Source organism: Peromyscus leucopus, chromosome 16_21, assembly GCF_004664715.2.
Source record: "Peromyscus leucopus breed LL Stock chromosome 16_21, UCI_PerLeu_2.1, whole genome shotgun sequence".
Taxonomy (NCBI): Eukaryota; Metazoa; Chordata; class Mammalia; order Rodentia; family Cricetidae; genus Peromyscus; species Peromyscus leucopus.
In genome coordinates, this window is record NC_051084.1 from 17,160,682 (window position 1) to 17,304,860 (window position 144,179).

Genomic DNA, 144,179 nt, shown 5'->3' on the forward strand with positions numbered 1-144,179 from the left:
AAGAAAGACAGAGTCAGTCTGAGTTGCGTCAAGGTCTCGTTTATTGGCTGGGGCTTGAGGCTTAAAAGCATGGCTTCAGGCAAGGAGGGGGAGCAGGGGCTTCAGGCAGTGAGGGGGAGCAGGGGATTCAGGCAGGGAGGGGGAGCAGGGGTAGAGAGGGGAGGAGAATGGAAAATTCTTGAGGTCGCTTTGGTCTCTGGCCTTGCAGGTGGCCGATAAGCACCCGTCCTCATCTCGTCTTGTCTCCTCAGACTGGAGGCCTCTGAGTCCTCATCCAGAATGGGTCTCAGCTGAATTACTGCTCAAAAGCCTGAATGCTTAACCAGCCAAAATGCTTCTAGTTTCTCGTCCTCACGCCTTATATATCTTTTTGCTTTCTACCACCACTCCCTGGAATTAAAGGTTGGCTTTCTAGGATTAAAGGCGTGGGTCACCAGGCTTGGCTATTTCCAATGTGGCCTTGAACTCACAGAGATCCAGAGGGATTTCTATCTCTGGAATGCTAGGATTAAAGGTGTGTGTGCCACCATTTTCTAGCCTTTGTATCTAGTGGCTGTCTGTTCTCTGACCCCAGATAAATTTATTAGAGTACACAATATTTTGGGGAACACAATACCACCACATCTCCTCTCTTTTTGTCTAAAATTTAAAAAAGCTTATAACTAATACAAGAAAAAACTATCCAATAAGTATATACAATATATACAGCCAAAAATTACATTAATGATGTCTAGTCCATTAACATTTGACAGATTCAGAACATCTGATAAACTCAGACCAAAAAATTTTCATTACTTATCTTATTTAAAACAAGTAGTTCCTTTTTAAAAGTAGATTCCATAATCTCCCTTTTTATCTTATAATATCCATATTTTCTCTTTTTTCTTTTCATAATAGATTCATTAGTCTACCTTTTGTCATTTTTATATCTTCCCCTTTTTCTTCAGTGTAGATTCAGTGATCTACCTATTTATCCTATTATTTCTTTATTTTTTTTCTCAGAGTAGATTCAATGATCTATCTCATATCTATATTCTCTTTTTCTTTTTGCTTTCTAGGGGTGAAGATATCTTTAGGGAATCTTGAAAAGAAAATTTTTGGGTTAATCATCAAGTCCTGTATCATTTGTCCAGTCTCTGCATAATAGGAAAGTTCAGGGCTTGTTTCAAGTCCTTGTTCAAGTAGTCTGTCAGGCTGGATCATCTCAGCTAGTCCTCTAGAAATTGTCCTGACCAGTTTGTAGTCCAAAGTCGATTTTTCCATGGTGTTAATCAGCTTAATGGCTTTATCATAGTCCATGTGGAATCATCGTTGTAGGATCCTGTCATCTTTTTGAAGATTTCAAAGTCACTGTTAGGCATGGTCATGGTTTCCTTGAGGTCGCTTTGGTCCCTGGCCTTGCAGGTGGCCGATAAGCACCCGTCCAGGAAGTTTATCTAAAGCACGTCTCATGGTTTTGGCTAGAGCATCTTGTCTTTTCAAGGCCTGCTGGAGCAAGAGAAAACTTATACAAAGTTCAAGACACAGTTTGCCCAGTTGCCCAAGGTTGGTCTCCAACAAATCCCCCTCTTTCTTAAAATAAAATGGACGAAATCCATATAGTCGGTGTTCGGGGGTGGTCCGAGAGGGCCCCTGTCTTAGGCTATACAGGGGGACCCCCACGTGGGCCCTGAACTATTCCCGTCATTGAGTACCCTCTAGCAAGACCGTGGGGATGTTAGGGCCTTAGGACACTGAATCTGAGACCTTGATGGGGCTCCTGGCTGGCCTCCTCGGAATCTATCCTGTGATAATGAATTGAGACGTGTTGTGGTAAAGCCGAATCAATCTGATTTTTGATAAACCTAGTCAACCGCTGAAAGGCCCAGGGACCAAAGGTAATGAGAAGGAGAAAAACAATCAAGGGGGCTAGAATGGTAGGTAGCAAGGTGGAGAGCCAGGGGGACCCTTGCAGCCAACTTTCAAACCACCCGTGCTGATCTTCAAACTCTCTTTTTCTTTGAGCCAGCCTTTCCCTTAATTTTTCCATCGATTCCCTGACAATACCAGTATGGTCTGCATAAAAGCAGCATTCTTCCTTCAAGGCGGCACATAGGCCCCCTTCTTTCAGGAACAACAGATCCAGGCCCCTTCTATTTTGCAGCACTACTTCTGACAGTGAGGTAAGTGATTTATCAAGGGCAGAAATAGATCTTTCTATTGCCTCCAGATCGGTGGTCATGGCCATCTGTAACTGCATCAAGTGATTATTTTGTACAAGGGCGGTGGTTCCTGTACCAATTCCTGCTGCAATGCCTCCAACACCCAACAAGAGGGCTATAGTCAATGACACAGGTTCTCGAGTGTATCTACTCCTTTGCTCGAAGAATTCCATAATCGAGCTTTCTTCATGATAGGTGACACGAGGCCACAACTGAACCAATACACAGAATTCATGGGAACCATTAAATATCTGAGCAGACACGCAGGGGGTTAACCCGGTGTTGCAGGCCCAGTAGGACCCATTAGGTGCCTCAAGATAATATCCTCCTTTATAGGGTGTCGAGGTGTCGTTACAGAGATGCCTGTGGGTCGGTGGGACTTTGCCTAAACAGGAGCCTTGTCCAGAAACCTCAGAGAGTGTTAGTTTATGAGGCTTAGTCTGACACCTACTGCTCGGGGAAGTGAGGTTGCTGGCTGCAGACTGAAAGGCAATTCCCTCATAGTAAGGAGGGCTGGATGCAAGGCAAAGCCAGCAATTCAAGGTCTTATCTGGGCTTGTGGCATTTAGAGCCGTATATGCTCGCTGTACTAAACTGAACAATCTGTTGCCTGTATTTTGCGTGATAACAGGGGATGTGCTACGCACGGGGGGAGTGGAAGTGCTACTAGGTGTGGGTCCCGGTGTGATTGCTCCTTTGGCTGGGACTGGGATTCTGCCCGAGAATTCGGGGAGGACCCGACTGGGTCCACAATGGGTGTGGCGTGGGTATTTTCTATTTTTAATTGTATTTTGAATGTAACCCCCCGCATCCCAGCCATCTAAATACCAGCGAAGGCCCCATATCCTTCCCGCGGGCCAGCCTGTGAAGTCCTTGCTTTTTGGAGTGAATGAAATATTTAATGGCAAGGATTTGCCATACTGTGGTTGTAGTTCCTTTTGAGTAGCATGGCATTGGCCCCCTTTTTACATAGCCCCAGGAAACCGTTATAAGGTCCCATGAGGAGGAAGGCTTCCAGTAAGCTGCCCCAGTAGTCTCGCAGGATCAGGCTTTGCAAAAAAATTCTTCATATCCCCCACATCTTGCCGCGAGGGCACGACTTCTGCCGTCTTTAGGGCAAACATAAAAGTCATACAAGGACAGTAAACAGCGAGCGGCAATGGTGGCACACCCGGGTCCTCGAGTAGGGGGGGGTTCCAAAAGCGGGTTTAGGGGCTGGGCCAACAAGAGTATGTTCGGCCTCAGGTATATCCCAGGTGTCAAGTCCAGCTGCAAGCTGGCAAAAATCAGGGGTAAGGGATGGCCACCATGAAAAGGGGGCATGATTGGCAGTCGTCTGCCAGACCGTTTCCCCAGTTTGTGAGATGACCTGCCAAGTGAGTTTCTTAACAGCATGGGGGCTGGCTCGGGTCATAGAAATAGTGAACAAGATCACAAAAATGGGCACGGGGCAAAGATGAATCCTCCGGATGGTGAGGGCACTCATTGATCCCTTCTCCTCTGCTTGGGTCACGGGGTACCTGTAAAAGAAAAGATTCATGTCTCAGGGCTATTTCCTGGACCCAAGATTATTATTAACTGTTATGGGGCATTTCTTGCAGAGTAGGGTTTAATTAATATTGCTGGTAACCAGCGGGCTCCATTTTCCTTGGAGTCATAAATACATGCGGACCCTTTTCCCCAGATTAATACTGGGTCCGGGCCGCCCCATTTCCCAGTGATGGGATCTTTCCAAAGGGCCTGGGCATATCCCGGGCTGGTCTCTGGATGCCAGTGTCGTTCGGCTGCAGATTTTCCCAAGCCATCCAAAGTTAAGAAATTTAGCACAAAGAGGGCATGTACAAGCAACATCTTTTGATTCCCCTTGATAGGGAGCAAGGTTTCCTGTGAGCTGAGTTTATTAATGGTATTTTTTAGGGTTTGGTGAGCCCATTCCACAATGCCTTGTCCCTGTGGATTATAGGGTATTCCAGTGACATGCTTTATCCCCAATTGTAAGCAGAATTCTTTAAACCTATTGCTGGTGTACCCCGGGCCATTGTCAGCCTTTATGCATTTTGGCTGTCCCAGCACAATGAAGACATGTAGCATATGATTGATGACATCTTTAGTGGCCTCCCCGCTGTGAGCGGAGGCGCTGATAAACCCGCTGAAAGTATCTATGGTGACATGCACACATTTCAACTTGCCAAAGGAAGGGACATGGGTGACATCCATCTGCCAAATTTGTCCTGGGACAAGCCCTCTAGGATTTACCCCATGCTGGAGCTCTGGTAAGTATACCAGGCAGTTCTTACAGCTTTTGACAATTTCCCTAGCCTGTTCTCTAGTAAGTGAAAATCTTAGCCTCAAGGTTTGGGCATTGAGGTGGTGTAATCGGTGGGCTTCACGGGCAGCTGTGACTTGGTCACATTCTAGAAGCAAAATCAGGGGGGTCCGTGTAGCAGCGTCCGCGAGTTCGTTCCCCAGTGCTAGGGGCCCAGGCAGGCTAGTGTGGGCACGAATGTGGCTAATAAAAAAGGGGAGCGATCTCTGGCGGATCAGCTTTTGTATTTTTGAGAACATTTCAAAGGTTGGAGTGTGGGGCTGGATCACCGGCACCATTTCTAGAACTTGCAAAGCTCCCCCCACGTATCGGCTGTCCGAATACAAGTTAAGGGGACATGCCTCAAATGCTTCAAACACTGCCAGGGTGGCATAAAGTTCCACCAGCTGGGCCGAGTTAAAGGGTGTTTTTATGACTCTTTTGATCCTTTGAGGCCTATTTATAAAATGACATAAAAGTTTTAGATACATTAGTGTTACCAATCTGTACTGAAATCCATATTGTAGACAAAGCAGGTAATGGGTATCTGTGAAACAGCAGAAGTGGACTCACACCTTTGAGTCCCAACAAGAACTACAGATTTGGGCATTTTTCTTTTGTCCAGAAAGCCAGGTATAAGTTGGACAGAGATTTTTGTCTGGTGAGAAGCATTTTTAGGTTTACATTTAGACATATCTAGATGACATCTAAAACAAATCTAAAATGTTGAGCTTGTGACTGAACAGTAAGTAGTCATTGTTCTACCAGCTTATCAGGACTCCTAAATGTTAAACTCTGAACCATAGAACAGTAGAGTAATCTGAAACATATCTTATTTTAGACTCATATCTGAACCTTTATGATTTATTTAAATTTTTATATCTTAGAACATTTTTTTTAAGTGAGCTAACAAGCTAGCTATGGTCTTGCAGAAAGATCTGGTTGTCTGATGCTGCCATGCTGACAAAGTTAGAGCTTGCCTAGCCATCAGTACTGTCAGAGATCTGAAAAGGATAAACTATGTCTGAGTGCAGACCAAAAAGCATCCAATCCTATAAATAACAGTGATCAATCCCTACCCAGGTCTCCATAGCATTGGAGGTACCAGTCAGAACAACATCAATCTTTTACCACCATCAGGCCCATAAAGCAGAGTACCTTTTCTGTGGAATAGGGACACGGGAGACTGACAGTGTCCTACTGCTTGTCCACAGTCTGGGCTGGGTCCTGGCGGCAGGCATTGCACTGGGGCATCTTGCCCTGTGGTCAGCGTTGTCATAATCCAGGTGGCGTCTTTTTGTTATTTCATATCTTCTTTGGAGACCTTGGGAGTCGTTGCTAGGAGCTGGGGAGCTGGGAGTCTCTGTTTCCGATAGTAAGTTTTTAATCAAATAATTTAAATGCCATATTCGTCAGATCTTTGACAGGTTTGAGGACCATTATCTATTAAAGTACCTGAGCCAAACAAATCTAGGCCTAATCTTAAAAACATCTCTAAATTTGATAACAATAACCAGGCTAACTTGTTCTCCTATAGATATATTAGTCAAATATACCTCTCAGTGTTTTTTTATTTAAATAGAACCGTTTATGCTTTAAACTAGTATCTGGATAGCCAGATGACTAGTATTAACTTGTATTCCTTAACACAAAGGACATGCAAACTCAGACATTCAAAACCAAACATACATGTGTCCACATTTTCATTCATACCTACAGAGTACACAGACATTTTTAAAACTATGACCCTTTGGAGTCTCCATGTAACAGCAGAATAGCAAGAGAAAGAAATCTGAAACATGTTTCATTTTTTATATACCTTTATATCTTATATCCTAAACCTTATAACTTACTAAAACTTTAAAGTTAGACTTTAAAGTTTCATTATTATTTTTTTACCTCAAACTATTTATTTATATCTAAAATATCACATACTCAAACCCTCATGACATGCTTAAGCCTTTAAATTTTTACATCTTAAACTGCTTCCTTAAATAAAAATTAATTTATTTAAACTTTTATCTTAACCAACAATAATTTGTACCCAATTCTCTTAAATGATGGCAAGTATTTGGAACTCATTAAACTCAAATGACCAAAACCCATGTAAATTTTTATTTTTCCTGTGGAAACAAAAGCATAATTTTCCCAGTATCTTCAAATGGTAATTTAACATTTCTTTTTTAAGCAATATCAGGACAGAGAAAGGTTAACAAGAGAAGTTGCTGCCTGGCAGAAGAGTCCTGGAAGTTATCACAGTAAAGGAAGGGAGGGGGAGCAGTGATCATAAAGTGTGTCCTTGGCTGCCAGTGCTCCTGAAAAAAAAATTTTTGTTAACTCCTTTGACTAAAGTCAGATTCTCTGTTCAGTGTTCACACAGTTTTTGTCAATTGTAGGCAGTCCCCATCACCCTGTGCAGAGCTCTCATCTTAGCCCACCTGTACCGAGAGCATGCACCCCCACCCTCATGAGAGCAGCCAGCTGGCTGCAGTCCTGAGAGCAAGAGAGCTAGGGAGGGAGGGAGGTGGCCCTCGCTGTGTCTCTCTCTCCTTTTCCCCAGGAAAATAAGGGATGTGAGTAGCAGAAACAGATGACATTTACACAGACAATCCAAGTACCGGCACATCAGCACTGAGATGATGATGGCCTCATTCACAGCTAGCAAGCCCCTCGATTGTGGCTCGCACATCCTTCCAGTGGTCTAGGCAAAGGTCTAATGGAGAAGAAGGGGACTGTCCCATAGCGTCTGTCACAGTCAAGTCAACAATGAGAACAGTTAACACATTACACACAAGACCAACGGCACACGAAAAAACTTTGCCCCAACAAGACAACCAACAAAGCTCCAAGAACAATGACAGCCTGATGTGCTCTGGGGGGAGTGACCCTCCAGGCTCAGTCACACCAAAAACAATCCAGACTCCAGGATCTCTGTCCTTGATCAAACAGACATCAGGGGGCTTCCACATCCCTGTCAGTCAGACATGCACCTTTTTTCTTGGAAGAAAAACAGAGTGTAAAGTAACAATGACCACAATAAAACATACAAAAAACCCCACAAAATGGCTCTGACAATTTCCTGGGACAAAATACAAAGTGGCACTTCCTCCCACCATGGGGGAAGGTACCCAAAGATGCTCCTTTCCTGAGCACTCCCTGGAGGAGACTCCTAAAACCAAATGGTCACCTCTGAGGTGGCCCCAAATGGCTCGGGACTAGGGGGTCCCTTGCCCAAATCAGGGAATGAGACATCTCTCTTTCCCTCCCAGGATCACTGTCCGGACACGTCTGCCCCAGTGAGAGCCTGCAAAGTACAAATCAGTCGACCGGCACAAAACTTAACGAGACAAGACAGTGACAGAGACAAGACAGAGAGCGCTCTTACCGGTAGATGTCAATAAACCTCTGGACCCTTTGATGGTCCCAGTGGGGTCTCTGGGGTTCCCAGTCAGGGAACCAAATGTTATGCCCAGATTGTGACCCCCCAAAGAGACCACCGATGACATTGGATGTCCAGAATGCAACAGAAAGGTTTATTCTGCAGATACAAGTCTAGCCAGACAGGGGACTCATTCCTACACCCAACACAGTGAGGCAGGGAGGAGTTCCTCTTTCTTTGTGTGGCTGGCTATTTAAAGGCAAAAAACCACAAGCCCTTCAGCGGGGCTAGGGGGGTTTTAGATCCTTTTCTGAATCCTTTAAAACATCTCTGATTACTCTATAGAAACTAAAGAATGCATTGGGGACGTTCTCTCCATCCTTGAGCATGTTATTGATATCCTTTCCAACTTATTCCATGTCAAGGGGTGGATGCCCGGGCCATTAATGACCAGCCAGGGACATTTTTCTTCCACGAAACAGAAAAACTTAATTAAATCTTTTTTTTTTTTGACTCTTATTCCCCTGTCCCTGAAATCTTCATTTCCTTTATGAAGAAAGCCTCTTTGCCCATGATTATGGGACGGCACTTACCTCAAGGTTGCCCGCGGCGCACGAGTGATGCTGTTGGGGCACCTCTACCAAAAGTGAGTCTGGCCAGACCTCGTTTTCTTGTTGCCATCCGGTGAGCTGCCGTGCCTCGATCCTCACGTTGGGCGCCACTTGTCCCGTCCAGCAGGCCAGGTTATTCGAGGGTCTCGAGGAGGGATCACCTGGAATCAATGGGGGCGAGAGGGAAAGGAGACCAAGCTCGTGAAGAAAGACAGAGTCAGTCTGAGTTGCGTCAAGGTCTCGTTTATTGGCTGGGGCTTGAGGCTTAAAAGCATGGCTTCAGGCAGGGAGGGGGAGCAGGGCTTCAGGCAGGGAGGGGGAGCAGGGGATTCAGGCAGGGAGGGGGAGCAGGGGAAGAGAGGGGAGGAGAATGGAAAATTCTAGGGGTCGCTTTGGTCCCCGGCCTTGCAGGTGGCCGATAAGCACCCATCCAGGAAGTTTATCTAAAGCACGTCTCATGGTTTTGGCTAGAGCATCTTGTCTTTTCAAGGCCTGCTGGAGCAAGAGAAAACTTATACAAAGTTCAAGACACAGTTTGCCAGTTGGCCAAGGTTGGTCTCCAACATGTATGCAGAGGACCTAGCACAAACTCATGCATGCTCCATGATTGCCTCTTCAATATCTGAGAGCCCCTATGAGCCCTGCTTACTTGATTCTGTGGACCTGTCCTCCTTGTGTCCTTGACCCCTCTGGCTACTTTAGTCCTTCCCCCTCTTCTGCTGGGTTCCCTAATGTTTGGCTATGGGTCTCTGCATCTGCTCCCACCAGCAGCTGGGGGAAGCATCTCTGATCAAAATTGGGCTAGGCACCAATCTGTAAGTATAGTAGAATATTATTGGGAATCATTTCATTTAAAATTTTTTTTTCCCCGTCATTCATGTTTGGTTCTACCCTAGGTCTCTGAGCCATCCAGCTTCCAGTTCCTGGCCATCCAGGCAGTGTGGGGCATGAGCTCCCTCTCATGGCTTGGGCCTCCAGTTAGATCAGTCATTGTTTGGCCACACCCACAAGCTCACTTATAAGTGGATATAAATTATTAAATAAAGGATATACACAATTCCAGAGAGGTTAATTAACAAGGAGGGCTCTAGGGGGTTGCATGGATCATCCTGGGTGGGAAATTTCTAAATATTTTCTAAGCTGATTCCTAGAACTGGGTATTGTTTCAGGACTGTGATCTAACTATTAAACATCCCCATAGGCTCATGGGCTTGAACACTTTTGTACCAGCTGTGGTGCTGTTTAGAAATGTTTGGAACATTTAGGAGGTAGAGTGTGGCTCTAGAGAATGGTTGTTGGTAGTGATACGTGGTGGCACAAACCTTTAATCCAGAACTGCGGAGACAGAGGTTGGCAGATCTCTAGGAATTGAGGTCAGTGAGTTCCAGGACAGCCAGAGCTACATAATAAGACCAGAGAGAGAGGAGGGAGAGAGAGGGGAGAGAATTTGCTGGGGCTTGGCCTTGAGGTGTTGATGTTGCTGGGTTTTTGTTTTGATTTTGTTTTTGTTTTTTCTCCTTGTTGTTTTGGGTTTTTGACACAGAGTTTCTCAGTATAGCTTTGGAGCCTGTTCTGTATCTTGCTCTGTAGACCAGGCTGGCCTTGAGATCTGCCTACTTCTGTAGACCAGGCTGGCCAGAGATCTGCCTACTTCTGCCTCCAGAATGCTGGGATTGAAGTTGTGCACAACCATCTCCCAGCTCGATGTTTGTTTGTTTGTTTGTTTAAGTAACATCATTTATTTGTATACTTCTAGGCAATTTTTCCACAAACTTGTATTTTTTTTTCAGGACACCTTATTTATTGACTTATTCTTTGACAATAACACACATTTTAATGTATTTTGGTCATTTTCATGTATACAATTACCCCTCTCATCCTCTTCCAATGCCCACTGTACCTCTCTGTCCCATTAAGTACCCCACCTACTGTCATGAGCAGTATGTGAGTTCTGGAATGCAATGGCCATGTCCACAAAATGGCAATTCACAGCACTCTCAACCCTCCAGCCCTAACAATCTTTGGCATGTTGTTAACTAAACCTCAGAGGGAGTGATGTAGATGTCCTGTTAGGACCTCATGTTCAACAGACACTTATGTGCAGCATTTTGATCAATTAAGCTCTGCATTAAGTGTAAAAACAAGCTTCTCTGACCAAGGGTAAGAGTAACAATAATCTGTGGGCATCCACATAAATATTTAGAAGGCCATTTGACAGGATTACCATTTAGTAGCACAACAGTAGTATGTGGAGCCCTACCTACTCCCTAGGGCTTATGAATCCCTTTGCTATGGGCTTTTGTCCAAGTTTACAGCACCAAGCATAAATTCCCACCTGCAGACCAGGACTCAAATCTAATAAAAAATTGATTGGTCATGCGCTTAACTCTGGTAACATGGGGAAAATCTGTCTATAGCATTAAGCAAATAGAAAGAAACATTTACTACATTGGGGTGTATGTGAAACCAATGCAATAAAGGAGCAATAATCACAGATTCCTATATTCCCAACTATAATAATCCTTTTTTTTTTGTTTTTTTTTTTAAAAAAAATAAAGATGTATTTATTTATTATGTATACAGCATTCTGCCTGCATGTTTGCCTGCAGGCCAGCAGAGGGCACCAGGGCTCAGTATAAATTGTTATGGAACACCATGTGGTTGCTAGATCTCAGTATAGATGATTGTGCACTACTATATGGCTGCTGGGAATTGAACTCAGGACCTCTGGAAGAGCAACCAGTGCTCTTACCCTCTGAGACATCTCTCCAGCCCTATAATAGTCTTTATAAAGTCATAATAATAGGGAATAGAGAGATGGTTCAGCAATTAAAGGCACAGGTTGCTCTTTCAGAGGATGTGGGTCCCTGGATCTGGGACCAGGTGATCTGATACCCTCTTCTGGCATTGTGAGCATATGGCTCACAGACATACATTCAGGCAAAACACCCATACACACAAAGTACACATAAATCTCAAAAATCTTAAACTCATAATAATATATTTGTGGGCCATCTATGGTGCCTTATACCTCTAATCCCAGCTCTTGATAGCATTGGAACAGGAGGATTCTTAAGAGATTAAAGCTAGGCAAGCATGATAGAACATGCCTTAATCCTAGTATTTGGAGGCAAGTCTCTGTTAATCTGAGGCCAGCCACCTACAAAGCAAGGGTTGGGTTTAGGGTTAAGGTAGCCTGGCCAGCCTGGTATACAAAGCAAGGGTTAAGGGTTAGCCAGGCAGGTTAAGGCTATATACTGATATCCTGTCTCAAAAATGGAAAGAGAGAGAGAGAGAGAGATTGAAATTAAGGCTAGCCTAGCCTGTTACCAGAGTTAATATCAGAGCCTGTGCCCCTCACAGCACTAATAAGGCATGGTCAGCTATCTGTTCAATAAGGTAATTAAAAGAGCCAAATAGTATAAAGCCAGGGTGAGAACTATATTTATTTAATATGGCCACATTGTAAGGACAGAGAGGTCTAGGAGCTCCCAAGTCTACCTTTAGAGACCTCACATGAGGACAATGTTTAACAGAAGGTAGCAGATGTGCATAACTAGGCTGTCCAAGTCCAGGGTGTGGTCTAGCTCACCATCAACACACTATTGTCTGGTCTGTAGTTTCATCTCACAAGGAGGTCCAGCAAGTTATTAGAAGTGTGTGAAACATCCATTCTGGGGACAAGTTCCTCCTCTGACTGGCACCAGGTTTGAATGTTTGTCTCTCAGCATGAAATCCCTGAGAGAATTCCAATTTCCTGAGGTACCTTAATTCATAGTCACATATTCAAAAGGAAGGACACAAGTGTCTTTAGACTATGCTCAGACCAGTTATATCCAAAAGTTCCTATTTAAACCTAATCCTGGATGTGATGGTATTTGAGGTGAGGGACTTTGGAAATAATGGGATCAGAATGGGGAGCCTTTATGAATGGGATTAGTCCTCTCACAACAGAGAACCCAGAGAGCTCCTTCACCATGTCTGCCACGCTGAGAACTCAGCAAAGAGACAGTGTTATTGTACCAGGAAGTGAGCACTCAGCAGACACTGAATTAGCCATCACTTTGACCTTGGGTTTATGAACCTCCTGAACTATGAGAAATAAACTTTTGTTCTGTATGAGCCACCCAGCCCCTGGTATTTTGTTGTAGCACTACAAACAAATATGCACAATACTTATTACAAAATCATTCTCAAACATTTATTCCCCAGGGTCCAAAACTCCTTTAATCCAGGCCTGGTGACAAATGCCTATAATACTGGGACCCAGGAGGCTGAGACAGAAGATTGAAAGTTTCAGGTCAGTCAGGGTTATATGAGACCTGGTCTAAAAACAAGCAAGCAAATAAGCAAATAAACATATGTACCTGTATGCACAAAAATATGTGTGTGCATGTGTAGGGACATGTGTTCAAACACATCTGGAACTCTACCAACACTCTTTGGGACAAATGTCCCACATCCCTTGTCCTACCTGGTGTGAGGTAGGCAGACACCCTGGAAGTCCTTAATGTTACCCTAGTCACTCCATTGCTTCACTGTCATGTTGGCTGTCTTGTTTGTAGCTTGAGAGCTTTCTCTCTGGGTCCCCCAAGCCCCAGCAGTCGACAACCCATGTATAAAATAATCACTCAGACACTTATATTACTTATAATCTGTATGGCCACAGAAGGCTTCTTGTTATCTACTTCTTTTATCTTACATTAACCCATTTCTATTAATCTATAAGTTGCTACGTGGCTCGTGGCTTACTGGTACCTTACATGTCCCTTGTCATGGCGGAGGCTGGCAGGTCTCTCTACCTCAGCCTTCCACTTCCCAGAATTTTCCTCTCTGCTTGTCCCGCCTATACTTCCTGCCTGGCTACTGGCCAATCAGTGTTTTATTTACTAACCAATCAGAGAAACACATTTGACATACAGAACATTCCACAGCAGTTGCTAGACCCTCATGGTCGTGTACCCCCTCCCATGTGTTCTGTTTTCTTTCCTTTCTTTTTCTTTTCCTTCCTGCCTCCCTTCCTTCCTTCTTTTCACTTTTTCTTTTTGTTCCTTCCTTCCTCCTTCCCTTCCTCCCTCCCTCCCTCATTTCCATTCTTTTTGTTTTTGTTTTGTTGTGTTTTGCTTTTAGAGACAGGGTTTCTCTGTGGAGCCCTAGATGTCCTGGAACTCAATCTGTAGACCAGGCTGGCCTCCAGCTCACAGAGATCTGCCTGCCTCTGCCTCCAGAGTGCTGAGATTGAAAGCATGTGGCACCACCAGCTTGTTTCCTTTTGTTGAGTCAGGCTCTCTTGTAGCCCAGGCTGGCTTCAAACTCTTACTGTGTAACTGAGGATAATGTTGAACTCTTTATTCTTCTGCCCCAAGCTCTCATGTGCTAGGATTTTAGGTGTATGCCAATGATACAGAGGGATTGGGGTCCCCTTTGGGTCTTGGTCTGAATAATAAAGTAATTTAGAAAGACTCAAAAAGAGTCTCAAGGCCAATATCAAGTTAAAAAGGAAAACCTGAGGATCAGCAAGCTGCAAAGCCTCAGCTGCTTCCTGGAGGAGGAGAATGGAGGAAAGAAGGGATAAAGGCCATTTTAAACTGTCATGGAGGTCAGACACAGGGCAGACAAGCAGCCACATGGCAAGGAAGGAGCCGTTAAAGAAAGAGTAAGGAAGCAGTAATGTTGAAGGGAAGACCCAAGGTGTTAAGGAGAGCGTGCTTAGAGAAGAGACAGAAGTGAGGGAAAGGGCTAATCCAGAAGAGTGGGCAGACTTACACACCTACATGGCTGTGGTCCTTCTGCTACTGACCTAAGGCTGGGTCAGTACGGTATATTGTCAGAGGACTAATTATTCTGCCTGTTTCTTTAGCAAGTATTAAGGTGAGCATGCCTTCCTTGGGGTATCCTTTGGCCAAGGAATGATCATGCCCAACTGTAATCCTATTCTCCATCCAGCCCAGAGATTCTGTTCTATTGTAAGGATTTTTTTCTACTCTAACACCTAGTCATATGGACTTTGTATGAATATGTATTGTAGGAGAATTTCTAGACAGAACAAAGACATGTAATTGCCTGCTTCCATAAGGGTAGAACTATAAACCTATCAACCCCTTTGACAAGGAAAGGCCTCCAAGAAAAGCTGCTTTCTCTGGAGACTATAGAAATACATAAAGTCTGTCTATAATATAGAGTGGCACAATAGTTCCTTTATAGGGACCCTGCATAGCCTACCTGGCCTGGATCTTGCTTTGTAGACCAGGCTGACCTTGAACTCTGAGATCTGTCTGCTTCTGCCTCCATACCTGACCCTTGCATTTTAATTTATTTTCTGTGTATGTCTGTGTGCAGAAGTGAGAAGATAACCTTGGGAGCTGATTCTCTCCTTCCACCATGTGGATCCCTGGGATCAAATTCAGATTGTCAGGCTTGGCAGAACCTTCACCTGCTGATCCATCTCATTGGCCCCTCATCTGAATTCCTTTGCTGGGAAGTACTGGACTAGGTTTAGGCAAGCTAAGAGCAAGATCTCTATGGTAAACTCACCTCTGTATCATCAGGTCCTCTCCATGCCTTTTAAGTTTCTGGATTTCCTCCATCCCATCTTTTAGACAAATATAGACATTTAACATTTTTGTTATGGAAATCAATGCCACCATTGTAATATCATAAGGATATTACATAAAATATCTATGGGCCAGCAGACCCCCTGGGAACATATCCTGTAACCAACATTCCTCATGATCTTGTGTCACTTATCACTTTACATCTGTCTGTGTACATCTAGCCCTTTTAGACTGAAATCCTCTGTGGTGGTATTGTGTTCCCCAAAATATTGTGTACCTTAATAAATTTATCTGGGGTCAGAGAACAGACAGCCACTAGATACAAAGGCTAGGAAATGGTGGCACTCACACCTTTAATCCTAGCATTCCAGAGATAGAAATCCCTCTGGATCTCTGTGAGTTCAAGGCCACATTGGAAATAGCCAAGCATGGTGACACGCCTTTAATCCCAGAAAGCCAGCCTTTAATCCTAGGGAGTGATGGTAGAAAGCATAAATGTATATAAGGCGTGGAGACCAGAAACTAGAGGCATTTGGCTGGTTAAGCATGTGGCTGGTTAAGCTTCAGGTTTTTGAGCAGTAATTCAGCTGAGACCCATTCCGGATGAGGACTCAGAGGCCTCCAGTCTGAGGAGACAAGACCAGCTGAGGATCCGGCGAGGTGAGATAGCTGTGGCTTGTTCTGTCTCTCTGATCTACCAGCATGGACCCCAATAACTCTCCTCAGGTTTGATTTTATTAATAAGAACTTTTAAGATTCCTGCAACATCTGGCGCCCAACGTGACAAGAATCCATTAAAAACTGCTTGGCTTGGCGGCAGGTCCGCTTTCCCGCAAGGGCAGCAGGCGGCCCGCGGCGGCGGCGGCACGCGGCGGCGGCGGCGGCGGCGGCGGCACGCGGCCGGAGGCGATCGGCTTCTTAGTCCGAGCAGCAGCTTCTTAGCCTGGGTCTAGTTCTGCTTGACCTCAGGCTGGACTATCGGTGAGCTGCTTGCTTAAATCCTGCTTGGTTAAAGCCGGTGCTACAAACAACTCAGAGTTGCCCTGCCGAACAGGGCCCTGCCTGTAAAGCCAACGCACGTGGTCAGAGCTTAAGGAAGCCAGACCCAAGCCTTGACTCGGCAAAAGAGGGAACACGTGGCTGCATTTAAACTTCAGACAGCTACGCTTTCTTGCTCTCTCTTGCTCTCTCTCTCTCTCTCTCTCTCTCTCTCTCTCTCTCTCTCTCTTTCTCTTTGGATTTACACCTGGGACACTAGGTGGCTGCTTTGAAAATCCCCTCGGATTTCTACTGTTCTACGCAGATTTGGTAAGTCATAATATATCAGATATTTTAAAGGAAACTATCTAAAAGAGAATTTTTTTCCACATTAAAAAACAAATGGGTTTTATGTGTACATTGGAAGAAAATTGGTTTTTGTTCGAAATTTTAGGCAGTCTGGCAATGGAACAACTATATAATATTAGTATTGGTGGAATTATGCACCTTATCACTATAATAATCCACATTTTAATATTTAAAAAGATAGTCAATTTAAGTGCCAGGATAACAGCTTTAGAAGAACTTGTTAAACCTGTAAAAATTCAGACAGAAGAAATTAACAGTGAAGTTGTTTCAAGTCGGGATCATAAGGTTGCAGAAAGAAAGCCTGTTTTCACACAGTCACCCTTAATTTATCCTGTAACCGTACAGCAGATGCCTGATCAAATGGCTACACAAAATACTTGGGCTCCAATTGAAATGTTGGATTTAAAAAGGTTTAAGGAGGCAATAGTATCTTATGGCATGCATTCCCCATATGTAAAGCAAATGTTAAACTCTTGGTCAACATATAATAGGATAGTACCACAGGACTGGCGGGACCTCGCACAAGGTGTTCTGGAACCCAGCCAGAGACTTCAATTTCTGACTTGGTTTAAGGAGGAGGCTAAAAACATAGAAAAACAATGGAGGGATAAAGGAATACAAGTTTGCCAGGATCAGCTTATGGGCGAAGGCCAATATGCTTCAGCACAAACACAATGTTTATATGATGTCCAAACCCTAATTTTATGTCGAACGGCAGCCTTGAATGCATGGGACAAAGTTGAGGAACCAGGAAAAAAATCTGAGTCATTAACAAACATCACTGACAAAAAAAGGGCTGGAGAGATGGCTCAGCGGTTAAGAGCATCTGGCTGCTCTTCCAGAGGTCCTGAGTTCAATTCCCAGCAACCACATGGTGGCTCACAACCACCTGTAATGAGATCTGGCGCCCAATGTTTGTGTTACGAATTCATGAAAAAGCTGTTTGCCTGTGGCCTTGTGAGCCCCAGCTCAGGCCCAAGCTACACTCAGCCGGTTGTGGTGGCACACGCCGGTTGGATTTGCTGAAGGAGGCAGAGGCAGGAGGATCCCGAGTTTGAGGCCGGCCTAGGAGGCTTAGGAGAAGCTTTGGCCCAGACTGAGCCACAAACAGTGGTGGGACCATGGAAGCAGTGGCTACTGCTCCACGTTGCCATCTCCTTCTCATCATATTGGTGACTGTGGTGATGCTGCTACCTGGGACGAAGAATTTACTGCTGCTGGTTCAGAGAAGAATTGCCAGGACCATCGTGTTGCAAGAAAGCTTCGGCAAAGATCAGTTTGGAAAAGTTTGGCAAGACAAATGGTGGGGAGAAATTGTTGTGAAGATTTCCTGTACTAGGGAAGAATGTTCATGGTTCCGAGAGAGAGACATTTATCAGACTGTGATTGCTTCAAACCACAGAGGAGGCAAAAAAAAAAAAAAAAAAAAAAAAAAAAAAAAAAGTCTGCAGGAAACCATGACCATGCCTAACAGTGACTTTGAAATCTTCAAAAAGATGACAGGATCCTACAACGATGATTCCACATGGACTATGATAAAGCCATTAAGCCGATTAACACCATGGAAAAATCGACTTTGGACTACAAACTGATCGGAACAATTTCGAGAGGACTAGTTGAGATGATCCAGCCTGACAGACTACTCAAACAAGGACTTGAAACAAGCCCTGAACTTTCCAATTATGCAGAGACTAGACAAACGAAAAAGGACTTGATGATTAACCCCAAAATTTTCTTTTCAAGATTCCCTAAAGATATCTTCACCCCTAGAAAGCAAAAAGAAAAAGAGAATATAGATATGAGATAGATCATCGAATCTACTCTGAGAAAAAAGATAAATAATAGGATAAATAGGTGGATCATTGAATCTACACTGAAGAAAAAGGGGAAGATATAAAAATGACAAAAGGTAGACTACTGAATGTATTATGAAAAGAAAAAAGAGAGAATATGGATATGATAAGATAAAAAGGGAGATTATGGAATCTACTTTTAAAAAGGAACTACTTGCTTTAAATAAGATAAGTAATGAAAATTTTTTGGTCTGAGTTTATCAGATGTTACTGGATGGGACATTGTTAATATATATAATGGAGTTTTTTGTCTGGATCTGTCAAATGTTAATGGACTGGACATTGTTAATGTAATCTTGACTGTATATTGCATATACTTATTGAAGATAGTTTTTCTTGTATTAGTTATAAGCTTTCTTTAATTTTAGACAAAAAGAGAGGAGATGTGGTGGTATTGTGTTCCCCAAAATATTGTGTACCTTAATAAATTTATCTGGGGTCAGAGAACAGACAGCCACTAGATACAAAGGCTAGGAAATGGTGGCACTCACACCTTTAATCCTAGCATTCCAGAGATAGAAATCCCTCTGGATCTCTGTGAGTTCAAGGCCACATTGGAAATAGCCAAGCATGGTGACACGCCTTTAATCCCAGAAAGCCAGCCTTTAATCCTAGGGAGTGATGGTAGAAAGCATAAATGTATATAAGGCGTGGAGACCAGAAACTAGAGGCATTTGGCTGGTTAAGCATGTGGCTGGTTAAGCTTCAGGTTTTTGAGCAGTAATTCAGCTGAGACCCATTCCGGATGAGGACTCAGAGGCCTCCAGTCTGAGGAGACAAGACCAGCTGAGGATCCGGCGAGGTGAGATAGCTGTGGCTTGTTCTGTCTCTCTGATCTACCAGCATGGACCCCAATAACTCTCCTCAGGTTTGATTTTATTAATAAGAACTTTTAAGATTCCTGCAACAATCCTCTTTCCCTCAGCATGATCACCTCATGGCTATAAAGATGGTTTGAAGCAACAAGAGGCTCTGGGATGGCTCTTCAAATAACCCAGGTATATTTCTCTGTGGTGATGCTTCTTAGAAAGCAGTTTTAAAAGAGAGATTATAATTGGCTATGGCATAGTTTCCCTCAGACACACTAAGCCCAAGGAAAGTCAGCCTTTGCTAAGGCAGCCCAAAAGACCAGCTTTCCAGGCTGCTGCGGGGTTGTAAAAGGGATGCCACATATAGGTGAATTTGGAATAATTTTTTTTTCTATTTAGTGGTCTTAGAAACAGAATGAGACACACAAGCATACTGAAGGTCACTCTCTTTATTTCTTTCTCTATATCTGTTCCCTTTGTTATACACAGTTAATATATATTCAAGAGAAATTCTTCAGACATTGGAAGTTTTATTTGAAGTTTACATTTCATTTCTAAAGTAAATGATAAGAAGCAGACTCTTCTGATAACACATGTTATCTGCTTCTTAATTAGTGTGCAGCTGCAGCTTTAAAAGAAGATTCAGCTGCTCGGTTATCCACTAAAGAGAAAGCCTATAAAGGGTTATAAAGGGGTTATAAAGTTAAACTATTGGAGAGTCTAGAAAATAAAGAAATTGTGCATTACACTCTATATTTCTAAGTGTATAAAACATTTTAAACTAATATTTTGTGATTAACAATTGTCAAAAGTGTTGGTTTCTCTCGGACTCGGAGCTCCCAGATACTTAGAGTAGGAATAGGAGAAAACAGCTGAAGAAACAGGTCCCTAGTGCTGGGATAAAAGAAAAGTGGAGGGCCGGACAGTGGTGGCTGCGCATGCCTTTAATCCCAGCACTCAGGAGGCAGAGGCAGGGGGATCTGTATGAGTTCGAGGCCAGCCTGGTTTCCAAAGCGAGTTCCAGGAAAGACATAAAGCTACACAGAGAAACCCTGTCTCGAAAAACCAAAAAAAAAAAAAAAAAAAAGAGTGGAGGATCATTTTTCAATTTTCAATTAGCCCAAGTGGCTTGGCTAGCTCAGCAGGTGCTGTCAGCCTAACAGGGAAGCTTGCTTTGTAGCTCATCAAATAGACATAGCTGTTGCAAGCTGATATCCATGGCTGCAAGAAGTTTGGAAGTTAACTCTTTCCTTTCCTCTCCCAGTGATTTGTCCTGCTGAATGCTCTGACTGAAGCAGGCAGTGGTTGTAGCAGCCTCTACTTTCTGTCTTTTATGCTCTCAGGGGGTCTTGTGGAATGATTTACAAGTAGGAACAGCAGGGGAAGCCAAATAAGATGATGCAGTATTTTGCTGTCTCTTCCTTAGATCCCCAATGAAGGAAGGGAGGGAGGGAGGGGAGGAGAGTTTCAGAGTAAACATAGGCTCTCTGGTGCCTGTCATCCCCTGTAGCTGAGCCTGACCTACAAACCCAAGAAAACTCAGAGGTCTCCTTTGTTTCTTTTTATGTTCTTGGGGGCTCAGGCCATTTGGAATGTATGGTTAAACGTTGCAGGGGGAGACATTTAGGATTATGACACTGTTGCCTCCTTCTCCATGTCAGTTTTCTCCTCAGAGGTTAATTTGTCCATGTCTGATTTATCAGTATCCTCTTCTAGGCTGTTTTCTCTGGGATCTGTTATTAAAGGATAAACATTCTTTCTAGATTCTGAGTGAGGTGACATTGGAGGTGTTCTCTCATGGGGTCAGTTGGTTCCAGATCTGGTTTGTGCATCAGCTCTTGACCATTTGCCTGTGCTTTTCTAAGTCCATTCCATATGGCAAATGCCGTAAGAGGCATGTCCATCCTTTCATTTTTTGTACACCATTTATCTTAATATCTATCCCTATTGTCTACATCTAGGGTCCCCCAGTCTGGAAGCCAGGGGCTGACTTTTTGTTTGAACTTAGGAAATTCATTCAGCTGGCTCATACTAAATTTAATTCCTCTCTTCTTAAGCGTGTGTTTAATAATTTCAATGAACAATTGCTATTCTCTAGATTCTGTTTGACCCATTTTGAGGAAAAAAACAGAGACAAAGGAAAAGCCAAAAGGAAGGTTGGAAAATCAGACTACTCACCTGTCTTTTCTGGCTCTCCATGTCCAGGGGATCTGCAGAATCCTGACTGAGGGCTATCTGAGGCTGCTGATTAGGGAGTCCTCTCTCTTGATCACTCCCAGAAGGTGCTAATATGGAACAACCTCCATGAGGACTACTTCTTTTGGATAGTCTTCTGATTATCTTTTTGATGATCACTGATTCCAGCACCATATAACACAGCCCAAAAGACCAGCTTTCAAGGCTACTACAGCGTTGTAAAAAAATGCTACAGAGTAGCAGGACTTAGGAATAATTTTTTTTTTAATCTAAGGCACTTAGAAACAGAAGGAGACACACACGTGTACTGATGGTCACTCTCTATTTCTCCCTTTTTATGCTACTAAGAAATATTGCCCTTACTAGAACTTCTATGCTAGCAAAAGGAAACATAAACAGTATTAAAATTACTCCAAATAATGAGTATGGAGCTTTCCAAGAAGTTGGCACAGTCTGGAAACTACATTTTCTTAACTTCAGCTGGTACTCCATGTACTAACAGATGTTACCATAAATGCTCCATTACAGGTTATTCACTTTCCCACTAAGATTGCTACAGTAAAGAAGCTAAAACTGTTAGGTAGTGGTGGTGCATGCCTTTAATCTCAGCTTTCAGGATGTAGAGGCAGGTGGATCTCTGATTTCAAGGCTAGCCTGGTGTAGAAAGTGAGTTCTAGGACAGCCAGAGCTATAAAGAGAAACATTTATTTACTTATTTAGAGAAACTCTATCTTGAAAAACCAAAAAAAAAAAGAAATAAAAATAAAAATAAAAAAGGAAAAGAAGAAGTTAAAACTATAGGCATAACAAATTGGAGGCTTGGCCAATACAAAACATGTAGCCTGAAATGCTCCATTCTTTTTGTACCCAATTCATAAGCTTGTATTTATCTCTGACTACTGCTATTATTTTCCCACAGTCAAAAAAGGATAAATGGCTGCAAGTCTGGCCAAATGAACTTACTCTGACTTTTAACACTTTGGCTAAAAAATAGGATGTATGTGTTCCTTATAGCTAAGGGACTGAAAACATTTGTCCTTCCCCTGAGGTTCCTACATCAGAAAGAACTTTATGTAGTAACACTTAACCACCCAACTGACATCAGATGAAAGAAAAACATCCTCCTGGATTCATATGAATCAAAGCAAATGAGATCAGGACAATTGGAGGGCCAGCCCCACAAGTGACTTTACATTGCCAGGCCGGTTCTCAAGTCCTAGAGGCAGACAGCACCATAAAGTAGAGAGTCATTTCTCAAGGTCATGGATCAGGATCCATCTACTCCCCTCTCATAGTGTTCTTTGAAAAATCCTCCTAAAGATAAAGCTATTGCTTTATTATTATTATTATCATCATTATTATTATTTGCTTTTTTGAGACAGGGGTTCTCTGTGTTGCCATGGCTGTCCTGAACTTGCTCTGTAGACCAGGCTAGCCTCGAACTCAGAGATCCACATGCCTCTGACTCCTGAGTGCTGGGATCAATGGCATGTGCTGCCACCAAGGACCAGAAAGATAAAACTTTAAAACATTTTTCTTGTGCTTTTCTCTTTATGGGTCTTTCACTGATTAGCCAGGCTGACCTCACTTTTCAAATGCTGGGATTTCAGGTCTCTGTCACCATACTGAGCTTTGGTCTGCATTTCTTAAAACACAAGATATATATTCATCAGACACATGAGCTAAACCACTTGTGACTTAATTATTTTAAGTATAGTTGCTTTAATGGGTTTTGGGGGAATGTGCTTAGATTTATTCTTTTCTGATTATATAGTCTTATTCTGATTTATCCTTTTCATGTTTGAAGATTTATTGCCATTTGGTTATTGGTCTGCTTTTCCTTTTCTCAGCTGCCAACTTCTGTGTGACACTTGCAGGGAAATTTCAGATGGGGAAGTGACAGAGTCCAGGGACTATCACTCAAAATATGGAACTCTGGCATGCGGATTTGTTTGTTTGTCTTGGTTTTTGAGGAAGTGTCTGTTTCTGTAGTTCTGGTTGTCCTGGAGCTCACTGTGTACTCAAACTCATGGTTTTCTGCCTGCCCCTGTCTTCAGAGTACTGGGATCAAAGGCGTGTACCACCATGCTTAGCTTATACTGTTTTCGTTGTTGTTTGGTTGGTTGTTTTGCTTTTCAAATGCTTTATTTACTTACATTATTTTCTTGTGCAAATGGGCAAAACTGCACTGTTCACAGAAAGTTACACTGAGTGGGAAGGCAATCTCCAATTAGAAGCTGGCAACACAAGACCGACCCAGCACATGGAAATAACACAAGGCTCACCACAAATAGATCAGTAAAGGCATGTCAGGAAAATACAAGGAAGAAGAAGACAGTCAGAATCACTGTATGACTCTCATGGAAAATTGCAGAAGTCAAGGCATAAGGCAAAATTCTTCATGATGAGCATGTTGATTAGAGAGCTCCTCCCTATGAATATACAGTTTCTTGAATGTAGCTCCCTAAGTTTTCTCTTGATTCTTCTCATCTTTTCCATCATATCATCCATAGCCTCTCCATCTCCACTCATCTCATCATTAATCTGCCTGTTGGGTACAGCCTGTAGGAAGTTAAGAGCAAGTCAATGAGCTTATCCTCTTCTCTTGTTTCCTATAGGCTGGTAGCCATCACCTCTTCCCAAAGGGTGGTCAGTCTTCTGTCTCTTCTGCAGTAGCTTCTCCATTTCTTCCTTTTCCTGGGCCTATCCCTTTCCATGTCTTCCTCTTCCCAATTCTCTTTGAAACACATGCTGCCAGCAGACACGCTTGACTCACCCAGGCCTAATGCCAGCCTGCCATGTACAGGGCAGCAAGGAGCTGGTTGCCAGATGCCAGTGATGACTGTACCCAAGGCTGTGCAGCTCTGCAGTCTCTTGCTGGTTATTTTACATAAAGGAAGTTCGCAGCTGATGTTGAACAGGACTTTACTCTTCTCTCCCCTAGCCTGCCTAATGTCCTGAATCACCAAAGGAGAAAATAATTACCTCTGTTCCTCTCCCTTTGTTTTAAGAGTCTGTTATGGCAAGAAGCCTGTCAGCATCCTGGACACACTTTTGCCACATACCATCATCATCTACTTTAGTCCCATCCAATGCTCCAAAACAAAATAATTTTCAAATCATCTTTCTCTGGGCACAATAGGTAATTACATGTTCTCTGAGCACATTGACTTCCTCTAAAAATAATTTACTATTCCCCAACATTCTGCATTCTTTCCCTCTCTCACACATACAAAATATAGAATTCAGGCCATTCCTCAAATCCTGGAAGCCCTGGTGCCTCAGCCTCTTGAATGGTGGAAATAAGTCTTGTGTCTCCAAGACCAACACAAACCAATAGCGTTTGAAGCTGGATGGAACCCATAAAATTACTTAGCTATTTTCATGAGGTGTATGATATCAAAAATACTTTTATGCCTCTCAGATTTACTTGCTATGTTTACTGTGGTGTACTTGACAGTGAGTTAATCTGTTGACACCTTAATCTGAATCAAGGCTGTGAAAAACTAACCAGGAGTTACTACATTCTTCACCCTGACTACTTACTTGCAGAATGTAAGGGCAGTCTCACTTTTTAAAAGTCTTTTTTATAGTCAAAGTATCAAGGGACTGAAGAGATGGTTTTATGGTTAATAGTGTTTCCTGATATTGTAGATTACCCCAGGTCAGTTTATAGCCCCCAGCCTACAAATAACTGCGATTCCAGTTTTAGAGGATTTGACTTCCTCTTCTGACTTACATGACATCCTCACACACATGGCCTACATTCGCACATATTCACACGCACACACCCATGAATAAATCTTTTTTTTTTAATGTCAGTGTCACGTAGGGTAAGCTGGCCTTAAACTCATATCAAACTTCTTGCCCCAGCACAGTCTCCTAAGTGCTGAAATTACAGATGTCAGCCACCATGAGCAGCTTTTAACATGGCAAATGTCGTTTGAGTTAACCTACATCAAACTTTGGGGTACTTAATAATGTATAAACACAAATAAGAGATTCTGAAACCAAAACATTCATAATCTCAACACACCTCCTGACAGGACTCCAAGAGCTCCAATTACAGGAGGAAGGGGTCTCCATAAGTCCCTGGTCTGAGGTTTTGCCTTCACGGTGTTTGAGGTAGGGAAGCCATACATTGGGAATTCCCTCATGGCCCGGGAATTCCTTTCTGTAGCCTTCAATCAATGTTAGCTGTCCCTTCCGTCCATCTGGACACATGTTCTCACTCCCACTGCAAGTCCGAATTCTGGAGAAAGCCACTCACAGTCACTGTGGTCTCTCCCCACAAACCACGACGCTATAAATTTCCCAGAGAGGAACAAAGTCTCAATCCCTCCAGTTTTCCAGACACCAAGGATGGGGGCTGTAGTGCAGCGTCCAGCTCTCCTGCTGCTCTCAATACTCCTGCCTCTGATGAAGACCAAGACCCATAGTGGCGCTGGTGAGTGTGGGTCAGGAAGGGAAGGGTCTCTGTCAGAAGGAGCTAAGGCACCCGGCCAGGGCAGCATCCCAAAAGCCCTTTCTCATCACCCACCCAGATCCTCCCAGCCCTCTCCACCCCTAGACTTGATCCCCTCCAGGCCAGCACACCTGCCCATGGTCCCGCGAGTCTCACTGTGCACCGTCCCCAGGGTCACACTCGCTGCGGTATTTCGTAACCACGACAGCGTCTCCAACTGGTCTCCAAGATCTCAAAGTCTTCGTTGTTGGTTATGTGGACGACACTCAAATCCTGCGCTTCGAAAGTGACATGGCCACTAAGATGGAACCGCTCGTGCCATGGGCGAAGCAGATGGGGAGGGATTATTGGGAATGGGAGAGAATAGGTCTGGAGAGTTATTCACACAAAGCCCGAGAAAACGTGCGATTTGCACTCAGGATCTATAACCAGAGCAATGACGGTGAGTGACCCCTACATGTCTCCCTGGGCTGGCCCAAGTCGCCCTGGGACCCAGATTCTAGGTTCGGTCCGAGGCTGCTGGGCCCGCAGAGACACTGGGTCCAAGAAAGCATCGGACTAAGACCAGGTTTCTGGCTCAGTTTAGGTGGAAATTCTGTGGGTGGGCTGGGCCCTGAGACCAGGCTGACTTTGGGGGTGGCGGCAGGCTCTCATACCTTCCAGTGTTTCATTGGTTGCGACGTGGGTCCAGACCGACTCTTCCTCCGTGGGCACTATAGACATGCCTTTGATGGCCGTGATTACATCAGCCTGAACGAGGACCTGAGAACTTGGACTGTGGCAGACAGGACGGCTCAGATGGCCCAGCGAAGGTGGGAGGAAAAAAAGGTAGCACAGGACTGGAGGCTCATCTTGGAGGGCCAGTGCGTTGCTTGGCTACTCAGACACCTGGAGATAGGGAAGGAGACTCTGCAGCGCTCAGGTAAGAGGGGCTGAGAAACAATTCCTCCTTCTGCACTCAGAGTAGGGCGCATGCCTCCAAGGAGGGAGGAAAATGAAACTAGCTGTAATACTGTAGCTCTCTCTTGTATCTGGAGGGGAAGGAGTGCTCCTGGTTTTTCTGACCCAACATCAGAGAGTGACTCTCCCGGGACTCACCCCTCTCTCAAGACAGTTTAGGGTCTCTTGGGATAATAGGAAAGATGTAAAATGAATCTTAAATGGTCTTATTAAGTAAAAACAAACAAAACAAAAAAACCTGGTGCCACTTATTGGGGTAAATTCTGAAAGATCAGAGAAACAGAACAAGCCACAGCCAACCTCACCTCACAACTCCTCAGCTGATTCCTTTTCCTCAGACTGGAAGCCTCTGAATCCTCACCCGAATGGATCTCAGCTGAACTGCTGCTTGAAAGCCTAAAAGCTAAAAGCCTCTAGTTCCTAGTCTACATGCCTTATATGCCTTTCTGCTTCCTGCCATCACATCCTGGGATTAAAAACTTGTCTTTCCCAAGCAAGACAGGAGATCTCAAGTGCTGGACTAAAGTTGTGTGCACCACACCTGGCTTTGTTCCTAGTGTGGCCTTGAACTCACAGAGATCCATCTGGTGATAGGATTAAAGGTGTGTGTGCCATCATTTTCTGGCCTCTATGTCTAATCTGGTGGCTGTTCTGATCTCTAATCCCAGATAAGTTTTATTAGGGTACACAATATATTGGGGGACACAATATATCACCACAGAAAGAAGATCCCTGAAATCACCAACAGAAACCCTGTTCAGTCTGCAGCCCATTGTGAACTATGGCTTCTCAGAGGCTGAGTTTTCTGCCCACACCCAGTGTCTTTGGAGGTCTGACTTAAGTGATGATGAATCTCTCATCCCTCCACCCAAGTCAAGACCAGAAATCCTCTTTTCATGATGGGAGACTTGGGAGTATCCCTTTTCCAAGTAATAGATTATACCAAGTGCCCGAGTATGCACAACTTATGTGGAATTTTCACCCCTCACACCCCACATCTCCTGCCTACATCTTGATTCTTCTGTGCATTGCTAGGACAGGCACATGAATATAGCTTAAGTCCCCAGAAAAATTATAAAATGCTCGAATTTTCCCAACTCTTCTCCTCAGACCCTCCAAAGACACATGTAACTCATCACCCCAGACCTGAAGGTGATGTCACCTTGAGATGCTGGGCCATCAGATTCTACCCAGCTGAGATCACCTTGACCTGGAAGAGGGATGGGGAAGACCAGACCCAGGACATGGAGCTGGTGAACACCAGGCCTGCAGGTGATGGAACCTTCCAGAAGTGGGCAGCTGTGGTAGTACCTTCTGGAGAGGAGCAGAGATACACATGCCATGTGCAGCATCAGGGGCTGCCTGAGCCCCTCACCCTGAGATGGGGTAAGGAGGGGTGTGAGCACAGAGCCTGTTATCAGGAAGACAGGTGACCTTCTGGAGACTATGAGTGGGATCAGTGCTGAGCTGGGGGTTAGGACCCCTCAACTCTACTCTGTCTTCCCAGAGCCACCACCTCCTTGGCCCACAATTGGAATGACTGTTGGTGTGGTTCTCCTTGGAGTTGTGGTCACTGGAGCTGTGGCTGCCATTGTGATGATGAGGAAGAAAAGTGCAGGTAGGGAAGGGATTGGTGTCTGAGGGTTTTCCATGAGTTGAATCCCTAGATGGAAATATGCTCATGTCCTGTTTTGTTACTATGAGACACACCTATGTGTGAGTGCTTATCTAACCTGGGATTCAGTGGACTAGCAGATTTTTGTTTTGTTTTGCTTTTTTTTTTTTTTTTTTTTTTTTAAAGACAAAGTATTTTTACATAGCGCTGGCTGTCCTGGAACCCACTATGTAGATTGGGCTAGAATCAAACTCAAAGATCCACCTGTCTCTGCCTCCCAAGTGCTACCTTAAACAGCTGTGCTAATCTTTTTAAAGTCTGGGCTATGGAGGTACTCTAGAGCATCATTACCCTGGATCTCTGGCAGTCTTTTTATGTCCTATGATGTAGTTAGTCAGGTAACTTTTCTAGGAATCTTTCATCGTTGTATTTCTACCTTTTATCATCTTTTTTTAAAAATTTTATTTTTATCCTCTTATCATCTTTTTCTGGCTCTTGAACTCTCCTTACACATTAAGGGAACACCTAGTAAGTGTACAGAAAGGAGACAGAGAGCAAGTTCCTCTGTCACTTTCCTAACATTCCTGCAGCTGGGCACCACATGGTAGTCCTCGGCTCCACCAGCTGAGTGACCACATGCTACACCTTGACTCAGCACATGGTGATAAGGAAAAGCTGGAACTGCATAAGTGAATTTGGCTGGGGTGACATTGGCACATCCAGTTCCCATGAGTGGCAGGAAATCTGTCCCACGGAGACCAGATCCTGGGTGTCAATGATTCCTGTGCTCAGTGGATCCTTGTGGGACGTGGTATTGATGAGCTTGTCAGTTCTGTTCCCAGCTATGAAGCCTCAGATTTGATTCATGGCTTTTTCCAAAACAAAATAATCACCAACCCTCCAACATTTTATTAAATTCATTTGGCTTTAAATGATAAGAATTTTTATTCCATTATTTATACTTAAAAGTAAGAAATCAGCCCAGGGAATTTTCAGATAGCAGTCTGTCAGAGACTCCATGTAATTATTTATATTCTATCTGTATTTTCTGTCTGAAGCTACACCTCATGGGAGAGAAAACAATATAATCTATCAACATAACAACTCAGGACTGATAATGTCTATTCTCCCTTCTCTTTCTCAACCCCTCCCCAAAATGGAATGCCTGCATAACACCCTTTTCCATCATGGATGTTGTTCTCACCACTAACATCAGTGGCCATAAATCTTGTTCCAAAATACTCAGGACTCCTTCCAAATCCCTCATTTAGATTGCTCAGAATGTAGCCCAGGTGCTGTGGGATGTTCTGTATGTCCTGTGGGAGCTTGTTCTCGGGTTCCTCGTGGCTTTACCCAGCAGGACACATAGAGGATGATTAGGACCATAAGCCTGAGTGCAGGTGTCTGATATGGTCTGCACTTGGTTGTGCTCTGGGATGGTCTGTATGTCAAGTTGCTCTGATTGGTCAATAAATAAAACACTGATTGGCCCATGACTAGGCAGGAAGTATAGGCAAGACCAACAGAGAGGAGAAATAAAAGAACAGGAAGGCAGAAGGAGTCACTGCCAGCCACTGCCAGGACAAGCCACTGCCAGGACAAGCAACATGTAAAGATGCCAGTAAGCCACGAGCCACGTGGCAAGGTATAGATTTATGGAAATGGATTAATTTAAAATGTAAAAACAGTTAGCAAGAAGCCTGCCACGGCCATACAGTTTGTAAGCAATATAAGTCTCTGTGTTTACTTGGTTGGGTCTGAGCAGCTGTGGGACTGGTGGTTACAAAGATTTGTCCTGACTGTGGGCAAGGCAGGAAAACTCTAGCTACACCCAGGACTCACACTTGCTTTTTCTGTTTCTCTGTTAACAGCATCTCACACTGTATCCCAGGCTGGCTTGGGAATCACTATGTAGCTCTGATGGTTAATCTTCATTGCCAACTTGAGTGGATTAGAATCTCCTTGGAGATTCAATTCTGGTCATATCTGTAAGAGTGTTTCCATAGATTAATTAAGGATGGAAGGCCCACCCTGGGGCCCAAGGATAAAATGAAGAACAGAAAAAAGCCAGATGTGAGGATGCCTCCACACTGCTTCCTGATCTACTAAAGTTGGAGGAATCCCAGCCACATGCCCCTGCTGCAATTTATTCCATCATACCTTATGCTGAGATTGACTGAACCTTCTGAAATCATGAATCAGAATCAATCTTTCTTCCTTTAAGTTGCTTCTGTTGGATATTTTGTCACACAATTTAAAAAAAGTTAATAATAAAAATCCATATGGCATTGAAATAACTGCAATCCTCTTTCCCCAGCCTGGAGTGTTAGAATTACATATAGGTGCTATGGGATGGTCTGTATGTCAAATTGCTCTGATTGGTCAATAAATAAAACACTGATTGGCCAGTGGCTAGGCAGGAAGTATAGGTTGGACTAACAGAGAGGAGAAAAGAAAGAACAGGAAGGCAGAAGGAGACACTGCCAATTGCCGCCATGACAAGAGGCATGTGAAGACGCCGATAAGCCACGAGCCACGTGGCATGGTATAGATTTATGGAAATGGATTAATTTAAAATGTAAAAACAGTTAGCAAGAAGCCTGCCATGGCCATACAGTTTGTAAGCAGTATAAGTCTCTGTGTTTACTTGGTTGGGTCTGAGCAGCTGTGGGACTGGCAGGTGACAAAGATTTGTCCTGACTGTGGGCAAGGCAGGAAAACTTCAGCAACATATAGGAGCCACCATACCTGGCAGCAAGAATTATTTATGTAACGTGCCCTAAGTGAGGCTGATGGATCTAGGAGGCCCAGGAGCTCCTTGTCTACATTCCTTGCAGCTCCATGATCTGAATAACAGCTGCCTCTGCACCACTTGTTATAAATACAGAGATTCTTGTGTCTTCACAGATTCCCCCAAGCCTTTTGTTTTGTTTCTGTTTGTGGGGTTTGGTTCCTTTTGTTTGTTGAAACAGTCTCACTATGTAGCCTTGACTGGCCTGGAACTAGCTGTACATGTAGACCATGCCGTCTACAATTGATAATCCTTTTGATGATTTTATTCACTGCCAAGTTTTTAAATGCCATTTAAGACCACCTCCCAAAAGTCAGACAGTGGTGGCGCAAGCCTTTAATCCCAGCACTCAGGAGGCAGACCCAGGCAGATCTCTGTAAGTTCGAAGCCAGCCTGGTCTACAGAGCGAGAGCCAAGACAGGCACCAAAACTACACAGAGAAACCCTGTCTTGAAAAACCAAAAAATAATAATAATAATAATAATAATAAATTAAAAAATAAAAAAAAGACCATCTCCCAAATAAATTTCTCCAGCCCAGACAAGCCTAGTCTGCAGGTTTATTTTATCTGTTCTCTGTCAATCTGGTTGCCTTATGTGTGTTTCTGCATCTGCAAATAGCAAATCTATTCTGCTACTTGTACAGTCCTAAATTTTTGTTAGCATCTTTACTTCATTTTGTATTCCAGATTAATCCAATAGGAAATATTGTGATGTTCATGTTTTAAATGAATATAAAATTCAATTTCTTTGCTCTGTTTTCTCTGCTCATACCTTAAAGAAAAGCAGCCTGTGTCCCTTCCCTAAACTACTAAATGAATTTCCAATTGATTCCTCCATTGTCTTGCTTAATTCCCACAAATTTATCCAGTTATCAACTACAATGATCCTTTATTTGTTTGTTTGTTTGTTTTTGAAATACAGTCTATGGAGCTGAACTTGTAGTCTCCTGTGTCTGCTTCCCAGTTCCTGAGCTTCCAGGTGTGCATCACAACACCTGACTCTTGCTTTTGTTGTCTTTGAATTATTTATATATTGTAGACATTAATCCTCTTTTAGATTATAACTGGTAAAGATTTTCTCCCATTCCTTAGATTATATTTTCACTCTCTAATTGTTTCTTTGCTGAGTAGATGCTTTTTAATTTCATGCAATACAATTTGTCAACTCTTGCTATTATTTCTTGAGCCTTTAATCCTTTCTCAAAAGACCTGGTCTATGCATATACCAAAAGGGTTTTTCTCTAGCAGAATTTAGAGTTTCATATTACATTTAAGGTCTTTGAGATTATTTTTCTTTAGGGTGAGAGATGAGGATGCAGTTTTCTTCCTCTACATGGGGATATCAAGTTTTCCCAATAACATTTGTTGAATAGGTTTGTCTTTTTCCCCTGATGCATGTCTTAGGCATTGTGATTGAATAAAATAACTGTATGTAGGTTTTTTTTTCAGTTATCAGAGGGTCAGGGAATGCCATAGTAATCACACTGTGTAACAGACCTCACACAAGGGATTTACTTGGACGGGGGTGCAAAAGCCTGCCTCAGCATGAGGATGGAAGAGAGGGAAGTAGGTGGGGAGGAAGAGAGGAAGGGGGAGACAGGGATAGGGGAGGGAGGGAGGGAAAGAGAGGGGTGATGACTTGGACTTTATAAGGGGTATGGAGCATGAGCATTTGGGACCATGGCACGGTGGAAATGTGTCCCATTGTGATGACAGTGATGCTTGTGCTGAGCTTTTGAAGGCTGGGTGGGGGATGAGGGAGCACCTGGTTATGGAATGTGGATGGTTCTAACACTGTAGCTATAGATTACATCTGAGTCCTCTATTCTATTCCATTAATCCGTGTATTTCAGTGCCTGTTCCACACCTGTTATTTCTCCTTCTTCTTCTTCTTCTTCTTCTTCTTCTTCTTCTTCTTCTTCTTCTTCTTCTTCTTCTTCTTCTTCTTCTTCTTCTTTTTCTTGTTTTTTTTGTTTATTTGTTTAAAGTCATGTCTCTGTAATAGAATTTAAGATCAGAATTTTAACACTTCTAGTATTGTTCTTCCTGCTAAGAACTATTTTGGCTTTTAGGAGTATTTCCTGCATCCAAATGTAGATGTAACCAACCGTCTTTTAAAATAAGAAACACAGAACCAATGTAAAACATAAAGCCAAGAGGTCAGGGCTCAGAGCTAAAACCTTACCCTTCCTCCTGCAGTGGTCCTACTTCTTCAAAAGAGACCTACTTCCTGTGTTTGTCTTGATATAGTCTTTCTGTTCTGCCTTCTCATTGGTTGTAAACCCAAACACGTGACTGCCTCATCACTGCCTATAAGTACAGCCCTCCAGGTCTTAAAGACGTATGTGTCCAATGCTGGCTGTATCCCTGAACACACAGAGATCTATCTAGCTCTTTCTACCAAGTGCTGGGATTAAAGGCGTGCGCCACCACCGCCAAGCTCTTTCTATAGTTCTAATAGCTCAGACCCCGGGCAACTTCACTTATTAACATACAATTAAAATCACATTTCAGTACAAATAAAATACCACATTTCCCCTTTTCTATTTTAATAAAAAGAAAAAAAAGCAAAAGGTTATAACTAACAAAAGAAAAACTATATACAAAAGTACAATAACTATATACAATATATACAAGTAATAAATACCTAAACAACGTCTAGTCCATTTGTATTTGATAAATTCAGAGAAAATAATTCCATTATCTATCCTATTTTGGTAAGTCCAAAATGTATCTAATTCACTTTCTATCCTAATTAATTTTCAACTATAACTAACTAACCTTCAACTATAACTAACTAATCTTCAACTCCCTCAGAGACCCAAGAAGGAAATAACATTAGCTAACAAAAATAAAAACAGGAAGTGCATGCAAGCAACTTCCAAAAAAAATTGTGAGTTGACAGAAACAGCCAGCTGCCTGGACAGTCACCTGAGGTTTCTCTGCAGTGTTGGGGCATCATCTTCAGCCTGTAAGCTTAGCGTATCTGACAGACTCATTTGTGAAGTAGGATATACACAAGGTCAACAGTTCAAAGTCACATTGGGTGAGAGCAGTACATGTACCAGAAACACCTGAATTCCACTAGTGTCATGTCATGATTCAGGATTTTAAATTCTGGAAATTGTTGATGGTTTTTTAATTCAGCTGTCCATTCTTCTTGGCTGTGTATATATGGCTTCATCTCAGCATCCCCTTCTTCTCCACATCCCTCTATTAAATGCCAATCTACTATTGAGAGGCGTGAGCTTAGTTACTCTTCAAGAATAACTATTTCAGCTGCTGTTCCATTGCACATCGGAAGTCATTGGCCCACTGCCTGTTCAGCTGCCTTCAAAGAAAAGGGCACTGTATCTTTTCCATATTGTGAAGGCCACTTCAGAGATGGTGCCATATTGTACTGGCCTCAGAAGATGCCTTTTGATAAAGCCATAACCACACTTGTTTCGGCAAAAATCAGTAGTCCCTTGTTTCGTGTTCTGTCTGTCCATTTTGTCCTGTTGATTCGAGGATACTTTGTTGTCCAGTGGCTAACTTTTGCCACAATGAAAGTTAACTCCATATGCAGTTTCTTCAATGCCCATATTTTCTCTGAAGTAGATTGGTACTGCTAGGAGCCGACATGTCTCAAAAAAGAAAAATTTCTAAGTTATTAAAACATTTTAAATGCCATATTCTGTAGATTTCTGAAGGGTTTGAAGATGACATGTCTATCTAAAATATGTCTGCTCAATTTTGAAAACATATCTAATATGACTACAAGTTCTATTGTAATGTCTAACTACTAACTTGCATTTCTTTATATCCTAATAGTTGGTAAAAATAACATTCAAGGATCATAAAATTACATTAAATTGTTAAATGAATGGTATAAATACAATTAGAAATATACATATAGCATTTTCTAACAATATCAATTTCAAATTTGTATACAATATAAAACAATCCAATCCAATGTAGAGTATTTAAAACTAGTAATTGTCTTTTTCTTCTTTTCTTTTCTTTCTTTTTTTTAAACAAGAACCTTAAATCTAATCTCCTTTGCTTAGCCTTTTCCAAACCCTTGACAACAACTTGTAACCAACCCCCCTAATCAATGAAAACTATCCCAGACCCCAAACCCATTAAAAAGACCAAAAAACCACCTGCCCCACACCACCTCTTTGGGAATGTGGGCGTCGTATTCTTAAAATTGCTTCCTGATGGGTATGGGTGAAGTTATCTTTATCCTGAAAGAAAAATTTTAGGTTAATTGTCAAATTCTAGGAAAGGTAACTATATCCTTCATTATCCAGTCTGTGTATAATGCCAAAGTTCAGGGTTTATCTCAAGTCCTGATTCAAGTAGTCTTTGAGACTGGATCATCTCAGCTAGTCATCTCAAAATTGCTCTGAGCACCTTGTAGTTCAAAGCTGATCTGTGGATGATGTTTTTCAGCTTAATGATATTATTATTATCCACGTGGAATTGTTGTTGTTGTGGGGCCCCATCTTCTTTCTGGAGACTTCAATTGATTTTAGGTGTGGTCGTGATTTCCTGCAGAAAACTGATAAGAGACTCAAACACAAAGACATCTATATGCAGCTAATTGAAGCCTTTTTTCTAGAATTAGTTAGTACTCTATATGACCATTCATATCTTAACAAAGTTTAAAATGTATATATATCTATATATAAATCTTGTAAATTTTGATATAAAATTTATACTTTAAGAAAAGTTTAAAGAATCAGAATAGAATCAAAGAGTTGAGATTAGTAATAGAATAGTCCCTTAATTAATTTGGCTTTTGTCCTGTCCCATAGCAGAAGATGGCTCTTTTATTCTGGCATGATACAGGGAATTTGCATTTTCCTTTTAACAACATGCTTGAGTTTAAAGAAGGAGAGAGCCATTCTCCAACTCCAAAGTCAGCTTTAAATTTTAATTGAACTGGGACTATTAGAAGACCAATAGTGTTAAATCTTTAGAGAAAAGCAGAAACAAACATTTAGGAAGACATAAAATTTTTTAGATAATATATACCCATACGCCATTTCCCTCTGTTTCCTGGGATAGATGATTTGTCTCTTTTCTTCAGTTGTCTCATTTGTCCAGTGTTCTTCAGATTCCTTAACCTTCATTCTCCTAAAAGACAAAACCAAAAACCTCTCCCCAAGACTAATTTTGGGGATGTTCCTTTTAGGCAAGTTATTATCTGATTAAATGAAAAGGCATGTGTTACTGGTACAAGTTAGTTTAAATTGGATGTTCATGCTGGTTGATGAACTATCACCTCCTCTAATTAAGAAGTTTCTCTTGTTCAAATTGAACCTTTATCAATTTTGATGGTACCCACAGCTTATCTTCTCCTGTAGAAACAAAAGCAAAACCTTGTTCCCAACGTAATACATACCCTGGTTTCCATTCTGAGGTCAGCACATCCTTAAAGTATATAGGCTGATTTAATTCTGTAGTTTTTTTCTATTATCCAATGTCTCTCTGCAGCTGTTGTTCCTTTCTCATGATGGCCATAACTTCTAGCAAATGAGTGATTACAGAATCAGCTTTTTCAGAACTCAAAGCAGTTGCCCATTGAAATCCTGAATAAGTATCGATGGTGTGGTATACATATTTCAATTTTCCAAATTCTGCAAAGTGAAACACGTCCATCTGCCAAATTTCATTCCTCTGAGTACCCTTTGAGTTACATCCTGCTGGTAATGGCATTTGGTTGCAGAAGGAATAAGTAGGACATCTCTTTACTATTTCTTTGGCTTGTTGCCAGGTTATGGAAAAAATCCTTTTTTAAACCTTTACTATTGACATGATGTTTTTAAATGAAATTCTGAGGTTTCCAGCACATTTCCTACCAATAATTTATCATTCTCATCATTGCCTTGTGCTAGAGGGCCTGGCAGACCAGTATGGGATTGGATGTGAGTTATATATAAAGGATGACTCCTTTTCCTGATTGTATCTTGTAATTGAATAAATAGTGAAGTTAATTCTGAAGCATCAAGGATAAATTCTGCAGTCTCAATATGTGATACTACTCTTTCAGCATACTGAGAGTCAGTTACTATGTTGAGAGGTTCTGAAAAATCCATTAATACCAACAGATTAGCATACAATTCTGATTTTTGAACTGAAATATAAGGACTTTGAACCACTTTACTTAAATTTTCTGATTTGTAACCTGCCTTTCCTTGTTTGTTGGCATCTGTATAAAATGTATGAACTCCAGATATGGGTTTGTCCCGTACAATTCCAGGCAAGATCCAATCAGCTCTCTTTATAAGATAAATTCTATCGCTTTTGGGATATTTGCTGTTAATTTCTCCCCAAAAAAATTACTGCAAGCTCTTTGCCAAGGTTCACTTTCTGTCCATAATTTTTCAATGTCCTCCTTAGTTAAAGGTATGACAATTTCTGCTGGGCCTATTCCTGCTAATTGACAGAGTCTCAATTTTCCTTTCCAAATCAAGTCAGAGATTTTTTTCCCCATAAGTTTTTAATTTTTTATTTGGTTTATTTGGTAAAAATATCCATTCCAATATAATATCTTCCCTCTGCATTAATATTCCAGTAGGAGAATGCCTAGAAGGTAAAATAACCAAAATGCAATCCAGCTTTGGATCAATATGATTCACGTGCCCTTCATGTACTTTCTTTTCTACCAAGGCCAATTCTTTCTCAGCTTCAGGTGATAATTCTCTTGGACTATTTAAGTCCTTGTCACCTTCTAAGGTTTGAACAAATTATTCAGTTCATCATTTTTTTATCCCAATAATAGTTCATAGATGAGAAATGTCTCCAAATAATCTTTGAAAGTCATAAAGAGTCTGAAGTCTATCTCTCCTAATTTGCACCTTTTGTGGTCTAATTTTTTGTAGCTCTATTTTATATCCTAAATAATTAATAGAATCTCCTCTTTGTATCTTTTCAGGAGCAATTTGTAATCCACAGCAAGGCAAAATTTTCTTTACTTCTTCAAACATTCTTTCTAAAGTATCTGCATTTGAGTCAGCTAGTAAAATATCATCCATATAATGATAAATTATAGATTTAGGAAATTTTTTACATATCACTTCCAATGGCTGTTGTACAAAATATTGGCACTGAGTTGGGCTATTCAACATTCCCTGTGGGAGGACCCTCCATTGAAATCTTTTAACCGGTTGAGAATTATTATAAGTAGGCACTGTGAAAGCAAATCTTTCTCTGTCTTTTTCTTGTAAGGGTATTGAAAAGAAACAGTCTTTTAAATCAATAACTATGAGAGGCTATCCCTTTGGTAACAGAGTAGGCAAAGGCATTCCAGATTGTAGAGAGCCCATAGGCTGAATTACTTTGTTAATTGCTTTAAGGTCTGTTACCATTCTCCATTTACCAGATTTCTTTTTAATAACAAATATAGGAGAATTCCAAAGGCTGGTTGATTCTTCAATATGCTGAGCATTTGACTGTTCTTCTACCAGTTCTTCTAAAGCCTGGAGTTTCTCTGTTGTTAAAGGCCATTGCTGGACCCATACAGGCTTGTCTGTTAGCCATTTTAAAGGTAGAGCTGTTGGTGTCTTTGGAAGATCATCATTTGCTGTGCCCTGTTCTTGTATAATATGGATTGCTGGTGAGCACTCATTAGAATAATATCTTCTAATATTTCTCTCAGAAACATGTGGTAGTTTATGATTTGTTTCTGAGATTGGAGGGATGTTAATCTGAGTATTCCATTGTTGCAACAAGTCTCGACTGCACAGGTTCATAGCTATATTAGCCACATATGGTTTTAATTTTCCTCTCTGTCGTGGACCTATACATTCCAGCCATCTTGCACTCTGTTTCACCCGAGATAATGTCCCAATTCCTAACAGTTGAACGTTTACCTCCTGAAGAGGCCAAGTTGGATGCCAAAATTCTGGTGCAATTATGCTAACATCCACACCTGTGTCTACCAGACCAGACAACAAAACAGCATTTATTTTTATCGTTAATTTTGGTCTTTGTTCATTAATAGAAGTTTGCCAAAAAATTTTTCTTTATGTTTTCTCCTGAATTTTCTATTCTCTCTGTTTCATCATCCTGACCAGCATGATTTATTCCAATAGGCATTTGGTTATTTAATTGCTCTGAGCAGGGGTTTCCTCTACAGCTGTAGGAAAGGTTTGAACTGGATTTACTATGGGGGCCTGCATGAGGCCCCTCTGGGAGTTTCCCAAAGACTGAGGCAAAGGATTACCTTGTCTGTCCTTTGTTGATCTACATTCATTGGTCCAGTGTTTTCCCTTACCACACCTTCTGCATACTCCAGAATGAAGGGACATTCTGTTGCCATTGTTCCTTGAAGAAACCTTGTTTCTAGGAATGACCTGTTTACAGTTCCTTTTGCTTTCCATATCCAAAACATCTAACATTTCTCAAACCTTTTGAAATTGCTTCTCCTACCCATATATCATCATGCTCATCAACCTCAACATTAACCGTGTCTTTAATTCAATCTTCCAAAGTTGCAGATCTTGCCTTTAATGGCCTGATAATTCTTTTGCATGCTGCATTTGCATTCTCACAGGCCAAAGATTCAATTATTATCTTACTAGCTTCTGAATCTGGGACCATTCTCTTTACTGCTGAAGCCAGTCTTTGTAAAAAATCTGTGAAAGATTCTTTGGGGCCTTGCATAACCTTTGTAAATGATTCAGGTTTTTTTCCTGGTTCTCAACTCTGTCCCACGCCTTCATTGACATAAAATTAGGGTTTGGCCATCATATAAACATTGTGTTTGTACTGAAGCATATTGGCCTTCTCCAATAAGCTGATCCTGGTAGACTTGTGTTCTTTTATCCCTCCATTGTTTTTCTGTTTTTAGCTTCATCCTTGAACCAAGTTAAAAACTGAAGCCTTTGCCTGGGTTCCAGAACAGCTTGTGCCAGCTCCCACCAGTCCTGTGGTACAATCCTATTATATGTTGACCAAGAGTTTAACATTTGTTTTACATATGGGGAATACATGCCATAAGATACTATTGCCTCCTTAAACCTTCGTAAATCCAACATTTCAATTGGAGCCCAAGTATTTTGTGTAGTCATTTGATCAGGTAACTGCTGTACAGTTACTGGATAAATTAAGGGTGACTGTGTGAAAACAGGCTTTCTTTCTGTAACCTTATGATCCAAACTTGAAACAACTTCACTGTTAATTTCTTCTGTCTGAATTTTTACAGGTTTAACAAGTTTTTCTAAAGCTGTCATCCTGGCACTTAAATTGACTATCTTTTTAAATAGTAAAATGAGGATAAGCATAGTAATAAACTGCATAATTCGATCAATATTAATCTTCTCATATAGTTGTTCCATTGTCAGACTGCCTAAAATTTCAAACAAAGTCCAATTTTCTTCCAATGTACATTTAAATCCCATTTTTTTAAATGTGGAAAAAAATTCTCTTTGAAATAGTTTCCTTTAAAATATCTGATATGTTGTGACTTACCAAGTCTGCGTAGAACTCGGAGGGAATTTGAAAACAGCCACCGAGTCCGAGGTATGAATCCAGAGAGAGAGAGAGAGAGAGAGAGAGAGAGAGAGAGAGAGAGAGAGAGGAGAGAGAGAGAGAGAGAAAAAAAAAGAGAGAGAGAGAGAATGCAAGAAAGTGTAGCTGGCTAAAGCCTAAATCCAGCCCCGTGTTTTCTCTTGAGCTGAGTCAAGGCTTGGCTCTGGCTTCCTTAAGCTCCAACCATGTGCATTGGTTTTACAGGCAGGGGCCCTGTTAGGCAGGGCAGGCCTGAGTTGTTTGTAGCACCGGCTTTAAGCAAGTAGTTTATGGTTAGTCCAGCCTGAGGCCAAGTAGCCCTGGGCCCGGGCTAGGGAGCCAACCACCCGTGCAGGAAACCGGACCTGCTGCCAAGCCAAGCAGTTTTTAATGGATTCTTGTCACGTTGGGTGCCAAATGTAGATGTAACCACTGGTCTTATAAAATAAGAAACACAGAACCAATGTAAAACATAAAGCCAAGAGGTCAGGGCTCAGAACTAAAACCTTACCCTTCCTCCTGCAGTGGTCCTACTTCTCCGAAAGAGACCTACTTTCTGTGTGTTTGTCTTGATATAGTCTTTCTGTTCTGCCTTCTCTTTGGTTGTAAACCCAAACACGTGACAGCCCTCCAGGTCTTAAAGGCGTGTGTCTCCAATGCTGGCTGTATCCCTGAACACACAGAGACTTACCTAGCTCTGCCTACCAAGTGCTGGGATTAAAGGCGTGCACTGCTGCTGCTGCTGCTGCTGCCGCCGCAGCCGCCGCCACCACCACCACCACCACCACCCCGCTCTTTCTATGGCTCTAACAGCTCTGACCCCCAGGCAACTTTATTTATTAACATACAATTAAAATCACATTTCAGTGCAAATAAAATACCACCATATCTATATAAATTTAGAATTTTTTTTTAGTTCTTTAAAGAATGTCATTGGGAATTACACTGAATTTCTAGATTTGTTTCTCGACTACAGCCATATTTGCAGTATTAATTTTGCCTATTCATGAGCATAGGAGGCTGTTCTAAAGTTCCTTCCTTCCTTCCTTCCTTCCTTCCTTCCTTCCTTCCTTCCTTCCTTCCTTCCTCCCTTCCTTCCTTCCTTCCTTCCTTCTTTCCTTTCTTTCTTTCATTGTTGTTTGGTTAGTTTTGGTTTTTGAGACAAGGTCTTACCATGCAAACCAGGCTGGCACCAAAGTTGCAGCAACCCTCATTCTTCTGCTGAGTATTGTGTTACAAATGTAAGCCATCATGCCCAGCCTTATTTAGTGTTTTAATCTTTATTCTAGATGTTTTTACTTCCTTACATATATTCCTAGGTATTTAGTTGTTTAATTTGTTTTTGAAGCAATTATGTGTGGGATTCTTTTTCTGATATTTATCACCATGTTAGTTGTTGTTATATTGAAAAGCTGTTGGCTGTTATGTGGGCTTTATATACTGCTGCTTTTCTGAAATTATGTTTGATATCAAAGATAGGATCGCATCATTTACAAATAAAGATCATTTAACTTCTTGCTTTAGTTCTTGTTTCCATTTTCTTTTTTTCTCTTGCTTTATTGTTCTTAAGACATCCAGAACTATATTGAATAGGAGTGGAGAAAATAAACACCCTTTGTCTCATCTTAATTTTAGAGGAAATACTGTTTCCCCTATTTAATATAATGCTGGATAGAATTTTCTTATATAGAGCATTTATTATCTTGGAATATATTCCTTTTATTCCTAGTTTCTTCAAGGTTTCAGTTTATCACAAAAGATGGTGAACTTTGTCAAAGACCTCCACTGTGTACCTTGAGATGACCCTGTGATTTCTGTCCTTGCATCTATGTGCCATATCACATTTATTGACCGAATATGTTGAACCATCCTTGTATCATCCCTGGAATGATTCTGATTTGGTCATGGTATATGACATTTTAATGTGCTATTGACTTTTGCTTGCAATTATTGTGTTGAAAATGTTCACATCCAAGTTCATCAGAGAAATTGGCCTATGCTTGTCTGTTTTGTGTCTTTACCCAGTTTTGATATCAGGATAATGGTCATTTTATAAAATGATTTTGGTAGTATTGTTTTCCTTTTTATTTTATGAGGTGATTTGAGATACATTGTTGTTAGTTCATCTTTAGAGGTAAGAGTTCAACAGTGAGTCCATATGTTCTTGTATTTTTACATGGTTCTTATTTTTAGCATTATCAGGTGTGCAATTGCCCCATAGCTGTTGCTTACATTTATACTAGATTTGGAGAATGGTGAGAAATGAACATAAATATTCTTCATTTAAAAAAAAAAAAAAACCTCTACCTCTTTTTTCGAGACATAGTCTCTCTCTAAATAGGCAGAAGTTCTTCATTGGACTAGGGTGACTGGCCGTGAGTCTGAGGAATCCCCCTGTGTCTGTCTCCACAGTGCTGGGATTAAAAGAGACACCACAAGGGCTCTTGGGATCGAACTCAGGACCTCATGTGTGCAAGATAAGCACATTACCAAATGTAAACAACAGATCCTCTGCCTCCTGAGTGCTGGGATGAAAGGTGTATGCCATCACAGCCAGCTCATAGCAAACAACTATTAGCGGACGTGTATTAGGTTACTTTTAGGTTTCATCCAGCCTGGAAGCTTTTTCATTGTCTTTACTGAACTGAATTACTAAGTCCTCTCCTTCTTGAATTCCCATTATGCTCTGTGCCTCCATCTCTCCCTTCCTCCCTTCCTTCCTGTCTTCTTTCTTCCCTTTCTCCCTTCCTTCTTCCCATTTGTGCCTTTTCTTTTTTTGAGGCCTGAGGACTGAGATTAGGACTTTACACATGCTAGGCATGCACTTTACCACTGAACTATATCACTAACTTGTTCTTTCCTAGTTCCCTCTTTTTTGTTTTATTTATGTTTCAGACAAGTTCTCATTATACTGACCAGGCTGAGCTAGAGACCACTGTACAACAAAGATCAACCTTAAACATGCAATTTGCCTCCCAGGGACTGGATTTACAGGTATGTGCCACCACACCAATTAGATTTATTATAATTATACTAATTATATTTACTTATAAATGAAGATGACATTTTAATAGCTTAAATGAGAAAATTAGGAAGCCAGCTATACTGGCTCACACTGGTAATCCCACCTACTATGGAGGCTGAAGGAGGGAGATTATAAATTTAAGGCCAACTAGGCACGTTAGTGAGACTATCTCAAAAAGTAAAGAGTGTTACAGATGTGGCTCAGTGGTAGAGCACTTCCTGACATGGACCAGGCCCTGTATTTAATCCTTAGTATGAGGAAAACAAAAAGGAAGAATGCCCAGCAAGATTTCTTAGCAGGTGAGGGTGTTTGTTCTGGATAAAAACCTGATAACCTACCCCAAAGTCCAGGTGTGTTATCTTTTTTAAAAAGATTTATTTATTAATATATTTCATGTACATAAGTGATCTGACTTCATGAACACCAGAAGAAGAAATCTGGCCCCTTTACAGATAGTTGTAAGCCACCATGTCGTTGCTGGGAATTGAATTTAGGACCTCTGGAAAAGCATTCAAGTGCTTTTAACTGCTGAGCCATCTCTCCAGCTCCCCAGGTATGTTGTCTTACATCTGTAATCCCATTATTCCCATGGTGAGATGAGAGATACACAGAAGATGCTTCCAGCAGCTCATAAGTCAACTATCCTGGAACACACAGAATGGTACATACAAAAAGGAGAGCCTGTCTTAACAATGTGGAAGGAGAGGAGTTGTTAAAGGTCTCTGAGGGAGGATCCTCCCTCCACAGAGCTAGCTGTAACATCTCCTTGGCCTTTGTATCTACCAGAGAGTACTTCAACCAGACACTGATTTTGAAACCTGTGCAAGACAATATCTGAAGCTCTCTCTCCTAAGACAGTAACAGGCAAAAGCTGAAACTATGCACCCAGAAGAAAGAACACGCAAGTCTCTTCTTGAAAGATGTATACAAGTTTTTTTCAGAGATCTGATGCAGTACATCCTGAAGCACAGAATATAGAAACCTCATTTCTGCTCTGATCAGAAATTGCTTCTTGATATAAATATATAAGCCCAGAACAGTGTAGTTGACTGAGATGCTCTATGTCTAAGAATTTTAAGTAGCTGCACAAGTCTTTGAAAATTACTCTGGGTAATAAACAGAAAGACAAAATCCCTGAGTTTCCTCTCACAGATAGAATCTTTGCAGACATGAAGCATAGCTCTTTTATTTCTTGAGTTGTGTTGTTGTTGTCCTTGTTGTTTATAACAGGTCTGGTGTAGCTAGGCTTACTCTGAATTCATTGTATATTCAAAGATGACATTGTGTAGTCTGATTATTCTGTCTCATTAGCCAGCCCCCAAATAACCACACAGATACTTATTATTAATTATATATGCTGACTTAGGCTTATTGCTATCTAGCTCTTACAGCTTAAATTAACCCATTTTTACCAATACATTTTGTCTTGTGGCTTTATTAACTTTACTCTATACTGCCCATGTTGCTTCCCCTCCATCTGGCTGGAGACTCCCTGAGTCTCCCCCTTCTTCTCAGCATCTTCTTTGCTTTGGGGAAGGTACCATCCACCATGACAGAGAAAGCATGGTTGAGTTCAGAACAGCTGGAGCATGTGTCTGGGATGTGTCGTATCTCAGAGGATAATGAAGCAGAGAGTGGGATGCTGCTTCTCATCTGGCTTTCTCCTTTCCCCAGATCAAAGGATGGCGCCATCTATACTCAGGGTGGGACTTCCCACCTCAGGTAACCTCACAAGAAAGATCCTCACAGACACCCAGAACCGCATCTCCTATTGGATTCTAAATCCAGTCAAGCTGACAAGAATAACCATCACAGCTATATAATGGGTTCAAAGCCAGCATGGGGGAAGAGGGAGATCTGGACACAGTGGTGCATGCCTTTATTCAGGAGTCAGAGGCAGGTGAATCTCTGTGAGTTACAGGCCAGCCTGATCTACACAGTGAGTCCCAGGTCAGTCAGAGCTGCATAGTAAGACCCTATCTTGGAAAATAAAACAAAGCAAAAAATAAAAGGGCAGGGAGTAAGTCTTGGGCTCCATGATGAGTAATCTAAATGATGGCTCTAGAAAGAGGCCTGAGTATTTTTGAACAAGATTTCTGGCCGCCGATGTTAGTAGGAGTACAGCAAATATAATGGGGAAAGGTCATATAAAGGTATATATGGTTTTTAAAATTATTTATGTGTTTGTTTGTTTTTGTCTAAAAAAGGGGAGGGCAAATATCATTAGTCCTGAATTGTGATGCTGAGGGAAACATACAGTTTTCTCTTCCATTGGGTTTAGCTTCAGATGAAAGATACTGCAAGCAATTTACACAAGGGAGTTCCCTGAATGGTTTCTATCTGACGATTCCCTAGACTGATTTCTCCTTGCTGCAAGTGATGTGATGGGGAAGGGAATCTCAGTTTACCAAGGAGGAATAAATGTGTAATTGGATATAAAGTGACACAAGATGATGAGAGAATTTGTCACAGGCCTGTTGACAGTGGCCTACTGACATACAGATGCTGTGTCTTATGGAGTTACAAGAAATCAGACAATCATGAAGAACATCAGAGTGAATGTAGATTCTAGTGTAAGTAAGAGGCTTTGTCAATTAGGGTGGTGTGGTGGTTTGAATAAAAATGGCCTCCATAGGCCCAGAGGGAGTGTGTGGCCTATTAGGAGGTGTGATCTTGTTGAGTAGATGTGGCCTTGCTGGAGGAAGTGTGTCACTGTCGGGGCAGGCTTTGAGGTCTCAGACACTCAAGAAAGGCCTAGTGCTTCAGTCTTTTCCTGCTGCCTGTGGATACAAATATAAAACTCTCAGCTCACACCTGCCTTCATGCCACCATGCTTTCTGTCATGAAGATAATGGACTAAACCTCTAGAACTGTAAGCCAACCCCAATTAAATGTTTTCCTTTAGAAGAGTTGTCTTGGTCATGGTGTCTGTTCACATCAATAAAAACTCTAACTACAGCAGGTGGCAGCTGATACCACTGCACTGGAACATTGGTTTTTGCCTGCCGTAAGAGAGTCCAATCAGCATGAAACATGCACTGGATGGATCTGAGAGGAAAAGGGCTGCTTGACTTCTGAAGCCTAGAGCTTGGTGAAACTTCTGTGAGATATCATTCCTTTAGAGAGTTTTGAATCTAGATAGATTTCCATGAAGGAAAGAAAGTAGGAAATATGAGATTGAAGAGATGACTCCATAGTTAAGAGTGCATGCTACTTTTACAGAAGCCCACATTCTGTTCTCAGCCCACACATGGAATCCATTTCCAGGAATTTAACTCCTCTGGACTCCAAGGGCACCTGCACTCATGTTCATATACCCCCACAAAGATAACACATGACTGAAAATAAAAATGAATATAATTTTTTTTAAAGAATAAAGTAGGAAGTTTGAGGTTATTGAACAGAAGCACTTCCTTATTATTCAGTGACATTAAACAGATTTGATTGTGATTCAGAAACTAAAAAGGCCTGGTGGATATTAACTGGGCCTGATGAGGGGGTGTTTTGTTTTGTTTTGTTTTGTTTTTTTTGAAATAGCCCTGGCTATCCTGGAACTCACTACGTAGACCAGGCAGACCTGCCTCTGACTCCTGTGTTCTGGAATTAAAGGAATGGGCCACCACACCGACATGAAACAGGATTGTTCTTAACCTCTGAGCCATCCCACCAGCCCACCTATGCATTTCTAATGTTAAAGCTGAGCATCTTTTCTTTCCCTTCCAGTGAAAAGAAAAAATTACAATGGACAATGTCAGTTCCAAATAAATCACTACGAGTTCTGCTGAGTCTCCCATTGAGGAACAGGGGCTCAAGTCATCATTATGAGAGAATTTTATTTAAAAAGTGTCATCTTAAACTGAAAGGATAGCTGTTAAATATCACAATTAAACATGTTGAAGGAGAAACCATGTTGTCACAAAACATCCGTTTAACCCATCCAGACATCTCAATTCCACCCTTTGCTGACCTTCTATGCTCTTCTTTAAAACTTTTTTATTTAAACAAGAGAAAGTACACAGATTCATTTTGGTAAATGCTAACTGTTCATATTCACATAGAGACAATGTAATCTCTGAGCATGCTATGCAGAAAGTAGGAAAAAAGCTAGAATTCCATGCAGTGCTTTACAGGGGCAGAGCAACCTTCCAGCAACCAGCATAGTGACAGGAATGGAAGGGTTTTCTTCCCCACACAGAGCACAGTGGAGGTATTGATTCCACAATGGAACAAGTAGGGAAAAATGAACGTAGAACAGAAAGGTGGAAAAAATTTCCCTTTAATTTTGCTCAAGGTATTTAAAAAAAATAAGTTCAAAACCATGGTCTTGAGGAAAAGAATCTCAAAAATAGCCAAGTGAACACAAGAGAGACAGGGGAGAAATAACTACAACTCACTCCCAGGGATTGGAGAAAATAAAAAAATTAAAAGAAAAAAATTTTTAATATCGGAATCTATTGGTGTTTTTGTATTTTACTCCTCCTTCATCCTCCTCTTCTGTCTTCATCTCACCTTCATCTTCCTCACCTTCATCCTCTCCTCCTCTTCAATATCTTCCAGTCCCCCTCTTCCTCCTCATCCTCCTTCTTCCCATTCTCCTTCTTCAGTCCTCCGTTTTCTAAATAACTGATTATGAGGGAAGGGGTCCTCCTAACATCTAACTAGATACATAGCAGTCTGGCACATAAGAAGAGAAAAAGGGTCAGTAGAGACAGATAGTCATAATTTCTCTAACCAGAGAGAGGAAAAAGTCACACCACTGCCATTAAAACTTCCGGTTCCTAATCTGCTTTAGCTGTGAGTATTTTTGCAGTATAATTGAGATTGTTTTCCCACATGGCATATTCAACCCACATGAATTTACTGATCTTTAGGGGATATGTCCTTCATTTGAAGGCAAGTCAGTCACTCTTAAACTGACCTACTTTTTATGACACCTGTAAAGGTTTGAAACCAAACTTTGTGGTGCACACAATGAGGAGAACTAGACTCTTGGTTAGAGTTTTGCTTTTGTACCAGGCAGTGTCTTACACCTCTAATCTCAGTAATCAGGAGCCTGAGGCAGGAAGACTGTGGGGAGTTTCAGGCCAGCTGCACTACACAAGAAGTAACTGGAGCAGGAGCTGTAACTCTGCAGGGTGCTTGCCAGGCACAGAGGACATAGGCTTGATCATCATCCCATAAACTACATGTGGTGGTGCACACTCAGCAATCAGGAAGAGGAAGTAGGGCCTATAGAAATGAATTGTAGTTAAGAGCACTTGCAGAGGACCTGAGTTTAGTTCCTACATTCATCTTGTGTGGCTCAATCATCCTAGGAGATCTGAGGACCCAAGATTCTGACCATCAAGGGCACTTGCAGAGATGTAAACATACCCATAAAGACATAAACATACACACACACACACACACACACACACACACACACACACTCTAAAAAGTCAATAAATCTTTAAGATGTATTTTTTTAAAAAATAGAAGCAGGAGAATCAGAAGTTCAAGGTTGTTATAGAATAATCTTTTTGTACACTGTGAAGATTTGTCACTCAGGTTGGTTTAATAAATATCTGAATGGTCAATAGCTCGGCAGAAGTTTTGCGGCAAAGAGGATGCTGAGAAGAAGGGGGAGTCTCCCAAAAGCTTTCCTGCAGCTGAGCACATCATGAGTTCCTGGTTCCACCAGTCAAATGACCACATGCTGGACTTTGGCTCAGCACATGGTGATAAGGAAAAGCTGGAACTGCACAAAATGCTTTTGACAAGTGTAACATTGCCACATCATTTCCAGAAACTGCAGGGAAACTTTCTCAGCCACAAGAAACAGTGTCCAGTAGCAGGAAGAGTGTATCCTGTGTGGCACTGGCATTGATGGGCTTGTGTGTTCTCTGCCTAGCTATAAATACTCAAACTTGGTTCCATAAAAATAATTAATAAAAAAATAACATTCAACCCTTTAATATCACATGCAGAATTCCTTTCTGTTTAGTAAGAAAAGAATTTGAAATCTAGTATCTTTACCTAAAAGTAAGAATCAACTAGGCGATTTTCAGATAGTAAACAGTCAGAGGCTCCCGTTATGTAAATGTTTTCCACCTGAAGCTAAACCCCATGGGAGAGAAAACAATATGTATCTGCTAACATGACAACTCAGGGCTGATAACATGAATCCTTTCTTATCTTCTCAGGGAAAAACATTATTTTCACATTTCTTCATTGTGGGTGATGCTCTGATGATGGACATCAGTGACCACAAATCTTGTTCTAAAATACTCAGGCTTCTTCCCAGACCTGTCTTAGATAGTTGAGCATAGAGCACAGATAGTATTCCCTCCCTGCCTTGACAAAGGTTTTAAATTTATTTTCATTATTTATATGTATGTGAATGTGTATGTGTACATAGGAGTGTAAGTATGCAAACCACCCAAAAGTAGGAGCCTTCAGAAATCAGAAAAATTGTTGGACCCCCCTGGAACTGGATGATTGTGTGTGGTGGTATTATGTTCCCCAAAATTTTGTACACCCTAATAAACTTATCTGGGGTCAGAGACAGAACAGCCACTAGAAACAAAGGCTAGAAAGGGTGGCACTCACACCCTTAATCCTAGCACTCCAGAGGTAGAAATCCCTCTGGATCTCTGTGAGTTCAAGGCTACACATGGTCCAGCTTCCATGAAATCCATCATGCTTTTCCTGCCAGGAAGGGTTGTAGCTTCTTAAATCAAAAAAACAAAATAAATCCTTCTTACCTTAAGTTGCTTCTTTTTTCAGGTTTTTGTTTGTTTGTTTTACATTAATGAGAAAAGTGAGATTTACAACAGTTTGGGCTGACTGTCTATTCCTATAAATCTTCCAGCCTCAGCCTTAGTGCCGGTGTTGCAAGTATGGGGGATACAATCTGCCATAAATTTATTGAAATGAATTGAAACTGTGGGAATATGTGGGTGTATTAGAATCATATCAGGGAAACCAGGCCCAAGAACTTGTGGGACATACTCAGTCAATGAAAGGGTTCATCTTCATCAGATTCCCAGAAAGATGTGGACATCAGCACCAATCTGTCATTTGACACTCAGTGTGTGCATCAGTGACTAATGGAGAACTCCACACTGTCCCTGGGGCTTCAGCTCAGTTATGCTGATGTGGACCATTTCACTATAATTTGCTCATCCTCCTTTCATCCAACTAGATCTCTGTCCATCCATCTGTCCACTCCTTTCCCTAGATCTGGTCCCACCCTTTTGCCTCTATAGCTGGACTCATTTCTCAGTCTTCTGCTCAGTGTCTGGCAGCAGCCTCTTCCATGCACTGTTTGGGTTCTGACCATATTAAAAAGACTATTTACATTTCTTTGGTTTATTTGCATTTTCTGTGTATGAATATTTTGCTTGAATGAATGTCTGTGCACCAGGTATATCCCTGGTTCCTGCAGAGGCCAGAAGAGGGCATCAGATACCATGGAACAGAATTACAGATGCTTGTGAGCCACCATGTGAGTGCTAAGAATCAAACCCAGGTGCTCTAGAAGAACAGTAAATGCTCTTAACCTGAGACATCTCTCTAGCCCTCTCTTTACATTTCTGTAAGCCAACTTGTGAAGCATCATGAAATGCTACTGCAGCCTCCTTAACTTTTTTTATCTATTCTGTAACCCTCATACATACATATATTTTCGTGTGATGTGTTACATTTCAATTAATATTAGTAATTAAGATTGGAATAAAGGAACATGTGTTTGCTTCAATTTGGTTACCAAAGACAGCAAGATTATCTGCCAAATTCCTGAAATGGAAACCATCACACTTACTGAATTTATTATAACTTAATTAAGACATTGTAGAATGTCGGGCATTCTGTATTGTGTGGGCTGTTCAAAGAAGGAAACTCACCCCAGAATGTAATTTTAGGCTTTCTGGCAGCAGGGAGAAACAGTTTCTGTGAACTGAACCTCAAACCTCTGTTCAGAAGCACATTTATTGATTATTCACAAAGGTTTTGTTTGGGGTACAACAAGTTCCTCATACCAAAGCCCCTTTGATCTATATGTCCTCTGAAGGAAATCATCACACCCCTGAAACATATTGTGTATTGTTTGTAGCACCCAATAATTAAAGAACTCCAAGTGTGCCCAGATAATCTTCTGACCAAAGTCATGCAAGGAATGGAAAACTTCCTCAGAGAAATTCTATAAATCATAGAAAACCATCACTGTTCTCTACTATGATTTCTTCAAGGTCTAGATACATTCAGCAAACACTAACACATTCTACTGATACCCTAGATACAGTGAGAAACAACTATTGCATTCTAATGTTTACCCTAGATACAATGACTCTACTAGATTCCCACTACAGTGGAAAGATACAAGCTTGGTCATCTATGCCTCTTATGTAGATTTAATATACTCATGATACACTGTGAATGTGAAGAATAAAAACACAGATCTCAACTCAGAGGGAATAAGAGAGTTTATTCTAGAGCCAAATGCAAGTGATAACAGCCTGGGACACAGATTTCAGTTACTCCAAATTCCATGTCCTAAAATGGGAACCGTTTTATGAATTTTTCATAGTAACAGACCAGGAAAAAAAAGGCATAAACAACACATCTTAAAAATACATTAGTGGGGGCTGGAGAGATGGCTCAGCCATTAAAGGCTAGGCTCACAACCAAAAATATAAAAATACATTAGTGGAAACATGAGGCAGGCAGGTTACATCAAGGCAGGGAAATCTCTGTTACAGACTTCATATGCTATCCGATGACATGGGTTGGTTGAGCGAGGGCTCTGTTTGAACATTCCAAAAGAATTTACCTAATTGTTATAAGGATGTCAGGTCATACACAGAGGGGATCAAGAATGGCTTTTAAGAGACTACTATAGCTCAAGATAATTTGGCTCTCTGGACCAGTGACAATCTAATCCATCTACAATAGTGATGTTCTTTTTTAAAAATGTGTTATTATTTTTATTTTATGTGCATTGGTGTTTTAACTGCATGCAGTTTTTCTTCACACTTTCTGCAGCTGTTTATCATTCTCCATTACTGACCCTAACTCAAAGGCATTACTCTCCTCTCTATATTCTCCAGACAGCAGCTGCTAAGATTATGGCTTATAAGTGCTGTTGTCCTCCTACGCTCCTCACCGCCCCAACCCCCAACTCCACACCGCCAAAACCAATGAAGTGGTCCTGGAGCGTCCTTCTGAGTCTAGTTTTCTTATTGTTTTTGTTGTTAGCCTTATTTTTTTCTTTTTTAATAAAGACGAACTCACAAATGGGAACCTTTTATTCCCCGGTAATGTTTGGACACCCAAACGCTCATTTCTGCTGTATGTGAGAATTTCAGAGAACCAGTCAGAGTCATCGTGATCCGTCCTCACACACTCCCAACGCTATAAAGCTCCGCAGAGAGGAACAAAGACCCAATCTCTTCAAGTTCTCAAACATCAAGGATGGGATCCACGCTGCCTGGCTTACTCCTTCTACTGCTGGTGGCTGCCCTGCTCCTGACTCAGGCCTGACTGGGTGAGTGAGGAACACAGAGAGAAGCCCTCTCTGTAGGAGGAGGGAGGCACCCTGCAGGGACCGCACAGGAAAGGCTTGTCTCAGCCCTTGCCCAACCAGACACCCTCCTCCCCAAGTCAGGTCAACCCTGCCAGGCTCCCTTCTCCAGTCCCTGTCTGGAGCCCTGCACCCTGCACCCCTCCCAGCGGATGCACCTCTTCCCCGGTCTCCGGGCGCAAGATCACAGCGCATCACCCCTGGGCTCACACTCCCTGTGGTATTTCACCACCACCTTGTAAGATCCTGGCTATCCCAAACCTCGGTTCATGGTTGTGGACTACGTGGACAACACGCAGATCTTGAGCTTCAACAGCAACATGCTGAGTCAGCGGGTGGAACCGCGCGTGCCTTTTCTAGCTCAGGACCCAGAGCATTTGAAGGAGCTGACTCGACTGGGCAGGGACATCTTAATACTTGGCAAAATAGAACTGTGGATCCTGCTTGGCTATCATAGCCAGAGAGAGAATGGTGAGTGACCCTAGACTCACAAGGCTAGTCTACAGTCTCCCCGTATTCGTAGGGCCATAGAAACATACCTTGGGTTAGTGAAACCGGCAAGTTGAATCATCCTGGAGAAACTTTCGACAATTTACTAGGGTTTCCTTTCAGTTGGAAATAGGCTTTGACCAATCACACACAGGCTATGTGTAGTGAGTGGGGCTAACCTAGAAAACCTTGCTGACCTCCCTGGCTGCAACAGGGTCTCACGCTGTCCAGTTCGGCTGTGACACAGGTCCAGACCACTGCCTCCTCCGTGGGTATAAGCATGTCGCTCTTGACGGCTAGAATTGCATTGTTCTGACTGAGGACCTGCGTTTCTGGATAGCGGTGGATACTGAGGAAGCTCAGAACACCAGGCACAAGTGGGAAGCAGCTGATGTTGCAAGGTCATGGAGATCTTTCTTGGAGGGCAGGTGCGTGGAGTGGCTTCTCAAATACCTGGATAAAGGGAAGGAGATGTTGCAGCGTGCAGGTATGTGGGATAGCTTCTGTCCACCCTTGAGCAGAGTTTATCGGGGAAGAGAACAGGGACTAATTCCTAAGCCACCTATTGTGAAATACTGTCCCCCTGGAGTGGAATGAGCTATTTCAAAATCAGAATAGCTGAGGATTCAAACCATTCACACTCTACCATGTTCCTCACAAGTAATCCTACCAGCTGCACCTGGTCTACAGAGTTACTAGAGTATATAGGAGTTAGAAAGTTAATTGATGGGCTGGGTGTAGTGACTAATACCTTTAATTCCAGCATTTGAGAGGCAGAGAATGAGTGAGTTAGAGGCCATCCTTGTCTACATAGTGAACTCCAGGACAGCCAGGATGGGGGCAGAAGGAGGTTAATTGATAAAATACACTGGAGGCAGACTCCAGTGAGGCAGTCTTGTGAGCTGTCATTCATCCTGGAGTGGACTTTTCAGTGATGCAGGTGTTTTTGAGAATTAAGTAACTCCTCACCCATGTGCCTGTAAGTAACTGACAATACATTTATGGGATTGCCAAACTAGTGTTGGAAGATAAAGATGGACTTGGATGAATCCTCCCTTTGTTCTGTTGTTGGAGTCTTACCTAGGGTGAATAGATGTGTGTTTATATCTCTCCAGAAAATGTAGTAAACTGAAGGGGGAAAGTCAGAATGCAGGTGCTGGCTGACCACTTCTTATGGCTGGGGTGAGGGAGGGGGGGCATAAGGAAAGAGCAGGGATTAGAGCTGTGCTTCTGCAATCCAAAAACTTGGAGATGATGGTAAGAATAAGACAGTAAAGAGACAAAGTGAAGTACAAGTAAAAGACTACTGCTGTGGGATGGTCTGTATGTCAAATGTGTTGCTCTGATAGGTCAATAAATAAAATACTGATTGGCCAGGGGCCAGGCAGAAAGTATAGGCAGGACTAACAGAGAGGAGAATTGAGAGAACAGGAAGGTGGAGGGAGACACTGCCAGCCACTGCCATGCAAGCAGCATGTGAAGATGCAGGTAAGCCACGAGCCATGTGGCAAGGTATAGATTTATAGAAATGGATTAATTTAAGATATAAGAACAGAGAGCAAGAAGCCTGCCATGGCCATACAGTTTGTGAGCAATATAAGTCTCTGTGTTTACTTGGTTGGGTCTGAGTGGCTGTGGGACTGGTGGGTGACAGAGATTTGTCCTGACTGTGGGCCAGGCAGGAAAACTCTAGCTACAAATGGCGCCCAACGGGTTGGAAAGAGTTTCCACCTAAAACCTCAGAAAAAAAGATTCTAAAACAGAGCTGAAAACAGTTCCTAGTTATCTCTCTCAAGTTAGTGGCAGCCTGCATGTTTGAGCTACTATGGTGGGTTCCTGGCTTTCCAGCTCAACCTGCAGTATGGCGGGAATGAAGCCTCTGCAAGTGGCACATTAAGCTGTGTGGTGGATTTAGCCTTTGCTAGTACAAAACAAAAAGAGGTTTATGGGCTACATGCTGCTTTGATAGAAGCATAGACCCACTATTTCTGAGAGTTGATGGCTCCCAGAACTGGCAGAAAATGTACTACTGCCATGTTGGGAAGCTGAAGTGGGTGGAGCCAGCAGCCACAGAGCCATTTCAGTATTAGCATGCTGCAGTTTAAAGCAGTAGGCTCAAGGTAATATAAAAAATAAGCCACATACAGATGGCTAACACACAGAGAATCTGGATTATGTTCTCTTTGATATTTGTAACTGAAGAAAAACACTTGATTGCAAAAGCTGTTGAGTTATGCCAAAATGTATATTTTGAAGGTACCTTAACTTCAAAATTTGGATGTAAGGATATGTTGCTTTGGAAATGAGGCTCTGCTTTTGTTTCCACAGAAAGCCAGAGGCTATGGATTTGTTCCAGATTAAGATACATCAGGTTTGACCAGCCAAAACCCCCTGAAAGGTCTCCGATGACACCCACGCCCAGATGATCCAACATCCAGAACCATTTCAAGGCAACTGGCTCAGACGATACACCCTCACGGACTACTCCATAATCCTAAAAGTTTCTTTGTGTGCCCATAAGATACAGCACCCCCCTCCAGCAGGAAGTAGTAAGAGAAGCTACGCCCAAATTCCCAAATATACCAAGATGGCGTTGGTGATGTGTAAAAGTTAAAACCTTCCTTTAAAAAAAAAGAAAGAAAAGAAAAGAAAAGGGGAAGTGCTGTGGGATGTTCTGTATGTCAAATGTGTTGCTCTGATTAGTCAATAAATAAAACACTGATTGGCCAGTGGCTAGGCAGGAAGTATAGGCAGGACTAACAGAGAAGAGAATTGAGAGAACAGTAAGACAGAGGGAGACACTGACAGCCACCACCATGACAAGCAGCATGTGAAGATGCCGTTAAGCCACGAGCCACACGGCAAGGTATAGATTTATAGAAATGGGTTAATTTAAGATATAAGAACAGTTAACAAGAAGCCTGAGCCATTAGACCAAACAGTTTAAATAATATAAGCATCTGTGTGTTTATTTTATATGTGGGTTGTGGGACTGCGGGGGCTTGGTGGGACCTGGAGAGAAGCCCTCCAGCCACAGACTACCCCTCAGGCCAACTTTTAATTCAGAGAAAAGCCTAAGATTCAGCATGCATATAGGGCCTTAGTAGTGACTCAGTATGGGAAACCTTGATAATCAGGAATGTTCTCCCTCTGAACTTCTTGAAACAACAAAAAACCAAATACTTTTAAGAATTAAGAAGTCCGTACACAGGGTTCCCAAGACTGTGGGACATAGATCTGAGTGCTGTGGAAGTAGAGAAATTGAGTCCTGTAACTACTCATCCCTCTATGAAACAAAGGCTGCATAATCTGAGACAATATGAAAGAATCATTAGGCCAGCAAGAGGTCTCAATGCTTAGTGCTTGCCATGAAGCCTGCCCTCCAGTTAGCTTGCTCCCTTCCTTTTATAAGTTGCCTTGGTCATGGTGTCTTGTCACAGCAATAGAACAGTACTAAGACATTTGTCATTGGTGTCCTATCTAGACACTTGCTGATGCCTCTCCAGTTAGTCACCAACCACCCTTTCATCATTGGTCTGGAGCAATGGAAGCCTCCCTGGTTTCCAGATCCCACAGGATCCACCCTTCTTTCAAGGATTGTATGACTTGCTTCTCTCATTCATGTGACCAAATACCTGAGAAGAAGCAACTTCAGGGGAAAGAACTGAAGTATTATGGCTCTCCAACCATCAGTTAACAATACATAAGAGGCATATGGTGTTGGAAGCAGGTCAGGGCCACAGCCTAAAAACCTTGCTCATATCTGGGAAGATCAGGAAGCAGAGAGTAGCTGGAAACAGACTGTAACTCTTAAGGCCCACCTCCCAGTGACCATCTCCCTCCAGCTAGACCCTACACACTGAATATTCCACTAGAATCATCAGCATCACCAGAACAAACCAAGGCTTTATACATCTGAGCCATGGGGGAACATTATATTCAAACTATAACAGAGATTCCATCTGTTCAGGAATGCAGAGGAGTGAGTGGCAGTTCCCTTTTGATCTCAGACCCTGTTTCTGTCAATGTTCATGGATCAGCTATAGTTATTCAGAGTCACTGTGTTTTAACCCACTCAGAGGTATAGAGGTTCACGCCTTTATTCTAGAACTTTCCAAGGAATAGTTCTACATCCTGAGTCCATGCAGTTTAAGCGCTACTCTCTAAATCTCCAACCCAACTCTGGGGTGATCACATGATCAGAGTTCAAGTGCTCCACAGGAAGGAACAGAAGGTGTTCTTCTCTGACTCTTCTCCTCAGATCCTCCAAAAACAAATGTGACCCATCACCCCAGGCCTGAAGGAGACGTCACCCTGAGGTGCTGGGCCCTGGGCTTCTATCCTGCGGACATCACCCTGACCTGGCAGAGGGATGAGGAGGACCTGACCCAGGACATGGTTCTTATTGAGACCAGACCCGTAGGGGATGGAAACTTCCAGAAGTGGGCAGCTGTGGTGGTGCCTTCTGGGGAGGAGCAGAGATACACATGCCATGTGTACCATGAGGGGCTGCCTGAGCCCCTCATCCTGAAATGGGGTAAGGAGTGTGTGGGGGCACAGAGTCTGTCCTTAGGGAGTGCAGGAGTCCTGAGCAGGGTGAGGGTCCCTCATTTCTATCCTCTCCTACTCTCTCTCCCAGAGCCTCCTCCCTCTCCCACCATCCCCACCATAGGGATAATTGCTGGCCTGGTTCTCCTTGGAGTTTTGATCGCTGGAGCTGTGGCTGCCATTGTGATGAGGAAGAGTACAGTTAGGATAAAGAAAATGTTTGAGATTTGGGCTTTACTGAGAAATTTCAAGCTCTGCATGGAAATGTGCCCATCTCCTGTTTTGTTACTATAAAGTGTTTCCATTCATCTGTGCTTATACACTTTGGGACCATTTTTAAGTAACTCTGTGAGGAACACCTGAAAATAGAGAACAAAAGTTTCACATTGAGGATTCTGGTGATGTGGACACAAATCTGAGGTGGAGTCTCCAGGAGGAGGAAACAGGCCTCTGGGAAGGTACTTGATCCTCGTCTCATGTTTCCTGACCCTGCTGTAGGTCTGCCTGTGACCATACCCTGGAATATTATCTGAGGTTTAGGAATAGGAGTTTCCTCTGGAACCAACTCATTCTGCATCCTTCTCTGTCTTTATCCTCCCAGAGATGGAAAAGGATGTATTAGATAACGTTTGTCATTTTATTTCCACCCCTTGGCCCCATGTCCTGGCATTAGAACTCCCTCCTCCCTCAAAGTCTAGAAAGGAAGCAGAGACCTAGTCCCCCATCACTCTGCTAAACATCCCTGCAGCTTAGCACAGCTGAGTCCTTGGTTCTATTGGTGATCTACCTTTACCCTTATAGAAGCTGGTGTTGATGGGCTTTGTGTTCTGTCCATAGATGTGAAGACTCAAGTTTGGAGTTTGATTTTTCTAAGATAAAATATTTGTAAGTCTATAATTTCACATAATAAATTTCTTCATGTTTAAATGATAAGTATTTGAATTTTCCACTATTTGTGTCTATAAGTCAGATATAAGTCAGGGCCTTTCATCATGTTAATTGCTTACCTGAGCTAAACACCATAGAAGAGAAAACAATATGTACCTGTCAACATGACAGCTCAGTGGTGATGACATTTGGGACTGTTCTTTGTTGTGGGTGCTGCTCTGATGATTGACATCAGTGACCTCAAACCTTGTTTTAGAATTCTCAGGCCTCTTTGCAGATCCACTGTCTTAGATGTAAAGCAGGGAGACCAGATATTACTTTTTCTTTCTCTCTCTTCTGCAGGGTCTCACACTGTACCTCAGGCGGGCCTGGAACTCACTATGTAGCTGTGATGGCAAATCTTCATTGTCAGCTTGACTAGATTTAGAATCTCCCAGGACTTGCAATTCTGGAAATGTCTGTGAAGGTGTTTCCAGAGAAGATTAACTGAGGGGAGGGGACTACACTGAATGTGGGTGACACCAGCCCGTGATTTGGGGGCCTAGACTGAAGATAAGGGAATAAGAGCCAGCATCCTCACTCTGTATCCTGATGCATGAAGATGTTAGTCATCCCAGCCACATGGTCCAGCTTCCATGAACTCCACCATGCCTTTCCTGCCAGGATGGGTTGTATCTTCTTAAAACAAAACCAAAAGAAATCCTTCTTGCCTTAAGTTGCTTATTTCTTCTTTGAGGTTGTTTGTTTGTTTTACAGTAACGAGAAAAGTGAGCGATACAACAGCTTGGCTTGATCTTCTACTCCTATAAATCATCCAGCCTCAGCCTGAGTGCTGGTATTGCAAGTGTGGGGGAATACAGTCTTCTTCAACAATGACTCCTGTTATCAGCTGTGAGTGAGACTGTGCATGGACTAGGGGATCCTGGTCTACATCCTTGCAGCTTGTGGTCTGAACATCAACAGGCTCAGTCCAAGCTTATTACACAGAATCTCAGCCAAGACCCTCTGAATCTTGAGATGTCCAGAGGACTCCTGTACACAGGAAAGTTGAGACTTTCTATGCCTTTTCTCTCCTTTCTCTTTATTTATGAGAAAAGTCTCATAAAATACATCCCTACTGCAGTCTCGCCTCCCTCTCTTCATCCGAGTCTTCTCCCCTGGCTTGGAAACTTTCCCTCTCCCCCAGATCCACTGCTCCTCCAGTTCCCTTCAGACAAAAGCAGACCCCCCCAGTAATACCAACCAAACACAGCATAACAAGGTGCAATAAGATTAGGCATAAACCCTCATATCAAGGCTGCACAAGGCAACCCAATGGGTGAAAAAGGGTCACAGGAGCAGTGAAAAGAGTCAGAGACACCCCACTCTCACTGTTATGAGTCCCACAGAACCCAGGCTAAACAACCACAGCCTGTATGCAGAGGACCTAGCACAAACTCATGCATGCTCCATGATTGCCACTTCAGTATCTGAGAGTCCCTATGAGCCCTGCCTAGTTGATTCAGTGGACCTGTCCTCCTGGTATCCTTGACCCCTCTGGCTACTTTAGTCCTTCCCCCTCTTCTGCTGGGTTCCCTAATGTTTGGCTATGGGTCTCTGCATCTGCTCCCACCAGCAGTGGGGGGAAGCATCTCTGATCAAAATTGGGCTAGGCACCAATCTGTAAGTATAGTAGAATATTATTGGGAATCATTTCATTTAAAATTTGTTTTCCCGTCATTCATGTTTGGTTCTACCCTAGGTCTCTGAGCCATCCAGCTTCCAGTTTCTGGCCATCCAGGCACTGTGGGGCATGAGCTCCCTCTCATGGCTTGGGCCTCCAGTTAGATCAGTCATTGTTTGGCCACACCCACAAGCTCACTTATAAGTGGACATAAGTTATTAAGTAAAGGATATACACAATTCCAGAGAGGTTAAGTAACAAGGAGGGCTCTAGGGAGTTGCATAGATCACCTGGGTGGGGAATATCTAAATATTTTCTAAGCTGATTCCTAGAACTGGGTATTGTTTCAGGACTGTGATCTAACTATTAAACATCCCCATAGGCTCATGAGCTTGAACACTTTTGTACCAGCTGTGGTGTTGTTTAGAAATGTTTGTTACATTTAGGAGTTAGAGTGTGGCTCTAGAAAGTGGTTGTTGGTAGTGATACATGATGGCACAAACCTTTAATCCAGAACTGCGGAGGCAGAGGTTGGCAGATCTCTATAAATTGAGGTCAGTGAGTTCTAGGCTACATAATGAGATCAGAGAGAGATGAGGGAGAGAGAGGAGAGAGAATTTGCTGGGGCCTGTCCTTGAGGTGTTGAAGTTGCTGGGTTTTTGTTTTGATTTTGTTCTTGTTTTTGTTTTTTCTTCTTGTTGTTTTGGGTTTTTGACACAGAGTTTTACAGTATAGCTTTGGAGACTGTTCTGTAACTTACTCAGTAGACCAGGCTGTCCTTGAACTCACAGAGATCTGCCAACATCTGCCTCCAGAATGCTGGGATTAAAGTCATGCATCACCACCTCCCAGCTCGATGCTTGTTTTTTTTTTTTTATTTGTTTATTTGTTTTTTGTTTAAACAACATCATTTATTTGTATACTTCTAGGCAATTTTTCTACAAACATATATTTTTTTTCCAGGACACCTTATTTATTTACTTGTTCTTTGACAATAACACACATTTTAATGTATTTTGGTCATTTTAATGTATACCATTGCCCCCTCTCATCCTCTTCCAATGCCCACTGTACCTCTCTGTCCCATTAAGTACCCCACCAACTGTCATGAGCTGTGAGGTCTGAAATGCAATGACCATGTCCACAAGATGGCATTTCACAGAGCTCCCCACCCTCCAGCCCTGACATTCTTTGGCATATTGTTAACTAAACCTCAGAGAGAGTGATGTAGATGTCCTGTTAGGACCTCATGTTCAACAGACACTTATGTGCAACATTTTGATCAATTAGGCTCTGCATTAAGTGTAAAAACAAGCTTCTCTGACCAAGGGTAAGAGTAGCAAAAATCTATGTGTGTCCACATAAATATTTAGAAGGCCATTTGACAGGATTACCATTTAGTAGCACAACAGTAGTAGGTGGAGCCCAACCTCCTCCCTAGGGCTTATGAATCCCATTGCTGTGGGCTTTTGTCCAAATTTACAGCACCAAGCATAAATTCCCACCTGCAGACCAGGCCTCAAGTCTAATAAAAAAGTGATTGGTCATGCCCTTAACTCTGGTAACATGGGGAAAATCTGTCTATAGCATTAAGCAAATAGAAAGAAATGTTTACTACATTGGGGTGTATGTGGAATCAATGCAATACAGGAACAATAATCATAGATTCATAAATTCCCAACTATAATAATCTTTTTTAAGATGTATTTATTTATTTATTTATTTATTTATTTATTTATTTATTTATTTATTATGTATACAGCATTCTCCCTGCATGTATGCCTGCAGGCCAGCAGAGGGCACCAGGGTTCAGTATAAATTGTAATGGGCCACCATGTGGTTGCTAGATCTCAGTATAGATTAGTGTGCACTACTATATGGTTGCTGGGAATTGAACTCAGGACCTCTGGAAGAGCAACCAGTGCTCTTACCCTCTGAGACATCTCTCCAGTCCTATAATAGTCTTTATAAGGTCATAATAATAGGGAGTAGAGAGATGGTTCAGCAATTAAAGGCACAGGCTGCTCTTTCAGAGGATGTGGGTCCCTGGATCTGGGGCCAGGTGATATGATACCCTCTTCTGGCACTGTGAGCATATGGCTCACAGACATACATTCAGGCAAAACATCCATACACAAAGTACACATAAATCTCAAAAATCTTAAACTCATAATAATGTATTTGTGGGCCATCTATGGTGCCTTATACCTCTAATCCCAGCTCTTGAGTGCAATGGAACAGGAGGATTGTTAAGAGATTAAAGCTAGTCAGGCATGGTAAAACATGCCTTAATCCTAGTACTTGGAGGCAAGTCTCTGTTAATCTGAGGCCAGCCACCTACAAAGCAAGGGTTGGGGTTAGGGTTAGCCTGGCCAGCCTAGTTTACAAAGCAAGGGATAAGGTTGGGTTAGGGTTAACCAGGCCACCTAAGGCTATATACTAAGATCCTGTCTCAAAAAATTGAGAGAGAGAGAGAGAGAGAGAGAGAGAGAGAGAGAGAGAGAGAGAGAGAGAGATTTTAAGGGTAGCCTAGCCTGTTACCAGAGTTAAGATCAGAGCCTGTGCCATTTACAGCCCTAATAAGGCATGGTAAGCTGTCTGTTCAATAAGGTAATTAAAAGAGCCAAATAGCATAAAGCAGGGGGAGAGAACTATATTTATTTAATATGGCCACATTGATAAGGACTAGAGTAGCTCCCAAGTCTACCTTTAGAGACCTCACATGAGGACAATGTTTAACAGAAGGTAGCAGATGTGCATAACTAGGCTGTCCAAGTCCAGGGTGTGGTCTAGCTCACCATCAACCCATCATTGTCCGGTCTGTAGTTTCATCACACAAGGTGGTCCAGCAAGTGAAACATCCATTCTGGGGACAAGTTCCTCCTCTGACTGGCACCAGGTTTTAATATTTGTTTCTCAGCATGAGATTCCTGAGACAATTCCTGTTCCCTGAGGTACCTTAATTCACAGTCACAGATTCAAAAGGAAGGACACAAGTGTCTTTAGACTATCCTCAGACCAGTTATATCCAAAAGTTCCTATTTAAACCTAATCCTTGATGTGATGGTATTTGAGGTGAGGGACTTTGGAAATAATGGGATCAGAATGGGGAGCCGTTATGAATGGGATTAGTCCTCTCACAACAGAGACCCAGAGAGCTCCTTCACCATGTCTGCCATGCTGAGAACTCAGCAAAGAGACAGTGTCACTGTACCATGAAGTGAGCACTCAGCAGACACTGAATTAGCCATCACTTTGACCTTGGATATACGAACCTCCAGAACTATAAGAAATAAACTTTTGTTCTGTATGAGCTACCCAGCCTCTGGTATTTTGTTTTAGCACTACAAACAAATATACACAATACCTATTACAAAATCATTCTCAAACATTTACTCCCCAGGGTCCAGATCTCCTTTAATCCAGGCCTGGTGACAAATGCCTATAATACTGGCACCCAGGAGGCTGAGGCAGAAGACTGAAAATTCCAGGTCAGTCTGGGTTATATGAGACCTGGTCTAAAAACAAGCAAGCAAACAAGCAAATAAACATATGTACCTGTATGCACAAAATCATGTGTGTACACATGTAGGGACATGTTGTTTTCAAACACATCTGGAACTCTACCAACACTCTTTAGGACAAATGTCCCACATCCCTTGTCCTATCTGGTATGAGGTAGGCAGACATCCTGGATCTCCTTCATCTTACCCTAGTCACTCCATTACTCCACTGTCTTGCTGGCTGTCCTGTTGCTAGACCCTCATGGGTCCCCGTCCACCCCCCACCCCCCACCCCCCACCCTCCATCCCCCACCCCCACCCCCCACCCCCCACCCCCACCCCCGTGTTCTATTTTCTTTCCTTTCTTGTTCTTTTCCTTCCTTCTTTTCTTTCTTTTTCTTTTGTTCCTTCCTTCCTCCCTCCCTCTTTTCCTCCCTCCCTCCCTCCCTCCTTTCCATTCTTTTTGTTTTTGTTTTATTGTGTTTTGCTTTTTGAGACAGGGTTTCTCTGTGGAGCCCACAGATATCCTGGATCTCGCTCTGTAGACCAGGCTGGCCTCCAACTCATAGAGATCCACCTGCCTCTGCCTCCAGAGTGCTGAGATTGAAGGCATGTGGCACCACCAGCTTGTTTCCTTTTGTTGAGTCAGGCTCTCTTGTAGCCCAGGCTACCTTCAAACTCTTACTGTGTAACTGAGGATAATGTTGAACTCTTTATTCTTCTGCCCCAAGCTCTCATGTGCTAGGATTATAGGTGTATGCCAACGATACAGAGGGGTTGGGGTCCCCTTTGGGGGTTCTTGGTCTCAATAATAAAGTAATTTAGAATGACTCAAAAAGAATCTCAAGGCCAATATCAAGTTAAAAAGGAAAACCTCAGGATCAGCAAGCTGCAAAGCCTCAGCTGCTTCCTGGAGAAGGAGAATGGAGGAAAGAAGGGATAAAGGCCATTTTAAACTGTCATGGAGGTCAGACACAGGGCAGACAAGCAGCCACAAGGCAAGGAAGGAAGCTTTAAAGAAAGAGTAAGGAAGCTGAAAATGTTGAAGGGAAGACCCAAGGTGTTAAGGAGAGCGTGCCTAGAGAATAGACAGAAGAGAGGGAAAGGGCTAATCCAGAAGAGTGGGCAGACTTACACACCTACATGGCTGTGGCCCATCTGCTACTGACCTAAGGGCTGGGTCAGTACGGTATATTGTCAGAGGACTAATTATTCTGCCTGTTTCTTTAGCATGGATTAAGGTGAGCACATCATCCTAGGGGTGTCCTTTGGCCAAGGAATGATCCTGCCCAACTGTAATCCTAGGCCTCCATCCAGCCCAGAGTTTCTGTCCTATTGTAAGGATTTTTTTCCTACTCTAACACCTAGTCATATCAACTTTGTATGAATATGTATTGTAGGAGAATTTCTGGACAGAACAAAGACATGCAATTGCCTGCTTCCATAAGGGTAGAACTACAAACCTATCAACCCCTTTGACAATAAAGGCCTCCAAGAAAGCTGCTTTCTCTGGAGACTATAGAAATACATAAAGTCTGTCTATAATGTAGAGTGGCACAATAGTTCCTTTATAGGGACCCTGCATAGCCTACCTGGCCTGGAACTTGCTTTGTAGACTAGGCTGGCCTTGAACTCCAAGATCAGTCTGCCTCTGCCTCCACACCTGACCCTTGCATTTTAATTTATTTTCTGTGTCTTCTGTTTGCAGAAGTGAGAAGATAACCTTGGGTGTGGTGGTATTGTGTTCACCAAAATATTGTGTACTCTAATAAATTTATCTGGGGTCAGAGAACAGACAGCCACTAGATACAAAGGCTAGAAAATGGTGGCACTCACACCTTTAATCCTAGCATTCCAGAGATAGAAATCCCTCTGGATCTCTGTGAGTTCAAGGCCACATTGGAAATAGCCAAGCATGGTGACACACGCCTTTAATCCCAGAAAGCCAGCCTTTAATCCCAGAGAGTGGTGGTAGAAAGCAGGAAGATATATAAGGCGTGAGGGCAAGAAACTAGAAGCATTTTGGCCTGGTTAAGCTTTTGGCTGGTTCAGCATTTTGGCTGGTTAAGCATTCAGGCTTTTGAGCAGTAATTCAGCTGAGACCCATTCCGGATGAGGACTCAGAGGCCTCCAGTCTGAGGAAACAGGACCAGCTGAGGAATTGGCAAGGTGAGATAGCTGTGGCTTGTTCTGTCTCTCTGATCTACCAGCATTGACCCTGATAACTGGCCTCAGGTTTGACTTTATTAATAAGAACTTTTAAGATTCCTGCTACACTTGGGAGCTGATTCTCTGCTTCCACCATGTGGATCCCTGGGATCAAATTCAGATTGTCAGGTTTGGCAGAGCCTTCACCTGCTGATCCATCTCATTGGCCCCTCATCTTAATTCCTTTGCTGGGAAGTACTGGACTAGGTTTAGGCAAGCTAAGAGCAAGATCTCTATGGTAAACTCACCTCTGTATCATCAGGTCCTCTCCATGCCTTTTAAGCTTCTGGATTTCCTCCATCCCATCTTTTAGACAAATATAGACATTTAACATTTTTGTTATGGAAATCAGTGCCACCATTGTAATATCATAAGGATGTAGGAATGTAATATTGGGCCAGGCATGGTAGCATATACCTTTAATCCCAGAACATAGCAGGCAGAGGTCTCTATTCAAGACCAGTCTGGTCTGCATAGAAATTTCCAGGTCAGCCAGGACTATATAGTGTGACTTATTAGATTCCAGCTACTGCTCAGGCCACAATTCCTGCAGCATCCCACCCCCCATCCTCACCCCAAGATACCACTCAGACACTGTCTATGAATCTCTGGATAATAGACTTTCAGTTATCATGATTTCTCACCTGAAGAAGTGAGTTTATATCAAAGTGGGTGTTGGTGGCCACACATTCTGTTCCCCATTTCCTTCTCTGATTCTTGCTGGGATTCAGAGCCTGGCTGCAGGCTTGTGCCGTGCAACCATCTCAGTTCTCTCAGAGAGCTATAAAATGGTACCCTTGCTTCTGCCACATGGGCCTTATTCCTCTCTTCAGAGGCCCCAGCCATGCTGTCTGTCTCTGTTGCTGATGCCTGAACTCATCTCAGAGTCCCACCATGCTGCTGTCTGTCTATGACATTAACAACTCTTTAAATAAATTACTTATCCCCAACAGTCCATCTCAGTGTCCATCTTGAGTCCACATCCCAGATGTTTCAAAGAAAGTATTTTATTTCTATACCCCCAGACCAACCTCAAGCTTCCTACATTCTTTTCTTCATAGAAAACTGACTGATTAAGAACCCTCTGAAGAGAATGACATCATCCAGTGTGGGATTCACACACATGAGGTGGGTCTGTCCTGACCACAGACCCATGGGTGCTGCCTAGGACAGGAACAAAGCTTTCCCTCTAGAAGCTCAGAGTCACCTCTCACAAGAGGAGAAAATTTCCCTTCTCACCAGGATGTCTGGTTTCACTTCCTCACCTGTAACCCCAGCATTGTCAACAGAGGAAGATGAACCAGCCCATTAATTAGAAAAGATACTTAAGTGTCATAAATTCTTTTTATCTCCTAGTGTTGCTATGTCCTGGTTCACAGTTATCACCCTCTACTCATCCTTTAGATTCCCTTATGCCCTGACTTGTCATTTCTCTTAAATTTTTATTTAGAGGGAGACAATTAACCTGAAGTTTAATACCCCAGGTATACAATGATTCTCCCTCAGTTTTTTCACCAGTACTTAAATATGGTTCAAACTGAATAGCCTTTAGTGAAGGCTCCAGTTTTGTATAACATTGATTTTTTTTATTTTATAAGAAGATAAACAATATCTTTACAGGCTCTCATTGTTCAGAAAGCTCCTGCTGAATGAGGCCCTCAAGCCTCTAGATCTTGAAGTCATTGGCTGCAAAAGTTGATCTAGCTTAGAACATGAGATGCTTTGGTGAACTCCAAAGCTTACCTCAAAATGCCTAGCATTGATTATTTTTGTTCATTCTATTCTCCCAAACAACAAGCAGTTACATGCATTTCTAGGAAATACGGCCGCCACTAATGGATTCCTAAGGCTCGTTTCTCTTGTTCTCTCCTTCACCCCCCTTTTTAGGATCTTGTCTTTCCCTCAGGAACTTTACTTTCATTGAAAAGCTACATCTAGCACTGTCCATATCTCTGAACTGCAGTTTACATAATGTTGACAAGCCTTTCAGCTATACTTCCATGAAAATAATGGGATTGCTGAAAGTATCCCTGGACAGGTCTTTCTTTATTGGGTCCATCTAGTGCCCCACTTTTCACAATGATTGGACCCCAATACAACACATGTACCCCAGTGTCTGTGTGCAGTGGCAGCAACAGTCATCCTAATTGAGAAAACTAGCCTCTTAATCAAGGATCCTCATTCACCCCCATGCTCTTAATGCTGTGCCTACTCCCTTACAAGTAATTAAGACAAAATATCTGTGGGTCAGCAGACCACCTGGGAACAAGTCCTGTGACCAACATTCCTCATGATCTTGTATCACTTAACACTTTACATCTGTCTATATACATCTAGCCCTTTTAGACTGAGATCCTCTTTCCCTCAGCATGATCACCTCACAGGTATAAAAATGGTTTGAAGCAACAAGAGGCTCTGGGATGCCTCTTCAAATATCCCAGATTGATTTCTCTGTGGTGACACCTCTTAGAAGGCAGTTTTAGAAGAGAGATTATAATTGGCTACAGCATAGCTTCACTCAGACACACTAAGAACACTAGAAAGTCAGCCTGTGCTAATGCAGCCAAAAGACCAGCTTTCCAGGCTGCTGCAGGGTTGTAAAAGGAATGCCACAGAGTAGCGGAATTTAGGAATATTTTTTTTTTTTCTATCTCAGGGTCTTAGAAACAGAATGAGACACACAAGCATACTGACGATCACTCTCTTTATTTCTTTCTCCATATCTGTCCCTCTCTTTGTTATACACAGCTAATATATATTCAACAGAATTTCTTCAGTCATTAAAAGTTTTATTAGAAGTTTACATTTCATTTCTAAAGTAAATGATAAGAAGCAGACTGTTCTATCAGCTTCCTAATTAGTGTTTAGTTGCAGCTGTAAAAGAAGATCCCCTAGGTGGTGGCGGTGCATGCCTTTAATCCCAGCACTCGGGTGCAGAGCCAGGCAGATCTCTGTGAGTTCCAGGCCAGCCTGGGCTACAAAGTGAGTTCCAGGAAATGTGCAAAGCTACGCAGAGAAACCCTGTATCGAAAAACCAAATAAAAGAAAAGAGAGAAAGAAAAAGCAAAAGAGAGAATTTCATTTGCCAGGCAGAGGTGGGGCATGCCTTTAATCCATCACTCGGGAGGCAGAGATAGGTGGATCTCTGTGAGTTGGAGGCCAGCCTGGTCTACAGAGCGAGATCTGCGCAAAGCTACACAGAGAAACCCTGTCCCTAAAAAACCAAAAAAAAAAAAAAAAAAAAAAAAAAAGAAGAAGAAGAAGAAGAAGAAGAAGAAGAAGAAGAAGAAGAAGAAGAAGATCCAGGTTTTTCTATCTGTTATCTACTAAGGAGATAGCCTATAAAGGGGGTTATAAAGTTAAACTATTGGAGAGTCTAGAAAATAAAGAAATTGTGCATTATATTCTATATCTCCAAGTGTAATAAACATTTTATACCAACATTTTGTGCTTAACAATCATAAAAGTGTCGGTTTCTCTTGGACTTGGAGCTCCAAGATATTTAGAGTAGGAACAGGAGAAGACAGCTGAAGAAACAGGTCCCTAGTGCTGGGATAAAGTAAGAGTGGAGGATCATCTTTCAATTTCCAATTAGCCCAAGTTGCTTGGCTAGCGCAGCAGAAGCTGTCAGCCTGTCAGGAAAGCTTGCTTTGTTGGTAATCAAATAGCTACAGCCATTGCAAACTGATATCCATGGCTGCAGGCAGTTTGGAAGTTAACTCTTTCCTTTCCTCTCCCAGTGATTTGTCCTGCTGCATTCAGGAGGCAGCTTAGCAGTGGGCCCTGGAAACCTGCTGGGAGAGCATTGTGAATTCTGTGGACCCTTTTTCACATGTCGGGGGGGGGGGGGGGGGGGGGGGGGGGGGGGGGGGGGGGGGACATGTGGAGTGATTTACAAGTAGGCACAGTGGGGAAAGCCAAATAAGATTATAGTATTTTATTGTCTCTTTCTAGAACTGGAATGAAATTGCAACTGAGTTTTCCCTTTGGGGAGAGGGGGAGAGGTGTGGAGAGTTTCTGAGTAGGTTCTCTGTTCCCTGTCATACTCTGTAGCTGAGCCTGACCTACAAGGTCCAGGATAGTCAGAGACATCCTTTGTTTCTTTTTACTTTTTTCAGGGGCTCAGGCCATTTGGAATGTATGGTTAAACGTTGCAGGGGGAGACGTTTAGGATTATGATACTCTGTTGCCTCCTCCTCCAAGTCAGTTTCCTCCTCAGAGGTTAATTATTCAGTATTCTTTCTGAGCTGTTTTCTCTGGGATCTGTTGGTTCCAGATCTGGTTTGTGCACCAGTTCTTGACCATTTGCCTGTACATTCCAAATGGCAAATACCATAAAAGGCATGTCCATCCCTTCACTTTTCATACACCATTTATCTTAATATCTATCCTATTGTCTACATCTAGGGTCCCCCAGTCTGGAAACCAGGGGCTGACTTTTTGTATGAACTTAAGAAAGTCATTCAACTGGCTCATACTAAATTTAATTCCTCTCTTCTATATATACAGTGTTCTGTCTGCATGTATGCCTGCAGACCAGAAGAGGGTGCCAGATCTTGTTACAGATGGTTGTGAGCCACCATGTGGTTGCCGGGAATTGAACTCAGAACCTCTGGACTAGCAGCCAGATACTCTTAACCGCTGAGTCGTCTCTCCAGCCCTAATTCCTCTCTTCTTAAGTGTGTGTTTAATAATCCCAATGAACAATTGCTGTTCTCTAGATTCCGTTTGACCCAATTTGAGGGAAAGACAGAGACAAAGGAAAAGACATAAGGAGTTGGGGAATTAGACTACTCGCCTGTCTTTTCTGGCTTTCCATGTCCAGGGGATTTGAAGAATCCTGACTGAGGACTATCTGAGGCTGTTGAATAGGGAGTCGTCTCTCTTGATCACTCCCAGAAGGTGCCAATGGGACTACCTCTTCTCCCATGGATAGTCTTCTGATTATCTTTTTACTGGTCCCTGGTTATAGAGCCAGATAAAGCAGACTGAAATTGTCTTTCAAGGCTGCTCTGGGGTTGTAAAAGGAATGCTGCAGAGTAGCAGGATTTAGGAATAATTTTTTTTTTCTATATGAGGGTCTTAGAAACGGAATGAGACACACATGCGTACTGATGGTCACTCTCTTTATTTCTTTCTCTTTATGCTATTGAGAATATTGCTCTTTCTAGAACTTCTGTCTTGGCAAATGGAAACATGGTCATTATTAAAATTACTCCAAATAGTGAGTATGGAGCTTGCCAAGAAGTTGGCACAGTCTGGTAACTACACATTCTTAACTTCAGCTGGTACTCCATGTACCAGCAGATGTTACCATGTCTGCTCTATTACAGATTGTTCACTTTCCCACTAAGATTGCTACAGTAAAGAAGCTAAAACTGCTGGGTAGTGGTGGTGCATGCCTTTAATCCCAGCTCTCGGGAGGCAGAGGCAGGTGGATCTCTGAGTTTGAGGCTAGCCTGGTTTACAGAGTGAGTTCGAGGACAGCCAGAGCTACAGAGATAAACTCTTTAAAAAAATAAATAAATAAAAATAAAAATAAAAAAACCCTCTATCTTGAAAAAAAAGTTAAAACTATTAGCATAGCAAATTAGAGGCTTGGCAGATACTAAAGATGCAGTCTCAAATGTACCCATTCTTTTCGTATGCAATTCCTAATTCTATATCTCTGACTAATACTATTATTGTCTCACAGTCTAAAAAGGATAAATGGTTGCAAGTCTGGCCAAATGGACTTCCTGTGACCTTTCACACTTTGGCTTGCACATATCTTCTACAAAATAGGATTTATGTGTTCCTCATAGTTAAGGGACTAAAAACATTTGGCTTTCCCCTGAGGTTCCTACATCAGAAAGACTTTATGTAGTAACACTAAACCACCCAACTGACATCAGATGAAAGAAAAACATTCTCCTTGATTCATATGAATCAAAGCAAATGAGATCAGGACAATTGGACGGCCAGTCCTACAAGTGACTTTAGATTGCCGGGCTGGTTCTCAAGCCCCAGAGGCAGACAGCACCATAACGTAAAGAGTCATTTCCTGGGGTCATGGATCAGGATCCATCTACTCCCCTCTCATAGTGTTCTTTGTAAAATCCTCCTAAAGATAAAGCTATTGCTTTATTGTTATTATTATTATTACTATTATTATTTGGTTTTTCATGACAGGGTTTCTCTGTGTAGCTTTTCATGACAGGGTTTCTCTGTGTAGCCATGGCTGTCCTGAACTCACTCTGTAGACCAGGCTAGCCTGCAACTCAGAGATCCACATTCCTCTGCCTCCTGAGTGCTGGGATTAATGGCATGTGCTGCCACCACAGCCCAGAAAGATAAAACTTTAAAACACTTTTCTTGTGCTTTTCTCTTTGTGGGTCATTCAATGATTCCCCTCCTTGCAATCTCCAACACACACACACACACACACACATACACACACACACACACACCCTAGCCAGACTGGCCTCACTTTTCAAATGCTGGGATTTCAGGTCTCTGTTACCATACTGAGCTTTGGTCTGCATTTCTTAAAACACAAGATATCTATTCATCAGATAAATCAGTCTAAACCATTTGTGACTAAATTATTTTATGAATAGTTGCTTTAATGGGTTTTGGGGGAATGTGCTTAGATTTATTCTTTCCTGATTACTTAGTTTTATTCTAATTTATCCTTTTCTCTGTTTGAAGATTTATTGCCATTTGGTTATTGGTCTGCTTTTCCTTTTCTCAGCTGCCAACTTCTGTGTGACACTTGCAGGGAAATTTCAGATGGGGAAGTGACAGAGTCCAGGGACTCTCACCAAAATCTGGAACTCTGGCATGCGGATTTGTTTGTTTGTCCAGCTTTTTGAGAAAGGGTTTTGTTTTTCTGTAGTTCTAGTTGTCCTGGAGCTCACTGTGTATTCAAACTCATGGTGATCTACCTGACCCCGTCTTCAGAGTACTGGGATCAAAGGCATGAACCATTATGCTTAGCTTATACTGTTTTTGTTGGTTGTTTTGATTTTCAATTGCTTTATTTACTTATATTATTTTTCTATGCAAATGGGAAAAACTGTTAACAGAAACTTACACTGAGTGGGAAGGCAATCACCAATTAGAAGCTGGCAACACAAGACCCACCCAGCACATGGAAATAACACAAGGCTCACCACAAACAGATCAGTAAAGGCATGTCAAGAAAATACAAGGAATCAGAAGTAAGTCAGAATCACTGTATGAATCTCATGGAAAATTGTAGAAGTCAAGGCATAAGGCAAAATTCATCATGATGAGCATGTTGATTAGAGAGCTCCTCCCTAAGAATATACAGTTTCTTGACTGTAGCTCCCTAAGTTTTCCCTTGATTCTTCTCATCTTTTCCATCATATCATCCATAGCCTCTCCATCTCCACTCATCTCATCATTAATCTGCCTGTTGGGTACAGCCTGTAGGAAGTTAAGAGCAAGTCAATGAGCCTATCTGCTTCTCTTGTTTTCCGTAGGCTGGTGGCCATCACCTCTTCCCAAAGTGCAGTCAATCTTTTGCCCATTTTACAGTGGCTGCTCCGTTCCTTCCTTTTCCTGGGCTTATCCCTTCCCAATTCTCTCTGCAACACAAGGTGCCAGCAGACATGCTTTACTCACCTAGGCCATGCCTGCCTGCCATATACAGGGCAGCAGGGAGCTGGTGGCCAGATGCTGTGCAGCTTTGCAGCCTCTTGCTGGTTATTTTACATAAAGGAAGTTAGCAGCTGATGTTGAACAGGACTTTACTCTTCTCTCCCCTAGCCTGCCTAATGTCCCCAATCACCAAAGTAGAAAATAATTACCTCTGTTCCTCTCCCTTTGTTTTATTAAGAGACTCCTATGGCAAGAAGCCTATCAGCATCCTGGACAGACTTTTGCCACATACCATCATCATCTATTTTAGTCCCATCCAATGCTCCAAAACAAAATAATTTTCAAACCATTTACAAGCTTGTCTGTTCTCTGGGCCCAACAGGCAGTTACATGCTCTCCAAGCACATTGACTTCCTCTAAGAAACATTCACTATTCCCTGACATTCTGCAAGCCCCCTCCCCCCCCCCTTAGCCTCTTGAATGATGGAAATAAGTCATGTGCCTCCAAGACCAACAAAAAACCAAATAGCGTTTGAAGGTGGATGGAACCCATAAAATTACTTAGCTATTTTCATGAGGTGTATGATATCAAAAATACTTTTATGCCTCTCAGATTTACTTGCCATATTTACTGTGGTGTGCTTGACGGTGAGTTAATCTGTTGACACCTTAATCTAAATCAAGGCTGTGAAAAACTAACCAGGAGTTACTACATTCTTCACCACGACTACTTACTTGCAGAATGTAAGGGCAGTCTCACTTTTTAAAAGTCTTTTTTATAGTCAAAGTATGAAGGGACTGAAGAGATGGTTCCATGGTTAAGAGTGCTTCCTGATATTGTAGATGACCCCAGGTCAGTTTATAGCCCCCAGCTCACAAACACCTGCGATTCCAGTTTTAGAGAATCTGACTTCCTCTTCTGACATCCATGACATCCTCACACACATGACCTACATTCGCACATATTCACATGCACATGCCCATGAATAAATCTTTTTTTTTTTAATGTCAGTGTCATGTAGGGTAAGCTGCCTTAACTCATACCAAACCTCTTGCTCCAGCACAGTCTCCTAAGTGCTGGGATTACAGATGTCAGCCACCATGAGCAGCTTTTAACATGGTAAATATAATTGGAATTAACCTACATAAAACTTTGAGGTACTTAATAATGTATAAGCACAAATACGAGATCCTGAAACCAAAACATTCAGAATCTCAACACATCTCCTGACAGGACTCAAAGAGCTCCAATTACAGGAGGAAGGGGTCTCCATGAGTCCCTGGTCTGAGGTTTTGCCTTCACGGTGTTTGAGGTAGGGAAGCCATACATTGGGAATTCCCTCATATCCCGGAATTCCGTACTGTAGCCTTCAACCCATGTCAGCTGTCCCTTCACCATCTGGACACGTGTTCTCACCCCCACTACACGTGGGAATTTTGGAGAAAGCCACTCACAGTCACTGTGGTCTCTCCCCACAAACCACGCCGCTATAAACTCCACAGAGAGGAACAAGGCCTCAATCCCTTCAGTTATCCTGGACACCAATGATGGGTTCTGCAGCACAGAGTCCCACTCTCCTGCTGCTCTCAGTACTCTTGGCTCTGACCCAGACCAAGACCCATAGTGGCGCTGGTGAGTGTGGATCAGGAAGGAAACAGCCACTTGTGGGAGGAGCTAGGGCGCCCAGTCCAGGCAGCAACCCAAATGCTGTTTCTCATCTAGACTCTCCCACTCCCTTCTCCTCATGCGTCCCTCCGGAGCCCTGCGCCCTGCCCCCTTCCCGGCCACAGCACTTGCCCAGGGTCGGAGGAAGAGGGTCTGGGTCTCACTGAGCACCGCCCCCAGGGTCGCACTCTCTGAGCTATTCCGTAACGACGGCTGCTTCTCGAATGGGTCTCCGAGATCCCCAAGTGTTCATCGTTGCCTTTGTGGAGAACACGCAAATCCTGAGCTTCGACAGTGAGGTGGCTAAGGTTGAGCAGCACGTGCCTTGGGCGAATCAGATGGGTAGTAATTATTGGGAGTGGGAGAGAGAGGGTATGGAACATTATTCACACACAGCCCGAGAAAACCTGAGATTTGCGATCCGGATCTATAACCAGAGTGATGACGGTGAGTGACCCCCACATATCCCCACGCCGACTGGCTCGAGTCGCCCTGTCCCAGTTCCTAGGTTTGATCCCAGGCTGCCGGGCCCAGAGAGACCCTGGACCCGGGAGAGAATCAAACTGAGACCCGGTTTCCGGCTCAGTTTAGGTGGAAACTCTGTGGGTGGGCTGGGTCCTGTGGATAGGGCTGACTTTGGAGGCTGCGGCAGGCTCTCATACCTTCCAGTGTTTCATTGGTTGTGACGTGAGTCCAGACCGACTCTTGCTACGTGGGCACTATAGACATGCCTTTGATGGCCGTGATTACATCAGCCTGAACGAGGACCTGAGAACTTGGACTGTGGCCGACAAGACAGCTCAGATCACCCAACAACAGTGGGAGGCAAAAAATGTAGCAGAGAAGTGGAAGATTTTCTTGGAGAGTTGGTGTGTTGCTTGGCTACTCAAGCACTTGGAAGTAGGGAAGGAGACTCTGCAGCGCTTAGGTAAGAGGGACTGAGAAGCAATTCCTCCATCTGCATTCAGAGTAGGGTGCACACACACCTCAAGAAGGGAGGAAAATGGGATCAGTTGAAATACTGTAGCTCTCTCTTGTACAGGGAGGGAGAAGAGTGCTCCTGGTTTTTCTGACCCAACATTAGAGAGTGGCTCTCCCAGAATTTGCCCTTCTCTCAGGACAGTCTAGGGTGTCTTGGGATAATAGAAAGGAGATCCCTGAAATAACCTGCAGCAGCCCCATTCAGTCTGCAGCCCATTGTGAACCATGGCGTCCCAGAGGCTGAATTCTCTGCCCACACCCAGTGTCTCTGGAGGTCTGACTCAAGCGATGGTGAGTCGCTCATCCCTCCACCCAGGTCAGGACCAGAAATCCTGTTCTCTTGGTGGGAAACTTGGGAATCTTACTTTTCTGAGGAATAGATTATACTAGAGCCTGAGTGTAGACAGCTTGTGTGGGGTTTGTACAACCCTCCCTCCTCCCCCACATCTTTATTCTCTTGTGCATTGCAGGATTTGCACATGAATACCGCTTAAGTCCGCAGAAAAAATTATAAAATACTTGAATTTTCCAACTCTTTTCCACAGACCCTCCAGAGGCACATGTAACCCATCACCCCAGACCTGAAGGTGATGTCACCTTAAGGTGCTGGGCTCTCAGATTCTACCCAGCTGAGATAACCCTGACCTGGAAGAGGGATGGGGAAGACCAGACCCAGGACATGGAGCTGGTGAACACCAGGCCTGCAGGAGACGGAACCTTCCAGAAGTGGGCAGCTGTGGTGGTACCTTCTGGGGAGGAGCAGAGATACACATGCCATGTGCAGCATCAGGGGCTGCCTGAGCCCCTCACTCTGAGATGGGGTAAGGAGGGGTGTGAGCACAGAGCCTGTTATCAGGAAGACAGGTGACCTTCTGGAGACCCTGAGTGGGATCAGTGCTGAGCTGGGGGTTAGGACCCCTCAACTCTACTCTGTCTTCCCAGAGTCACCACCTCCTTGGCCCACAATTGGAATGACTGTTGGTGTGGTTCTCCTTGGAGTTGTGGTCACTGGAGCTGTGGCTGCCCTTGTGATGATGAGGAAGAAAAGTTCAGGTAGGGAAGGGATTGGTGTCTGAGGGTTTTGCAAGAGTTGAAGCCCTAGAAGCTCATGTCCTATTTTGTTACTATGAGACACACCTATGTGTAAGTGCTCACCTAACCTGGGACTCAGTGAACTAGCAGTTTTTTGTTTTGTTTAGGTTTTTTTTTTTTTTTTTTTTTTTTTTTTTTTTTTTTTTTTTTTAAGACAAAGTATCTTTACATAGCGCTGGCTGTCCTGGAACCCACTATGCAGACCAGGCTAGCCTCAGACTCAGAGATCCACTTGCCTCTGTCTCCCAAGTGCTAGGATTAAAGTTGTGTGCTACCTTATACAGTTGTGTTAATACTTTTTAAAGTCTGGGCTATGGAGGTACTCTAGAGCATCATTCCTGGATCTCTGTCAGTCTTTTTATGTCCTCTGATGTAGTTACTCAGGTAACTTTTCCAGGAATCTACTTTCATCATTGTATTTCTACCTTTTAACATCTTGTCCCAGCTGTTGAACTCTCCTTACACATTAAGGGAACAACTAGTAGGTGTACAGAAAGGAGACAGAGAGCAAGTTCCTCTGTCACTTTCCTAACATTCCTGCAGCTGGGCACCACATGGTAGTCCTCGCCTCCACCAGCTGAGCGACCACATGCTGCACATTGACTCAGCACATGGTGATGAGGAAAAGCTGGAACTGCATAAGTGAATTTGGCTGGGGTGACATTGGCACATCCAGTTCCCATGAGTGGCAGGAAATCTGTCCCACGGAGACCAGATCCTGGGTGTCAATGATTCCTGTGCTCAGTGGATCCTTGTGGGACATGGTATTGATGGGCTTGTCAGTTCTGTTCCCAGCTTTAAAGCCTCAGATTTGGTTCATGACTTTTTCCAAAACAAAATAATCAACAACCCTCCAATATCTTTATTAAATTCCTTTGTTTTTAAATGATAAGAATCTGGATTCCATTATTTATACCTAAAAGTAAGAAATCAGCCCAGGGAATTTTCAGATAGCAGCCAGTCAGAGACTCTGTAATTATTTATTTTCTATCTGTATTTTCTTACTGTATTTTTTATCTGAGGCTACACCTCATGGGAGAGAAAACAATACCTATCTGTCAACATGACAACTCAGGACTGATAATGTATATTCTCCCTTCTCTTTCTCAACCCCTCCCCAAAGTGGAATGCCTACATAACGCCCTTTTCCATCAAGGATGTTGTTCTCACCACTAACATCAGTAACCATAAATCTTGTTCCAAAATACTCAGGACTCTTTCCAGATCCCTCATTTAGATTGCTCAGTATGTAGCCCAGGACTCACACTTCCCTTTTCTGTTTCTCTGTTAACAGCATCTCACACTGTGTCCCAGGCTGGCTTGGGAATCACTATGTAGCTGTGATGGTTAAACTTCATTGCCAACTTGAATGGATTTAGAGTCTCCTGGGAGATTCAGTTCTGGTCACATCTGTAAGAGTGTTTCCAGAGATTAATTAAGGATGGAAGACCAACACTGGGGCCCAAGGATAAAATGAAGAACAGGACAAAGCCAGATGTGAGGATGCCTCCATGATGCTTCCTGATTTACTGAAGTTGGAGGAATCCCAGCCACATGCCCCTGCTGCCATTTACTCCATCACACCTTATGCTGAGATTGACTGAACCTTCTTAAATCATGAATCAGAATAAATCTTTCTTCCTTTAAGTTGCTTCTGCTGGTTTTTTTGTCACACAATTTTAAAAAGTTATTAATAAAAATCCGTATGGCTTTGAAATACCTACAATCCTCTTTCCCTATCCTGGAGTGTTAGAATTACATATATGAACCACCATACCTGGCAGCAGGAATTATTTATGTAACGTGCCACAAGTGAGGCTGATGGAGCTAGGAGGCCCAGGAGCTCCTTGTCTACATTCCTTGCAGCTCCATGATCTGAATAAACAGCTGCCTCTGTACCACTTGTTATAAATACAGAGATTCTTGTGTCTTCACAGATTCCCCAAGCCTTTTGTTTTGTTTCTGTTTGTGGGGTTTGTTTCATTTTGTTTGTTTGTTTGTTTGTTGAAACAGTCTCACTATGTAGTCTTGACTGGCCTGGAACTATCTGTACTTGTAGACCATGCTGGCCTTGAACTCAGAGAGATCCTATGAGAGGAGGCATCTGTCTCTGCCCAGAGTGCTGGGATTAAAAGCCTGTGTCATCAAGCCTGACTTTTTCTGAATCTTGCTGAGATGTCCAGAGGATTCCTGTGCACAGGAAAGTCTGGGACTCCCTGGTCTACCAGCCTTCTAGACACATGCCCAGAGCTGCACAGTCTGTGTTCAAGGTGTGTTCTCTAATGAGACCACTGAGCACTGGAGGGGCCAGGATCAGTCCTGTTCTCTTTCTCATCTACAGTTGATAATCCTTTTGATGATTTTATTCACTTCCAAGGTTTTAAATGCCATTTAAGACCACCTCCAAAAAGTCAGGCAGTGGGGGACACATGCCTTTAATCCCAGCACTCGGGAGGCAGAGCCAGGCAGATCTCTGTAAGTTCGAGGCCAGCCTGGTCTACAGATCGAGAGCCAGGACAGGTACCAGAACTACACAGAGAAACCCTGTCTCGGAAAAAAAAAAAAAAAAAAAAAAAAAAAAAAAAAGACCATCTCCCAAATAAATTTCTCCAGCCCAGACAAGTCTAATCTGCAGGCTCATCTGCCCCCTGTCCATCTGGTTGCCTTATGTGTGATTCCCTGTCTGCGAACAGCAAATCTATTCTGCTACTTGTACAGTCCTAAATTTTTGGTATCATCTTTACTTCATTTTGTAGTCCAGATTTAATCCACTGGGAAATATTGTGACATTCATATTTTAAATGAATTTAAAATTCAATTTGTTTGCACTGTTTTCCCTGCTCATACCTTAAGGAAAAGCAACCTGTGTCCCTTGCCTAAACTACTAAATGAATTTCCAATTATTTCCTCCATTGTCTTGCTTGATTCCCACAAATTCATCCAGTTATCAACCAGAATGATCCTTTATTTGTTTGTTTGTTTTTGAAACACAGTCTTTTTAGCTGAACTTGTAGTCTCCTGTGTCTGCTTCCCAGTTCCTGGGCCTCTGGTTATGCACCACAGCATCTGGCTCTTGGTTTTGCTGTCTTTGAATTATTTACATATTGTAGACATTAATCCTCTTTTAGATTATAACTGGTAAAGATTTTCTCCCATTTCTTAGATTATCTTTTCACTCACTAATTGTTTCTTTGCTGGGTAGAAGCTTTTTAATTTCATGCAACACAATTTGTCAACTCTTGCTATTATTTCTTGAACCTTGAATCCTTTCTCAAAAGACCTGGTCTAGGGGGTCTCGGGGCTCCGCGCTCTATGGCGCGGGCGCTGTTGCCCAGCTGGAAGATGTCGGCGCCGGGCCGGGAGGAGCCCCCTGGTCCTCCCGGCAGTTACGCGAAGCGGGTCCTGGTGACCGGGGGTGCCGGCTTCATTGCATCCCATGTGATTGTCTCCTTAGTAGAGGATTATCCCAACTATATGATCATAAATCTTGACAAAGTCCCCTTGTTTTAAGCTGGATTACTGTGCAAGTTTGAAGAATCTGGAACCTAATTTCTAACAAACAAAACTACAAATTTATACAGTGTGACATTTGCGACTCTCACTTTGTGAAGCTGCTGTTTGAGATGGAGAAAATATAGTCCTGTATTTTGCTGCACAGACACATGTAGATCTTTCGTTTGTCCGTGCCTTTGAGTTTACATATGTCAATGTTTATGGCACTCATGTTTTGGTAAATACTGCTTATGAAGCCAGAGTGGAGAAATTTATTTATGTCAGCACAGATGAAGTATATGGAGGCAGTCTTGATCAGGAGTTTGATGAATCATCACCCAAACAACCTACAAACCCTTATGCTTCATCTAAGGCCGCCGCTGAGTGTTTTGTACAGTCTTATTGGGAACGATACAAGTTTCCAGTTGTCATCACCAGAAGCAGTAATGTTTATGGACCACATCAGTATCCAGAAAAGGTTATTCCAAAATTTATATCTTTGCTCCAACAGGACAGGAAATGCTGTATTCATGGATCAGGGCTTCAGAGAAGAAACTTCCTTTATGCTGCTGATGTAGTGGAAGCATTTCTCACTGTCCTCAAAAAGGGAGAACCAGGGGAAATCTATAACATTGGGACCAACTTTGAAATGTCAGTCGTTCAGCTCACGAAAGAACTAATACAGCTGATCAAAGAGACCAATTCAGAGTCTGAAACGGAAAGGTGGGTGGACTACGTTAATGACAGACCTCACAATGACATGAGATATCCAATGAAGTCTGAAAAAATTCACAGTTTAGGATGGAAGCCCAAAGTGCCTTGGGAAGAAGGAATAAAGAAAACAGTTGAGTGGTACCGAGAGAATTTTCACAACTGGAAGAATGCAGAAAAGGCATTAGAGCCCTTTCCAGTTCAGCCACCATTTATATAATGCCAGTCGCAGAGAAGAGGACATTATCCTACCTCAATGAATGACCTGAAATCAAGTGCCTAAATGAAGTGCCAGCCTCTCACTCTGAGTGGGAGGGATGCTCCGGTATTGGATTCAGATGCAGTCTTCAGAAGTTTCAGTATTGGTCCAGGATTCCATGTGGAGATTGCCTCAGCAAACTTCTCCGACAAGTCCCATGGTGGTCCGGCAGAAGCAGTGGATGTGGGCAGGATGAGGCCCCTGGTTCTGAGAACAGAGGCAGGTGGAAGCACTGGAGGGACCTCTGTTGGCTCCCCAGCCTTTGCCAGCACCTGATTGTCTCAGGTTTTGTGTCCTGACTAATTTCTAAGGTCTGATGATGTGAAAATGGAACAAAATGGAAGCATATTGAACACTTTTTAACTTTTGATAATTTCTTAAAATTAACTTAGATGGTTCTTACATTTTTGAAATCAGCTGTTGATTTATATATAACTGATATCAGAAATTTGATCATGTATCTACTGTTTACAATGGTTTTATTTATAAAAGTATCAATGTATTTTAATATATTAAATACAGATTGTGGCTTTATTAATTTTTGAAAAAAAAAAAAGACCTGGTCTATGCAAATATCAAAAGGGTTTTTCCCTAGAAGAATTTAGAGTTTCATATTACATTTAAGGTCTGTGAGATTATTTTTCTACAGGGTGAGAGATGGGGATGTAGTTTTATTCTTCTACATGGGGATATCAAGTTTTCCCAATAACATTTGTTGAATAGGTTTGTCTTTTCCCCCCAATGTATTTATTAGGCATTGTGATTGAATAAAATAACTGATGTAAGGTTTTTTTTTTTTTTTTTTTGGTGATCAAAGGGTCAAGGAATATAATCACACCATGCAACAGACCTCATACAAAGGATTTACTTGGAGGGGGGTGCAAAAGCCTGCCTCAGCATGAGGATGGAAGAGAGGGAAGTAGGTGGGGAGGAAGAGAGGAAGGGGGAGACAGGGATAGGGGAGGGAGGGAGAGAGAGGGGTGATGACTTGGACTTTATAGGGGGTATGGAGCATGAGCATTTGGGACCATGGCACGGTGGAAATGTGTCCCATTGTGATGACAGTGATGCTTGTGCTGAGCGTTTGAAGGCTGGGTGGGGATGAGGGAGCACCTGGTTCTGGAATGTGGATGCTTCTAACAGTGTAGCTATAGATTACATCTGAATCCTCTATTCTATTCCATCGATCTGTGTATTTCTGTGCCTGTACCACGCTTTTTATTTTGAGACTTGTTTCAGGACTACAGCCACATTTGCAGTATTAATTTTGCCTATTCATGAGCATAGGAGGCCTTTCTATAGTTCCTTCCTTCCTTCCTTCCTTCCTTTTTTCTTTCTTTCTATCTTTCTCTCTCTTTCTTTCTTTCATTGTTGTTGTTGTTTGGTTAGTGTTGGTTTTTGAGACAAGGTCTCACTATGTAAACCAGGCTGGCACCAAAGTTGCAGCAACCCTCATTCTTCTGCTGAGTATTGTGTTACAAATGTAAGCCATCATGCCCTGCCTTATTTAGTGTTTTAATCTTTATTCTAGATGTCTTTACTTCCTTTCATATATTCCTAGGTATTTAGTTGTTTAATTTTGTTTTTGAAGCAATTATGGGTGGGGTTCTTTTCCTGATATTTATCACCATGTTAGTTGTTGTTATATTGAAAAGCTGCTGGCTATTATATGGGCTTTATATCCTGCTGCTTTTCTGAAATTGTGTTTGATATCAAAGATAGGATCATATCACTTACAAATAAAGATCATTTAACTTCTTGCTTTACATCTTGTGTCCATTTTCTTTCTTTCTCTTGCTTTATTGCTCTTAAGACATCAAGAACTATATTAAATAGGAGTGGAGAAAATAAACACCCTTTGTCTCATCTTAATTTTAGAGGAAATGCTGTTTCCCCCGTTTAGTATAATGCTGGATAGAATTTTCTTATATAGAGCATTTATTATGTTGAAATACATTACTTTTATTCCTAGTTTCTTCAGGGTTTCAGTTTATCACAAAAGATGGTGAACTTTGTCAAAGACCTTCGCTGCATACATTGAGGTGACCCTGTGATTTCTGTCCTTGCATCTATGTGCCATATCACATTTATTGAACGAATATGTTGAGCCATCCTTGTATCATCCCTGGAATGATGTCAATTTGGTCATGTTATATGACATTTTAATGTGCTGTTGACTTTTGCTTGCAAGTATTGTATTGAAAATGTTCACATCCAAGTTCATCAAAGAAATTGGCCTATGCTTGTCTGTTTTGTGTCTTTACTCAGTTTTGATATGAGGATAATGGTTATCTTATAAAATGCTTTTGGTAGTATTGTTTCCCTTTCTATTTTATGAGGTGATTTGAGATACATTGATGTTAGTTCTTCTTTAGAGGTAGAGTTCAACAGTGAGCCTATATGTTCTTGTATTTTTACATGGTTCTTATTTTTAGCATTATCAGGTATGAAATTGTCCCGTAGTCATTGCTTACATTTATACTAAATTGAGTCCTGTAACTATTCATCCCTCTATGAAACAAAGGCTACATAATCTAAGGCAATATGAAAAATCATTAGGTCAGCAAGAGGACTGACTCCCACAAGTTGTCTTCTAACCTTCAGATATGTGCTGCACATGTACAGGTGCATGCATACATGCAAACACACACACACACACACACACACACACAATTTGAATGTTTGGCTTTTATTGTGGACTGTGTAAAAAGGATTAGGAGGCATGACTTTGTAGGAGGAGGTGTGTCACTGGAGGTGAGCTTTGAGATTTCAAAGCGCATACCCTCCAGTTAGCTTGCTCCCTTCCTTTTATAAGTTGCCTTGGTCATGGTGTCTTGCCACAGCAATAGAACAGTACTCCTTCCCAAAAAGTACCCCACCTACTGTCACGAGCCATGAGTTCTGGAGTGAAATTGCCAAGGCATATCCTCCAGTTTGGCATTTCACAGAGCTCCCCACCCTCCAGCCCTGACATTCTTTTGCATTTAAGCCTCAGGGGGAGTGATGTAGATGTCCTGTTAGGACCTCATGTTCAACAGACACTTATGTGCAGCATTTTCATCAGTTAGGCTCTGCATTAAGTGTAAAAACAAGCTTCTCTGACCAAGGGTAAGAGTAGCAATAATCTGTGGGCATCCACAGATTATTTAAAATATTTAGAAGGACATTTGACGGGATTGCCATTTAGTAGCACAACAGTAGTATGTGGAGCCCTACCTACTCCCTAGGGCTTATGAATCCCGTTGCTATCGGCTTTTGTCCAAGTTCACAGCACTAAGCATAAATTCTCACCTGCAGACCAGGCCTCAAATCTAATTAAGAAAGTGACTGGTCATGCCCTTAACTCTGGTAATAGGGAAATTATGTCTACAGCAGTAAGCAAATAGAAAGAAATGTTTTCTAAATTGGAGTATACATGGAATCAATGCAATAAAGGAACAAAAATCACAGTTTATTAAATTCCTAACTGTAATAGTCTTTTTTAAAAAAGATTTATTTATTTATTATTCATTCATTTATTTATTTATTTATTTATTTATTTATTTATTTATTTATTACGTATAGTATTCTGCCTGTAAGTATGCCGGCAGGCCAGCAGAGGGCACCAGGGCTCAGTCTAAATTGTTATGGGCCACCATGTGGTTGCTAGATCTCAGTATAGATGATTGTACACTACTATATGGTTGCTGGGAATTGAACTCAGGACCTCTGGAAGAGCAACCAGTGCTCTTACCCTCTGAGACATCTCTCCAACCCTATAATAGTCCTTATAAGGTCATAATAGTAGGGGATGGAGAGATGGTTTAGTAAATAAGGGGACAGGCTGTTCTTTCAGAGGATCTTGGTTCCTGAATGTGGGACCAGGTGATCTGATACCCTCTTCTGGCATTGTGAGCATATGGTGCACAGACATACATTAAGGCAAAACACCCATAAAGTGCGTGAAAATCTCAAAAATCTTAAACTCATAATAATAATAATTTATTTGTGGGCCATTTATGGTGCCTTATACCTCTAATTCCAGCTCTTGAGAGCAATGAAACAGGGAGGTTGTTAAGAGATTAAGGATAGTCAGGCATGCATGGTGGAACATGCCTTTAATCCCAGTACTCGGAGGAAAGTCTCTGTAAACCTGAGGCCAGGGTTAGGGTTAAGGTTAGTCAGGCCAGCCTAGTCTACAAAGCAAGGGTTAAGGTTAGGGTTAGGGTTACCCAGGCCAGCTAAGGCTTCATCCTGAGATCCTGAGAGAGAGAGATTGAGACTAAGGCTAGCCTAGGCTGTTACCAGAGTTAAGATGAGAGCCTGTGCCCCTCACAGCCCTAATAAGCCATGGTCTGCTCAACAAGGTAATTAAAAGAACCAAATAGTATAAAGCAGGGGGAGGAAATTAGATTTATTTAATATGGCCACATTGATAAGGACTAGAGCAGCTCCCAAGTCTACATTTAGAGACCTCACATGAGGGCAATGTTTAACAGTAACAGATATGCATAATTAGGCTGTCCAAGTCCAGGATGTGGTCTAGCTCACCATCAACCCACCACTGTCTGGTCTGTAGTTTCATCCCACAGGGTGGTCCAGCAAGTTATTAGAAGTGTGTGAAACATCTCTTCTGGGGACAAGTTCCTCCATTTGCTGGCACCAGTTTTCAGTGTATGTCTCTTAGCATGAGATTCCTGGGACAATTCCTGTTCCCTGAAGGTACATTAATCTATAGTCACATATTCAAAGGAAGGACACAAGTGTCTTCAGACTATCCCAAGACCAGCTATATCCAAAAGTTCCTATTTAAACCTAGTCCTTGATGTGATGGTATTTGAGGTGAGGGACTTTGGAAATAATGGGATCAGAATGGGGAGCCTTTATGAATGGGATTAGTCCTCTCACAACAGAGAACCCAGAGAGCTCCTTCACCATGTCTGCCATGATGAGAACTCAGCAAAGAGACATTGTTATTGTACCAGGAAGTGAGCACTCACCAGATACTGAATTAGTCATCACTTTGACCTTGGGTTTACCAGCCTCCAGAGCTATGAGGAATAAACTTTTGTTCTGTATGAGCTACCCAGCCCCTGTTATTTTATTGTAGCATTTCAAACAAATATATTTTATATATATAACATATATATAATATATATATATATTATATAACATGGTACCTGTTACAAATTCATCCTCAGACATTTATTCCCCAGGGTCCAGATCTCTTTTAATCCTCGCTTTGTGACAAATGCCTATAATACTGGCACCCAGGAGGCTGAGACAGAAGATTGAAAATTCCAGGTCAGCCTGGGCTACATGAGACCTGGTCTAAAAGCAAACAAGCAAACAAGCAAATAAACATATGTACCCGTATGAACTTAATCGTATCTGTATATGTGTAGGGACATGTTGTATTCAAACACATCTGGAATTCTTCCAACTTTCTTTGGGACAAATGTCCCACATCTCTTGTCCTACCTGGTGCAGGGCAGGCAGACACCTGGATCTCCTTTATCTTATCCTAGTCACTCCATTGTTCCACTGTCATGCTGGATGTCTTGTTGCTAGATCCTCATGGGTTCCCCCTCTTATGTTCTGTTTTGTTTCCTTTATTTCTTTTTTCTTCTCTCTCTCTCTCTCTCTCTCTCTCTCTCTCTCTCTCTCTCTGTCTCTGTCTCTCTTTCTCTCTCTCTTTCTCTCCTCTCTTCCTTCCTTCCTTCCTTCCTTTCTTTTTGTTTTTGTTTGTTATGTTTTGTTTTTATGAGACAGGGTTTCTCTGTGGAGTCCTAGATGTCCTGGATCTTGCTCTGTAGCCCAGGCTGGCCTCCAGCTCTCAGAGATCCACCTGCCTCTGCCTCCAGAGTGCTGAGATTGAAGGCATATGGCACCACCAGCTTGTTTTCTTTTGTTGAGTCAGGCTCTCTTGTAGCCCAGGCTGGCTTCAAACTTTTACTGTGTAACTGAGGATAATGTTGAACTCTTTATTATTCTGCCCCAACGTGTCATTATAGGTGTATGCCAACGATACAAGAGGAATTGGGGTCCCCTTTGGTGGTTCTTGGTCTCAATAATAAAGTAATTGAGAAAGACTCAAAAAGAATCTCAAGGTCAAGATCAAGTTAAAAAGGAAAACCTCAGGATCAGCAAGCTGCAAAGCCTCAGCTGCTTCCTGGAGAAGGAGAATGGAGGAAAGAAGGGATAAAGGCCACTTTAAACTGTCATGGAGGTCAGACACAGGGCAGACAAGCAGCCACAAGGCAAGGAAGGAGCCTCTAAAGAAAGAGTAAGGAAGCAGCAATGTTGAAGGGAAGACCCAAGGTGTTAAGGAGAGCATGCTTAGAGAAGAGACAGAAGAGAGGGAAAGGGCTAATCCAGAAGAGTGGGCAGACTTACACACCTACATGGCTGTGGCCCATCTGCTACTGACCTAAGGGCTGGGTCAGTAGGGTATATCGTCAGAGGACTAATTATTCCGACTTTCTCTTTAGCATGAGTTAAGGTGTGTCCTTAGGCCAAGGAATGATCCTGCCCAACTGTAATCCCAGGTATCTATCCAGCCCAGAGATTCTGTTCTCTTGCCAGGAGTTGTTCCTACTCCAACACTTAGTCATATCAACCTTGTATGAATATGCATTAAAGGAGAGTTTCTGATAAAGAATAAAGTCATGCAATTGCCCTCTTCTGTAAGGGTAGAACTTAAAACCAGTCCACCATTTTGACAAGAAAAAGGCCTCCCAGGATAGCTGCTTTCTCTAGAGACTGTAGAAAGATATAAAGTCTGTCTATAATATAAAGTGTCACAATAGTTCCTTTATAGAGACCTGTGTAGCCCAGCTGGCCTGGAATTCACAGAGATCAGCCTGCCTCTGCCTCCAAAGTGCTGGACTCTTACATTTTAATATGTTTTATGTATATGATATCTGTGTGTATACACACATGCCATGGCCTGAGTATGGAGGTCAGAAGATAGTTTTGGGGAACCAGCTCTCCCCTTCCATCATGCGAGTCTCAGGGATCAAATTCAGGTTGTCAGGCTTGGCAGCAAGAACCTTTACTTCTTACTGACAACTCATCTGAATTCTTTTTATAGAGATCACATGAACTACAAGGCTTAGGATAGTTACAAGCGAGACACCCATGGGAAGACTGTCCCTGTATCAAAGGCCTTCACCATGTCTTTTTAGTTTCTGGATTCTCACCAGCAAGTCCTTCACACAAATTTCATAAATTTGTTAGGGAAGTTTAGTGCCATCAATGTAGTATCACAAGGATGTAAGAATGTAATGTTAAGGTGTGGTGGCACACTTCTTTAATCCAAGCACTTGGGAAGCAGAAGTAGGTGGATCTTTGCAATTTCAAGGTCAGCCTGGTCTCCATGTCAACCATCACCACATAGTAAGACCCTGTCTTTAAAAAAAAAAAGTTAGAATTCAGCTGTGCTCAGGCTGTAATACCTGCAGTATCCATCCCACTCTCATAGATACCACTGAGACATTGTCTATTCATTTCTCGCTAATAGACTTTCAGGTACCAGGATTTCTCACATGGGGAAGTGAGTTTATAACAAAGTGGGTTTTAGTGACCACACATCCTGCTCTCCTTGCCCTTCCCTGCCTCTTGCTGAGGTTCAGAGGCTGACTACAGGTTTATGCTGTGCAACCATCTCAGTTCTCAGGAGCTATAAAATGGAAGCCTTGCTCTGCCACACTCTGATTCTTCTCTTCAGAGGCCTCAGCTGTGCTGTCTGTCTCTGGTGCTGGGGCCTCAACTCCTCTCAGAGCTCTACCATGTTGCTGTCTGCCCACGACATTAATAAACTCCTTACCTTCACCAATCCATCTCAGTGTCCATCTTGAATCCATAACCCAAATGTTAAAAAAAAAGTATTCTATTTCCATACCCTCAGATCAATCTCAAGCTTCTTATATTCTTTTCTTTATAGAAACCTGACTAGTTAAAAAAATATGAAGAAAGTGGCATCTTATAGGACTATCATTCAGAGTGATTTCATACACATGAGGTAGGATTATCACTGACCACAGACTCATGGATGCAGCCTAGGGAAAGAACAAAACTTTCCCTTTAGAAGCCCAACAACACCTCTCACAAGACACAGGGAATTTCCCTTTTCAATGGGGTTTCTAATTTTATTTCTTCTCCTCTACTCCAATCTTTTAAATGGATGCTCAGATCAAATACATCAATTAGAAAAATATATAAGTGCCATGAATTCTTTTTATCCCCTCATGTTGATGTGTCTTGGTTTTCCATGATCATCCTCTACTCATTTTTCTTTTAGATTCCCTTGTGCCCTGACTTGTTATTTCTCTTAGATTTGTATTTAAAGGGAGAAAATTAACCTGGAGCCAAATACCCCAAATATACTATGAATTTCCCTTGGTATTTTCACCAATACTTGGTTCAGATTCCATAGCTTTCATCCAAGGCTCCAGTCATGTACATTACATTGATAGTTTCTTACTATGTAACAAAACAAGCACTGCATCCTAACAGTTTCTCACATTCCAGAAAAGCTCTTACTGAATGAAGCCATGGAGATTCTAAGTCTAAACATTAGTGGCTGCAAAAACCTGCTGTAATTTCGGACGTGACATACCTTGGGCCATTCAAAGCTCACTTTAAAATGCTTAGAGGTGATTTTGTCCAAACTATCCCTCCACAAAAATGAGATCAGGATAATTGGAATGCCAGCCCTAAGGTAATCATAGACTACCAAGCCAATTCCCAAGCTGCAGAGGCAGATGGCACCATGGAGTAGAAAACCATTTCCCAACATGACGAATCAGGATCCATCTACTTCCTTCCCCGTAGTGGTCTCCTAAAGACAAGACTTTTAAACACTTTTTGTAACAAAGCTTTTCTGTTTGTGGGTCATCATTGATTACCTACTCTTACCAATCACACGCACACACACCACCACCACCACCACCACCACATGCACAGGTACACAGAAGTATACCAATCAAGCTAACCTCACCTTTCAAGTGCTAGGACTTTAGGTGTGTGCTATCAGACTTAGATTTAATCTGAATTTCTTAAAACACAAGATATATATTCATCACACATATGAGGCTTACCCATTCATGACTAAATTAGGAATGGAATGTTGGTTTAATGGGTTTTGGGGAAATGTGCTTAGATTTGTCCTTTTCTATTTAGTCTTATTCTAACTTATGTTCTTTTCTCTGTTTGAAAGTTTATTGCCATTTGATTACTGGTCAAATTTTCCTTTTCTTAGCTACCAACTTCTGTGTGAAACTTCTAAGAAAATTTCAAATAGATGAAATGTCAGAGTCCAGAAACTGCCACTTCAAACTATGGATCCCTGGCATGATGATTATTTTAAGTAAAGGAATTTAGTAGCAAAGACTTTACCACCCTGTCTAATGTTCTGAACCACGAAAACAGAAAACAATTACCTCTGGTCCTCTCCCTCAGTTTTGTTAACTGACTCTTATGGAAGGAAGCCTGTCAGCATCCTGCACAGGCTTTGCCCACACACCATTATCATGGACTTCAGTCCCAGTCAGTACTCCAAAGAGAGCAAGTTTGAAGTTTACAAAGCAGCCTGTTTTCTACACCCAACAGACCATTGATGTGCTCCATGTCCATTGACTCCTCTAAAAATCACTGACTATCCCCTGACATTCTGCATTCTTTTATATAGCCCATGCTATTCTTTAAGTGTCAGCAACCCCCCTGCCTCAGCCTCTTAAAATGGTGTGGTCTGAATAAAGACATGGGTCGCTAAGCCCAACTCAAAACAGTAATTCTTGAAGTTCAGTGAAAACAGGAAGTTACTTATATACTTTCATGGGATACATGAAGCTAAAATGAAAAGCTTATAGAATTTACTTGCCATATTTACTGTATTGTGCTTGATAGTGAGTTAATCTCCTGACACCTTAGTATGAATCAAGGCTGTAAAACCAAACTAGTTAGGGATTATTACATTCTTCACCACCACTCACTTGCAGAATAAGAGGCAGTTAGTTACGCTTGTGAAATGTCTTTTTTTTTTTTTTTAATTTTAAGACAGAGTCTCAAGGGGCTGGAGAGATGGCTCAGTTGTTAAGAGTGCTTGCCACTCTGGTAGATAACCCCAGTTTGGTCCCCAGCACCCAGAACTCCCAGCTCACAACCTCCTGTAACTCCAGTTCCAGGGAATCTGACCTCCTCTTCTGGCCTTCAGGGGAATACACTCACACAAACACACACGTGTACACATAAATAAAAGTAACTTTAAAAATGTCAGTCTTATGTAGCCCACACTGTCCTCAAAATCAGGTCAAACTTTCTACCTCAGCACAGCCTCCTAAGTGCTGGGTGTACAGGCATGCATCAGCCACCATGAAACACTCCTGTTTTTAATAAGGTAAATGTCGTTAGATACAACCTACATAAAAACTCTTGGAAGTCCTCAATAATGTCTAAGCACAAACAAGAGATTCTGAATCCAAAACAGTCAGAATCTCGTGTGACACAGCTTCTGAACAGGATTCAGAGTGCGGATCTGAGAAGGAGCACCAGGTACAGGAAGAAATGGTCTCCTTAAGTCCCTGGTCAAGACACGTGTTTGGGGATTCCTCCTGCCTCTGAGTTATTTCTCAAGCTCACCGCCTGTTTCAGCTGTTCAGTCTTTCCATCTGGACAAATGTTCTCATTATCACTGCGTGCCCGAATTCTGAGGAAACCCATTCACAGTCACTGTGTTCTCTCCCCACAAACCACGACGCTATAAACTCCACAGTGAGGAACACGGTCTCAGTCACCCCAGGGTTTCCAGACACCAAGGATGGGAACCACAGCGCCATGTCCCATCCTTCTGCTCCTTTCAGTCCTGGCTCTTACCCAGACCGAGACCCAGGCCAGTGCCGGTGAGTGCAGAGTCCACAGGGAAACTACCTCTACCGGGAGGAAGAAGGCAGCTCCTGGGAAGCCGCGTCTCCGCTCCCAGCACGGCTCCCTAGCTGGGCTGCCCTCTCCTCCCCATGCCCCCCCCCCCCCGCTGCCATCACGTGTCCCAGGTCCCGTGCCCCACTCCCCTCCAGGCCTGTGCACCTGCCCTCGGATCCCCGGGGAAGGGTCGGGGGTCTCACAGCACGTCCCCCCCAGGCTCACACTCGCTACTCTATTATATTACCACGACATCTGGTCCCGGAGTCCGGGAGCCCCGAGTCATCATCGTCGGCTACGTGGATGACACGGAGTTCATGAGCTTTGACAGCGACACGGAGAGTTCGAGGACTGAGCCCCGAGGGTCATGGGTAAAGCGAATGGGTCAGAAGTTTTGGGAAGAGGAGATAAACCTTGCCAAGAATTTCGTACTGTGGGGCCGAGAAGACCTGCAGTTGGCAATGAGCATCTACAACCACAGTGATGACGGTGAGTGACCCCAAGCCAAGTTTCCTCAGGCCCCCAGGTCCGAGGTTCTTCACCAGGAGACCAGGACCCGGTTTTGATAACAGTTTCGGTCCAAACACCGAGAGTGAGTGGGGCGGGGCCTTGTGGGCCGTGCTGACCTCAGGGGCGGGACCAGGTTCTCATACCTTCCAGTGTTTTTTTGGCTGCGAAATTGGGCCCGACGGGCGGCTCCTCCGAGGGTACCATGATCACGGTTATGATGGCAAAGACTACCTCACCCTGAACGAGGACATGAGCTCCTGGACCGCGGGTGACACCTCGGCTCAGATCGCTGCCCTCAAGTGGAAAGCTGATGGTGTAGCAGAGTTCTTCAGAGCCTTTCTGGAGGGGAGAGGCATAGAGACCCTCCTCAGACATCTGGAGATAGGGAAGGAGACACTGCAGCGAACAGGTATGGACACAGAGGAAATTCCTCTATTGCGTTGGGACTGGGCCTCATGTCCCTGGAGGTAGGAAAATGTCACCAGATGGAATATCCCCGGCCCCTTAATTTGGAGGGGTAAAAGTGCTTCTGGGTTTACTGACTCAGCATCAGTGAGTGACTCTCCCAAGGGCCTGAGGAATGTTCAAGGGTCTCTCTTGAGATGGAAGAGAGAACTCAGAAATAACCAGCCCATTGTGAGCCATGGCCTCTCCCAAGACCGGTGTGCTGTCCACACCCAGTGTTTTAGGAGGCTTGATGGAGTGATGCTGAGTCTCTTAGTGCCCCACTCACTCAGGACCTGAAATCCCCCTTTCATGGTGGGAAACCTGGAGTCTCTACTGGGCTGGCTCACCATGATTCTAGAACTTAACAGGGAATAGATTATCCTGATGCCTGAGTGCAGGCAACTGTGTGGGACTTGTACCCTTGTAGCTTCCCAAATCTACTGTCCATTGCCAGGATGGTCACACGAATACTGCTTAAATGCCCAGAAAGAATATAAAATGCCTGAATTTTCCACCTCTTTCTCTCAGATCCCCCAAAGGCACATGTAACCCATCATCTAAGACATGAAGGAGATGTCACCCTGAGGTGCTGGGCCCTGGGCTTCTATCCAGCTGAGATCACCCTGACCTGGCAACGTGATGGGGAGGACCAGATTCAGGACATGGAGCTTGTGGAGACCAGACCTGCAGGGGATGGAACCTTCCAGAAGTGGGCGTCTGTGGTAGTACCTTCTGGAGAGGAGCAGAGATACACATGCCTTGTGCATCATGAGGGGCTGCCTGAGCCCCTGACCCTGAGATGGGGTAAGGAGGGGTGTGAGCATGGAGTCTGTTGTCAGGAAAAATGGGTGACCTGGAGACCCTGAGTGGGATCAGTGCTGAGCTGGGGCTTAGGGCCTCTCAACTCAATTCATTCTTCTCCACCCCTTTTTCCCAGAGCCATCTCCTCCGCCCAAGATTGGAATGAATATTGGTGTGGTTCTCCTTGGAGTTGTAGTCACTGGAACTGTGACCGCCATTGTGATCATGAGGAAAAGTATGAGTAGGGAAGGGATTGGTGTCTGAGGGTTTTGTCTCCACAGAGTTGAAGTCTTAGGTAGAAATGTGCTCATCTCCTGTTTTGTTATTGTGAGACATATCTATACAAGTGTGCTTGCCCAACCTGAGACTCTGTACTAGCACGTTTATTCCAGGGCTATGGGGAACTCTAGGACATCATTATCCTGCATCCCCATCAGTCCCTTTCTTTCCCCTGATGTGGTTTCTCAGATAACTTTTCCAGAAGTCAACTTTCCTCGTTCCATTTCCATTCCTTTAGCATATATCCCAGCCCTGAATTCTCTTTGCACATTAGGGAAATACCCAGTTACAGTGTAGAAAGGAGGCAGAGACCAAGTCCCTCACCACTTTCTCAAACATTCCTGCAGCTGGACACCACATGAGTCCCTAGTTCCATCACTAATGACTACATGCTGGACTGTGACTCAGCACATGGTAATAAGGAAAGGCTAGAAGTGCATAGATTGCATTTGGGAAGGATGGCATTGTCACACACAGCTTCCAGAAGCAGCAGGGAAACTGTCACAGTGACCAGCTCCAGGGTGTCAGTGGTTCTCTGCCCAGTGGTCATATGTGGGAACTGATGTTGATGGGCCTATCAGAATTTAGTTTATTGGGTTTTCTGAGACAAAATAATCTCCTATTCTCCAGTATCACATATAAAATTATTTTATGTTTAAATGATAAGACTTTAGATTTCACTATTTCTACCTAAAAAATAACAAATCAGTTCAGATAACAACCAATCAGAGACTTTCCTTATATAATTACTTCTTATGTCACTCATCTGAGGCTATACATACCCCATGGTAGAGAAAACAATATGCATTTCTGAACAGGCCAGCGAGTAATGATATAATATCCTCCCTTTTCTTTCTTGGGCAACAACAAAATAATGATAACAATAATAATAATAATAATGCCCAGGCAAGACCCTTCTTCATCATGTATACTGTTCTTACTAATAACATCAGTGGTCATGAACCATTTCCCAAGTATTCAGGCCTCTTTCTGCATCTGTCATTTAGATTGTTGAGTATGGAACACAGGACTTACTTCCTCCTTTTTTGTTTGTTTATGCAGGGTCCTCCGCTGTACACCAGGCTGGCTTTGAACTCACTGTGTAGCTGGGATGGTTACTCTTCACTGTCAACTTGACTGGATTTAGAATCCCCTAGGAGATACCATTCTGGACATGTCTATGAGAGTGTTTTCAGGGATGACTAAATGAGAAGGGAGGACCCACTCTGAGTGGGAGTGGTGCTATCCCTTGGGCTAGGGCCAAGTCTGAATAAAAGGAAGAGCAGGAGAAAGCCAGCTGAGAAGATCTCCATCCTCTGCTTCCTGATCCACTGACGATTGAGGAGACCCAGACACATGCTCCAGTGCCATGAACTCCACAGTGCCTTATGTTGAGATGGACTGTCCCCTCCTAAATCGTGAATCAGAATAAACCTTTTTAAAGTTGTTTCTGTCTGCCTTTTGTCACAACAATGTAACTAATACAGCGACTCAGACTGGCCTTGAAGTCCCAGAAACACTGTTGCCCAGTTTCTGGAATGTTGGGTATAGAGCCAAACACATCTAGCCTCAGGAATGACTTAGCCATAAGTGAGGCTGATGTATTGAGTTTGGGGCTCCTTGTCTACATCCTTCTTGCTGTATTATCTGAACACCATCAGTTTCTGCACCAAACACCCAGAGTCTCAGCTCTGCACCAAAATTTCTGAATTTTGTGATGTCCAGGGGACTCTGGATAGAGCAAAGTCTGGGACTCTCTAGTTTTTTTAAACACAGCCCCAGAGCTGAGCCGTCTGCTCCAGGTTTATGCTCTGATGAGATCACTAAATTCTGGGTCAGGACTCAGTCCTTCTTCCTTTCTCTTCTTCAGCTAATCACTCTGTTGGTGAATTATTCATCTCTAAGTTTATAAATACCATTTAATATCACTTCCCAAATATATTTCTTCAGTCCAGACATTTCTCCCAAATACCTCCAGACTCTGTCCAACTGCCAACCTGTTTCATGTGCATTTCCCTGACTGGTAATGGCAACTCTATTGTGCTACTTAGATTGTCAATAATGTTTATTGTCATCTTTACCTTGTTTTCATAATCCAGATTTAGTTCAGTAGGAAGTGTTTGAGTTACTCATATATTGTAGATATTAATCTTTCAGAAGTATAGCCGATAAAGATTTTCTCCCAATCTTTAGACTATCTTTTCACTCTCGTTTCCTTTGCTGTGCAGAAACTTTTCAATTTCATATAACCCACCTATCAATTCTTGCTATGATTTCTTGAGTCATGAGTACTTTTTCTAAAGTCCTGATCCTTGCATATATTTGAAAATGTCTTCCTCAAAACTGACAAGCACCTTAGAAACAAAGATGCCAGTCACATCACATCTAATAAAATTCCATTTTGATTAAGGCCCCCAGTAGGTAACTGTAAACAACAATATCACTTAGACATACATATTCAATGGCAAAACCCATCCAGTCTAGGTAGACACTGCCATAAAACGTGGGCTAGCAGTTTTCTTTAGAGGTGAGGGAGAAGGATGTGGTGAGAGCACACATTGGGTACTAGGGTGTGGGAATGATTTACTTCTCAGGCTGATCTGATATCTGATCACTATTGGCCTTTCACCTATACATATATATTTTCATTTGCCTTTTACACTCACAAATAAAAGTTTATGAAAGAAGAAAATCATTGAGTGTGACTCATGATTTAAACAAGATTGGTCGGGAGTATTATGATACAACAAAGACAGGAAACAAAAAGGCAGTTTGTAAAATGGACATGAAGGATTTACATCTGGACAAACTGAGCCCTTACATGGGCTCTTATTTTTAGAATTATCAGGTGTGAAATTGCTCCACAGACATCAGTTACCTTCATACTAGATTTGAAGAATGGTGGGAAACGAACACACCAATTCTTGGTTGAAGAAAAAAACTCTAGATCTTTTTGAGACTCAATTACTAAATATCCAGAAGTTCACCAATTGGACTAAATTGGCTGGCCCTGAGTCTGAGGGATCCACTTTTCACTATCTCCACAGTGCTGGGATTACAACCTATACCAAATGGGTTCTGGGTCATACTCAGGATCTCATGCTTGCTAGATAAGCACATTACCAATTCCTAACCCCATAGTAACAAACAAACAAACAAACAAACAAAAAGTTTTAAACAGAGTCTCACTGTGTAGGTTTAATCATACTACAACTCACTATATAGACCAGGCTGCCTTTGAACTTTCAGAGATCCTCTGCCTCTGCCTCCTGAGTGCTGGGATGAAAGGTGTGTGCCATCACAGCCAGCTTATAGTAAACAACTATCAGCAGACATGTATTAAGTTACTTTAGGATTCATCCAGTCTGGAAGTTTTGTCATTACCTTTACTGAACTGAATTACTAAGTCCTCTGCTTCTTGAATTCTCATTATGCTCTGTGCCTCCATCTCTCTCTTCCTCCCTTCCTTTCTCCCTTCCTTCTTTCCTCCCTCCCTTGTGAATTTTCAGGTTCCTGCTGGCTTTACCCAGCAGGTCCTCCTAGAGAGGATAATTAGGACCACAGGCCTGAGTGCAGGTGTTTGGGATGGTCTGCACTTGGCTGTGCTGGGGGGTGGGGGGTAGGAGTGGGGGAAGAGGGGTTGGGAGGTGGGGGGTCGGTCTTTTGCTCCACCCGTGGCGTTTCTATAAATCCAGAGACAGGCAGGGCTCGTTGGAATAGGTTCCAAGCCCTCTTGAGGCTATCCTGTATTTTCTTTCTGTTCATCTCCACAATCTAAATCCTTCTATCTAATATTTCCTGCTGCTCGCACTCAAGAAAACTCTGGGGAGCTGTGGGGTTTATGGGTAAATGCCCCCCACTCCCTCTCCTTCTTTCTTCCCTTCCTTTTCCCCTCAATTCCTTCTTTTCTCCCTCCTTTCTTTGTGCCTTTTTTGAGGCCTGGGGATTGAAACTAGGACTTTACACATGCTAGGCATGCACTTTACCACTGAACTATATCACTAACTTGTTATTTTCTATTTCCCTCCTCTTTGTTTTATTTATGTTTCAGACAAGTGCTCATTATATAACTCAGGCTGAGCTAGAGGCTACTATATAGCAAAGATTAGCCTTAAACTTGCAATTTGCATCAGCCTCCTGGGGACTGGGGTTATAGGTATGTGCCTCCACAACAATTGTATTTACTACTATTATACTAATTTTATTTACTTACAACTGAAGGTGACACTGAAGCCAGTTATAGTGGTTCACACTGGTAACCCCACCTACTAGGGAGGCTGATTATAGGAGATATCCCTATATATAGTAGGGAGATTGTAAATGTGAGGCCAACTAGGCAAGTTAGTAAGACTATCTCAAAAAGTAAAGAGTTTCGGGATGTGGATCAGTGATAGACACTTTCTGTCATGGACCAGGCCCTGTATTTAATCCTCAGTATGAAGAAACCAAACAGGAAGAATGTCCAGCAAGACCTCTAAGCAGGTAAGTGGGTTTGTTATGAATGAAAGCCTGGTGACACACCACCACCACCACCACCACCACCACCAAACACAAGTGTGTTGTCTTACATCTGTAACCCCAGCATTCCCATGGTGAGAAGAGAGATACACAGAAGACTCTTCTGGAAGCTATAAGTCAGCTATCCTGGAGAGACAGAATAGTGCAAACAAAAAGGAGAGCCTGTCTTAACAATGTGGAAGGAGAGAAGTTGTTAGAAGATCTCTGAGGGAGGATCCTTCCTTCAGAGGAAGGAGCTGGCTGGAACATCTCCCTGGCACTTGTATCCACCAGAGAGTACTTCAACCAGACACTGATTTGGAAACCTGTAGGAGACAGTATTTGAAGCTTTCTCTGATAAGACAGTAACAGGCAAAAGGTGAAATTATGCACCCAGAAGAAAGCAGAACATCCAAGTCTCTTGTTGAAAGATTTATACAAGTTTTTCAGAGACATGATGCATTACATCCTGAAGCACAGAATATAGAAACCTCATTTCTGTTCTGGTCAGGAATTGCTTCTTAATATAAATATATAAGCCCAGAACAGTGTAGTTGACTGAGATGCTCCATGTCTAGAATTATAAGTAGCTGCATAAGTCTTTGAAAATTACTCCAGGAAACAAGTAGAAAGACAAAAATCCCTGAGTCTCCTCTCACAGATAGAATTTTTGCAGACACGAAGCATAGCTCTTTTATTTCTTGAGTTGTGTTGTTGTTGTCCTTGTTGTTTACAACAGGGTCTGGTGTAGCTAGGCTTATTTTGAACTCATTGTATATTCAAAGATGACCTTGTGTGGTCGGATTTTTCTGTCCCACCGGCCAGCTCCCAAATAACCACACAGACACTTATTATTAATTATAAAAGCTGACTTAGGCTTGTTGCCAACTAGCTCTTACAGTTTAAATTGACCCATTGCAACCAATACCTTTTGTCTTGTGGCTTTATTACCTTTACTCTATACTGCCCATGTTGCTTCCCCTCCATCTGGCTGGAGACTCCCTGAGTCTCCCCTTCTTCTCAGCATCTTCTTTGCTCTTGGGAAGTTATCATCCATCATGGCAGAGAAAGCATGGTTGAGTTCAGGACAGCTGGAGCTTGTGGCTGGGATGTGTCCTGTCTCAGAGGATAATGAAGCAGAGAGTGGGATGCTGCTTCTCATCTGGCTTTCTCCTTTCCCCAGATCAAAGGATGGCACCATCTACACTCAGGGTGGGTCTTCCCACCTCAGGTAACCTCACAAGAAAGATCCTCACAGACACCCAGAATTGCATCACCTAGGGAATTCTAATTGTAATGGTTACAAGAGTAAACGTTTACAGCTACATAGTGGGTTCAAAGCCAGCATGGGGGGAGAGGGGGTTCTGGACACAGTGGTAGATGCCTTTAATCAGGAGTCAGAGGCAGGTGAATCTCTGTGAGGTAGAGGCCAGCCTGATCTACACAGTGAGTCCCAGGACAGTCAGAGATACATAGTAAGACCCTATCTTGGAAAATAAAACAAAACAAAAAATAAAAGGGCAGGGAGTAAGTCTTGGGCTCCATGATGAGTAATCTAAATGATGGCTCTAGAAAGAGGCCTGAGTATTTTTGAACAAGATTTGTGGCCGCTGATGTTAGTAGGAGTACAGCAAATATAATGGGGAAAGGTCATATAAAGGTATATATGGCTCTTAAAAATATTTATTATTTATTTCTTTGTTTGTTTTTATCTGAGAAAGAAAGCAAGAGGGCAAATATCATTAGTCCTGAGTTGTGATGTTGAGGGAAACATACTGTTTTCTCTTCTGTTGGATTTAGCTTCAGATGAAAGATACTGCAAGCAATTTACACAAGGGAGTTCCATGAATGGTTTCTATCTAAAAATTCCCTAGACTGATTTCTCCTTGCTGCAAGTGATGTGATGGGGAAGGGAATCTCAGTTTACCAAAGAGGAGTAAATGTGTAATTGGATATAAAGTGACACAAGATGATGGGAGAATTTGTCATAGGCCTTGTTGACAGTGGCCTACTGACATACAGATGCTGTGTCTTATGGAGTTACAAGGAATCAGACAATCATGAAGAACATCAGAGTGAATGTAGATTCTAGTGTAAGTAAGAGGCTTTGTCAGTTAGGGTCGTGTGGTGGTTTGAATAAAAATGGCCTCCATAGGCCCAGAGGGAGTGTGTGGCCTATTAGGAGGTGTGATCTTGTTGAGTAGATGTGGCCTTGCTGGAGGAAGTGTGTCACTGTGGGGGCAGGCTTTGAGGTCTCAGACACTCAAGAAAGGCCTAGTGGCTCGGTCTTTTCCTGCTGCTTGTGGATCAAAATATAAAACTCTCAACTCACATCTGCCTACATGCCACCATACTTCCTATCATGAAGATAATGGACTAAACCTCTAGAACTGTAAGCCAACCCCAATTAAATGTTTTCCTTTAGAAGAGTTTCCTGGTTTCATGATGTCTCTTCACAGCAATAGAAACCCTAACTAAGGCAGGTGGCAGCTGATACCACTGCACTGGAACATTGGTTTTTGCCTGCCATAAGAGGGTCCAATCAGCATGAAACATGCACTGGGTAGATCAGAGAGACAAAGGGCTGCTTGACTTCTGAAGCCTAGAGCTTGGTGAAACTTCTGTGAGATGTCATTCTCCTTAGAGAGTTTTGAATTTAGATAGAATTTCATGAAGGAAAGAAAGTAGGAAATATGAGATTGAAGAGATAGCTCCACAGTTAAGAGTGCATCCTACATTTACAGAAGCCAAGAGTTCTGTTCTCAGCCCCTACATGAAACTCCATTTCCAGTGATCTAACTCCTCTGGACTCCATGGGCACCTGCACTCATGTTCATATATCCCCACAAAGATAACACATGACTATGAATAAAATGAAAAAAATAAATAAAATGAATATAAATCTTTTATTTTTTGAAAGAAGAAAGGAAGTTTGAGGTTTGGTTTGAGGTTATTGAACAGAAGCACTTCCTTATTACATTGCACAGTGACATAAACAGATTTGCTTGTGATTCAGAAACTACAAGGGATGGTGGATATTAAGTGTGCTTACCCTGGAACTCACCATGTGTACCAGGCAGTCCTGCCTCTGACCCCTGATTTCTGTGATTAAAGGCATAGGCCACCACACCTGGCATGACAAAGGATTGTTCTTCACACCTGAGCCACCTCTCCAGCCTACTTCTGTACTTTTAATGCTTAAAACTGAGCATCTTTTCTTTCCTTTCCAGGGAAAAGAAAAAAATCACAATGGAGAATTTGAAATAAAACCCTATGAGTTCTGCTGAGTCTCCCACTGAGGGACAGGGCTGAAGTCATCATTAGGAGAGAATTTTATTTGAAAAGTGTCATCTTAAACTGAAAGCATAGCTGTAGAACATAAAAATTAAACATGCTGAAGGAGAAGCCATCTTGTCACAAAACATCCGCTTATCCCATCCAGACATCTCAATTCCACCCTTTGCTGACCTTCAATGCCCGCCTTTAATTTTTTTTAAACAAGAGAAAATACACAGATTCATTTTGGTATATGCTAAATGTTCATATTCACATAGAGACACTGCAATATCTGATCCCACTATGCAGAAAGTAGGAAAAAAAAAAAGCTAGAATTCCATGCAATACTTTACAGGGGAAGAGCAACCCTCCAGCATCCAGCATAGTGAAAGGAGATGATGGATTTCTTTTCCCCACAGAGCACAATGATGGTATTGATTCCACAGTCTGGAACAAGAAGGAATAAAAATGAACTTAGAACAGAAAGGTAGATTCTTTTCCCATTTTATTTTATTTAAAAAAAAAAGTAAGTTGAAAGACATGGTCTTGAGAAAAGGAATCTCAAAAATATCCAAGTGAACACAAGAGGGACAGGGGAGAAATAACTATAACTCACTGCACGGATTGGAGAAAATAAAAATAACGTTTTTTTTAAGATTGGAATCTATTGGTGGTTTTTGTATTTCCCACCTCCTTCATCCTCCTGTCTTGTCTTCATCATCACCTTCATCCTCTTCACCTTCATCCCGGTCCCTTTTTCAATATCTTCCCATCCTCCTCTTTCTCCTCCTCCTTCTTCCCATTCTCATTCTTCATCCGTCCTCCGTTTTCTAAACTACTGATTATGAGGGAAGGGGATCCTCCTAACATCTAACTAGCTACATGTCAGTCTGGCACACAAGATAAATAGGGTCAGTAGAGACAATTGGTCATAATTTCTCTAACCAGAGAGTGGAAAAAGTCACACCATGTCATTAAAACTTCTAGTTCCTAATCTGCCTTAGCTGTGAGTAGTCTTGGGGTGTAATTGAGCTTGTTTTCCCACATGGCATATTCAATCCACATGGATTTACTGATCTTTAGGGGATATGTCCTCTCATTTGAAGGCAAGTCAGTCACTCTTCCACTGACCTACTTTATGACACTCTGTGGTTCACACAATGAAGATAACTAGACTTTTTGTTAGAGTTTTGCTTTTGTACCAGGCATAGTGTCTCACACCTCTAATCTCAGTATTCAGGAGCCTGAGGCAGGAAGACTGTGGGGACTTTCAGGTCAGCTGCACTACACAGGAAGAAACTGGAGCAGGAGCTGTAATTCTGCAGAGTGCTTGCCAGGCACAGAGGATGTAGGCTTGATCATCATCCCATAAACTACATGTGGTGGTGCACACCCAGCCATCAGGAAGAGGAAGCAGGGCCTATAGAAATGAATTGTAGTTAAGAGCACTTGCAGGGGACCTGAGTTTAGTTCCCACACTCATCTTGTGTGGCTCATAACCATCCTAGGAGATCTGAGGAGCCAAGATTCTGACCATCAAGGGCACTTGCAGAGATGTGAACCAACACACACACACACACACACACACACACACACACACACACACACACACGTGTGTGTGTGTGTGTGTGTGCACGATAAAAAGTAAATAAATCTTTAAGATGTGTTTTTAAAAAAATAGAAGCAGGAGAATCAGAAGTTCACAGTTATTGTGGAATAATCTTTTTGTACACTGTGAAGATTTGTCACTCAGGTTGGTTTAATAAATATCTGAATAGCCAATAGCTAAGCAGGAGTTTTGGGGCAAAGAGGATGCTGAGAAGAAGGAGTTTCCCAAAAGCTTTCCTGCAGCTGAGCACATCATGAGTCCTTGGTTCCACCAGTCAAATGACCACATGCTGGACTTTGGCTCAGCACATGGTGATAAGGAAAAGCTGGAACTGCACAGAATGCTTTGGCAAGTATAACATTGTCACATTACTTCCAGGATCTTCAGGGAAACTTTTCCAGCCAGGAAGTGTATCCTGGGTGGCACCTGGCATTGATGGGCTTGTGTGTTCTCTGCCTAGCTGTGAATACTCAAACTTGGTTCCATAATAAAAAAAATAAAATAAACTTCAACTCTCCAATATCACATGCTGAATTCCTTTATGTTTATTAAGGACAATATTTTGAATTCTAGTATCTTTACCTAAAAGTAAGAAATCAATCTGGGAAATTTTCAGATAGCAAATAGTCAGAGGTTTCCATTATGTAAATTGCTTCCTAAGTTTTCCACCTGAATATAAATCCCATGGGAGAGAAAACAACATGTATCTGCCAACATGACAACTCAGGGCTGATTGTAGATGTAACCAACTGTATTATTAAATAAGAAATACAGAACCAATGTAAAAGAGAAAGCCAAGAAGTCAGAGATCAGAGCTAAAATCTTACCCATCTTCCTGCAGTGCTCCTACCTCTCCGAAAGAGACCTACTTCCTGTGTGTATGTCTTTACATAGTCTTTCTGTTCTGCCTTCTCATTGGTTGTAAACCCAAACACGTGACTGCCTCGTCACTGTCTGTATGTACATCCCTCCAGGTCTGAAAGGCGTATGTCTCCAATGCTGGCTGTATCCCTGAACACACAGAGATCTACCTAGCTCTTCTACCAAGTGCTGTGATTAAAGGCATGCACCACCACCGCCACACTCTTGCTATAGCTCTAATAGCTCTGACCCCCAGGCAACTTTATTTATTAACATACAATTAAAATCACATTTAAGTACAAATAAAATACCACCATATTTCCCCTTTTCTATTTTAATAAAAAGAAAAAAAGCAAAAGTTTATAACTAACATAAGAAAAACTACATACAAAAGTACAATAACTATATACAGTATATACAAGTAATAAATACCTAAACAATGTCTAGTCCATTTGTATTTGGCAAATTTAGAGCAAATAATTTCATTATCTATCCTTTTGGTAAGTCCAAAATGTATCTAATTCACTTTCTATCCTAATTAATCTTCAACTATAACTAACTAACCTTCAACTATAACTAACTAATCTTCAACTCCCTCAGAGACCAAGAAGGAAATAATACTAGCTAACAAAAATAAAAACAGGAAGTGCATGCAAGCAACTTCCAAAAAATTTGTGAGTTGACAGAAACAGCCAGCTGCCTGGACAGTCACCTGAGGTTTCTCTGCAGTGTTGGGGGCATCATATTCAGCCTATAGACTTAGCATATCTGACAGACTCATTTGTGAAGTAGGATGTACACAAGGTCAACAGTTCAACCTCACATTGGGTGAGAGCAGTCCATGTACCAGAAACACCTGAATTCCACAGTGTCATGTCATGATTCAGGATTTTAAATTCTGGAAATTGTTGACGGTTTTTTAATTCAGCTGTCTATTCTTCTTGGCTGTGTATATATGGCTTCATCTCAGCATCCCCTTCTTCTCCACATCCTTCTATTAAATGCCACTCTACTATTGAGAGGTGTGAGCTTAGTTACTCTTCAAGAATAACTGTTTCAGCTGCTGTCCCATTGCACATCAGAAGCCATCGGTCTACTGCCTGTTCAGCTGCCTTCGAAGAAAAGGGCACTGTACCTTTTCCAGATTGTGAAGGCCACTTCAGGGATGGTGCCATATTGTCCTGGCCTCAGAAGATGCCTTTTGATAAAGCCATATCCACACTTGTTTTGGCAACAATCAGTAGTCCTTTGTTTCATGTTCTGTCTGTCCATTTTGTCCTGTTGATTCGAGGATACTTTGTTGTCCAGTGGCTAACTTTTGCCACAATGAAAGTTAACTCCATATGCAGTTTCTTCAATGCCCATATTTTTCTGAAGTAGATTGGTACTGCCAGGAGCCGACATGTCTCAAAAAAGAAAAATTTCTAAGTTATTAAAACTTTTTAAATGCCATATTCTGTAGATCTCTGAAGGGTTTGAAGATGACCTGTCTATCTAAAATATATCTGCTAAATTTTAAAACATATCTAATATGACCACAAGTTTTATTGTAATGTCTAACTACTAACTTTCATTTCTTTATATCCTAATAGTTGGTAATAATAACGTTCAAGGATCAGAAAATTGCATTACATTGTTAAATGAATGGTATAAGTACATTTATAAATATACATATAGCATTTTCTAACAATATCAATTTCAAATTTGTATACAATATAAAACAATACAATCCAATGTAAAGTATTTAAAACTAGTAATTGTTTTTTTTCTTTTCTTTTCTTTCTTTCTCCTTTTTTTTAAAACAAGAACCTTAAATCTAATCTCCTTTGCTTAGCCTTTTTCCTAACCCTTGACAACAACTTGTAACCAACCCCCCTAAACAATGAAAATCATCCCAGACCCAAAACCCATTAAAAGGACCAAAAAACCACCTTCCCCACACCAACTTTTGGGAATGTGGGCGTTGTATTCTTAAAATTGCTTCCTGCTGGGTATGGGAGAAGTTATCTTTATCTGAAAGAAAAAATTAGGTTAGTTGTCAAATTCTAGGAAAGGTAACTATATCCTTCATTATCCGGTCTGTGTATAATGCCAAAGTTCGGGGTTTATCGCAAGTCCTGACTCAAGTAGTCTTTGAGACTGGATCATCTCAGCTAGTCATCTCAAAATTGCTCTGAGCACCTTGTAGTTCAAAGCTGATCTGTAGATGATGTTTGTCAGCTTAATGATATTATTATTGTCCATGTGGAATTGTTGTTGTTGTGGGGCCCCATCTTCTTCCTGGAGACTTCAGTTGATGTTAGTTAGGCCTGCCCATGATTTCCTGCAGAAAACTGATAAGAGACTCGAACACAAAAACATCTATATGCAGCTAATTGAAGCTTTTTTTCTAGAATTAGTTAGTACTCTATATGACCATTCATATCTTAACAAAGTTTAAAATGTATATATATCTATATATATAAATCTTGTAAATTTTGATATAAAATTCATACTTTAAGAAAAGTTTAAAGAATCAGAATAGAATCAAAGAGTTGAGATTAGTAATAGAATAGTCCCTTAATTAATTTGGCTTTGTGCCTTTCCTGGAACTCACTTGGTAACCCAGGCTGGCCTCGAACTCACAGAGATCCGCCTGGCTCTGCCTCCCGAGTGCTGGGATTAAAGGCGTACGCAACCACCGCCCAGCTGAATTTTCCTTTTAACAACATGCTTGAGTTTAAAGAAGAAGAGAGCCATTCTCCAACTCCAAAGTTAGCTTTAAATTTTAATTGAACTGGGACTATTAGAAGACCAACAATGTTAAATCTTTAGAGAAGAGCAGAAACAAACATTTAGGAAGACATAAAATTTTTTAGATAATATATACCCATACACCATTTCACTCTGTTTCCTGGGATTGATGATTTATCCCTTTCTTCAGTTGTCTCATTTGTCAAGTGTTCTTCAGATTCCTTAACCTTCATTCTCCTAAAAGACAAAAACAAAAACCTTTCCCCAAGACTAATTTTGGGGATGTTCCTTTTTGGCAAGTTATTATCTGATTAAATGAAAAGGCATGTGTTACTGGTACAAGTTAGTTTAAATTGGATGTTCATGCTGGTTGATGAACTATCACCTCCTCTAATTAAGAGGTCTCTTTTGTTCAAATCAAACCTTTATCAATTTTGATGGTACCCAAAGCTTATCTTCTCCTGTAGAAACAAAAGCAAAACCTCGTCCCCAATGTAATACATACCCTGGTTTCCATTCTGAGGTAAGCACATCCTTAAAGTATATAGGCTGATTTAATTCTGTAGTTTTTTTCTATTATCCAATGTCTCTCTGCAGCTGTTGTTCCTTTCTCATTGGCATTGAGAAAATTCAAAGTTAATAGAGCATTATGCAGTCTATTTCTGGGGGTTTTTGTTACCCCTTTCTGTTTATTTAGTATATCCTTTAGAGTTCTGTTTGATCTTTCTATAACTGCTTGACCTGTAGGAGTATGTGGTATACCTGTAATATGCTTTATATTATAATAAGCAAAAAACTGTTTCATTTTAACAGAGACGTATGATGGAGCATTGTCAGTTTTGATTTGTGCAGGTATGCCCTTTATGGCCATAACTTCTAGCAAATGAGTGATTACAGAATCAGCTTTTTCAGAACTCAAAGCAGTTGCCCATTGAAATCCTGAATAAGTATCAATGATGTGGTGTACATATTTCAATTTTCCAAATTCTGCAAAGTGGAACACATCCATCTGCCAGATTTCATTCCCTTTGGGTTACATCCTGCTGGTAATGGTGTTTGATTGTAGAAGGAACAAGTAGGACATTTCTTTACTATTTCTTTGGCTTGTTGCCAGGTTATGGAAAAATCCTTTTTTAAACCTTTACTTTTGACATGATGTTTTTTATGAAATTCTGAGGCCTCCAGCACATTTCCTATCAATAATTTATCAATCTCATCATTGCCTTGTGCTAGAGGGCCTGGCAGACCAGTATGGGATTGAATGTGAGTTATATATAAAGGATGACTCTTTTTCCTGATTGTATCTTGTAATTTAATAAATAGTGAAGTTAATTCTGAAGCATCCGGGATAAATTCTGCAATCTCAATATGTAATACCACTCTTTCAGCATACTTAGAGTCAGTTACTATGTTGAGAGGTTCTGAAAAATCCATTAATACCAACAGAACAGCATACAATTCTGATTTTTGAACTGAATTATAAGGACTTTGAACCACTGTACTTAAATTTTCTGATTTGTAACCTGCCTTTCCTTATTTGTTGGCATCTGTATAAAATGTATGAACTCCAGATATGGGTTTTTCCCATATAATTCGAGGCAAGCTCCAATCAGCTCTCTTTTTTTTTTTTTTTTTTTTTTTTTGGTTTTTCGAGACAGGGTTTCTCTGTGTAGCTTTGCGCCTTTCCTGGAACTCGCTTTGGAGACCAGACTGGCCTCGAACTCACAGAGATCCGCCTGCCTCTGCCTCCCGAGTGCTGGGATTAAAGGCGTGCGCCACCACCACCCGGCTTCAGCTCTCTTTATAAGATCAATTCTATTGCTTATGGGATATTTGCTGTTAATTTCTCCCAAAAAAATTTTTCAATGTCCTTCTTAGTTAAAGGTATGACAATTTCTGCAGGGTCTATTCCTGCTAATTGACGAAGTCTCAATTTTCCTTTCCAAATCAAGTCAGAGATTTTTTCCACATAATTTTTTAATTTTTTATTTGGTTTATTTGGCAAAAATATCCATTCCAATATAATATCTTCCCTCTGCATTAATATTCCTGTAGGAGAATGCCTAGAAGGTAAAATAGCCAAAATGCAATCCAGCTTTGAATCAATATGATCCATATGACCTTCATGTACTTTCTTTTCTACCAAGGCCAATTCTTTCTCAGCTCCAGGTGATAATTCTCTTGGACTATTTAAGTCCTTGTCACCTTCTAAGGTTTTGAACAAATTATTCAGTTCATCATTTTTTACCCCAACAACAGTTTGTAGATGAGAAATGTCTCCAAATAATCTTTGAAAGCCATTAAGAGTCTGTAGTCTATCTCTCCTAATTTGTACCTTTTGGGGTCTAATTTTTTGTAGCTCTATTTTGTATCCTAAATAATTAATAGAATCTCCTCTTTGTATCTTTTCAGGAGCAATTGTAATCCCCAGCAAGGCAAAATTTTCTTTACTTCTTCAAACATTCTTTCTACAGTATCTGCATTTGAGTCAGCTAGTAAAATATCATCCATATAATGATAAATTATAGATTTAGGAAATTTTTTACGTATCACTTCCAATGGCTGTTGTACAAAATATTGGCACAGAGTTGGGCTATTCAGCATTCCCTGTGGGCGGACCCTCCATTGAAATCTTTTAACCGGTTGAGAATTATTATAAGTAGGCACTGTAAAAGCAAATCTTTCTCCGTCTTTTTCTTGTAAGGGTATTGAAAAGAAACAGTCTTTTAAATCAATAACTATGAGAGGCCATCCTTTTGGTAACAGAGTAGGCAAAGGAATCCCAGATTGTAGAGAGCCCATTGGCTGAATTACTTTGTTAATTGCTCTAAGGTCTGTTACCATTCTCCATTTACCAGATTTCTTTTTAATAACAAATACAGGAGAATTCCAAGGGCTGGTTGATTCTTCAATATGCTGAGCATTTAATTGTTCTTCTACCAGCTCTTCCAAAGCCTGGAGTTCTCTGTTGTTAAAGGCCATTGCTGGACCCATACAGGCTTGTCTGTTAACTATTTTAAAGGTAGAGCTGTTGGGGTCTTTGGAAGATCATCAGTTGTTGTGCCCTGTTCTTGTATAATATGGATGGCTGGTGACCACTCAAAATAATGCCTTCTAATATTTCTCTCAGAAACATGTGCTAGTTTATGATTTGTTTTTGAGATTGGAGGGATGTTAATCTGAGTATTCCATTGTTGCAACAAGTCTCGACCCCACAGGTTCATTGCTATGTTAGCTACATATGGTTTTAATTTTCTTCTCTGTCCTTCTGGACCTATATATTTGAGCCATCTTGCACTCTGTTTCACTTGAGATAATGTCCCAATTCCTAACAGTTGAATGTTTACCTCCTGAAAAGGCCAAGTTGGATGCCAAAATTCTGGTGCAGTTATGGTAACGTCTACACCTGTGTTTACCAGACCAGACAACAAAACACCATTTATTTTTATTGTTAATTTTGGTCTTTGTTCATTAATAGAAGTTTGCCAAAAATTTTTCTTTATGTTTCCTCCTGAATTTTCTATTCTCTCTGTTTCATCATCCCAACCAGCATGATTTATTCCAATAAGCATTTGGTTATTTAATTCCTCTGAGTAGGGGTTTCTTCTACGACTGCAGGAAAGGTTTGAACTGGATTTGCTATGGGGGCCTGCATGAGGCCCCTCTGGGAATTTCCCAAAGACTGAGGCAAAGGATTACCTTGCCTGTCCCTTGTTGATCTACATTTGTTGGTCCAGTGTTTTCCCTTACCACACCTTCTGCCTACTCCCAGAAGGAAGGGGCTTTCTCTTGCCATTGTTCCTTGAAAAAACAATGTTTCTAGGAATGACCTGTTTACAGTCTTTTTTCAAAGGTACTTGCTTTCCACATCCAAAACATCTAACACTCCTCAAACCTTTTGAAATTGCTTCTCCTACCCATATATCATCATGGTCATGACCCTCAACATTAACCATGTCTCTAAACCAATCTTCCAAAGGTGCAGATCTTGCCTTTAACAGCCTGATTATTCTTTTGCATGTTGCATTTGCATTCTCAAAGGCCAAAGATTCAATTATTATCTGACTAGCTTCTGAATCTGGGACCATTCTCTTTACTGCTGAAGCCAGTCTTTGTAAAAAAAAAAAAATCTGTGAAAGATTCTTTTGGGCCTTGTATAACCTTTGTAAATGACTCAGTTTTTTTTTTTTCCTGGTTCCTCCACTCTGTCCCATGCATTCAAGGCTGCTGTTCAACATTGAATTAGGATTTGGAAATCATATAAACATTGTGTTTGTCCTGAAGTATATTGGCCTTCTCCAGTAAGCTGATCCTGGAAGACTTGTATTCCTTTATCCCTCCATTGTTTTTCTATGTTTTTAGCCTCATCCTTGAACCAAGTTAACCACTGAAGCCTTTGACTGGGTTCCAGAACAGCCTGTGCCAGCTCCCGCCAGTACTGTGGTACAATCCTATTATATGTTGATCAAGAGTTTAACATTTGCTTTACATATGGGGCATGCATGCCATAAGATACTATTGCCTCCTTAAACCTTTGTAAATCCAACATTTCAATTGGAGCCCAGATATTTTGTGTAGTCATTTGATTAGGCAACTGCTGTATGGTTACCAGATAAACTAAGGGTGACTCTGTGAAAACAGGCTTTCTTTATGTAACCTTATGATTCAAACTTGAAACAACTTCACTGTCAATTTCTTCTGTCTGAATTTGAATTTCTCTATAATTCATTTTTACAGGTTTAACAGGTTTTTCTAAAACTGTTATCCTGGCACTTAAATTGACTATCTTTTTAAATAGTAAAATGAGAATAAGCATAGTAATAAACTGCATAATTCGATCAACATTAATCTTCTCATATAGTTGTTCCATTGTCAGATTGCCTAAAATTTCAAACAAAGCCCAATTTTCTTCCAATGTACACATAAAATCCATTTTTTAATGTGAAAAAAATTTTCTCTTTTAAATAATTTCCTTTAAAAATATCTGACATGTTAATTGACTTACCAAGTCTGTGTAGAACAGTAGAAATCCGAGGGAATTTCAAAACAGCCACTTTGTGTCCAAAGTGTGAATCCAGAGAGAGAAAGAGAGAGAAAGAGAGAGAGAGAGAGAGAGAGAGAGAGAGAGAGAGAGAGAGAGAGGAGAGAGGGAGAGGGAGAGAGAGAGAGAGAGAGAGAGAGAGAGAGAGAGAGAGAGAGAGAGAGAGAGAGAGAGAGATTGAGAGAGAGCAAGAAAGCATAGCCACAAGTTCTGGCTAAAATCTTAAATCAGCCATATTTTCCCGCTTGAGCCTACTAGTATAGCCTTGGCCCCAGCTTTCTTAAGCTCCGACCACGTGCGTTGGTTTTCCAGGCAGGGGCCCTGTTCAGCAGGGTAGGCCTGAGTTTGTTTGTAGCACTGACTTTAAGCAAGTAGCTCCAGCTGCAGCTAACCGCTTGGGGTTATGGTCAGTCTGGCCTGAGACCAAGCCGACCTGGGCCCGAGCTAGGGAGCCGGCTGCACAGGCGGGCAACCGGACCTGCCACCAAGCCAAGTCAAACAGTTTTTAATGAATTCTTGTCACATTGGGCACCAAATGTAGAAGTAACCGTCTTATTAAAAATAAACACAGAGCCAATGTAAAGATAAAAGTCCAAGAGGTCAGAGCTAAGAACCTTACCCTTCCTGCTTCAGCAATCCTCTTCAGTCAAGAGAGACCTACTTCCTGTGTGTTTGTCTGTATATAGAGTTTCTGTTCTGCCTTCTCATTGGTTGTAAACCCAACCACATGACTGCCTCGTCACTGCCTGTCTATACAGACCTCCAGGTCTTCTATGGTTGGTATTGAGATTAAAGGTGTGTGTCTCCAATGCTGGCTGTATCCTTGACCACACAGAGATCTATCTAGCTCTGCCTACCAAGTGCTGGGATTAAAGGCATGCACCACGAACGCCCAGCTCCTCTATGGCTTACCATTAGCTCTGACCCCCAGGCAACTTTATTTATTAACAGACAAATAAAATAACATTTCTGTACAAATAACATATCACCATAGAGGATCCTCCCTCAGAGGTCTTCTAACAGCTCTCTCCTTCCACATTGTTAAGACAAGCTCCTCTTCGTACTATTCTGTGTGCATCAGGATAGCTGGTTTATGTGCTGCCAAGAGAGTCTTCTGTGTATCTCTCATCTCACCATGGGAATGCTAGGATGCAAAGTAAGATAACATACCTGGGTTTGGTTGTTGTTATTTTTGGTGATGTCATCAGGCTTTCCTTCAGAAACACCCTTACCTACTAAGAAATCATACTGGGCATTCTCGTTCTTGGTTTCTTGTAGCTGGAGAGTTTTCTCTCTGGGTCTTGCCAAGCCCCGGCAGTCAGACGGCCCACTTATAAACACACAGACACTTATATTATTTAAACTGTTTGGCCTAATGGCTCAGGCTTTTTGTTAACTGTTCTTATATTGTAAATTAACCCATTTCTATTAATTTATACTTTGCCACATGGCTTGTGGCTTATCAGTACCTTACATCTCACTTTCCATGGCAGTGGCTGGCAGTGTCTCTCTGCCTCAGCCTTCCACTTCCCAGAATTCTTCTGCTCCTTGTCCCGCATATACTTCCTGCCTGGCTACTGGCCAGTGTTTTTTTTTATTAACCAATCAGAGCAATACATTTGACATACAGAACATCCCACAGCACTTCCCCTTTTCTTTTTTTTTAAAAGGAGGGTTTTAAGTTTCACATAGTAAAATTACAGATAACAAAACAATTATCAAGCAAGAATTATAGTTATAATATCTAGTCTATTTATAATAACTAGTCTATTTGGCAAAATTAAAGAAGATATCCTATCTATCCTATATTTGTGAGTCTAAGGTTTCTTATCTAACTTATTTCTTATCATAACTAAAGAAAATTATAACTATCTCTAGTCTTCAACTACGTCAAAGACCTCAGAAGGATATATTACCTGAGAAATGGGAGAAGGATGCAAGCAACTTTCTGGAGTCTTGCAGGGTAGACAGAGACAGCTGGCAGCCTGGACAGTCATCCAAAGTACTCTTGTCAAGTTGGGGCATCTGTCTTTAGCCCACAGGCCTAGAGTCTCTCGTTCATTTTTTTTTCTGTGTCCTGTAGAATGTTTGGCAGTTTCCTCTGTGAAGTAGGAACCCGAAGGACCATTTTGCAAAGCAAAGTTCAGTGGTCCCCTTCCCATGGGTCCTGCATGTCCAGTCGCTCAAGCAGGCAAGAATAGTTTCTTGCCCTAATGGCTATTTTTGCCAAGGCAAAGATAAACTCCATATGGAGTGTCTTTGATGCCCATCTTCCTCTCTGAAGTAAATCAGTGCTGCCAGGAGCAGACATGTCTCACTGTCCAGAAAGTCTAAATTTTAAAAAATATTTTAAATGCCATATTCTGTAGGTCTTTGAAGTGTTTGAAGATTACCTGTCTATCTGAAATATATCTATGTATACCTAGAAAACTTAACTAACATGCTACAGGTTTGACTATCATAGAAGACTAATTATTAATCTGTATTTTTTAATTATCCATTATAATCTAAATGAGTTACATAAACATAATATCTCAAATGAGAATATAAATATATATACAGTATAACAAAATTAAGTTTAAACTTGTATCGATAAACTAAAATCTATACCAATGTAAAAACATTTCAAACAAATTATTGCTCTTCAAAAGTAGGTTCATTAATCTACCCTTTCATCCTATCATATCTAAACTATCCCCTTTTCTTCTTTAGAAAAATATTGCATTTATAATCAACCTCATTTAAATAAAAATATTGTTTTTCTATCTGTCCCATACCAGAGGGCTCTTTTGATATGGGACAAAAATCCCCCCCCCCTTTTTTAAGCAATATGTTTGGGTTTAGAGAAAGAGTGAACCAGTTCCATCTCCAAAGCCAGCTTGGTATATTTGGGAATTTGGGCATAGCTTCTCTTACTACTTCCTGCTGGAGGGGGGCGCTGTATCTTATGGGGACGCAAAAAAAAATTTTAGGATTATGGAATAGTCTGTGAGGGTGTATCGCTAAGCCAGTTGCCTTGAAACTGGATGTTGTATCATCTGGGCCATGATGTCACTGAAGGCCTTTCAGGGGGTCTTGGCTAGTCAAACCTGACGTATCTTAATCTGGAACAAATCCATAGCCTCTGACTTTCTGTAGAAACAAAAGCAGAGCCTCCTTTCCAAAGCAACATATCCTTAGATCCAAATTCTGAGGTCAAGGTATCTTTAAAATATACATATTGATTTAACTCATCTGCCTTTAAAATCAAATGTCTCTCTGCAGTTAAAAATCCCCAAAACAACATAATCCAGATTCTCTGTGTGATATCCATCTTTACATGGCTTATTTTTTATATTAATTTTACTGTCTCTTTAAAGACTTTATTTTTTAAAACTATGTATTTCTTTATATAACTGTATATATTCCTTTTTCTCTCTCTTTCAAGCCTACGCACATTTTTATACACATTGTAAAGCATTTAAAGTCTTGTTCCATCTGAATTTGTCTTGTCGTGAATGTATTGTTTTTTTTATTTTTTTAATTTATTTTATATTACAATACTATTCAGTTCTACATAACAGCCACAGATTTCCTTGTTCTCCCCCTTCCTGCCCCCCTCCCCTTCCCCCCAGCCCATCCCCCTTTCCCACCACCTCCAGATCAAGGCCACCCCCGAGGACTGAGATCAACCTGATAGACTCAGTCCAGGCAGGTTCAGTACCCTCCTCCCAGATTGAGCCAAGCGTCCCTGTATAAGTCCCAGGTTTCAAACAGCTGTCTCATGCAGTGAGCCCAGGACCTAGTACCACTGCCTGGATGCCTCCCAAACAGATCAAGCCAATCAACTGTCTCACCTATTCAGAGGGCCTGATCCAGCTGGGGGCCCCTCAGCCTTTGGTTCATAGTTCATGTGTTTCCATTCATTTGGCTATTTGTCCCTGTGCTTTATCCAACCTTGGTTTCAACAATTCTCGCTCATATAAACCCCCCTCTTTCTCGCTAATTAGACTTCCAGCGCTCCACCCGGCGCCTAGTGAATGTATTGTTTTAAACTGCAGCATTTCTAAGACTGAAATGGCCACTGTGGCTGCTGGTTCCACCCACCTCAGTTTCCCAACATGGCAGTGGTACAGTTTACTGCCAGCTCTGGGTCTGAAGCCATGTGTACCATCAACTCTCAGAAGCAGAAGCAGTGAGTCTATGCTTTTATCAAGGCAGTGTATAGCCCAGAAACATCTTTTTTTTTTTCCTTTTAACTAGTAAAAACTATATCCAACACACAGCATAGTACACAGCTTGGAGACACCTCTGTGTAACATAGCCTAGGTCAAACCTGCACACACACCCGCCATAGCTCAAACCCACATGTTGCGGCATCTAGCTGCCCGTATGAGACATGAAGCAGGGACCTGGTTTTGGCTCCATTTAGAATTGGTTATTAAATATTCTCAGGTTTAAGGTGGAAACTCGAGACGTTGGGCGCCATTTGTAGCTGGAGAGTTTTCTATCTGGGTCTCGCCAAGCCCCAGCAGTCCCTTAGCCCACTTATAAATAAACACACTGTTATTAAAACTGTTTGGCCTAATGGCTCAGGCTTCTTGTTAACTGTTCTTATATCTTAAATTAACCCATTTCTATTAATCTATACTTGGCCACATGGCTCATGGCTTACCGGTACCTTACATCTTCCTTGTCATGACGGTGGCTGGCAGTGTCTCCCTCTGCCTTCCTGTTCTCTCAGTTCTCTTCTTTGTTAGTCCCACCTATACTTCCTGCCTGGCCACTGGCCAATCAGTGTTTTATTTATTAACCAATCAGAGCAAAACATTTGACATACAGAACATCCCATAGTAGTTTCTTCATACTAAGGATTAAATACACGGCCTGATCCATCACAGGAATTCTCTAAAATTGAGCCACATCCTTAATACTCTTATCTTTTTGAGATAGTCTCACCAACTTGCCTAGTTGGCCTCAAACTTATAATATCCCTACATTAGCCTCCCTTGTAGATGGGATTACCAATGTGAACCAGTACAGCTAATTTTTTCCATTTTTTTTCTCTTTAATGTATCACAGTTTCACCTTAGTTAGTAAGTAAATATAATTAGTATACTTGTAGTAAATATAATTTGTGTTGTGGTACATACCTGTAATCCCAGTCCCCAGGAGGCTGAGGCAAAAGGATTGAAAGTTTATGGCTAATCTTCACTATACAGTAGGCTCTAGCTCTGCCTCCGCTATATAATGAGAACATGTCTGAAACATAAGTAAAATGAAAGGAGGGAAATAGAAAAGAACAAGCTCATGATGTAGTTCATGGGTAAAGTGCATGCCTATAATGGGCAAAGTCCTAGTTTCAATTCCCAGACCTCAAAAAAAGCACAAAAAGAAAGGAGGAAGGAAAGAAGGAACTGAGGTTTCAGGAACAAGGACAGAATCTCTAGTTAGTGGAAAAATACAGACCCCCATAAGACAGGGAACTAGATTATCTTACAGTCAGGTTGCCTAGCAACAGTACATTGAGTCAGAGCCCTTGACCCTTTCACCCTGTAAACATGCTACATAAACATCCTGTTAGCTTGCCCCACCTTATGCAGATGACAGCTTCTTGCTTCCCCCACCCTGCAGGAACTATATACACCATCCTAGAGAAAAATAAAGTGGCACCTTGATCAGAATCTTGACTTGGTGTATTTCCTTTGTATCTCCTGTCCCTACATTCCGTCCTTAGGGTGGTTGAGAACCCGTTGAAGCGCTGTTGGCTGGGGTACTGAGGGAAGAAGGAAGAGCAGGGAGATAAAAAGGAAGGGAGGAAAGAAGGAAGGGAGAAAGGAATGGAGGGAGAGAGAGCGATGGAGGCACAGAGCATAATGAGAATTCAAGAAACAGAGGACTTAGGAATTCAGTTCAGTTTAAGATAATAACAAAACTGCTAGATTGCATGAATCTGAAAAGTAACCTAATACATGTCTGCTAATAGTTGTTTACTATGAACTGGCTGAGATGGCACACACCTTTAATCCCAGCACTCAGGAGGCAGAGGCAGAGGATCTCTGTGATCAAGGGCAGCCTGGTCTATATAAAGAGTTGTAGGACAGCTAGAGCTACATACTGAGACTGTTGTTTACTATGGGGCTGGGAATTTGGTAACATGCTTATCTTGCAAACATGAAATCCTGAGTTTGATCCAGAAAGTCCATGTGAAAATGTTGTCTATGGTGGCATGTCTTATAATCCCAGCACTGTGGAGATAGGGACAGGTGGATCCTTCAGACTCATGTCCAGCCAACATAGTCCAATTGAAGAACTTCTGGTTATTTAGAAACCGTGTCTCAAAAAAAATTAGGCACAGTTTTTTTTTTAATGAAGAATTGGTGTGTTCATTTCCCACCATTCTCCAAATCTAGTATAAATGTAAGTGATGACTGTGGGCAATTGCACATCTGATAATTATAAAAATAAGAACCATGTAAAAATACAAGAACATATGGACTCACTGTTGAACTCTATATCTAAAGATGAACTAACATCAATGTATCTCAAATCATCTCATAAAATACAAAGGGAAACAATACTACCAAAAGCATTTTATAAGATGACCATTATCCTGATATCAAAACTGAGAAAAGACATAAAAAACAGACAAGTACAGGCCAATGTCTTTGATGAACATGAATGTGAACATTTTTAATACAATACTTGCAAGCAAAAGCACATTAAAATGTCATATACCATGACCAAATCAGCATCATTCCAGGGATGATACAAGGATGGCTCAACATATTCGGTCAATAAATGTGATATGGCACATAGATGCCAGGACAGAAATTACAGGGTCACCTCAATGTATGCAGAGAAGGTCTTTGACAATTTCAACATCTTTTATGATAAACTGAAACGCTGAAGAAACTAGGAATATAAGGAATGTATTTCAACATAATAAATGCTCTATATGAGAAAATTCTATCCAATATTATACTAAATGGGGAAAACAGCGATTCCTCTAAAATTAAAATGAGACAAAGGGTGTTTATTTTCTCCACTCCTATTTAATATAGTTCTTCTTGTCTTAAGAGCAATAAAGAAAGAGAAAGAAAGAAAATGGAAACAAGATGTAAATCAAGAAGTTAATGACCTTTTTTTGTAAGTGATATGATCCTATGTTTGATATCAAACATAATTTCAACAAAATATCAGGATGTAATGGTCCATACAAGAGCCAGCAGCTTTTCAAGATAACAACAATGAACATGGTGAGAATTATCAGGACAACAACTCATATATAACTGCTTCAAAAGCAAAATAAAACAACTAAATACCTAGGAATATATGTAAGGAGGTAAAGACATCTAGAATAAAGTTTAAAACACTAAATAAGGCTGGGCATGATGGCTTACCTCTGTAACCCAACACCCAGCAGAAGAATGAGGGTTGCTGTAACTTTGATGCCAGCCTGGTTTACATAGTGAGACCTTGTCTCAAAAACCAACACTAACCAAACAACACAACGAAAGAGAGAAAGAAAGAAAGAAAGAAAGAAAGAAAGAAAGAAAGAAAGAAAGAAAGAAAGAAAGAAAGAAAGAAAGAAAAAAAGAAGGGAGGGAGGGAGGGAGGGAGGGAAGGAAGGAAAGAAGGAAGGAAGGAAGGAAGGAAGGAAGGAAGGAAGGAAGGAAGGAAGGAAGGAAGGAAAGGAAGGCACTAGAAGATACAGAAAGGCCTCCTAGGCTCATGAATAGGCAAAACTAATACTGCAAATATGGCTGTAGTCCTGAAATAAATCAATAAATTCAGTGTAATTCCCAATGACATTCTTTAAAGAACTAAAAAACATTCTAAATTTATATGGATGCAGGAAATACTCCTAAAAGCCAAAGTAGTTCTTAGCAGGAAGAACAATACTAGAAGTGTTAAAATATTGATCTTAAATTCTATTACAGAGACATGGTTTTAAAAAAGAAGAAATAAAAAGGCATGGTACTGGCACAGAAATACACAGATTAATGGAGTAGAATAGAGGACTCGGATATAATCTATAGCTACACTGTTAGAAGCATCCACATTCCATAAACAGGTGCTCCCTCACCCCCACCCAGCCTTCAAATGCTCAGCACAAGCATCACTGTCATCACAATGGGACACATTTCCACCGTGCCATGGTCCCAAGTCATCACCCCCTCTCTCTCCCTCCTTCACCTCTCCCTCCCTCCTTTCTCCCTGGCTCCTGGCTTCCTTTCTTCCTCCCTACCTACTTCCCTCTCTCTCATCCTCATACAGAGGCAGGCTGTTGCACCCCGTCCAAGTAAATCCCTTGTGTGAGGTCTGTTGCATGTTGTGATTATTATGGCATTCCCTGACCCTCTGATCACACACACACACACACACACACACACACACACACACACACACACACAAAACATTACATACAGTTATTTTATTTTCAACCACAATGCTTAAGACTTACATTGGGGAAAAAAGACAAACCTATTCAACAAATGTTGTCGGGAAAACTTGATATCCCCATGTAGAAGAAGAAAACTACATCTCCATCTCTCACCTTGTAGGGAAAAAAATCTCAAAGATCATAAATGTAATATAAACTCTGAAATCTGCTAGAGAAAAACCCTTTTTTATCTATGGATAGACCAGGACTTTTGGAAAAGGATTTATGGCTCAAGAAATAATAGCAAGAGTTGACAAATTCTATTGCATGAAATTAAAAAGCTTCTACCCAGCAAAGAAACAATTAGAGAGTGAAAAGATAATCTAAGGAATGGGAGAAAATCTTTACCAGTTACAATCTAAAAGAGGATTAATGTCTACAACATATAAATAATTCAAAGACAGCAAAACCAAGAGCCAGGTGTTGTGGTACACACCTGGAAGCAGACACAGGAGACTACAACTTCAGCTCCATAGACTGTGTTTCAAGAACAAACAAACAAACAAACAAAGGATCATCCTGGTTGAGAACTGGATGAATTTGTGGGAATTAAGCAAGACAATGGAGGAAGCAATTGGATATTCATTTAGTAGTTAAAGGAGGGGGCGTGGGACACAAGTTGATTTTTCTTAAGGTGTGAGCAGGGAAAGCAGAGAAAAGAAATTTAATTTTAAATTCATTTAAAACATGGACATTACAATATTTCCTACTGGATTAAAACTGGACTACAAAATGAAGTAAAGATGATACCAAAAATTTAGGACTGTACAAGTAGCAGAATAGATTTGCTGTTTGCAGACAGGGAATCACACATAAGGCAACCAGACTGACAGGGGACAGATGAGCTTGGAGATGAGACTTGTCTGGACTGTATTTATAACAAAGTAGTGCACAGACAGCTGTTATTCAGATCATGGAGCTGCAAGGAATGTAGACAAGGAGCTCCTAGGCCTCCTAGATCCATGAGCCTCACTATGGCATGTTAAATAAACAATTCCTGCTCCAGGTATGGTGGTTCATATATGTAATTCTAACACTCCAGGCTGGGGAAAGAGGATTGCAGGTATTTCAAAGAAATATGAATTTTTATTAATAACTTTTTTAAATTGTGTAACAAAATATCCAGCAGAAGCAACTTAAAGGAAGAAAGATTTATTCTGATTCATGATTTAAGAAGGTTCAGTCAATCTCAGCATAAGGTGTGATGGAGTAAATGGCAGCAGGGGCATGTGACTGGGATTCCTCCAACTTCAGTAGATCAGGAAGCATCATGGAAGCATCCTCACATCTGGCTTTCTCCTGTTCTTCATTTTATCCTTGGGCCCCAGGGTTGGTCTTCCATCCTTAATTAATCTCTGGAAACACTCTTACAGATGTGACCAGAGCTGAATCTCCTAGGAGATTCTAATCCAGTCAAGTTGGCAATGAAGATTAACCATCACAGCTACATAGTGATTCCCAAGTCAGCCCGGGACACAGTGTGAGATGCTGTTAACAGAGAAACAGAAAAAGGAAGTGTGAGTCCTGGGCTACATACTGAGCAATATAACTGAGGGATCTGGAAAGAGTTCTGAGTATTTTGGAACAGGATTTATGGCCACTGATGTTAGTGGTGAAAACAGCATCCATGATGGAAAAGGGTGTTATGTGGGCATTCCATTTTGGGGAGGGGTTGAGAAAGAGAAGGGAGAATATACATTATCAGTCCTGAGTTGTCATGTTGACAGATAGGTATTGTTTTCTCTCCCATGAGGTGTAGCCTCAGATAAAAAATACAGTAAGAAAATACAGATAGAAAATAAAATTACATAGAGTCTCTGGCTGCTATCTGAAAATTCCCTGGGCTGATTTCTTACTTTTAGGTATAAATAATGAAATCCAAATTCTTATCATTTAAAAACAAAGGAATTTAATAGATGATATTGGAGCATTGGTGATTATTTTGCTTTGGAAAAAGCCATGAACCAAATCTGAGGCTTCATAGCTGGGAACAGAACTGACAAGCCCATCAACACCACATCCCACAAGGATACACTGAGCACAGGAGTCACTGACACCCAGGATCTGGTCACTGTGGGACAGATTTCCTGCCACTCATGGGAACTGGATGTGCCAATGTCACCCCAGCCAAATTCACTTATGCAGTTCCAGCTTTTCCTTATCACCATGTGCTGAGTCAAGGTGCAGCATGTGGTCACTCAGCTGGTGGAGCCGAGGACTACCATGTGGCGCCCAGCTGCAGGAATGTTAGGAAAGTGACAGAGGAACTTGCTCTCTGTCTCCTTTCTGTACACTTACTAGTTGTTCCCTTAATGTGTAAGGAGAGTTAAACAGCTGGGACAAGATAGTAAAAGGTAGAAATACAATGATGAAAGTAGATTCCTGGAAAAGTTATCTGAGTGACTACAACAGAGGACATAAAAAGACTGCCAGTGATCCAGGAAAATGATGCTCTAGAGTACCTCCATAGCCCAGACTTTAAAAAGTATTAACACAACTGTATATGGTGGCACACAACTTTAATCCTAGCACTTGGGAGACAGAGGCAAGTGGATCTCTGAGTCTGAGGCTAGCCTGGTCTACATAATGGGTTCCAGGATGATGGTGGTGGTGTGTGTGTTTATGTGTGTGTAGGGGAGGGGACTGTGCAAACTCCACATAAGTTGTCTGCACTCACACTATTATAATCTATTCCTTGGAAAAGGAAGACTACCAAGTTTCCCACCATTAAAAGGGGATTTCTGGTTATGACCTGGGTGGTGAGATGAGCGACTCACCATCGCTTGAGTCGGACCTCCAAAGACACTGGGTGTGGGCAGAGAATTCAGCCTCTAGGACGCCATGGTTCACAAGGGCTGCAGGCTGAACAGGGCTGCTGCTGGTTATTTCAGGGATCTTCTTTCCTACCATCCTAAGAGACCCTAAAGTGTCCTGAGAGAAGGGTGAGTCCTGGAAGAGTCACTCTCTAATATTGGGTCAGGAAAACCGGGAGCACCCCTCCAGCTCAGGATAAAGCTATAATATTTCAGCTGGTCCCATTTTCCTCCCTACTTGGAAGCATGTGCCCTACTCAGAGTTCAGATGGAGGAACTATTTCTCAGCCCCTCTTACCTGAGCGCTGCAGAATCTCCTTCCCTATCTCCAGGTGCCTGAGTAACCATGCAACACACTGGCCCTCCAAGAAGACTCTCCAGTTTGCTGCTACATTTTTTTCCTCCCACTGTCGCTGAGTGATCTGAGCCGTCTTGTCTGTGGCAGTCCAAGTTCTCAGGTCCTCGTTCAGGCTGATGTAATCACGGCCATCAAAGGCATGTCTATAGTGCCCTCGGAGGAAGAGTCGGTCTGGACCCACTTTGCAACCAATGAAACACTGGAAGGTATGAGAGCCTGCCGCCCCCCCCCCCCAAAGTCAGCCCCCATTCACAGGTCCCAGCCCACCCACAGAATTTCTACCTATTCTGAACTAGAAACTGGGTCTCAGTAAGGCTCTCTCCCGGGTCCTGGTCTGCAGCCTTGGAATGAACCTAGGACCTGGGACCCGGGGCCACTCGGGCCAGTCCGTGGGGACACATAGGGATCACTCACCGTCATCACTCTGTTATAGATCCGGATTGCAAACCACAGGTTTTTTCGTGCAGTGTGTGAATAATCCTCCATATCTATTCTCTCCTGCTCCCAATAATCGTGCCCCATCCGCTTCGCCCATGGCACACGGACCTCCAACTTAGTAGGAGAGTCACTGTCGAAGCACAGGATTTGAGTGTCGTCCACATAGCCAATGGCGAAGACTTGGAGATCTTGGTGACCCGTTCGAGACGTGGTCGTGGTTATTAAATACCGCAGCGAGTGTGAGCCTGGGGGCGGTGCTCAGTGAGACCCCGACCCTCCTCCCGGGAGCCTGGCAGGTGCGCTTGCCAGGAGGGGATAAGGGCTCAGGGCTTGGAAGCATGTGGAGAAGGGAGCTGCAGAGTCTGGGTGGGTGATGAGAAAGGGCTTTTGGGATGCTGCCCTGGCTGGGCGCCCTAGCTCCCCCAGGTGGAGGCCCTTTCCTTTCTGACCCACACTCCCCAACGCCACTATGGTTCTTGGTCTGCATCAGAGGCAGGAGTATTGAGAGCAGCAGGAGAGCTGGACGCTGCACTACAGCCCCCATCCTTGGTGTCTGGAAAACTGGAGGGATTGAGACTTTGTTCCTCTCTGTGGAGTTTATAGCGACGTGGTTTGTGGGGAGAGACCACAGTGACTGAGTGGCTTTCTCCAGAATTCGGACTTGCGGTGGGAGTGAGAACACGTGTCCAGATGGACAGAAGGGACAGCTGACATGGGTTGAAGGCTACAGAGTGGAATTCCCGGGCCATGAGGGAATTCCCACCCTCTGGCTTCTCCACCTCAAACATCTTGAGGGCAAAACCTCAGACCAGGGACTTATGGACACCCCTTCCTCCCATAACTGTTTCTCTTTTATCACATCTGCTCTCTCTGAGTCCTGTTAAGAAAGTATGTTGAGTTTCCGAAAGTTTTGGTTTCGGGATCTTGTATTTGTGCTTATACATTATTAAGTACCTCAAAGTTTTATGTAGGATAATTCCAATTATATTTACCATGTTAAAAGCTGCTCATGGCAACTGACATCTGTAATTCCAGCACTTAGGAGACTGTGCTGGGGCAAGAGGTTTGACATGAGTTTAAGGCCAGGTTAAGCTACGTGACACTGCCATAAAAAAATATTTATTCATGGGTGTGTGTGTGTGTGTGTGTGTGTGTGTGTGTGTGTGTGAATTTGTGTGAATATATGCCATGTGTGTGAGGATGTCATGGATGTCAGAAGAGGAAGTCAGATTCTCTAAAACTGGAATCGCAGGTGTTTGTGAGCTGGGGACTATAAACTGACCCGGGGTAATCTACAATATCAGGAAGCACTCTTAACCATAAAACCATCTTTTCAGTCCCTTGATACTTTGACTATAAAAAAGACTTTTTAAAAAGTGAGACTGCCCTTACATTCTGCAAGTAAGTAGTGGTGAAGAATGTAGTAACTCTTGATTAGTTTTTCACAGCCTTGGTTCAGACTAAGGTGTCAATAGACAAGCTCACTGTCAAGCACACTACAGTAAATACGGCAAGTAAATTTGAGAGGCATAAAAGTATTTTTGATATCATATACCTAATGAAAGTATCTAAGTAATTTCATCAGTTCCACCCAGCTTCAAAGGCTGGCATTAGGCCTGGGCTATTGAAGCATGTCTGCTGGCAGCACGTGTTTCAGAGAGAACTGGGAAGAGGAAGACATGGCAAGGGATAGGCCCAGGAAAAGGAAGAAATTGAGCAGCTACTGCAGAAGAGACAGAAGACTGACCACCCTTCGGGAAGAGGTGATGGCCACCAACCTACAGGAAACAAGAGAAGAGGATAGGCTCATTGACTTGCTCTTAACTTCCTATAGGCTGTACCCAATAGCCAGATTTATGATGAGATGGGTGGAGATGGAGAGGCTATGGATGATATGATGGAAAAGTTGAGAAGAATCAAGAGAAAACTTAGGGAGCTATAGTCAAGAAACTATATTCTTAGGGAGGAGCTCTCTAATCAACATGCTCATCATGATGAATTTTGCCTTATGTCTTGACTTCTACAATTTTCCATGAGATTCATACAGTGATTCTGTCTTCTTCTTCCTTGTATTTTCCTGACATGCCTTTACTGATCTGTTTGTGGTGAGCCTTGTGTTATTTCCATGTGCCAAGTGGGTCTTGTGTTGCCAGCTTTTAATTGGAGATTGCCTTCCCACTCTGTGTAAGTTTCTGTTAACAGTTTTGCCCATTTGCATGGAAAAATAATATAAGTAAATAATGCAATTGAAAATCAAAACAAACAACAAAAACAGTATAAGCTAATCATGGTGGTGCATGCCTTTGATCCCAGTACTCTGAAGACAGAGTCAGGCAGATCACCATGAGTTTGAGTACATAGTGAACTCCAGGACAAGGAGAACTACAGAGAAAAAAAACTTTTCTCAAAAAGCAAGACAAACAAATAAACAAACAAATCCGCATGCCAGAGTTCCATATTTTGGTGAGAGTCCCTGGACTCTGTCACTTCCCCATCTGAAATTTCCCTGCAAGTGTCACACAGAAGTTGACAGCTGAGAAAAGGAAAAGCAGACCAATAACCAAATGGCAATAAATCTTCAAACAGAGAAAATGATAAATTAGAATAAGACTAAGTAATCAGAAAAGAATAAATCTAAGCACATTCCCCCAAAACACATTAAAGCAACTATTAAAATAATTTAGTCACAAATGGTTTAGCTTCATTTGTCTGATGAATATATATCTTGTGTTTTAAGAAATGTAGACCAAAGCTCAGTATGGTAACAGAGACCTGAAATCCCAGCATTTGAAAAGTGAGGACTGCCTGGCTGGTGTGTGTGTGTGTGTGTGTGTGTGTGTGTGTGTGTGTGTGTGTGTGTGTGTGTTGGAGACTGTAAGAAGAAGGAGGTGAATCAATGAATGACCCAAACAGAAAAGGACAAGAAAAGCATTTTAAAGTTTCATTATCTTTCTGGTCTGTGGTGGCAGCACATGCCATTAATCCCAACACTCAGGAGGCAGAGTCAGGTGGATCTCTGGATTTGAGGCTAGCCTAGTCTACAGATCAAGTTCCAGGACAGCCATGGCTACACAGAGAAATCCTATCTCAAAAAAAATCAAATAATAATAATAGTAATAATAATAATAACAACAACAATAAAGCAATAGCTTTATCTTTAGGAGTATTTTACAAAGAACACTATGAGAGGGGAGTAGATGGATCCTGATCCATGACCTTGGGAAATGACTTTCTACTTTATGGTGCTGTCTGCCTCTAGGACTTGAGAACGGCCTGGCGGTCTAAAGTCACTTGTAGGGCTGGCCCTCCAATTGTCCTGATCTCATTTGCTTTAATTCATATGAATCCAGGAGGATGTTTTTCTTTCATCTGATGTCAGTTGGGTGGTTTAGTGTTACTACATAAAGTTCTTTCTGATGTGGGAACCTCAGGGGAAAGCCAAATGTTTTTAGTCCCTTAACTATGAGGACACATACATCCTATTTTGTAGAAGATATGTGCAAGCCAACGTGTTAAAGGTCAGAGGAAGTCCATTTGGCCAGACTTGCAGCCATTTATCCTTTTTCGACTTTGAGACAATAATAGCAGTAGTCAGAGATAAATATAGAATTAGGAATTGGGTACAAAAAGAATGGAGCATTTGTGGCTGCATGTTTAGTTTCTGCCAAGCCTCTGATTTGCAATACATTTGTTTTAGCTTCTTTTTATTGTTATTCTTCTTTCAAGACAGGATTTCTCAGTGTAACCCTGGCTGTCCTGGAATTCACTCTGTAGACCCGGCTATCCTGGAACCCAGAGATCCATCTGTATCTACCTCCTAAGAGCTGGGATTAAAGTTATGCACCACCATCCAGCAGTTTTAGGTTCTTTTACTGTAGTAACCTTAGTAGTAAAATGAATAACCTGTAATAGAGCAGTCATGATAACATCTGTTGTTACATGGAGTACCAGCTGAAGTTAAAAATATGTAGTTGATAGATTGTGCCAACTTCTTGGCAAGTTCCATACTTGTAATTTTAATAGTGTCCATGTTTCCTTTTGCTAAGATAGAAGTTCTAGAAAGCAATATTCTCAATAGCATAAAGAGAAATAAATAGAGTGATCATCAGTTCTCATGCATGTCTCTCATTCCATTTCTAAGACACTCAGACAGAAAAAAATTATTCTTAAGTCCCTCCACTCTGCGGCATTATTTTTACAACCCTGGAGCAGCCTTGAAAGCCCGTCTTTTGGGTTGTGTTATCCAGCACTGGAACCAAGGACCAGTAAAAAGATAATCAGAATACTGTCCATTGGAGAAGAAGTAGTCTTCACGGAGGTTGTTCACATGTTGGCACCTTCTGTGAGTGTTCAAGAGAGACGACTCTCTAATCAGCAGCCTCAGATAGCCCTCAGTCAGGATTCTGTAGATCCCGTTGATAAGGAGAGGCAGAAAAGACAGATGAGTAGCCTAATTCCCCAACCTTCCTTATGTCTTTTCCTTTGTCTCTGTATTTCCCTCAAAATGGGTCAAACAATCTAGAGAAAAGCAATTGTTCGTTGAGATTATTAAACACATGCTTAAGAAGAGAGGAATTAAATTTAGTGCTAGCCAGCTGAATGAATTTCTTAAGTTCATACAGTCAGCTCCTGGTTTCCAGATTGGGGGACCCTAAATGTAGACATCTGGGATGCAATAGGAATAGATATTAAGAATTGGTGTATAAAAAGTTAAAGGATGGATATGCCTCTTATAGCATTTGCCATTTGGAATGTACTTAGAAAAGCACAGGCAAATGGTCAAGAGCTGATGCACAAACCAGATTGGAACCAACTGCTCCCCATGAGGGAAGACCTCCATTGTCACCTCACTCAGAATCTAGAAAGAATGCTTATCCTTTAATAACAGATCCCAAAGAAAACAGCTCAGAAAGAATACTAAATAATTAATCTCTGAGGAGGAAACTGACTTGGAGAAGGAGTCAAGAGAGTATCATAATCGTAAACGTTTCCCCCTGCAGTGTTTAACCATACATTCCAAAGAGCCCCAAGAAACGTAAAAAGAAACAAAGGAGACCTCTGAGTTTTCTTGACTTGTAGGTCAGGCTCAGCTACAGGCAATTACTGGCAACAGAGAGCCTACTCGGAAACTCTTAGCCCTTCCCTCTTTTCATGGGAAAAACTCGGTTGCAATTTCATTGGGATCTAAGAAAGAGACAGTAAAATACTATAATCTTATTTGCCTTCCTCTTTTGTTCCTACTTGTAAATTACTGCACAGGACTCTCTGAGAGCATTAAAAAAGGGTAGATGGAATGTAGTGACTGCTACAACTGCTGCCTGTTTTAGTCAGAGCATTCAGCAGGACAAATCACTGAGAGAGGAAAGAGTTAATGGATATCAGCTTGCAACAGCCATGGCTATTTGATTAGCTACAAAGCCAGCTTCCCTGACAGGCTGACAGCTTCTGCTGAGCTAGCCAAGCCACTTATGTTAATTGGAAATTGAAAGATGATCCTCCACTCTTACTTTATCCCAGCACTAGGGACCTGTTTCTTCAGCTGTCTTCTCCTATTCCTACTCTAAATATCTTGGAGCTCCAAGTCTGACAGAAACCAACACTTTTATGATTGTTAATCCCAAAATGTTAGTATAAAAATGTTTATTACACTTAGAAATATAGAGTGTAATGCACAATTTCTTTATTTTCTAGATTCCCCAATAATTTACCTCTATAACCCTTTATATGCTATCTCCTTAGTGGATAACAGAACAGCTGGATCTTCTTTTACAGATGCAGCTGAATACTAATTAGGAAGCTGATAGATTTATTACACATGTGTTATCAGAACAGTCTGTTTCTTATCATTTACTTTAGAAATGAAATGTAAACTTCAAATAATGCTTTTATCATGATATTGTATGCTGGAGGTCCTGGCTGGTAGAGTCAAGGTGCCCCATGGTGGGTGAAAGACAGAGATGCCATGCAGACAGTGCTCAGTGAAGAGATTTATTTAGGGGGGAGGGGAGAGAGAAAGAGGGAAATAGAGAGGTAGAGAAAGGGAGAAGGGTGAGGGGTGTATACCTCGTGGTAGGAAAGCAGGAGAGGGGGAGAGAGAGAAATAGGCAGAGTTTTTCCTTAAAAAGAGACTTTTACATTAGGACACAGGGTGCTGCCAAGGGCCTGTCAATATAGTAACACCTTTAATGCCTGAAGAATTTCTGTTGAATATATATTAGCTGTGTATAACAAAGAGAGGGACAGATATGGAAAAAGAAATAAAGAGACTGACTGTCTGCTGTGGGATGGTCTGTATGTCAAATGCTCTGATTGGTCAATAAATAAAACACTGATTCGCCAGTGGCCAGGCAGGAAGTATAGGCGGGACTAACAGAGAGGAGAAAAGAAAGAACAGGAAGGCGAAAAGAGTCAATGCCAGGACAAGCAGCATGTGAAGATGCCAGTAAGCCACGAGCCACGTGGCAAGGTATAGACTCATAGAAATTGATTAATTTAAGGTATAAGAGCAGTTAGCAAGAAGCCTGCCACGGCCATACAGTTTGTAAGCAATATAAGTCTCTGTGTTTACTTGGTTGGGTCTGAGCGGCTGTGGGACTGGCGGGTGACAGAGATTTGTCCTGACTGTGGGCCAGGCAGGAAAACTCTAGCTACAACTGACAACTGTCAGTACATGTGTTTGTGTGTGTGTGTGTGTGTGTGTGTGTGTGTGTGTGTGTGTGTGTATGTGTGTCATTCTGTTTCTAAGAACCTCAGATAGAAAAAAATTATTCCTAAATCCCGCTACCGGTGGAATTCTTTTTACAACCCCATGGAGCAGCCTGGAAAGCTGGTCCTTTGGGCTGCGTTAGCATAGGCTGACTTTCTAGTGGGCTTAGTGTATCTGAGGGAAACTGAGACAGATTATAATTGGCATAGCCAATTATAATCTGTCTTCTAAAACTGTTTTCTTTTTTTTTAAATTAAGAAATATTTTTATTCATTTTACATAACAATCAGAGAACCCCGTCTTCCCTCATTCTGCCCCTCCAGCCTACCCCCCCCCATTTCCACCTACAAGAAGGTAAGGCCTCCCATTAGGAGGTACATTTAGTAGAGGCAGGTCCAAGCTCTTCCCGCTGCCTCAAGGCTGTGCAAGGTATCCTATCATATGTAATGGGCTCCAAAAAGCCAGCTCATGCACCAGGAATGGATTCTGATCCTACTGCCCAGGGGCCCCTTAAACAGACCAAGCTACACAACTATCTCACTATGCAGAGGGCCTAGTCCAGTCCCAAACAGACTCTACAGCTATTGATGCAAATTTCATGAGTTCCTGCTAGTTTGGTTTGGTTGTCTTAGTAGGTTTCCCCATCATGATCTTGATGCCCTTGCTCATAGGATCCCTCTTTCTCTTCAACTGGACTCAACCTGGTGTTTGGCTATGGATCTCTGCATCTGCTTCCATCCATTACTGGAAAAAGGTTCTATGATGACAGTTAGGGTATTCACAGATCTGATCACTGGAGTAAGCCAGTTCAATTCAGGTACCCTCTCTACTATTTCTAGTAGTCTAAGCTGGGGTCATCCTTAGGGATTCCTGAAAACTTCCCTAGCACCTGATTTCTTTCTATTCCCATGATGTCTCCCTCTACCATGGTATCTCTTTCATTCCTCTCCCACTCCACCCCTGTTCCAGCTTGACCATCCTCTTCCCTTATGTTCTAATCCTGCATTCCCTACCCTCCATTGCCCACCCTTCATTCCCAGTTTACTCATGGAAATCTCATCTATTTCCCATTCCTAGGGCAACCCATGTGTCCCTCTTAGAGTCCTCCTTGTTACCTACCTTCTCTGGAGCTGTGGCTTGTAGTCTGGTTATCCTTTGCTTTACATCTAGTATCCACTTATGAGTGAGTACATTACCATGTTCGTCCTTCTGAATCTGGGTTACCTCACTCAGGATCACATTTTCTAGTTCCATCCATTTGCCTGTAAATTTCATGATGTCATTGTTTTTCTCGGCTGAGTAGTACTCCATGTGTATATGTACCACATTTTCTTAATCCATTCTTCAGTTGTGGGGCATCTAGGTTGTTTCCAGGTTCTGGCTATTACAAATAATGCTGCTATGAACATAGTTGAGCATGTGTCCTTGTGGTATGATTGAGCATCCCTTGGGTATATGCCCAAGAGTGGTATAGCTGGGTCTTGAGGAAGATTGATTCCCAATTTTCTCAAAAGCTGCCATACTGATTTCCAAAGTGGCTTTACAAGTTTGCATTTCCACCAAGAGTGGAGGAGATTTCCCCTTGCTCCACATCCTCTCCAACATAAGCTGTCTTCAGAATTAATTGATCTTAGCCATTCTGACAGGTATAAGATGGTATCTCAGAGTTGTTTTGATTTGTGTTTCCCTGATGACTAAGGATGTTGAGCAATTCCTTAAATGTCTTTTGGCCATTTGAGATTCTTCTGTTGAGAATTCTCTGTTTAGCTCTCTAGCCCATTTTTTAACTGGATTGTTTAGTATTTTGGTGTCTAGATTCTTGAGTTCTTTATATGTTTTGGATATCAGCCCTCTGTCAGATACAGGGTTGTTGAAGATCTTTTCCCATTCTGTAGGCTGTGTGTGTGTGTGTGTGTGTGTGTGTGTGTGTGTGTGTGTGTGTGTGTGTTTTCTTATTGACTGTGTCCTTTGCCTTACAGAAGCTTCTCAGTTTCAGGAGGTCCCATTTAGTAATTGTTGCTCTCAGTGTCTATGCTACAGGTGTTATATTTAGGAAGTGATCTCCTGTGCCAATGTATTCAAGTCGACTTCCTACTTTCTCTTCTATTAGGTTCAGTGTAATTGGATTTATGTTGAGGTCTATGATTCACTTGGACTTGAGTTTTGTGCATGGTGACAGATATGGATCTATTTGCAGTCTTCTACATGTTGAAGTTATGCCAGTACCATTTGTTGAAGATTCCTTCTTTTTTCCATTGTACAGTTTTGGCTTCTTTGTCAAAAATCAGGTGTTCATATGTGTGTGGATTAATGTCAGGGTCTTCAATTCGATTTCATTGGTCCACATATTGGTTTTTATGCCAATACTAAGCTGTTTTTATTACTATAGCTCTATAGTAGAGCTTGAGGTCAGAGATGGTGATGCTTCCAGAGGTGACTTTATTGTACAGGATTGTTTTAGCTATCCTGGGTTTTTTGTTTTTCCAAATGAAGTTGAGTATTGTTCTTTCCAGATATGTGAAGAATTGTATTGGGATTTTGATGGGGATTGCATTGAATCTGTAGATTGCTTTTGGTAAGATTGGCATTTTTACTATGTTTACTAATTTACTAATCTTACATATTCATGAGCATGGGAGATCTTTCCATTTTCTAATACCTTCTTCAATTTCTTTCTTTAGAGACTTAAAGTTCTTGTCATACAAGAGAATTATAGACCAATCTCCCTCATGAAAATTGATCACTTGCTTAGTTAGAGTTACCCCAAGGTATTTTATATTATTTGTGGCTATTATAAAGGGTGATGTTTCTCTGATTTCTTTCTCAGCCCATTTATCATTTGTATATAGGAGGGCTACTGATTTTTTTGAGTTATTCTTGTATCCTGACACATTACTGAAGGTGTTTATCAGCTGTAGGAGTTCCCTGGTAGGATTTTTGGGGTCACTCAAGTATACTATCATATCATTGGCAAATAGTGAAAGTTTGACTTCTTCCTTTCCAATTTGTATCCCCCTTGATCTCCATTTGTTGTCTTATTGCTCTAGCTAGACCTTCAAGTACTATATTGAATAAATATGGGGAGAGTGGACAGCCTTGTCTTGTTCCTGATTTTAGTGGAATTGCTCTGAATTTCTGTTCATTTAATTTGATGCTGGCTGTTGGCTTGCTGCAAATTGCCTTTGTTATGTTTAGGTATGTTTCTTTTATTTCTGATCTCTCCAAGACCTTTGTCATGAAGGGGTGTTGGATTTTGTCAAAGACTTTTTCAGCATGTGATGAAATGATTATGTGTTTTTTTCTTTCAGTTTGTTTATGTGTTGGATTACATTGACAGATTTTCATATGTTGAACCATCCTTGCATCTCTGGGGTGAAGCCAACTTGATCATGGCGGATAATTTTTTTGATGTGTTCTTGGATTCAGTTTGTCAATATTTTATTGAGTATTTTTGCATCAATTTTCATGAGGGAGATTGGTCTAAAATTCTCTTTCTTTTTTTGCATCTTTGTGTGGTTTGGGTATCAGAGTAACTGTAGCCTCATAAAAGGAGTTTGGTGATGTTCCTTCTGTTTTTATTGTGTGGAACAATTTGAAGAATATTGGTATTAGCTCTTCTTTGAAAATCTGGTAGAATTCTGCACTGAAACCATATGGTCCTGGGCTTTTTTTGTGTGGGAGATTTTAATGACTGTTTCTATTTTCTTAGGGGTTATTGGTCTATTTAAATTGTTTATCTGGTCTTGATTTAACTTTGGTATGTGGTACCTATCCAGAAAATTGTCCATTTCTTTTATCTTTTCCAATTTTGTGGAGTACAGGCTTTTGAAGTATGATCTGATGATTCTCTGGATTTCCCCATTGTCTGTTGTTATGTCTCCCTTTTCTTTTCTAATTTTGTAAATTTGGATGTTCTCTGTCTGCCTTTTGGTTAGTTTGTATAAGGATTTGTCTATCTTGTTGATTTTCTCAAAGAACCTACTCTTTGTTTCATTGATTCTTTGTATTGTTCTCTTTGTTTCTATTTTATTAATTTCAGCTCTCAATTTGATTATTGCCCAGCATCTATTTCTCCTTTGCTTCTTTTTGTTCTAGAGCTTTTAAGTGTGCTGTTAAGTCACTAGTGTGCGATTTCTCCAACTTCTTTATGTGAGCATTTAGTGCTATGAATTTTCCTCTTAGCACTGCTTTCATAGTGTCCCATAAGTTTGGGTATGCAATAACTTCATTTTCATTGAATTCTTGAAAGTCTTTAATTTCTCTCTTTGTTTCTTCCTTGACCCATTGGTGATTTAGTGGAGCATTATTCAGTTTCCATGAGATTGTAGGCTTTCTGTGATTTTTGTTGTTGTTGAAATCTAACTTTAAGCCATGGTGGTCTGATAGAATACAGGAAGTTATTTCAATTTTCCTGTATCTGTTGATATTTACTTTGTGACCAAGTATGTGGTCAGTTCTAGAGAAAGTTCCATGGGGTGCTGAGAAGAAGGTATATTCTTTTTTGATAGGGTGGAATATTCTGTAGAAATCTATTAAGTCCATTTGAGTCATAACTTCTGTTCAGTCCCTTATTTCTCTGTTAAGTTTTTTAGTCTGGTAGATCTGTTCATGGGTGAGAGTGGGGTGTGGATGTCTACCACTATTAATGTGTGTGATTTAAGCTTTAGTAGTATTTCTTTTACAAATGTGGGTGCCCTTGTATTTGGGGCATAAATGTTCAGAATTGAGACTTCATCTTAGTGAATCTTTCCTGTGATGAGTATGTAATGTCCTTCTCGATCTTTTTTGATTGATTTTAGTTTAAAGTCTATTTTGTTAGATATTAGGATAGCTACACCAGCTTGCTTCTTAAGTCCATTTGATTGGAAAGTCTTTTCTCAGCCTTTTACTCTGAGGCAGTGTCTGTCTTTGCAATTGAGATGTGTTTCTTGTATGCAGCAGAAGGATGGATCCTAATTTTGTGTCTATTCTGTTAGCCTGTGCCTTTTTATAGGTGAATTGAGTTCATTGATATTAAGGGATATTAATGACCAGTGATTATTAATAACTGTTATCTTTTGGAAGTAGTGTGTGTGTGTATTTCCCTTCTCTGGGATTTACTGCTGTGGGGTTACCTATTGCCTGTGTTTTTGTGGATGCATCTGACTTCTTTAGGTTGGAATTTTTCTTCTAGTGCTTTCTGCAGAGCTGGATTTGTGGGTAGGTATTGTTTAAATATGTTTTTGTCTTGGAATGTCTTGTTCACCAATCTATAATGATTGAAATTTTTGCTGGGTAAATTAGTCTAGACTGGCATCCATGGTCTCTTAGTGTCTGCTTTATATCTGTCCAGGACCTTCTGGCTTTCAAAGTCTCCATTGCAAAGTCAGGTGTTATTATGATGGGTCTGCCTTTATAAGTCACTTAGCCTTTTTCCTTTGCTGTTCTTAATATTCTTTCTTTATTCTGTATGTTTAGTGTTTTAATTATTATGTGGTGAGGGGACTTTGGGGTGGGGTCTAGGCTATTTGCTGTTCTATAAGCTTCTTGTATCTTCATAGGCATTTCCTTCTTTAAGTTGGAAAGTTTTCTTCCATGATTTTGTTGAATATATTTCCATACCTTTGAGTTGGTATTCTTCTCCTTCTTCTATCCCTATTATTCTTAGGTTTGGCCCTTTCATGGTATCCCAGATTTCCTGAACATTTTATGTTACGACTTTTTTTACTTTGGTGTTTTCTTTCACTGACAAATCTATTTCCTCTATTGTATCCTCTACTCCAGAGATTCTGTCTCCCATCTCTTGTATTCTGTTGGTTATGCTTGCATCTGTAGTTCCTGTTCATTTACTCAAGTTTTCTATTCATAGCATTTCCTTGGTTTGTGTCTTCTTCATTGTTTCTATTTCACTTTTCAGATCTTAAACTGTTTTCTCCATGTGTTTAATTGCTTTTTCATGGTTTTCTTGGCTTTCTTTAAGGGATTTATTGATTTTTTCCAGCTTTTTTCTTTTCCTCAATTTCTTTAAGGAAATTTTTCATTTTCTCTTTAAAGACCTCTAGCATCTTCATGAAGTTATTTTTAAGGTCACTTTCTTCTGCTTCTTCAACATTGTGATGTTCAGGTCTTGCTGTTGTAGAAGGGCCAGGTTCTGGTGATGCCATATTACTCTTTATGTTATTGTATGTATTTTTGCACTGGCGTCTACCCACCTCTTCCTCCAAATAGGTACAAGAGGTGCCTGTATCTGAGCCAAACTGTGCTTGCTGTGTCTGTGTCTCAGGGAGCCACTCTGGGCCCAATCTTCGCTCTTAGTTTAATTAGAGCTGGCAGATTCTGTATCACAGGGAGCTGCTCTTGGTCCAATCCAAGCTGGCTAATTCTGTGGATCAGGGAGCCACTCTTGGTCTTATCAGGGCTCTTGGTCCAGTGAGAGGTGGTGGATTCTGTGTCTCAGGAAGCCACTGGGGTCATAGGGGGATGGGTATGTTTGAGGTAGTGTGTGGGTCTTGTATATTGCAGGGTCTGATGGGGGGTTTTGGTGGGTGAGCCTGCCCACAGGAGTCTTCCCTGCTGGCCGGCAACTGGGGCAGAGATATGTGGGGGTTATTGGGAACTGGTTGTGTCCTAGGGCCTAGGTCATAGAGGCTGGACTCTGGGTGGGAGAAGAGTCACTCACCTCTTGGTCCAATGAGAGCTGGCAGATTCCATATCTCAGGAAGCCACTGGGGTTGCAGGGGGTTGAGTATTAGGGTAGGGCATGCGTCTTGCAGATTGCAGGGTCCATTGGGCAGTTTTGGTTGGGGAGCCTGCTGGCAGGAGTCTTCCCTGCTGACTGGCAACTGGGGCAGAGATGGGTTAGGGTTCCCAGGGACTGGTTGTGTCCCAGGGCCTAGGTCCTAGAGGCTGGACTCTGGGTGGGTGAAGAGTCACTCACTCTAAAACTGCTTTCTAAGAGGCATCACAACAAAGAAAGAAATCTGGCTTATTTAAAGGGGCATCTAAGAGCCTCTGGTTGCTTCACACCATTTTTATAGCTATGAGGTGATCATGCTAAGGAAAAAAAGATCTCAGTCTAAAAGGGCTAGATGTATATAGACAAATGTAAAGTGTTAAGTGACACAAGATGATGAGGAATGTTGATCACAGAACTTGTTCACAGGTGGTCTGCTGGCCCATAGATATTTTGTCCTAAGCACTTTTAAGGGAGTAGACACAGCATTAAGAGCATGGGGGTGAATGAGGATCCTTGAATAAGAAAGAGCCTAATGTTCTCAGCTAGGATGACTGTTGCTGCCACTGCACACAGACACTGGGGTACATGTGTTGTATTGGGGTCCAATCATTGTGAAAAGTGGGGCACTAGATGGACCCAATAAAGAAAGGGCTGTCCAGGGAAGCTTTCAGCAATCCCATTATTTTCATGGTAGTATAGCTGAAAGGCTTATCAACATTATGTAAACTGCAGTTCAGAGATATGGACTGTGCTAGATGTAGCTTTTCAAAGGAAGTGAAGTTCCTGAGGGAGAGAGGAAAGAGCCTAAAAAGGGTGGTAAAAGAGAGAACAAAAGAAAGGAGCCTTAGGAATCCATTAGTGGCAGCCAGTATTTTCTAGAAATGTATGTAACTCATTGTTGTTTAGGAGAATATAATGGACAAAAATAATCAATGCTAGGCATTTTGAGGTAAGCTTTGGAGTTCACCAAGGTATCTCATGTTCTAAGCTAGGGCAGGTTTTTGCAGCCATTGATTTTAAGATCTAGAGGCTTCAGGTCCTCATTCAGCAGGAGCTTTCTGAACAATGAGAGCCTGTAAAGATACTTTTTCTCTTCCTATAAAATAAGAAATTATCAATGTACTATACAAAACTGGAGCCATGGGTAAAAGGTATGCAATCTGAAGCATACTTAAGTGTTGGTGAAAAAACTGAGGAAGAATCATAGTATAACAAGGGTATTCAACTTCAAGTTAATTTTCTCCCTCTAAATACAAATCTAAGAGAAATGACAAGTCAGGGCATAAGGAAATCTAAAAGAAATAGGAATAGGGAGAGGATGACCACTTTAAACCAGAGAACAGCAACACAAGAGAATAAAAAGAATGTGTAACACTTAAGTATTTTTTCTAATTAATGGGCTGGTGTCTGAGTCCATTTGATCATCTTCCTCTGTTAACAATGTTGGGGTTACAGGTGAGGAAGTGAAACTAGACATCCTGTTGAGAAGGGAAATTTTCTTTGTCTTGTGAGAGGTGACACTGAGCTTCTAGAGGGAAGCTTTCCTTGGAAGCACCCATGGGTCTGTGGTCAGGACAGTCCCACCTCATGTGTGTGAATCCCACACTGGATGATGTCATTCTTTTGAGAAGGTTTTTAATCCAGTTGATTTTCTATACAGAAAAGAATGGAGGAAGCTTGAGGTTGGTCTGGAGGTATAGAAATAAATACTTTTTTTTGCAACATCTTGGATGTGGATTCAAGATGGACACTGAGATGGACTGTTGGGTGTAAGGAATTTATTAAAAGAGTTGTTAATGTCATGGATAGACAGACAACAGAATGGTGGGACCCTGAGAGGAGTTCAGGCCCCAGCACCAGAGACAGACAGCATTGCCAGGGCCTCTGAAGAGAGGATTAAGGGCCCATGGAACAGAAGCAAGGGTACCATTTTATAGTTCTCTGAGAACTGAGATGGTTGCACACAGCACAAGCCTGCAGCCAGGCTCTGAATCCCAACAAGAGGCAGAGAAGGAAATGGGGAACAGAATGTGTGGCCACCAACACCCACTTTGATATAAACTCACTTCTTCAGGTGAGAAATCATGATAACTGAAAGTCTACTATCCAGAGATTCATAGACAGTGTCTGAGTGGTATCTTGGGGTGAGGATGGGAGGTGGGATGCTGCAGGAATTGTGGCCTGAGCAGTAGCTGGAATCTAACAAGTCTCACTATGTAGTCCTGGCTGACTGGGAAATTTCTATGCAGACCAGACTGGTCTTGAATGCACAGACCTCTGCCTGCTATGTTCTGGGATTGAAGGTGTGTGCCACCATGCCTGGCCCAATATTACATTCCTGCATCCTTATGATATTACAATGGTGGCATTAAACTTCCATAACAAAAACGTTAAATGTTTAAATTTGTCTAAAAGATAGGTTGGTGAAAGTCCAGAAACTTAAAAGGCATGGTAAGGACCCGATGATACAGAGGTGAGTTTACCACCGAGATCTTGCTTTTAACTTTCCTAACAGAAGTCCATGTATGTGGAGGCCCACAAAGGTTTCCTAGTGAGATCTGAGCTTGCTTTACCCAGCACGGCTACATTAGAGGATTGCTTGTTCATGTGCATGGTTACTAGGTAATTGGAAGTGTCTACACTTGGCTGAGCTAGGGGTAGTTCTTTTGCTCCACCCCTTGGCATTCCTATAAATAGCCCTTTAGAAGAGACAGAAGGGGCTGGTGAATAAGGACCCAGGCTATCCTGTGTTTCTATCTGTCTCACTCCCCTCTATATTTCTATCTAATCTCTTACACTCACTCCTAAAGAGTACCCTGGGGGAAAAGTGGGAGCTGGTCTCTGACACATGTACTTTCCTGCAAAGGAATACAGATGAGGAGCCAATGAGATTGATCAGCAGGTAAATGTGCTGCCAGGACTGACAATTTGATCCCAGGGATCCACATGATATAAGGAGAAAATCAACTCCCAAAAGTTTTCTTCTCACATTTGCACACTGAGTGTATACACAAGGACATAAATAGGAAATAAATTAAAGTGCAAGGGTCAGGTAAGGTGGCAGAGGCAGACTGATCTCTGAGTTCAAGGCCAGCCTGGTCTACAAAGCAAGTTCTAAGACATGTAGGCTATATAGGGGCCCTATGAAGAAATCATTGTGCCACTTTATATTATAGACAGACTTTATGTATTTCTATAGTCTCCAGAGAAAGCAGCTTTTCTGGGAGGCCTTTTTCTTGTCAAAGGGGTTGATAGGTTTGTATTTTGACCCTTATGGAAGCAGGCAATTGCATGCCTTTGTTCTGTACCAGAAATATTCCTTCAATACATATTCATACAAGGTTTATATGACTAGGTGTTAGAGTAGTAACAACTCCTTGCAAGAGAACAGAATCTCTGGGCTGGATGGAGACCTAGGATTACAGCTGGGCAGGATCATTTCTTAGCCTAAGGACACCCCAAGGAAGGCATGCAAACCTTAATCCATGATAAAGAGAGAGGCAGAATAATTAGTCCTCTGATGAGATACCATACTGACCCAGCCCTTAGGTCAGTAGCAGATGGGCCACAGCCATATAGGTGTGTAAGTCTGCCCACTCTTCTGGATTAGCCCTTTCCTTCTCTTCTGTCTCTTCTCTAAGCACGCTCTCCTTAACACCTTGGGTCTTCCCTTCAACATTTTCAGCTTCCTTACTCTTTCTCTAAAGCCTCCTTCCTTGCCTTGTGGCTGCTTGTCTGCCCTGTGTCTGACCTCCATGACAGTTTAAAATGGCCTTTATCCCTTCTTTCCTCCGTTCTCCTCCTCCAGGAAGCAGCTGAGGCTTTGCAGCTTGCTGATACTGAGGTTTTCCTTTTTAACTTGATCTTGACCTTGAGATTCTTTTTGAGTCTTTCTAAATTACTTTATTACTGGTCCAAGAACCCAAAAAGGGGGACCCCAATTCCTCCTGTATCGTTGCCATATACCTATAATCCTAGTATATGAGAGGTGGAAGCAAAATAATAAAGAGTTTGAAGCCAGCCTCGGCTACAAGAGAGCCTGACTCAACAAAAGAATAGAAAAGATATCTGGTGCCACATGCCTTCAATCCCAGCACTCAGGACGCAGAGCCAGGCGGATCTCTGTGAGTTGGAGGCCAGCCTGGTCTACAGAGCTAGTTCCAGGAAAGGCACCAAAGCTACAGAGAGAAACCCTGTCTCAGAAAACAAAACAAAACCAGAAAGGAAGAAAGAAAAAAAGAAAGGAAGGAAGGAAGGAAGAAAGAAAGAAAGAGATGGAGGGAGGGAGAGAGGGAGGGAGGAAGGCACCAAGGAACGAATGAAGGAAGGAAGGAAAAGAAAAGAATACAGAACATAATAGGGGATCCCATGAGGGTCTAGCAACAGGACAGCCAGCATGATAGTGTAGCAAAAGAGTGACTAGGATAAGAGAAGGAGATCCAGGGTGTCTGCCTGCCTTGCACCAGGTAGGATGGAGGATGTGGGACATTTGTCCAAAAGAAAGTTGGTAGAGTTCCACTTGTGTTTGAACAACCATATACCCCTACACATACACACACATGTTTGGGTGCATACAGGTACATATGTTTATTTGCTTGTTTGCTTGCTTACTTTTAGACCAGGTCTCATGTAACCCAGATTGACCTGGAATTTTCAATCTTCCTGCCTCAGCCTCCTGGGTCCCAGTATTATAGGCATTTGTCACCAGGCCTGGATTAAAGGAGATCTGAACCCTGGGAAATGAATGTTTGAGAATGATTTTGTAATAGGTATTGTATATATTTGTTTGTACTGCTACAACAAAATTCCAGGGGCTGGGTAGCTCACACAGAACAAAAGTTTATTTCTCATAGTTCTAGAGGCTGGTAAACCCAAGGTCAAAATGATGGCTAATTCAGTATCTGGTGAGTGCTCACTTCATGGTACAATAACAATGTCTCTTTGCTGAGTTCTCAACATGGCAGACATGGTGAAGGAGATCTCTGGGTTCTCTGTTGTGAGAGGACTAATCCCATTCATAAAGGCTCCCCATTCTGATCCCATTATTTCCAAAGTCCCTCACCTCAAATACCATCACATCAAGGATTAGGTTTAAATAGGAACTCTTGGATATAACTGGTCTGAGGATAGTCTAAAGACAGGGATGAAGATAGTCTGAAGACGCTTGTGTCCTTCCTTTTGAATATGTGACTGTGAATTAAGGTACCTCAGGGAATAGGAATTGTCTCAGGAATCTCATGCTGAGAGACAAACACTCAAACCTGGTGCCAGCAAAAAGAGGAACTTGTCCCCAGAAGAGATGTTTCACACACTTCTAACAACTTGTTGGACCACCTTGTGGAATGAAACTACAGACCAGACAATGGTGGGTTGATGGTGAGCTAGACCACACCCTGGACTTGGACAGCCTAGTTATGCACATCTGCTACCTTCTGTTAAACATTGTCCTCATGTGAGGTCTCTAAATGTAGACTTGGGAGCTGATCTAGTTCTT

The 144,179-nt window shown here is 41.9% G+C and overlaps 3 protein-coding genes and 5 pseudogenes across 5 annotated transcripts; 5 read left to right on the plus strand and 3 right to left on the minus strand.

Annotated features, from left to right (window-relative positions):
- Positions 1-23,632: 23,632 nt before the first annotated feature.
- On the minus strand, positions 23,633-24,189 carry LOC114682698 (annotated as a pseudogene).
- A 1,392-nt stretch (positions 24,190-25,581) lies between these two features.
- On the plus strand, positions 25,582-79,462 carry LOC114682649 (putative HLA class I histocompatibility antigen, alpha chain H). 3 transcript variants are annotated; one of them, XM_037200168.1, is made up of 6 exons: positions 25,582-25,702; positions 25,893-26,162; positions 26,367-26,642; positions 27,791-28,066; positions 28,188-28,298; positions 79,110-79,462. In XM_037200168.1, the coding sequence occupies exons 1-6, from the start codon at positions 25,618-25,620 to the stop codon at positions 79,151-79,153; spliced, it is 1,062 nt and encodes a 353-aa protein (XP_037056063.1). In that variant the 5' UTR covers positions 25,582-25,617; the 3' UTR covers positions 79,154-79,462. The 3 variants fall into 3 exon arrangements, with proteins under 3 accessions (XP_037056063.1, XP_037056064.1, XP_028712446.2); XM_037200169.1 differs by lacking the exon at positions 79,110-79,462 and adding an exon at positions 30,167-30,712; XM_028856613.2 differs by lacking the exons at positions 25,582-25,702; positions 25,893-26,162; positions 26,367-26,642; positions 27,791-28,066; positions 28,188-28,298 and adding exons at positions 75,445-75,709; positions 75,923-76,189; positions 76,395-76,670; positions 77,269-77,544; positions 77,666-77,776.
- LOC114682651 lies at positions 53,064-61,085 on the plus strand (annotated as a pseudogene).
- LOC114682650 lies at positions 73,718-75,475 on the minus strand (annotated as a pseudogene).
- A 1,681-nt stretch (positions 79,463-81,143) lies between the features above and the next one.
- LOC114682665 lies at positions 81,144-82,269 on the plus strand (annotated as a pseudogene).
- A 10,795-nt stretch (positions 82,270-93,064) lies between these two features.
- LOC114682677 (class I histocompatibility antigen, Non-RT1.A alpha-1 chain-like) lies at positions 93,065-96,660 on the plus strand. The gene is made up of 5 exons (XM_037199637.1): positions 93,065-93,665; positions 93,820-94,095; positions 94,662-94,937; positions 95,071-95,169; positions 96,276-96,660. Exons 1-5 carry the CDS (start codon positions 93,272-93,274, stop codon positions 96,317-96,319), a joined length of 1,089 nt encoding a protein of 362 aa, XP_037055532.1. The 5' UTR covers positions 93,065-93,271; the 3' UTR covers positions 96,320-96,660.
- A 26,131-nt stretch (positions 96,661-122,791) lies between these two features.
- LOC119086730 (class I histocompatibility antigen, B alpha chain-like) lies at positions 122,792-125,348 on the minus strand. The gene is made up of 3 exons (XM_037199556.1): positions 125,180-125,348; positions 124,767-125,042; positions 122,792-123,143 (listed from the first exon to the last, which is right to left on the minus strand). The coding sequence occupies exons 1-3, from the start codon at positions 125,346-125,348 to the stop codon at positions 123,100-123,102; spliced, it is 489 nt and encodes a 162-aa protein (XP_037055451.1). The 3' UTR covers positions 122,792-123,099.
- Positions 125,349-126,154: 806 nt separating this feature from the next.
- On the plus strand, positions 126,155-127,281 carry LOC114682648 (annotated as a pseudogene).
- Positions 127,282-144,179: the final 16,898 nt, after the last annotated feature.

What these genes read in the sequence shown, in the direction of transcription:
- LOC119086730 (XM_037199556.1), bottom strand. Translation starts at nt 125,348, where the DNA reads ATGGGGCACGATTATTGGGAGCAGGAGAGAATAGATATGGAGGATTAT. An exon ending in CCCCGGGTCCCAGGTCCTAG is followed by an intron (nt 125,043 to 125,179) that starts GTTCATTCCAAG and finishes GGGGGGCGGCAG; the next exon opens with GCTCTCATACCTTCCAGTGT. An exon ending in GGAGATTCTGCAGCGCTCAG is followed by an intron (nt 123,144 to 124,766) that starts GTAAGAGGGGCT and finishes CTCTGTTAACAG; the next exon opens with CATCTCACACTGTGTCCCGG.
- LOC114682677 (XM_037199637.1), top strand. Translation starts at nt 93,272, where the DNA reads ATGCCCCCCCCCCCCCGCTGCCATCACGTGTCCCAGGTCCCGTGCCCC. An exon ending in CTACAACCACAGTGATGACG is followed by an intron (nt 93,666 to 93,819) that starts GTGAGTGACCCC and finishes GGGCGGGACCAG; the next exon opens with GTTCTCATACCTTCCAGTGT. An exon ending in GCCCCTGACCCTGAGATGGG is followed by an intron (nt 94,938 to 95,070) that starts GTAAGGAGGGGT and finishes CCTTTTTCCCAG; the next exon opens with AGCCATCTCCTCCGCCCAAG.
- LOC114682649 (XM_037200168.1), top strand. Translation starts at nt 25,618, where the DNA reads ATGGGGGCTGTAGTGCAGCGTCCAGCTCTCCTGCTGCTCTCAATACTC. An exon ending in CTATAACCAGAGCAATGACG is followed by an intron (nt 26,163 to 26,366) that starts GTGAGTGACCCC and finishes GGGTGGCGGCAG; the next exon opens with GCTCTCATACCTTCCAGTGT. An exon ending in GCCCCTCACCCTGAGATGGG is followed by an intron (nt 28,067 to 28,187) that starts GTAAGGAGGGGT and finishes CTGTCTTCCCAG; the next exon opens with AGCCACCACCTCCTTGGCCC.